The 121,896-nt window shown below is 47.5% G+C and overlaps 3 protein-coding genes across 6 annotated transcripts; 1 reads left to right on the forward strand and 2 right to left on the reverse strand.

Annotated features, from left to right (window-relative positions):
- Positions 1 to 32,854: 32,854 nt before the first annotated feature.
- LOC737183 (large ribosomal subunit protein eL29-like) lies at positions 32,855 to 33,724 on the reverse strand. The gene is given in 3 exon segments (XM_009426257.2): positions 32,855 to 32,991; positions 33,083 to 33,348; positions 33,657 to 33,724. Coding segments are annotated over 3 exon segments (471 nt in total).
- Positions 33,725 to 35,810: 2,086 nt separating this feature from the next.
- Positions 35,811 to 97,243, forward strand: CCDC63 (coiled-coil domain containing 63). Of its 4 annotated transcripts, none has more exons than XM_016924213.2 (12): positions 35,811 to 36,054; positions 44,181 to 44,285; positions 44,729 to 44,898; positions 49,905 to 50,094; positions 62,614 to 62,733; positions 68,666 to 68,847; positions 70,775 to 70,956; positions 73,708 to 73,928; positions 82,709 to 82,783; positions 88,556 to 88,748; positions 94,246 to 94,449; positions 97,042 to 97,243. In XM_016924213.2, exons 2-12 carry the CDS (start codon positions 44,277 to 44,279, stop codon positions 97,185 to 97,187), a joined length of 1,692 nt encoding a protein of 563 aa, XP_016779702.1. In that variant the 5' UTR covers positions 35,811 to 36,054; positions 44,181 to 44,276; the 3' UTR covers positions 97,188 to 97,243. The 4 variants fall into 4 exon arrangements, with proteins under 4 accessions (XP_016779702.1, XP_016779703.1, XP_509370.2 ...); XM_016924214.3 differs by lacking the exon at positions 35,811 to 36,054 and adding an exon at positions 38,005 to 38,435 and having other exon boundaries at positions 96,957 to 97,243; XM_509370.8 differs by lacking the exon at positions 35,811 to 36,054 and adding an exon at positions 38,008 to 38,435.
- A 3,263-nt stretch (positions 97,244 to 100,506) lies between these two features.
- MYL2 (myosin light chain 2) lies at positions 100,507 to 110,317 on the reverse strand. Its single transcript, XM_024348046.2, has 7 exons — positions 110,210 to 110,317; positions 108,782 to 108,871; positions 105,394 to 105,469; positions 103,871 to 103,975; positions 102,903 to 102,981; positions 102,753 to 102,801; positions 100,507 to 100,837 (listed from the first exon to the last, which is right to left on the reverse strand). Exons 1-7 carry the CDS (start codon positions 110,210 to 110,212, stop codon positions 100,739 to 100,741), a joined length of 501 nt encoding a protein of 166 aa, XP_024203814.1. The 5' UTR covers positions 110,213 to 110,317; the 3' UTR covers positions 100,507 to 100,738.
- Between the last annotated feature and the right edge of the window lie 11,579 nt (positions 110,318 to 121,896).

The following is a 121,896-nucleotide window of genomic DNA, read 5'->3' on the forward strand; positions in this document are numbered from 1 at the left end:
AATAGATAACTGATACAAATCTACAAATTTCTTCCTGTTTTTTAAAATGTCATTTACTTGCTGAAGACCCTGAAGCCTTGTCCTTCCGTTTCCAACATTCTAGATTTTTGCTAATTACATTCCAGGTGTTATTTACTGTTAGCCTCCATATTCCTTGTAAATGGGTAGTTAATCTACAGGCTGGATTAGAGTCACATGGGGCAAGAACACTTTATAGAGATTCTTGTTTGCATCACATTAGGAAGCTCTCAATGTTTGGTTATCCCACTTGGAGTGATGTCAGGTTTGGTCAGTGGGTTCAGTGAATAATTTTAGACAAGGTTGGGACACCCAGGGGAGACTTTGTGGAGGAGTCAGGTTTGAGTTGAGCCTCTTTTTTAAAATGAATTTTATGTATTTATTTTTAAGACAGGGTCTTTTAAGACAGGATCTCTGCTCCGAGTTGAGCCTCTTTGAAAGATGGGTGGGATTTAGATAGGCAGAGAGAAGGAGGACACATCCAATGTGGGGAGGGAGGGGTGGATGGCATGAGTCAGAGAGTGTTTTGAAAATGCAGAGCAATAACCAGCAATAACCTTCTATCAGCTTCCTTTATTATCCTCTGGTATAGAGGTCAGGGCAGGAACCAGATTTTATCTCAGGTTGTAATTCTAATGGGTTGGTAATGGGTACATGGAATACTTTGTTGAGATACATTGTGAAACCACATTCTTGCTCAGTGGGAAACTTGCTGTAATTGACTGGTGGTGTCTGTCACGGATCTAGGAAGCCTTGGTGGTGGTACAATTGCTATGAATCTGCTCCAGATCAATGCCTCTGCTCCCGCCTCGGGGTCTTTGACATGGAAGCCCATAAGGAAATGAGGGCTGAAAGGGATATCTAACATGGACTGTGACAGACCTTAGCAACATTCATTCACTTTTTTTTTTTTTTTTGAGGTGTAGTCTCACTCTGTCACCCAGACTGGAGCACAGTGGCATGATCTCAGCTCGCTGCAACCTCCACCTCCCCAGTTCAAGCAATTCTCCTGCCTCAGCCTCCCAAGTAGCTGGGATTACAGGTGTGTGCCACCATGCAAAGCTAATTTTTGTATTTTTAGTAGAGAGGAGGTTTCACCATGTTGGCCAGGCTGGTCTAGAATTCCTGAGCTCAAGTGATCTACCTGCCTTGGCCTCCCAAAGTGCTGGGATTACTGGCATGAGCCACTGTGCCCAGCTGCTCCATTCCCTTTTAAGGAGAGCCCTGTTCCAGCTGCTGAAAGTGGTGTCCTCAGAGAGCATCCAGGTGTCAGGTCCTTGGGCTGAGCCCCTGCCTCACCTGCAGAAGGCCACCTTGCCCAAGGTCACATAAATTTCCTGGGATGTCCCACATCTAGTAATTTTGATTAGGGGATATACAAAGGTCTGGCCATCTTGGCCCAATCTAGACAATTCTGAACAGCCATCTTAACTTCCTGTTTCCTGGTGGGGTTGGTAAATATGGTGTTGCACCTGCATTTCAGGTCAACTTCTCTCCCTACCCACTCCTGCTTCCTCTCTGCTCCTTCCCCAGGAGGTGATCTCAAGGGGGCTTCTTCAAATATCCCCTAAACACTAAATTCTATCTTAGAGTCTGCTTCCTGGAGATCCTAATGCGGGACACACATAAGTCAAACAGGAGTTTTGAGAAACAATATTTATCTTTTCTATGTGTCATGCATTCTCATATTATCTATACGATTTTATTTATTTTCATGTTGGTCATGACCCACTACATTGATTTCAGTCAGCCATGGCTTTGAAAACACCTGCCTGGGCTATGCCCATATGAAGCATGGAGGATGGTTAGCATGTCCTTTGGGCTGTCTTTGGCTGCAAGTAAAAGAGCGCCTGGCTAAACATGGATTAAATACTAGGGGTTCCTTTTTTGCATAATAGATTTGGTAATAGGTGATTTCAAAGTTAGTTCATCTCAACAGCTTCATCAATGACCTGGGTTCTTTCCATGTATTTCCTCTCTGACACCCTTGACATGTTGGCCATGTCTCCTCATAGTCACAGAATGGCTGTCGCTGCCACTGCCAGGTATCACATGCTCATACAACCACCTCTAAAGGAAGCAGGTGTGGAGAGCATCTCCTCACACGTTTATTTTATTCAGAAAAAAAAAAAATTCTGCAGTTAAATTCAGACAAAAAAAAAAAAATTCTGCAGAAGCCCCAGGAACAGCCTTCTCCTTATGTCTCCTTGGCTAGAAGTGGGTCATTGTTTATGTCTAATGAATCTCTGCCCATCCAATACCTAGGGTTTCATTAGCAAAAACAAAAAGATGACTAGGCCGGGCACAGTGGCCCACTCCTGTAATCCCAGCACTTTGGAAGGCTGAGGCGGGTGGATTACTTGAGGTCAGGAGTTCGAGACCAGTCTGGCCAACTTGGTGAAACCCCATCTCTACTAAAAATACAAAAATTAGCTGGGTGTGGCTGTGCGTGCCTGTACTCCCAGCTACTCAGGAGGCTGAGGCAGGAGGATCACTTGAACTTGGGAGGCGGAGGTTGCAGTGAGCTGAGATCATGTACTGCATTCCAGCCTGGGTGACAGAGCAAGACTCTGTCTCAAAAAACAAACAAACAAACAAAAAAAAGCCAAAGGAAATGGAGCATTTCATGCCCATCACAGTGTGTGTGTGTGTTTGTGTGTGTGTGTGTGTGTGTCACTAGATTGTGATGCAAATGTCTTCCTTATTGTGGGTCCTGGTCAGAGTGGTTTGCAAGCCCCTGGCAGGGCTGGGCTGTGCTTCTGCCTGAGTTGTTTTTCTCCTAATTGCCTTGTGGGGTGTAGTCACTTTTTCCAAGGCTCTGTTTGTGAGAAGCAGCCCTGCATTCATGAGGCAGCCCCCTGGCATATTTGAACACCAATGCCAGGCAGAGCTGTTGGTGCCTCCCATGCATTAAGAAATGGCAGCTGCTGCTGATGTCCCCAAATGAAAATGACTAAGGAGGGCTAAAGCCAAGCAATGTCACTGCTACCCCTGATGCATACACTCACAGGAGCCTTCTGGTTTCCAGGGTCCTCCTCTATCCTGTCTTGGCTGCCTCCTCCTTGACCCTTGGTTTCTTTCTTTCTCTGTCTCCCTTCCCAGAAGATTGTCTTCAGCAAATTGTATTTTAAGTCATGTAATGATGAGTTGGTTAGAGGCTCAGAGCTAGCTCTGCCCTTGGCAAAAATCTGGATGAACCTCTCATGCTGTTGGTTTGCAAAGCCCTCCATGTGTGGCTCTTTGCTTGTTGCCTGGAACAGCAGGGAGGGACAGGAGAGTAAGAACCTTAGGGGCTGTGCTTCTGCCCTCTGGGAATGTAGGCTTGCATGTCTGCAGAGCTCCCGTGTCAGGCTTCTTGTGTGCCCAACTGCCCTAGGGAGCGTGCTAAAAATGCAGATTCCTGGGCTGCTCCAAAAGTCCAGTGAGTGACCCGGGGATCTGTATTTTACAAAAACCAAAACTTTTCACTGACATAATTTCATCCTTAAAGAAAAGTCGCAAGAATAGTTCCAAAGAGTGATGTATAGCTCATCACATTTGCTCTATCACTTCTCACTTTCCAGATATAAATATGCGTATTTTTTTTCTGAATCATTTGAGAAGTTACAAACGTAATGCCTCTTTACCTGAGCTTACCTCCTGAGATCAAGGAAATTCTCTTACATAACTCAGCACTGAATTATGAAATTTAGGATACTTAGCATCAATGTGAATATCTAATCCACAGTACATGGTAAGTTTCCCTAATTGTCACCACCCCTTTATTTTTTAATGATCACACATTGCTTTAGTTATATTAGAACAAAAAATTCGTTCTCTTTTATTTTTTTTGAGACAGAGTCTCACTCTGTCGCCCAGGCTGAAGTGCAATGGCGTGATCTCAGCTCACTGCAACCTCTGCCTCCTGGGTTCAAGTGATTCTCGTGCCTTAGCCTCCTGAGCAGCTGGGACTACAGGTGTGTGCCACCACACTCAGCTAATTGTTTTGCATTTTTATTAGAGATGGGTTTTCACCATGTTGGCCAGGCTGGGCTTGAACTCCTGGCCTCAAGTGTTCCACCCGCCTCAGCTTCCCAAAGTGCTGGGATTACAGGTATGAGCCGCCGTGCCCAGCCTATCTCTTTTAATCTGAGAGATCTTCAGCACCCCCCCCACCCCCATCATTCATGACGTTGACATTCTATTTCTTCTATCTCTTCCTCCTCCTCCTCCTCTTCCTCTTTCTCCCCTTCCCCTTCCCCTTCTCCTTCTCCTTCTTCTTCTTTTTCTTTAGAAATGGGGTCTTGCCATGGTGCCCAGGGCAGCCTGGGTTCAGGCTATCCTCCCACATTGGCCTCTGCCGACTTGGATATTTTACAAGTGTTTAGACCACTTGTTTTGTAGAATGCCCCTCAGTTTGCGTTTGTCTGGGGAACCTGTATTTTTAACATCTCCGTTGACCTTGAAACCTTTGAGAGGATTGGGCAGCCCTGTGTAAGATACACATATTTACAACTCTTACCTTTCAAGATTCAAAGGACTTGAAAAAAATAGCTTTGTGGGGCATCAGATTTAGTTCCTCAGAGGGGTTTTGATTTGGGGACATTTTTTTTCAAGATCCGATTTGCTCAGAACTCAAATCACAGAGATTTCTTAATTGCCTGGGTTGCTAAGCTGGCTGAGTCTTAAGGGATCCTGCTGGGCTTTTAATTTCTCTGACTTTGATCCTGTGGAAGGCGGGAGGGTTTTGGCAAGGTCGAGGAGCCGGCTGGCAGGTGGGAAGTGGAGGGCAGACAGGGGTCAAGGCTGGGCGGGGATAAAAACAGCAACGTGGCTGGGTGCAGTGGCTGTTTGTAATCCCAGGTCTTTGGGAGACGGGCAGATCACTAAAAATACAAAAATTAGCCGGGTGTGGTGGCAGGTACCTGTAATCCCAGGTACTTGGGAGGCTGAGGCATGAGAATCGCTTGAGCCCAGGAGGCAGAGGTTGCAGTGAGCCGAGATCACGCCATTGCACTTCAGCCTGGGTGACAGAGGGAAACTGTCTCAAAACAAAAACAAAAACAAACAACAACAACAAAAACCAAAAAACAAACAAACAAAAACCTCAAAAAACAGCAACGTGTCCTCCCTGCACAATAAGTGCCAGCAATATGCTGGGCACTCTTGGCTGATCTGTCCCCCAGGACTCTCACCATTCTATTATCATTAGCTCCATTTCACAGATGAGGCGACTGAGGTTCAGAGAGGTGACATCACTTATCCCTTATTGCTTAGTTAGGAAGTGGCTGAGCTGGGATTTTGTTGTTTTTTGAGACAGGATCTCACTCTGTCACCCAGGTTGGAGTGCAGTGGTGCCAACATGGCTCACTGCAGCCTGGAACTCCTGGGCTCAGGTGATACTCTCACCTCAGCCTCCAGAGCAACTGTGACTACAGGTATGCGCCACCATACCCAGCTTATTTATTTATTTTTGAGACAGATTCTCACTCTGTCGCCCAAGTTGGAGTGCAATGGAGTCATCTCAGTTCACTACAGCCTTGACCTCCTGGGCACAGGTGATCCTCCTGCCTCAGCCTCCCAAGTAGCTGGGATGACCCGCATGCATCACCACGTCTGGCTAATTTTAAAATTTGTCTTGGTCAAGGCTGGTTTTGAACTTCTGGGCTCAAACAATCCTCCCATCTTGAACTCCAAAGTGTTGGGATTACAGGCATGAGCCACCACACCCAGCCTTGAGCTGGGATTTGAACCTAAGCCTGTCTGACTGCAAACAGGCTTTCACTGTGTTTGCTTAACCATTGTGGCATCCCTCTCACCAGGGATCAAATAAGGTCCAGAAAGTTCTGGAAGGAACCCAATTTCTTGAATGAGAAGCATGCAATTTGACCCAAACACCAGCTTAACTGAGGCTGTGATCTGGCTGTGTTGGGGTGCGCCCCATCTGTTAGGTGGTCTTTAGACCTCACCATCTGCAGCTGAGTACATGCTGGAGCCAGATGGCTTGAGTTCGAATTGTGGCTCTGCCATTAACTAGCAGTGTGACCCTGGGCAGTCCTGGGTGTCTTCTGGTGGCCTCCCCAGATCCCTTCCCTGCCCCCTCCACTTTCTCGGCACCTGGCAGTTTGCCCTCTGCTTTTGGGTGGATTTGGCCAACTGGGAACCTGGACGGAATAGAGGGAAAGAGGGGAGGGGGCTCACGATGTTCATTTTCCCAGCTCCTTCTGGTGGGGACACCATACATTGTTCCACTGAAGGCCACGGTTTCAATCAGGCCTCTCTCCCAGCCAGGACAGCCACTGGGTCTGGTTTTGGAAGCCTCCTCTTCTAAAACACTCCCTCCTGTCTCCTTTAGGGCTGCAGTGCTAACAGCTCTCTGCTGTTTTTTTGTTTTGTTTTGTTTTGTTTTGTTTTGAGATGGATCTCACTCTGTACCCCGAGGCTGGAGTGCAATGGTGTGATATCTCGGCTCACTGCAACCTCTGCCTCCTGGATACAGGCGATTCTCCTGCCTCAGCCTCCTGAGTAGCTGGGACTACAGGTACCTGCCACCATGCTTGGCTAACTTTTGTATTTTTAGTAGAGACATATCACCATGTTGGCCAGGCTGGCCTTCAACTCCTGACCTCAAGTGATCCGCCTGCCTCGGCCTCCCAAAGTGCTGGGATTACAGGCGTGAGCCACCGTGCTTGGCCCCAGTAGCTACTTTTATTGAGTGCTTACTATGAGCTGAGATTTGTGCTATACCCTTTGTATTACTCAATTCCTCCTCACAATCCTACAAGGTAGGTACAGTCACCATCCTGTTTTACAGATGAGGAAACTGAGGTTCAGGCAACTCAAGCAACTTGTTCAAGGTTACACAGCCGAGAAAACATTGAGACCCTAGGCTCAGGCTGTAGCCACTACCCTGCCTCTGCAGCATGAAGGCAAATATGTGGTCTGAATGGGAATTCATGATACAAGAGGGCAGTATTGTGTCAGCCTGGCCCTGGTTTTGGGACCTGAAACGTTTGGGGCATTTTTGGGTGGGTGGTAGGTGACAGTGAGATGTTTTGCTCTGACACATGCCCAGGGTCACCTGGTCCAATTCCTGCTCAGCTACTTCCAAGCCTTGTCACTCTGGCAAGTTCCCTAACTGCTCTGTGCCTTAACTTATCCTTCTGTAAGATGGGGATAACCACATTACCTGCCTCAGAGGTAATGTTGTGAGGGTTAAATGAATGAATGTATTAAAGAACTCAGAGCAGCATCTGGTAAATATTTCATTACTTTAATGTTAGCTATCATCATCATCATCATCATTGTTATCTCACCTGTTGGACAACCCATGTGTGCGTGGCTGAGGAAATGGAGCATCTTTGGCGAATTCCCTCCTTCCCTTGCTGCCTGGATCTCATCTGGTGCAACTGAGCTGGTCTCTGCTGAATTATTTTACTTCTTTGTCCTCTGCAGCCAAATGGAGACCTCTCCCTGACTCTGCCTGGCCTTCAGACACTTTCAGAAGGCGGTTAACACCATCTGGCCTTGAGAATTCTGAGTCCTTATATTTCAGGATTGAGCTGAGACCTTTGTGAAACATCATCTCTGGGAGGGCCAGCCTGGGCCCAGCTGACAGACATAAGCTGTCCTCATATCCCAACTTCTCATTGACTCACACACGCACTCAGTGCTTTATTGAGCACCTAGTGTGTGTCAGTTGCTGGGCAAGGTGCCAGGGCTGTACTGTAGCAAGGAAAACAGGAGACAAGGTCCCTGCCATCATGAAGCTCATGTGCTACAGGGAGTGACAGACAGCAGGTAAGTAAACAATAGCAAATGAATATATAATAGCAGAGAAAAATAACAGCAATGGAAACAAGCAAAGCAGGGGAAGGGGGTTAGACAGTGACTGGGATGGGGAGGTGGATGGTGTGTGAGTATTTTAAACTCAAGGAGGTGCTTCTTCCTGGGATGCTCTGGGATATTCTGGGATACCTGAGATAGCCAGGTAAAATCCACTAGGAATTTGTTGCTGACACTGAGGCAGGAGAATAGCGTCTGCAGGCAGGGAAACTAAGGTCGGTTCATGCTGACTTCCTAGAACTAAATCAAAAGGAAAGTCCCAACTTTCCAAGCCCAAGTAACAAAAGGACCAGAGGAACAAAGGACCAGAGGCTGGACTGCGCCCAGCCTGTTCTTCCTACAATCTTTATGCAGATATAGACGAATGTGAAAACTAGAGAGTTTTAAAAAGTCTAAAAGGAGCTAGTTAGAATGTCAATAGAAGTTGCTCACAGAACTGTAAGAGGCAGAGGAGATAGAGGGTGGAACTTCGTTTCTGAGCCTGGCTGCCTGGGTTCATATCCTAGCCTTGCCACTTGCTAGCTGTGAGAAGAGGGCAAATCACTTCACCTATGTATGCCTCAGTTTCCTCATCTGTAAAATGGTGCAATAATGACATGCAGGTATGAGATTATCTTCCTATTTATAAAGCACTTCCAATAGATCTAGTACATAATGAATCCAATCTAAGTGTTTTTTTCTAACTGTGTTGAAACAAGTGGGCATGAAAAGATTCCTTTTCCAACCTGAGCTACAGATTGAGAAGTTTTTGGGGCTGGGTTCTGCTACCTGTATTAAATATATTTTTTTAAATTAAAAACCTTTTGTTATAGAAAATGTTGAACATACATGAAAGTAGAGAGAATGTTACCTTTTTTTTTTAATTGAGATGGAGTCTCGCTCTGTCGCCCAGGCTGCAGTGCAGTGGCGCGATCTCGGCTCACTCCAAGCTCTGCCTCCCAGGTTCACGCCATTCTCCTGCCTCAGCCTCCCGAGTAGCTGGGACTACAGGTGCCTGCCACCACACCTGGCTAACTTTTTTTTTTGTATTTTTAGTAGAGACGGGGTTTCACCGTGTTAGCCAGGGTGGTCTCGATCTCCTGACCTTGTGATCCACCCGCCTCGGCCTCCCAAAGTGCTGGGATGAGCCACCCACTACAGGCGCCCACCACCACGCCCAGCTAATTCTTTGTATTTTTAGTAGAGACGGGGTTTCACAGTGTTAGCAAGGATGGTCTAGATCTCCTGACCTCATGATCTGCCCGCCTCGGCCTCCCAAAGTGCTGGGATTACAGGCGTGAGCCACCGCGCCCGGCCAGGTGTTTGTTTTTATCCTCCTATTTTTTCCATTTCTAGCACTTTCCATATCTGTAAAATAGGATTAATAATAGTACCTATCTCATAGGGTTATTGTGAGAATTAAATGAATTAATGCTTATAAAATGCTTATAAAATGTTAAAAAACACGGCCTCCCAAAGTGCTGGCATGAGCCACCATGCCCGGCCACAATTTTTTATTTTGTTTCTTTTCTTTTAAGACAGAGTCTTGCTCTGTCGCCCAGGCTGGAGTACAGTGGCACCATCTCAGCTCACTGCAACCTCTGCCTCCTAGATTCAAGTGATCCTCCTGTCTCAGCCTCCCGAGTAGCTGGGACTGCAGGCATGTGCCACCATGCTCCACTAATTTTTTGTATTTTTAGTAGAGATGGGGTTTAACCATGTTGGCCAGGCTGGTCTTGAACTCCTGACCTCAAGTGCTCCATCTGCCTTGGCCTTCCAAAGTGCTGGGATTACAGGCATGAGCCACTGCACCTGGCCTATTTTTTTATTTTCTTGAGACATGGTCTCCCTCTTTTACCTAGGCTGGAGTGCAGTGGCACGATCATGGCTCAGTCACCTCAAACACCTGGGCTCATGGGATCCTCCCACCTCAGCCACCTGAGTAGCTGGGACTATGGGTGTGCACTACTGCACCCGGCTAATTTTCTAATTTCTTTTGTAGAGACGGGGTCTTGCTATGTTGCCAGGGCTGGTCTTGAATTCCTAGGCTCAAGAGATCCTCTTGCCTCAGCTTCCCAAACTGCTGGAATTATAGGCATGAGCCACCTTCCTTGGCTCAGAATATTATAATTAACCTTTGTACACCCATTGTTCATGTCAATGATTAGCAACTCATGGTGACACCTGCATTTTTAACAAGGCCCTTGTGCACACTACATCTTGAGAAACCCCCAGTGGAATTCCAGGACGCTCCTGAGGCTGTTACTGGAAAGGGGTCCCGATCCAGACTCCAAGAGAGGGTTCTTGGATCTCTCGGAAGAAAGAAGTTGAGTGAGTCCATAGAGTAAAGTGAAAGCAAGTTTATTAGGAAAGTAAGGGATAAAAGAATGGCTACTCCACAGACAGAGCAGCCCTGAGGGCTGTTAGTGGCCCTATTTTTATGGTTATTTCTTGATGATATGCTAAACAAGGGGTGGATTATTCATGCCTCCCCTTTTTAGATCATATACGGTAACTTCCTGACATTGCCATGGCATTTATAAACTGTCATGATGCTGGTGGGAGTGTAGAAGTGAGGACGACCAGAGGTCAAGTCTTGTCGCCATCTTGGTTTTGGTGGGTTTTAGCCGGCTTCTTTATTGCAAACTGTTTTATCAGCCAGGTCTTTATGACCTGTATCTGCCTACCTCCTATCTCATCCTGTGACTTAGAATACCTTAACCATCTAGGAATGCAGCCCGGTAGGTCTCAGCCTCATTTTACTCAGCCCCTATTCAAGATGGAGTTGCTCTGGTTCACACCCCTCTCACAAGGCCTGTTGGATACATGTTAGTTTGTTGGGATTTTGCTAGACAAATTGCTAATCTTGAAATCAGAAAAGATGATAACAAAAAACTTTTTTTCTCTCCCAAGAAAAATTTTGTCTGCTCCTAAGAAGAGGATTTTCTGTCCAAGTTCAGTGGACGAGAGCACCAGACACCCCCTGGAAAGACTCAAGAGTCCAGCCCTGTCCTGTGGTCCCTTCAACTGACAGCAACCACTCACTCCCCAGCCCCACTTACTATCAAGGGAGCCCAGGCCCTGCTTCACCCAGGCCCTGGGAACAAGGTTTGAGAAGCAAATGAATTGTGTGAGTTAATTCAAGGGCCACCTTTGGCTCCCTTAGCAGCACAAATTGTCCCTGAGGACATTGACTCGATTCTTGGATACAAAGGGAGATACGAATTTACCTTTGACTGCTCTCTGGGCATTAAAGCTGGTCTTGAATGTTTTCTCTGGGCGGTTCCCTGTCATTAGGGAGGTGCCCACATTTACCAAATCAACGAGCCCGATTTCACCTGGTCACACCCTTCCTTGGCACAGAAAACAGTGACTTCTTTTTCCTCCTGCTAATTTGCTATCAAGATGTTCTACTAATCATCATCATAATTACTAATATTCACTGCCCAGTTAGTAAGCTCTTTATACCCATTAACTCAATTCATTCTTGCAACGACCTTGTGAGGTGAAACTATTGTTACCCACAGATCACAGAAGAGGACACTGAGGCCTACAGAACTGTGGCAAAGACTGCTCCATGTTCCCAACATCCACTTTTTTCCCTCTTTCAAAGTAAAAGAAATCCAATTTTACTAGGGAACATGGCTGTCCAGAATTTCCCAGCCTCCTTTGTGGGTAAGTGTGGCCATGGGACTCTGGTATGGGCTAAGGATATGGGGGCAAGAGTCCCGCAGTGGTTCTGAAACACTCTTTCTAAGAGGTCACTGCTTCTTCATCCCTTCTTTTATTCTGGCATCTGGAACTTGAAGGCTGCCATCTTGAACTATGACGTAGGAGTGCCCTGAATGGAGGTGCATCTGGCTGGGAGGATACCCTTGACCACCATAACCAGGCCTAGTTAAGAAAGAAATAAGCTTCTTCCTTCTTTGTTCTTCCTTTTTCCTCCTCTTTCTTCTTCTTCTTCTTCTCCTTCTCCTTCTCCCCATTCCCCTCCCCTTCCCTTTCCCCCTCCTTCCCCCTCCCTCCTCCTCTCCCCCTCTTCTTCTTTCTTCTTCTCCCTCTCCTCTCTCCTTCCTTTCCCCCTCCCCCTCCCTCCCCCCTTCTCCTCCCCTCTCCCCAGTCCCCTCCTTCTTCTTCTTCTTCCTCTTTCTTTTTCTTCCCTCTCTCCCCTCCCCTTCCTTTTCCCCCTCCCCTTCCCTCCCCCTCAACCCCTCCTTCTCTCCCCTCTCCCTTTATCCTCCTTCCCCTCCTCCTCCTCCTTCGTCTTCTTCCCCTTTCTTCTTCTTCTCCCTCTCCCTCTCCCCCTCCCCTTCCCTCTCTCCCTCCCCTTCCCTCTCCCCCTCCCCTTCCCTCTCCCCCTCCCCTTCCCTCTCCCCTCCCCTTCCCTCTCCCCTCCCCTTCCCTCTCCCCTTCCCCTTCCCTCTCCCCCTCCCCTCTCCACTCCCCCTTCCCTCCCTCTCTTGCTCCCCTTTTTCTCTCCCCTTCCCTTTCTCCCTCTCCCCCTCCCCCTCCACCTTCTTTCTTCTTCTTCTTCTCCTTCTCCTTCTCTTTCTTCCTCTTCTTCTTTTTCAGTAGAGATGAGTTCTCACTGTGTTGCCCAGGCTGGTCTTGAACTCCTGGACTCAAGGGATCCTCTTGCCTTGGCCTCCCAATGTGCTAGGATTACAGGCGTGGGCCACTGTGCCCAGCCTCTTCTTTCTTCTCAAAGCTTTACATTTTTATTTATTGAGTCAAACCTCAATACCAAACATGGTGACAGAATTGGGATTTGAATCTACATCTGTGTGACTCTTAACTAACCTATCTGCAATTGTGGGGGTATATTGTATAACCCTGTAGGATTCAGAAAACCCCTGTCCAAGGCCTTATCTCACATGGTCTCAGATATCAATTCACTTTTGAGTAAGGAGTCTGTTTTTTTTGTTTTTTTGTTTTTGTTTTTTTGAGACAGAGTTTGCTCTGCTGCCAGGCTGGAGTGCAGTGGCGCAATCTTGGCCCTCCACCTCCTGGGCTCAAGTGATTCTCCTGCTTCAGCCTCCCGAGTAGCTGGGATTACAGGTGCGTGCCACCAAGCCCGGCTAGTTTTTGTATTTTTGGTAGAGACTGGGTTTCACCATGTTGGCCAGTCTGGTCTCGAACTCCTGGGCTCAAGTGATCCTCCCTCATTGGCCTCCCAAAGTGCTGGGATTACAAGCATGAGCCACCACGCCTGGCCAGAAGTGTATACTCTAAATGGGTGAATTGCAATGTATGGGAATTATATGCCAATAAAGCTGTTAAAAAAAAAATAGTAGTGCTGAGGTTGAGAAGCCCAGAACTAGGAGGTAATTAATTTGAGAGAAGAAACTTGGGGGATCAAGTGAGGGGACAGGTTAGGCAGGCTAAGGAGTTTTATCTTTGTCACCACTGATGGGTGACAAGATTGGTGGACTCACCCCTGGAGATGCATTCATATTTCAAGGTTGTTTGGGCACCTACCTTGTGCTGGGCATTTTCATGTATAGCATTCTGTATCATCCTCACGATGAATCTGCAGTTAGGTCTGGCCAGCTCATTGTGGAGATGAGTAGCTGAGGCTCAGAGAGGTTTGGCGACTTGACCAAAGCTGCACAGCTGGTAAGTTGTATAGCTGGGGTCTGAACATGTTTGGACCCTGTGGCTTTCTATGCTGTGCCCTGACTCTCACTGAGGGCTGTGGACCAGCTGGTGGCAGGGGGGTCACCTTGCCTCTGCTCTCTCCTGTTACAGCCCTGGTTGCAGCTTGAGTCCTGGAAATGCCCCCAGGAGACCCTTCTCAGAGTGCTGATGTCATCCCTCGGCTGGGGTGCAGCTGGCATCTGGATGGGGGTTGGTTGCTTAGCAATGTAGATGCAGATTCTGCCCTGAGCAGAGGGAACCATCTTATAGTCTTGGCTGTGGGAACTTCAAGGAGAACAGCCCCAGGAGGGCCTTGGGAACCTGGGGCCTGTTCTGAGTTGGGAGGACTGGAAACAGCTTTGTCCCTGGGCTGGACTGGACAGGGAGAGCCCTCCTTAAGGGGGTGATTGAGCTTTAGAGGACAGAAAAGGAGAACCATGAGGCCTGGGTTGATCATAGTGATATTGTTATTATAACCACAGCTACCTTTCGTGAGCGCCACCTGCACTATGCCAGGTACTGCACTAACGTGCCTTAATTCCATCATCCTCCCCGAGCCCCTTGCTATAGGTTACTATTAGCATCCCCTTTGCTAAGAAGGAAGCCAGGGCTTATACGGGTTAATTGACTTGCCTGTAGCCAGAAAGTGGAGCACCTGGGACCTGAACCCCAGCTTCTCTAACACCCTGGATCACCTCACATTGCAGCTCTGACTGGGCACCTGGTGGAGAGACTTCACCATGTGTCTCCAAGGTCCTGTGTGGTCTGTTCTACTCTCTCTGTGGCTCTCCTTTGCCAGCTCCAGACATCATGTCCTTGCTTCATTTCCGGAAACACTCCGACCTCCTTCCAGCTACAGGGCCTTTGCACTTGCTGGTTCGTCTGCTCAGGGTGCTCTTTCATCCCTCTAGTCACGTGGTTTGCACTGACTCATCCTGGTCTCCAGTGCAACATCCTTTTGTTCATTCATCCATTGATCCAAACATAGTTATTGGCCGGCCATTGTGGCTCAGGTCTGTAATCTTAGCACTTTCGATGGCCGAGGTGGGTGGATCACCTGAGGTCAGGAGTTCAAGACTAGCCTGGCCAACATGGTGAAACCCCATCTCTACTAAAAATATGAAAATTAGCCAGGTGTGGTGGCACGTGTCTGTAATCCCAGCTACTTGGGTGGCTGAGGTGCAAGAATCACTTGAACCCGTGAGACAGAAGTTGCAGTGAGCCGAGTTCTCGCCACTGCACTCCAGCCTGGGTGACAGAGCAAGACTCTGTCTCAGAAAACAAAAACCAAAAAACCTCACATAGTTATGGTGCCTCCCAATGCCAGGTAAACATTAGTAAATAAAATATACACAATCCCAGACCTCTTGGAGCTTACACACTGGCGCCAGAGGCAGACAATGAATGATAAATGAATGGACAAGCCAATAAAGACAGTTGCAAACTCTCTCTCCTCCTTGGAAACATTCCCTGACTCCCCTGCCCTTTGGCAAGAATAGATCCGGTCTCCCTTTCAGATACACTCATGGCCTTTCACAGTGGTTAGGCCAACAATAACTAATCACTTAATTGTGTAATTATTTAATGCTGGTCTGCCCTCTTAGGCTATGGGTTCTGTGAGGCCAGGGACTGTGAGGCCATCTGGGACTTGCTCACAGGTTTGTTCACAGCACCCACCATAGCTGCTCCTTCAACACCGTTTAACAATAATAACAAACACTTACACAGCACCTGTGAAGCACCAGGTGCTGTTCGAAGTGCTACCTGTGCAGTAAGTTATTAAATCTTCTCAACAATTCTATAAGGTCAGACTATTTTTTTTTTTGTTAGACAGAGAATGAATAACTATTCTTATTCATATTTTACAGATGAGGAAACTGAGGCACAGAGAGTTGGCTCACTGCAACCTCTGCCTCCCAGGTTCAAGCGATTCTCTTGCCTTAGCCTCCCGAGTAGCTGGGACTACAGGCATCTGCCACCACACCCAACTAATTTTTGTATTTTTAGTAGAGATGGGGTTTCACCATGTTGGCCAGGCTGGTCTCAAACTCCTGACCTCAGGTGGTCACCTGCCGTGGTCTCCCAAAGTGCTAGGATTACAGGCATGAGCCACTGTGCCTGGCTGGTGCTAGACCTGAGCTCATGGCTCCAGGGCCCATGTTTTCAATCAGTAGTCCCTGAATGAAAGTAAGAAAGGAAGGAAGGAAGAAAGAGAGCAAGGAGGTAGGGAAGGAGGGAGGGAGGGAAGGAAGGAGGGAAGGAAGGAAGAAAGGAAGGAAGGAGGGAGGGAGGAAAGAAGGAAGGGAGGGAGGGAAGAAAGGAAAGAAGGAAGGATGGAAGGGAGGGAGGGAAGAAAGGAAGGAAGAAAGGGAGGGAAGGAAGAAAGGGAGGAAGGAGGGAAGGAAGAAACGGAGGAAGAGGGAAGGAAGGAAGGGAAGGAGGGAGGGAGGGACGGAGGGAGGGAATGGAAGGAAGGAAGAAAGGAAAGAAGGATGGAAGAGAGGGAGGGAAGGAAGGAAGAAAGGAAGGAAGGAGGGAAGGAAGAAAGAAAGGAAGGAAAGAAGTGAGGGAAACGAAGGAAGGGAAGGGAACTAGGTGCAGTAGCCCATCAAGTGGTCATGCCTGTAGCCAGCCAGGTTTGGAGGGAAGTTGTCATCTTTTTTAGAGCTGGGAGCCCAGCCTCCTGGGTCCCTGCCTTCCCTCCTGCTGTGTGGCAACCAGGGTTATACAACAGCCTGGGGAAACTTTTAATAATAGAAGATGCCGCCCACCAGCTTGCTTTGGGCCACTGCAAAGCAGGGAGGGAGCCAGGAGAAGTCAGGTTTGAATGTGAGAGGGGCCTTTGGGATGGTCATTGCAACTTCTGCTTCTCAACTGGGAAAGCCAGGATCTCGAAAATCTGATCTCATAGCTCCTGAATCCAGCCCAGAGTTCTAGAAAGTACTCGGCTACTCCGTGCCAGTATTCCAGAGTGCATTCTCTCAAATCTCTGAGCCAATGGGCTTTCTGGGGCCTTCTACGTTGTCATACCAAGGAAAGATTCTGGCCAGAGAGCCCCAGAGAACAGTTTTATGAAAGGCTGGGGTCAGAGCACAGAACCAATCCTGTTTTATACAAAAGAAGCCTGGTGATGTTGAGTATGTGCCATGTGCCAGGCAGTATGCTAAGAATTCTACATAGACCCACACCTTCAACAGCCCTTCTTGTCTCTGTTGGACATAGTTTTGTTCCCTCTCTTGCTAGTTGTGACCTTAGGCAAGTCCCTTCATTTTTCTAAACTTCCATTTCTGTTTGACATCAGAAAGATGAGGGGACTTGGCCAAAGTCACAGAGCTAGTAAGAAGGAAAGCCCAATGTGTCCATTCACAAACATTTCCTTAATGTATGAACACCTATTACTATTTGGGGCAGCGAGTGGGAAGAGCTGATGAAGACTCTAATAGAACTCGTGGTTTGTCTTGACAGATAACCTGGATCACTTAGTAATGGCTGCCTGGTGGGTTGCATCCTGGATCTAAGTGGAAAGAGTGCCGAGACTGTTTAGTAATGTCTGCCATGGGATCAGCCATGGGGAACTAAATATTTGCCATGCCTGGAATTGGAAATACCAGAGGGAAAAGAGGGAGGGAGAGACAACAACTTACAGTTCGAGGAAAACTCTTTGGTGATGGCAGAGGTGCTCTGAGGGGGAAGGGATGGACTGTGGCTGTGAAGATGTGTGTGGTGTTGCATCCACCCAAACTGAAGATCTCTGGAGACAGAACAGCAGGCTAGAGAGTGCACAGGCCCTGGATTAAATAAATTTTTTGATTTTTTGTTTGTTTCTTTTCGTTTTCTTTTCTTTCTCTCTTTTTTTTTTAAGACAGAGTCTCACTCTGTCACCCAGGCTGGAGTGCAGTGGTGAGATATCAGCTCACTGCAGCCTCCACGCCCCAGGTTCAAGCAATTCTCCTGTCTCAGCCTCCTGAGTAGCTGGGATTACAGGCATGTGCCACTATGCTGGGCTAATTTTTGTATTTTTAGCAGAGACAGGGTTTTACCATGTTGGCCAGGCTGGTCTTGAACGCCTGACCTCAAGTGATCTGCCTGCCTTGGCCTCCCAAAATGCTGGGATTACAGGCATGAGCCACCACACCCGGCCTGTTTTTTTGTCTTTAGAGACAGGGTCTTACTCTGTCACCCAAGCTGGAGTGCAGTGGCAGTGATCATGGTTCACTGCAGCCTCAATTTCCTGGGCTCAAGTGATTCTCCCACCTCAGCCTCCTGAATAGCTGGGACCACAGGTGTGTGCCACCACACCCAGCTAATTTTTAAAATTTTTTGTAGAGATGGGGTCTCACTATGTTTCCCAGGCTGGTCTTGAACTCCTGGGCTCAAGCAATCCTCCCACCTCGACATCTCAAAGTGCTGGGATTACAGGCATAAGCCATCCTTGCCCAGCGTGTAAGAAATTTTGTATTCAAATTCTGGCTCAGTCATTTATTTGACCTGTGACCTGGGACATATCATGTAACCTCTCTGAACCTCAGTTTCCTCTTTTGTAAAATGAGGAGAAGGCTATTGGGATGATTGCTGAGTGCCTACTCTTGACATGTGGAGCCCTGACAGTGTTGGCCAGGGTGGGTGGACAGTGTTGTCAGCACCACCGCCTTACAGGACCCTGGGGATAGCGTTCACTGTATTGTCTGTGTAAGTGGCGCCCCCTGGTGCACCAACATGAATGGTGTTTCCTGGAATTGTGCAACATGGCAGACTGGATCATGAAACAGAGGCCGGGAGAGGTTAAACCACTTGCCCGAGTCACATCGCAGAGGTGGGATTTGAGATCAGGTCTGTCTGCCTCCACCGCCCAAGCCTATAACCAGCATGCCCTCCTGCCTACTACCAATTTACCACATCTGCAACAGTTCAGCATCCATGACTACTTGAATGTCGGGAGACTGCTTCAGCTGTGTAACCTCCTCACGTGGCTCTTCCCACAAGGGTGTGCAACAAATGAGCTCACGCCTGCAAAAATCTCTAGCACACTCCCTTGAGTGCGGTGGCCACTTGGGCAGGGAGGGCTGAGCGTAAAAATCAGAACAGTGAAGAGGAGGCTTGCCGGGAGATTGCCCCCACTTGAAGTTAAGTGTGAGAGGGGAAATCCTAAGAGAGAGAGGTGACAGCCCTCCCCGGAGCATTTTCTTTCTTTCTTTCTTTTTTTTTAAACTTTTTAAATTAAAAAAAATTTTTTTTAAGACGAAGTCTCATTCTGTCGCCCAGGCTAGAGTGCAGTTAGCAGGATCTCAGCTCACTGCAACCTCCACCTCTCCGGTTCAAGTGATTCTCCTGCCTCAGCCTTCAGAGTAGCTGGGACTACAGGTGCATGCCACCACGCCCAGCTAATTTTTGTATTTTTAGTAGAGACGGGGTTTCACCATGTTGGCCAGGCTGGTCTCGAACTCCTGACCTCAAGTGATCCACCCACCTCAGCCTCCCAAAGTGTTGGGATTACAGGTGTGAACCACCACCCTGGCCCCCAGGGCATTTTCAATAAAAGGGAAAAGCCCAGGAGGCCTTGGCCCAGAGGCAAAGAAGTAAAGGGAGCCGGGCAAACAATGTAGGGAGTGGTGGGAGGCGTGCTCAGCTCCCAAAAGGACTGCTGGGTCTCCAGATGTATCAGTTAGGGTCCCCTGGAGACAGTCACATGGGAGTGACAAGCGAGTGTGTGGGCAGGATGGGGAGAGCCAGCAGGGATGGCGAAGTGCCTGGGACTGGCAAGTGCAGGGGAAAGACTGTTCTGGAGTCTGAGATCAGAAGCTGTGAGAGAGGGGCTCCCTGATAGGAGCTCTCAATAGAGGAATAGCTACCTGCATCTGACAGCACGGGGCAGCCTCCACAACCTCATGGACTGAGCGCCGGGAGATGGAATGACCCTCCAGAGGGAAATTGATGTGCTCTTACAAGAAGAAGGCGGAAAAAGACAACAGCGGTTCCTTACACAGCCCTGAACAGGATAATTTCTTTTCTTTTCTTTTTTCTTTTCTTTTCCTTTTTCTTTTCTTTTCTTTTCTTTTCTTTTCTTTTCTTTTCTTTTCTTTTCTTTTCTTTCTTTCTTTCTTTCTTTCTTTCTTTCTTTTCTTTCTTTCATTCTTTCTCTCTCTCTCTCTCTCTTTCTTTCTTTCTTTCTTTTTTTGAGACGGAGTCTTGTTCTGTCGCCCAGGCTGGAGTGCAATGGCATGATCTTGGCTAACTGCAACCTCCGCCTCCCGGGTTCAAGTGATTCTCCTGTCTCAGCCTTCCGAGTAGCTGGGACTACAGGTGCCCACCATGCCTGGCTAATTTTTGTGTTTTGTTTTGTTTTGTTTTTTGAGATGGAGTCTCACTCTGTTGCCCAGGCTGAAGTGCAGTGGCACGGTCTCTGCTCACTGCAACCTCCGCCTCCCAGGTTCAAGCAATGCTCCTGCCTCAGCCTCCCAAGTAGCTGGGATTACAGGCACGCGCCACCATGCCTGGCTAATTGTTGTATTTTTAGTAGAGATGGGATTTCACCATGTTGGCCAGGCTGGTCTCGAACTTCTGACCTCAAGCGATCCACCTGCCTCGGCCTCCCAAAGTGCTGGGATTAAGGTGTGAGCCACCCTGCCTGGCCAATTTTTGTATTTTTAGTAGAGATGGGGTTTCATTATGTTGGCCAGGCTGGTCTCGAACTCCTGACTGCAAGTGATCCACCCACCTTGGCCTTTCAAAGTGCTGGGATTACGGGCATGAGCCACCACACCCAGCTCAAACAGAATAATTTCAGAACATGCTGGCAGCTCTCAAGTTTTTTTAGTTTGATGACTATTGATTTGATCAGCTTTTATTTTCCGGGACATTAAATTGTATGGAATTTGGTGGAAGTTTAAAAGGGCACAGATTCTGGGCAGGGTGGGTGGCTGGGGGGAGGGGGCCAAGGGCTAAGGCCATGGGTGTTTAACTACAGCTCTTCCTCAGGTGGCCTTTGTGTTCAAGCCACTGATGCTCCCAGAAGGTGAAAAACGCACCATCCCCAAACTCCCTGCTGTTATTAATCAGCAAACGTGTCAGGGGCAGGTGCGCATGAGTGAATTTTGGGGTCACAGAGGGTAAGCAGGTCTGGCCGGGCTGAAGCAGGTGACCCGACTGTCCGCCTGATCCTGAGCTATTGGATAAGGAGATTAATCTAATTCTGTCTGAGGAGAGGATGGCTTTTTGAGAAAGCCTGGGACTCAGAAAATGAAAGTTGGATTTAGACCTCAGGCTAAATTCCCAGCTCCGGGGCCAGCGTGACCTGAAGCGTGTTCCCTGGGTATCTTTTGGCAAGGCTGTCATTGTGCTTGAGCACCCAGTATGTGAGGGAAGAAAACACAGAGCTCAAAGGGGCCTGGGAGGAATGGAAATAGGAAATCGGGGCGGGAGCTGGGGCGAAGTGGGGAGTCCATGCCCTCCTCGAGGGGTTAATTAAGACCCAGTGCTAGCTGACCGTCATGCCTAGAGTCAGACATTTGGGGTTCAGATCCTGGTTCTGCCCTTTACTCGTCGTGTGACACTGGACAAGTCACTTCACCTCCTTGTGCCTCAGTTTTCTCATCTGTAAAACCGAACAATAGCAGAACCCATCTTGGCCGGGTGCAGTGGCTCACACCTGTAATCCCCGCTCTTTAGGAGGCTGAGATGGGTGGATCACCTGAGGTCAGAAGTTCAAGACTAGCCTGGCCAACATGGTGAAACCCTGTCTCTACTTAAAATACAAAAAAAAAAAAAAAAAAAAAAAAATTAGCCAGGCGTGGTGGTATACTTCTGTAATCCCAGCTACTTGGGTGGCTGGGGCAGCAAAATCGTTTGAACCCGGGAGGCGGAGGTTGCAGTGAGCCGAGATCATGCCATTGCACTCTAGCCTGGGTGACAGAGTGACACCCACTCAAAAACAAAAAAAAAAAACAGAACCCATCTCACAGAGTTGTTCTGAGGGCTGAGTGGGTGAAAGTTCTGCAAGTGCTTAGAACAGTGTGTGGTGCATAGTAAAAAGTATTATATGCCAGGCGGGGTGGCTCGCACCCATAATCCCAGCACTTTGGGAGGCCAAGGTGGGAGGATCACTTGAGCTCAGGAGTTCAGGACCAGCCTGGTAACCTAGGGAGACACTGTCTCTACTTAAAAAAAAAAAAAAAAAAAAAAATTAGCCGGGCATGGTGGCGCATGCCTGTGGTCCAAGGTACTCGGGAAGCTGAGGAGGGAAGATAACCTGAGCCTGGAAGTTCAAGGCTACAGTGAGCTGTGATCACGCCACCACATGCCAGCCTGGGTGACAGAGTGAGACCCTGTTTCAAAGAAAAAAGGCATTATATATAACATTTGCTAAATAAATTAGGTAAATAAGAATGTAACCCTTTTTGTTGCCAGATCTTCTAATCTTTTGAGGAAAGTAAATCTGGAAATCCAAATTTTCATAATCCTATTAATGCCAAACACTCAGGCAGTTCCAAAACACCTTAATATGTTAAATATTAACAAAACGTTATGATGTAGATATGGTTATTACTCCCATTCTACAGATGGGGAAACTGAGGTACAAAGACGTCACATAATGCGTGCTGGGCTGGGCGTGGTGGCTCATGTCTGTAATCCCAGCACTTTGGGAGGCAGAGGCAGGCGGATCACTTGAGGTCAGGAGTTCAAGACCAGCCTGGCCAACATGGTGAAACCCCGTCTCTACTAAAAATACAAAATTAGCTGGGTGTGGTGGTGCGCACCTGTAATCCCAGCTCCTAAGGAGGCTGAGGTAGGAGAATCACTTGAACTTGGGAGGTGGGGGTTGTATTGAGCTGAGATTACACCACCGCACTCCAGCCTGGGTAACAAGAGTGAACAAACAAACAAACGTGTTAAAATTATACTAGTTATTGGTAACTGGGATATAGGGTGACCAACTGTTCTGATTTTCCTGGGACTGTCCCTAGTTTTTGCACTGTAAGATCCACGTCCCAGGAAACCCTTCAGTCCAGGAAAATCAAGACTGTTCATCAGCCTAGGTTGAAACCTGGTCAGTGCGGCCCCAGCATCCTGCCCTTCACTACTGCGCTCCATTTTCTCTTGTGTGAATGCTCTGGATTTTTAAATGTTGGTCCCTGTGAGCCAAACGAACAAGTTGCAATTCTTGAAAGACTGATGCTTCGTGACATTAGATTTCCCACTTGTTATACAGGTGGGCCTCAGTTTCCTTACCTGTAAAGGGGGAAAATCATAATCTAGACCTCATAGGGTTCTTGTGAGCATTAAATGAGTTCATAGATGCGGAGCACTTAAAGCCGTGCCTGGAACAAAGAAAGTGCTTTATAAAAGTTTGTGTTCATGATTTGTGGTTGTTGTTGTTTGTTTCTTTTCTTTCTTTCTTTTTTTTTTTTTTTTGAGACAGAGTCTCATTCTGTTTCCTAGGCTGGAGTGCAGTGGCATGATCTTGGCTCATTGCGACCTCCACCTCCCAAGTTCAAGCAATTCTTCTGCCTCAGCTTCCCGAGTAGCTGGGACTACAGGTGCATGCCACCAAGCCCAGCTAATTTTTGTATTTTTAGTAGCAATGGAGTTTTGCCATGTTGGCCAGGCTAGTTTTGAACTCCTGACCTCAAGTGATCTGCCTCAGCCTCCCAAAGTGCTGAGATTACAGGCGTGAGCCACTGTGCCTGGCCTATGATTGTTGATAAATACATTCTCAAGATTCTCTCAGACTTTCTGAATCGAAATCTCCAGCCATGTCTCTGTGACTGGCCCCCAGTAAAAACCCTGAACACCAAGGCATGGGTGAGTCTTCCTGGTTGGCAATGCCTCTGACGTGTTGGTGTACATCATTGCTATTTGTTGTTTTTGTTATTTGTCACTTATAATTAAGTGATGTTTGTAAGACTCCACTGGGAAAGGACAACTGGAGGCTCATATCTGCTCTCTGTGCCTTTAGTCTTTACTGATTTTGATCTGTACCCTCTCACTGTAGTAAACTATAACCATGAATATGACAGCTTTTCTAAGTTCTGGGGGTCCTTCTATGGAATCATTGAACCTGGGGTTGGTCTTGGGCAGCCATCTTGGAGCATATCTATTATAAAAGTTGGGAAAGTGGGAGATTTGCCCCTCATGGTCTTCTCCTTTTTGGGCAGAGACTCCCTGCAGAGATCTCCGTATGCCTCATTTGCCTGAAAGGATATGCCCATCCCTTGACTAATATGTTGGGTATGGTTTAGCTCAAATTAATCCATCCCCAGGACTAAGGAAGAAGTGTAATGGCAAGTAGGCAGGCAACTAAAAGTGACTTCTGTGCTGATGGGGTGGGTGCAGTCATTACCTTCACCTTGCAGATGAGGAAACTGAGGCCCAGAGAGGTAAAGTGTCTTGCCCAAGATCTCATTGCTAGCTAGTGGCAGCCCAGGTCTTCCTGACTCCAGAGCCTATGTCCGGATGCTGTGATGTACCACTGCACCCAGCTTGGTGCCCTACAAACAGCAGACTCTATGGAAATGAGTTAGGGAACCAAAGATGGACGGCAGAGGGCCCAAGAAGAAGAGGAAAGCGGCACCTGTTTCCTCCGAGCTATGCTGGCAGGGCATGGAAACATCTCTTTTTATTTATCAAGAGAAACAGCTTGATGTCTCATTTAAAAAAAAAACAAAATGAGGAAAAATGATTGTTTTTAATGTTGTCTGTGATTTGAGCTGGTTGCCCAAGAAGTGTGGGAGAAGCTCTCTTAGGGTGAAAATTGCTCTCTTATTTAGGAAACCATCTGGATGAGACATTTTAGTTTTGGAGGTGATCCTTCCTAGCTCCTTCCATTTTCCCCGAGCCAATCTAGCAGAATCAGGAGATGAAAAGTGTTTCTTTTTTTCTTTTCTTTTTTTTTTTTTTTTGAGATGGAGTCTCACTCTTTTGCCCAGGCTGGAGTGCAGTAGCTCAATCTCGGCTCACTGCAACCTCCACCTCCTGGGTTGAAGCAATTCTACTGCCTCAGCCTCCCAAGTAGCTGGGATTATAGGTGCCTGCCACCACACCCGGCTAATTTTTTTTGTATTTTTTTTAGTAGAGATGGGGTTTCACCATGTTGGCCAGGCTAGTCTCGAATTCCTGACCTCAGGTGATCCACCCGCCTTGGCCTCCCAGAGTGCTGGGATTACAGGCATGAGCCACCGCATCCAGCCAAAAAGGGGTTAAATGTATCAGCATAATGTGCTAACCAGGATTCCGATTTTTGGATGGTCCAGAAGAGTGGGCAGTGTAGAGTTAGCCTGAGTTATTCTCAGTTGCCTCATCTGTAAAATGGGGATAATGTGGGTATCTACCCTGTGGGGTTGTTATAAGAATGTTGGCCAGGTGCGGTGGCTCACACCTGTAATCCCAGCACTTTGGGAGGCTGAGATGGGTGGATCATTTGAGGTCAGGAGATCAAAACCACCCTGGCCAACATGGTGAAACCCCGTTTCTAATAAAAGTACAAAAATTAGCCGGGCATGGTAGTGGGTGCCTGTAATCCCAGCTACTTGGGAGGCTGAGGCAGAAGAATTGCTTGAGCCTGGGAGGTGGAGGTTGCAGTGAGCCGAGTGCACCATTACACTCCAGCCTGGGTGACAGAGTGAGATTCCGTCTCAAGAAAAAAAAAAAAAAAGAATGTTTAAGTAAGTTATTGTATGAAAGGTGCTTAGAACAATGCCTGGCACATAGTAAGTGTTCAACCACTGTTACTACTACTGCTACTATTATTATTGCCATTGCTATTATCATGGAAGAGAGAGATTTTGATTTTCTATGGAGGGGAGAGGAAGCTATAGGGGGTGAGTGGTGATCAGGGCCTAAAGAGAAAGATATTCAAGGGAGAAATTCACTGCCGTGGAGGAAGATTGTAGAACTTTATTAGTCGACTATATTAGCAGTTATGTAGGTTGCTAAATCTAAAACCTGAAAAAGAGTCGGCCGGGTGCAGTGGCTCATGCCTGTAATCCCAGCACTTTGGGAGGCTGAGGTGGGTGGATCACCTGAGGTCAGGAGTTTGAGACCAACCTGGCCAACATGGTGCAACCCTGTCTCTACTAAAAATACAAAATTTAGCCAGGCATGGTGGCACACGCCTGTAGCCTGTAATCCCAGGTACCCGGAGGCTGAGACAGGAGAATTCCTTGAACCCAGGAGGTGGAGGTTGCAATGAGCCAAGATCGTGCCACTGCACTCCAGCCTGGGCAAAAGAGTGAGACTCCATCTCAAAAACAAACAAACAAACAAACAAACAAAAAAAACGCTTTATTTCTCTCAGATAAAAGAAGTCTGGAAGAGGTAGGAGTCTAGGACTGTTGGCTACCCAAAGTTATCAGGAAGCCACAATCCTTCTATCCCTAGCTTATTATGGTTACAAGATGACTGCTGGAGCTCCAGCCATTATATCTACTTTTTAGGCAGGAAGGGAGATAATGGTAAAGGAAGGAAAGAGAGAGCATGCCAGCTCAGTCAGCCTGTTTTTAGGAGATTTCTTGGAAGTGTCATTCTTAGGTCCCATTCTCCCAGAAGACCCTGAACCAAAGATCCAGATGCAAGTGATTGATTCGGGAAATGCTGTCAGGGGAAACTGGTCAGGGAGTGAAGGAAGCAGAATGAGGAAAAGGAACATGCCAAGCAAGGGTGCAACTTCAGGGCAGCCTCAGCTGGATCCTTGGGGAGCTTGGGAGTATAAATTACATCTCAGAGTTTGTCCTGCCTCAAAGGAAAGGAACTGGGCCCCTGCATTTCAACCCAGCCATGGGCTGCCCGGAAGAGGTTGGGAGGAAGTAAATCTCCAGGAACTTCTGGCTTTCCATACAGCAGAGGTGGCACCATTGCCCAAATCTATGTTAGAAGCATAGAAAGGCTGCAGATGCTGGTGAATGTTTGCGGAGTTAGTAAAGGGTAGGCATCTGCTCAGGGCATCAGCAGAGCTCCTTCTACCCCACCCGCCATAGCTGCTGGTCCAGATCTTAGTCACATGGCTGTCCATTTCTGTAAAGGAGGCTGGGAGATGCAGTTTTTATTTTTTATTTACGTTTATTTTTTATTTTTTGAAATGGAGTCTTGCTCTGTCCCCCAGGCTGAAGTGCAGTGGCACGATCTCGGCTCACTGCAACCTCTGCCTCCCAGGTTCAAGCAATTCTCCTGCCTCAGCTTCCCAAGTAGTTGGGATTACAGGCACCTGTCACCACGCCTGGCTAATTTTTGTATTTTTAGTAGAGATGGGGTTTCACCATGTTGGCCAGGCTGGTCTTGAACTCCTGACCTTAAGCGATCCACCCACCTCGGCCTGCCAAAGTGCTGGGCTTACAGGCATGAGTCACCATGCCCGACTGAGATGTGGTTTTCAAAGCTGGGCATGTGCCATTCCCAGTAAAAGTAAGAAAAGGGAGGAAGGAGAGAGTAGATATTGAGGAGACAAACTGTCATGCTGAAGCTTCCATTTTCCCTTGAGGAGGAGGCCAGACAGACATGACCTTTGCTCGGAGCAGCTGGGCAGCACACGGGTACGTATACTGCTTGGGGCACCAGGTCTCTGCTGCTGCCTCCAGATGGGCAGCCATTTGTTCTCCCCTGCCTTGCAGGGTCACAGCATGGCCTGCAATCTTTTCTTTTCCTCTCAGTCTCCCGAGCTCTGTGAGCTCTACCTGTTCATAGCCTCGGCTGGGGAAAGTGGGACCATGACAGGGAGAGGAAGGTGGCACATAGAGGGAGGGAGAGAGCTCAGTTCTTTACTTTTTCAAAAAGATGAAACAAGGCTGAGGCAGGAGGATCACTTGAGCCTAGGAGGTTGAGGCTGTGCCGTGATTGCACCACTGCACTCCAGCCTGGGTGACAGATTGAGACCCTCTCTTGAAAAAAAAAAAAAAAAAAGAAAGAAAAAGAAAAAGATGAGGCCAAGTGCAGTGGCTCCTGCCTGTAATCCCAGCACTTTGGGAGGCCGAGGTGGGCGGGTCACCTGAGGTCAGGAGTTCGAGACCAGCCTGGCCAACATGGTGAACCCCAACTCTACTAAAAATACAAACATTAGCCGGGTGTGGTGGCATGCCCCTGTAATCCCAGCTACTAGGGAGGCCGAGGCAGGAGAATTGCTTGAACCCGGGAGGTGGAGGTTGCAGTGAGCTGAGATTGTGCCACTGCACTTCAGCCTGGGCAACAGAGTGACTCAGTCTCAAAAAATAAAAATAAAAAAAATAGAAATAAAATAAAAGATGAAAGCATTTGGCACAACTCCTGGTGCCAAATTGAAATTAATGCTGGCTTCACTCCCGGGCTGGTTCCCATCACTCTGCTGAAGGCACAGTCTCTGCAGCATTGAACCCAAGAAGGTCACTTACTTGTCACATGGGAAGGTGAGGAGTGGCTGTGACGGTCAGGGCTCCGAAGAAAACTGAATCCAACCCAGACAGTTCAAAAGACTTTAAAGAAGGACTTCTCTTAGAGTGTGGGCAGGGTTAAGGGAACAGAGAAGAGAGGTTGAGGCACTGAGAGAATAGCAAGAGAAGGAAGCCGTTGCCACACTAAAGGTAGGACAAGGCAGGAGAAGGAACTGATGTGATGGAAGCCCAGTGAGGGCTGGAGCTGGGGAGGGGGGCCATATAGACAGAAGCTGTAGCTACATAGGGATGTAGCGACTAGCAGGGACAGGATGTCAAAGCATGCAAGAACTTTGAAAGAAACGTCTCACATCTCTCTCACCTTGCCTGGCTGGTCTCCTGCTGGTCTCTGTCATTGGCCACATTCAACCAGAAGACAGAAGGCAAGGGAGACCTTGAGTGATGTGGATCACACTGTCCACTTCTTGAGACACACAGCAGGAAGAGAAGAGTGGCAAATGAATTGGACAGAAGATGGACTAGACGAGGAAAAACAATATGTACATACCATGCATATGCTTAATAGATGTGGGTATTTTATTTTATTTTGTATTAAACATTTTTAAGTAGAGATGGGGTCTCATTATGTTGCCCAGGCTGTCTCGAACTCCTGGACTCAAGCGATCTTCCCACCTTGACCTCCCAAAGTGCTAGGATTATAGGTGCGAGCCACTGCACCAGGCCAGGTGTGGTTATTTTTACGTTTTTCGACGCTCTAGAATGTCCCATGAGTAGATAAGCCATAATTTACTTTAAAAATCCTCCTCTTGGCCAGGGCGCGGTGGCTCACACTTGTAATCCCAGCACTTTGGGAGGTGGAGGTGGGCGGATCACGAGGTCAGGAGATCGAGACCATCCTGGCTGACACGGTGAAACCCTGTCTCTACTAAAAATACAAAAAATTAGCCGGGCGTGGTGGTGGGCACCTGTAGTCCCAGCTACTCGGGAGGCTGAGACAGGAAAATGTCATGAACCTAGGAGGCGGAGGTTGCAGTGAACAGAGATAGTGCCACTGCACTCCAGTCTGGGCGACAGAGCAAGACTCCATCTCGAAAAAAAAAAAAAATCCTCCTCTTGTTCATCTGTCTAGAAAACTTTTGTATCGGAGTACAATACACACATATAAAGGGTCCATATCAGAAGTGTACGGCTGGATGAATTTTCACAAATGAATTGATTATGTAACCAGATCAAGAAACAGAACATCTGCAGCCCTGAAAGCCTCTTGATTTCCCTTCCAGTTATTTCTTCTCTATTCCTCCTCTACCATATAACCTCTATTCTGACTTCTAAAGGCAAAGTTAGCTTCCCCTAATTTCGTGCTTTATATGAATGGCATTTTTCAGTATGAGCTCTTCTGGGCTTGGCTTTTTTCATTCCAAGTGTTTATTTTGTTGATTTTTACTTATTTCCACTTGCCTATGTAGAGATGATTTTACAATCGGCATCTTTGTATATATGGATTTTTTTTGCCTTTGGCTTATTTTCTTTTTCTTTTTAAAAAGTGCAATGCTGTTAATGTAACTTGAAAAATACCTCAGCATTCTAAACATACAAAATAAAGAAGATTCTTCTTCTTCTTCTTTTTTTTTTTTCGACATGGAGTCTCACTTTGTTGCCCAGGCTGGAGTGCAGTGGCAAGATCTTGGCTCACTGCAACCTCCCCCTCCTGGGTTCTAGTGATTCCCCTGCCTCAGCCTCCCGAGTAGCTGGGATTACAGGTGCCTGCCACCACGCCTGGCTAATTTGTTTTTTTTTTTTTGAGACGGAGTCTAGCTCTGTCGCCCAGGCTGGAGTGCAGTGGCGGGATTTTGGCTCACTGCAAACTCTGCCTCCCGGGTTCACGCCATTCTCCTGCCTCAGCCTGGCTTTTTTTGTTTTTTTAGTAGAGGCGGGGTTTCACCTTGTTAGCCAGGATGGTCTCAATCTCGTGATCCACCTGCCTCGGCCTCCCAAAGTGCTGGGATTATAGGCGTGAGCCACTGCGCCCAGCCTTTTTTTGTATTTTTAGTAGAGATGGGGCTTGCCATGTTGGCCAGGCTGGTCTCGAACTCCTGACCTCAGGTGATCTTCCTACCTCGGCCTTCTAAAGTGCTGGGATTATAGGCATGAGCTGCTGCACCCGGCCTGATTCTTGAACTTTCACTGATGGGTGGCTCTTTGCTTTGCTGACAAGGAAGAGTTCTGTAGTTTGTTTAAAACAAAATTTAGGCCAGGTGCAGTGGCTCATGTCTATAATCCCAGCACTTCGGGAGGCCGAGGTGGGAGGATCATTTGAGGCCAGAGGTTCAAGACCAGCCTGGCCAACACAGACCCTGTCTCTGTTAAAAAAAAAAAAAAAAAAAAAAAGCCAGGTGCGGTGTAGTTCCAGCTCCTCAGGAGGCTGAGGTGGGAGGATCACTTGAGGCTGGAAGGTCAAGGCTGCAGTAAGCTATGACTGCACCACTGGACTCCAGTGTAGGCAACAGAGGGAGACCCTATCTCGAAAAGAAAAAAAAAGGCTGGGCATGGTGGCTCACGCCTGTAATCCCAGAACTTTTTTAGGAGGCCGAGGCGGGTGGATCACCTGAGGTCAGGAGTTTGAGGCCGGCCTGGCCAACATGGCGAAGCCCTGTCTCTACTAAAAATACAAAAATTAGCCAGGCATGGTTGTGGGTGCCTGTAATCCCAGCTACTCAAGAGGCTGAGGTAGGAGAATCGCATGAACCCGGGAGGCGGAGGTTGGGGTGAGTTGAGACTGCACCATTGCACTCCAGCCTGGGCAACAAGAGCGAAACTCTGTCTCAAAAAAACAAAAAACAACCAAAAAACCCCCAAACACTTCTCATGCCAGCTGATCCCACTTTGTTCACAGCTAAGAATGGCAGCAGAATGCTGTGTCACTCTATACAGAAACAAGACCACCTGAAGCTAAATAGATGCTCACCACAGAGTCAACAGGTCCAGTCTCACAGTGCACGCCCTGAGCTACCACTCCTCCGAAAGCCATCTTCCCCCACGGCCTCATTGCCAAGTGAGGAACATCGAGAGTTTGTCTCGGTTGTTTTGTTCTTTTTTTACAAACTATGGATATGTACAGTTGATAACTCAGGATTTCTAGCCAATAACCGTATAGTTAACATCGTCTTAGAATTTAAAAAAATGTCAGAAACATCTTTAAATGCCTTGCCATACCATCAAAGGGCACAGAGAGAGGAGAACACAAGAGTGCCTTTGCATTTTAAAAATCTTTGACTTGGCCGGGCATGGTGGCTGATGCCTGTACTCCCAGGAGTTTGGGAGGCCAAGGCAGGTGGATCATGTGAGGTCAGAAGTTCGAGACCAGCCTAGCCAATATGGCAAAACCCCGTCTCTACTAAAAAATGCAAAAATTATCTGGGTGTGGTGGCACACACCTGTAGTCCCAGCTACTTGGGAGGCTGAGGCAGGTGAATCGCTTTAATCTGGGAGGTGGAGGTTGCAGTGAGCCGAGATAGTGCCACTGCACTCCAGCCTCAGCAATAGAGGGAGACTCTGTCTCAAAAAAAAAAAAAAAAAAAAAAATCCCCAAGTTTGACTTATTTTCTTAGGATGAATCTCCACATTTAGGTTTCCTGGGTTGAAGAATATAAACATTTTTATAACTCTTGCTGTGTGAGGCCAAAATGTTTTCTGAAGAATCTACACCTGTGTCAGAAGTCTGTCACTGAGATAATGAGTGGCACTTATCTTATGGATTAGTACTGTTTTACTTATTTTGTTTGTTTGTTTTTTGAGATGGAATCTCGCTCTGTTACCTAGGCTGGAGTGCAGTGGTATAATCTCGGCTCACTGCAACTTCCACTGCCCGGGTTCAAGCGATTCTCCTGCCTCAGCCTCCCAAGAAGCTAGGACTACAGGCACGCACCACCATACCCAGCTCATATTTGTATTTTTAGGAGAGATGGGGTTTCACCATGTTGGCCAGGCTGGTCTTGAACTCCTGACCTCAGGTTATCTGCCTGCCTTAGACTCCCAAAGTGCTGGGATTACAGGTGTGAGCCACCGTGCTCAGCCCTGTTTTTATTTTGAATGCCATGGGTGGGGTAAAATATTTCACAATCTTTGCAGGCTTTAAAGTTCTCCATTTGGTCCTGGCAGTCTCAATAAATCAAGGCTCAGAGAAGTCTATTTGCTTTTCTAGGGGCACACAGCAAACCAGTGGCAGATCCAGGACTCCAGCATTCTGTCCACTGTGCCATTGTGCCTCACTGTGTTACAGGAAAGGGATCCGGATCCAGACCCCAAGAGAGGGTTCTTGGATCTCCTGCAAGAATGAATTCAGAGTGAGTCCATAGAGTAAAGTGACAGCAAGTTTATTAAGAAAGTAAAGGGATAAAAGAATGGCTACTCCATAGACAGAGCTGTCCCGAGGTCTGCTGATTGCCCATTTTTATGGTTATTTCTTGATGATATGCTAAACAAGGGGTGGATTATTCATGTCTCCCTTTTTTAGATCATATAGGGTAACTTCCTGACATTGCCATGGCATTTATAAACTGTCATGACGCTGGTGGGAGAGCAGCAATGAGGACGACCAGAGAACACTCGTCGCCATCTTGTATTTGGTGGATTTTAGCCGGCTGCTTTTCTGCAAACTGTTTTATCAGCAAGGTCTTTATGATCTGTATCTTGTGCTGTCCTCCTATCTCATCCTGTGACTTAGAATGCCTTAACCATTTAGGAATGCAGCCCAGTAGGTCTTAGCCTTATTTTACCCAGCCCCTACTCAAGATGGAGTTGCTTTGATTCAAATGCCTCTGACAATTGGAAGGGAGGCCAAGAGGGGTGCAATTCTGGATCCCACTAGGGAAGAATTGGAAACTTTGGATGTCAACAATGGCCACGGTCTCTGTATCTGATAGTTCTTTTTTCTTTCCTGCCTCAGTTTATTTGTACAAAGAGCACAGGAGGACAATAGTCCCATGGGGATGACAGCCCAGGGGTCACACCAGTCCTTCCATCCTCATGTAGGCAGACAGAGACCTCTACTGTGAAGCCTTTGTCAGGGCCTGGGTGCCTTCGGGAGCCTGAGCTGGAAGTGAAGCTGGACCCCAAGCCTTGGTTTGATCCTTGGCCTTGGCCTTTGGCCGACAGAGGCTGAGACGCTTGGCAGTGCCAGCACAAGGCAGGAGAATCACTTGAACCTGGGAGGCAGAGGTTGCAGTGAGCTGAGATCTCACCACTGCACTCCAGTGGGGTGATGCAGGCAGGTTGATGGAGCTTCCCAAGCTTGGAGTGGGTGATGCAGGCAGGTCGATCAAGCTTGTGGCTGATGCCCTTTGGGATCTTGGGCTTAGCCTCCTCGGGCTTTGCCAGGGCCTTGATAGCCTCGGCACGTGCACCCATGGCCTTGGCATTGTTGGCCTGCATCTTCTTCAGGCTCTTTTTGTTGTGCTTCTTGGCAAAGCGCATGTTCCTCAGGAACTTAGGGTCCACCCCCTAAAGAGATTCATATCTTTGCGATCAGAATTTGTTTTTTGTTTGTTTGTTTGAGACAGAGCCTCCCTCGGTCACTCAGGCTGGAGTGCAATGGTGCAATCTCAGCTCACTGTAACCTCTGCCACCCAGGTTCAAGCGATTCTCCTGCCTCAGCCTCCTGAGTAGCTGGGACTACAGGTGCATGCCACCATGCCCGGCTAATTTTTTTGTATTTTTAGTAGAGACAGGCTCTCACCATGTTGGCCAGGCTGGTCTCAAAGTCCTGACCTTTAGTGATCTTTCCACCTTGGCCTCCCAAAGTGCTGGGATTACAGGTATGAGTCACCATATCCGGCCTGTGATCAGAATTTTTTGATGCCATTTCTGTGCTGTTTTTGGGACTGGTTGTCTGCAGTGTGGTTCTTGGACTTGGCCATATCTGCACCATAACCTGCAGCCCCTGAAGCTCCTGGTTCTGGAAGGGGAAGGCTGTATCTGATAGTTCTTGGTTGCAAACAACAGAATCCTCTCCAGCTGGCTTAAGTGGATGTGGAATGCATTGAAGGCCATTAGGCAGTCCACAGATGATCCGGTGGGCTTGGTGGCTCTGCAGTGGGAACAGAACTCACCTCCCTCCACCTGTGGGCCCATGCGCTTCAGCTTACACCATGGACTCTGAGGACTGGAGACATTCGGCCAGCACCTGTCCCAAGTTCTCCCAGTGGACTTCCCCTCTCATTGGCCACCCTGAGATCTCAGGTGGGCTCGATGAGATCTTGAGACCTGTGAGATCCAGGGTCCTCCACCCAAGTCTAGAATAAAAATCAGGACTTTGCTAGCAGGGAAAATGTGAGGAAGGGCTTTGTGCACGGTCTGCCTGTGTGGCCACGGCAATGTAGACTTGGCAAAAGAAGGCTACCCTGGCCTGACTTCACACAGTCTGTTGGCTCCAGCACCCAACACCTCATGAACCTATTCATCAGTCCTTTGTTTCCCAGGGAATTTTGTGTCCAGATTCCATTTCCTGGGAAAGAAGCTCTGATTGGTTTAACTTGCGTGAGGTGTTCTCTTCTTGTCCAATCCGCCACAGAAGGAAGGAGGATTGGGGGACCTCGAATACCACAGGCGTGGAGATTACGCCACTCAGCAGGGCAGGGGAAGATGGAAGGGGCTGGAGTGGCCTCCTTCGCTGAGGAACAACAACAGTTTATTTGTTACCAAGAAAACAAATGAAGTGAGACTAATGGCACCAGTGAAGTTGAGGCACCCACACTTTTTTTTCCCCCAAAATGATTTGTTATGTTATTCAATACACATGACAGCAGAAGTCGGAATCCAGACTACTTGACACTTAGCTTGTGGATCGGTACTGTTTTTATTGAATGTCATAGGTGGGGTGAAATGTTTCACAACCTTTGCAGACTTTAAAGTTCTCAATTTGGTCCTGGCAGTCACAAGAAATTGAGGCTCAGAGAGGTCTATTTGCTTTTCTCAGGGTGCAAAGCAGAGCAGTTCTCTCCATTACACTACTGCGCCCTCCCTGCCTGTGCCCCCTTTTCTAAGAATTTTTTTTATTTTTTATTTTTCTGAGACAGGGTATTGCTCTGTCACCCAGGTTGGAGTGCAGCAGCATGATCGTAGCTCATTGCAGCCTCGAACTCCCAGGCTCAGGTGTTCCTCCTGTCTTAGCCTCCTGAGTAGTTAGGACTACAGGTGCATGCCACCATTCCCAGCTAATTTTTGTATTTTTTGCAGAGACAGAGTCTTGCCATGTTGCCCAGGCTGGTCTCGAACTCCTGGGCTCAAGCGATCAACCCACCTTGACCTCCCAAAGTGCTGGGATTACAGGCATGAGCCACTGCACCTGGTGAGAATTATTTTCACATTCCCTGTTGGGGACCACCTGACCATGGCCCCCTGGACCCACATCATTGGGCCAGGACATCAAATCTAGACTAGGACAATCGTGTTCTCTTGGGAAGAGAGGAGGACATTGGAGCATCTCTTGGGAAGAGATGAGGAAGTTGAGATGAGGACATTGATTTTTTTTTTTTTAAACTGAGTTCTAAAATGGGAACTTATAAGAAGCAAGATGGGAGGAAGAGGGGACAGCAGAGAAAATAGTCCTTAAAAAAAGAGGCCAAGTTGAGAGACCAGGTGGTTCCAGAGAGGGCTAGAGGGAGGAGCTGCCTTGGTTTCTGACAGTTTAATAGTTCTGGGTTCTTGTTCCTCATGGGATCTGCCTCCAACCTTCGTGAGATAGCCCTAGCATTCATACGATGCAGCATGCTTTAGATGAAAGAAACAGAAACTGCAATCCACACTGGCTTAAAAAACAAGAAAACATATTCATTCACATAATAGGAAATGCAGAGTTCCTATTGTTCATAAGGTGGGTTTCAGGCAAGGTATGATCAGGGTGCCAGCCACATTGTTCTGTAATTCTCCCTAGGCTCCTCCCTCCATCGTGTGTTAGCCTTGATCTCACACTGGCTTCCCTCATAGTTGCCAGAGGGCTGTCAGCAACATGAGGGGCAACATGCTTTCTTGTTTGCATCCATAAGGGTAGAAAAGCATCTCCCTCCACCCCAAGTTCTTCCTTTCTGTCTGATAGGCCACTGTCAGTTGCACGCCTATTCCTGGACCAGTAGAAGTTTCTGGGAGAATGCTATGCACTAATTGGCTTAAACTTAGATTCCCAGTCATTGGCAAGGAGGATGATGGGATGGCTGTGATTTGCTAACACTAATGGAGATCTACCTTGGAGGTGTGTGTAAAACTCAATTGCTCCTGGTTACATAGGCTCAATGGGGAAGGACTGTTACCTGAACAAATTGGGATCGGCTGGGAAGAAGGAAAGGGAAACAGATGAGGAGGCCAAAGAAAAAAATTCATTTTGAGATAGTTCGAATGGGTTTCTGATTTTTGTAACCAAAGAGTCACTTGGACTGTCAGTTTTCTGGTCTGCGTCCAAATGCCTCTTCCTGGTCCCTCTGCGGCTTGGCTCTAATTTCCTCCTGTGTTCTGGAGGCTCTGCTGTCGCCAACATTTCCCACCGCTGGCTCATCGCTTTGGCAAGCTGGCATCTCACCCTGCTCCAAGTCCCGCTGATGAAGCAGAAGGTCCCTTTAGCAGAATCGATTCTGACATGTTCTAATTAAAAAAGCCTGATACGTCTCTGCATGGGGGCTGCTGAGAGCTGCGCCCATAAAGACAAAGAGAGTAAATTTGTCGGAGGAAGGTCTATTTTTAACAAGTCCTGAACCTAATTGAACTTAATCATTTTTCAGTCGCTGACACTTGAAATGTGTGAGTCATTGGGCTCTGCATGGAGCTGAGTGCTGGAGCAGCCCTTTAAATATCAGAGATGGGAGATATCAGCTTGCAGGGCTGCTCAGCTTTGGGGCTGTGGTTTCAGTCAGGGTGTGGAAAAGCGTGGGGCTCTAGAGACAGGGAGCCTTGGGTTCAAATCCTGGCTGCTCCACTGACTGCAAAACTCGGTTTCTCTAAGTCTGTTTCCCCATCTGTAAAATAAGGATGGTCAAGTGTATCCAAAACACTTCATATGAATCATTTGGAGGCAAGGCCTGACATGTAGCTGTTCATAATCTATCCTTATCTTACTTGACATGAATATTGATGTTTCCTTGCAGAAATGGTAATTCGTTTGATCTGGACTGTGTGGCCCGAACCCTGTATGTAATATACTGTCCCACTGACTTCCCTCATGGTTACAACGTGGCTGCCAGCAACATTAGGGGCAACATACTCCCTTGCGTACCATATTATCTTTCTGAAACCAAAAACATGGTAAATTTTTTTTTTTTTTTTGAAACGGAGTCTCACTCTGTCACCCAGGCTGCAGTGAGTGTGATCTTGGCTCACGGCAACCTTTGCCTCCTGGGTTCAAGCAATTCTCCTGCCCTAGCCTCCCGAGTAGCAGAGACTACAGGCACCCACCAGGTGTGTGCCACCATGCCAGGCTAAATTTGTTGTATTTTTAGTAGAAATACAAAAAAAAAAAAAAAAAAAAGAAATACACACGGTTTCACCATGTTGGCCAGGCTGGTCTTGAGCTCCTGACCTTAAATGATCTACCCGCCTCAGCCTCCCAAAGTGCTAGGATTATAGGCACGAGCCAGCGCACCTGGCCTCCAAAATATGGTAAGTTCTAAAACACATCCTGTCCCAAGAATTTACGGATGAAGTGGAGACCTTAGCAGGGCTGAGCTACTACAATCCACTCAGGGGGCTAGGAGTTAAAGTGGAAATCACATGGAATCCAAATTACTGTAGAAAACAGGTACCCCCAATAATTTTCCATTAATTCTGTGATTGTTTCTAGAGCTTAGCCCCAGAGAAAGTAGCTGACTTGTGTTTCAGGGCCGATTGTATGAAAAATGTGTATCTTTAAACCACTAAACTCCGTTAGGGCAGTGAAAAGCTCACTTGCCTGGATCACACTTGGGTTCCCGTGTTATGCTCACAGTGGGTGGGGGTCAGGTGGATGTTCTGAAGAAAATTCTCCTGCACTGATGAAGTTATTTTTCTCATGAAATATTTCTCTTCCCCCCCCAACATTTTAAAAAATTTATTCTTATTTTATTTTATTTTTCAGAGTAGGGAAAACTGGGCTCCTTTGAGTTAGCTGCGTGTGAAGTCTGTACCTAGCAGGGCTGCTGTGAGCATGAGTGTAGGTGTAGGCTAAGAAGACGGTGAATGGGGTGTGAGGGGCGAGGTGGACCAGCGATTCCATGGCGTTGGCCGAGGGAGGGGCTAAGACTGTTGATTGACTCAAGAAGTCACTTAGCGTCATGAGGGTCCGGGTAGTCTGGTAAGGGGTCGCTGGAGAGTGTGTCGCCCCTCTCCCCCAACCAAAAGCTTCCCTCCAACCAGCTGCTCTTGTCCTCTCCTCCCGAGGGCCCTGTGCCCTCCCAGTGGACTTGCAGGGGAGAACGTCCATGTTTGTGCGAGTCACAAAGGCGCCCGTTCCAGGGGTCCCAGAACGCCCGGGCGTGGGGCTGGGGGTGTGGCGCAGCGAGGCCGCGCAGCAAGCAGTCCTCCCGGCACCGTCGGAAGCGCAGTTGCAGCAGCCGTCGGACAAGCGGCCCGAGCAGCCACGGACAAGCAGTCCGGGCCCCGCCATTGGTAAGTTTCGCTGCCCGCCCGGCCGCGCCTGCTGCGCCACAGCTCCCCCTGCCAGGGAAAAGGAAAGAGCGGTCGCGGTCCCCAGTCCATTCAGATCTCGCTGCCCTCAGCCTTGAAAGTATCAGGGTCTCCCGCAATCATGCATAAATAAATTGTAGTGTGTAAAATAACTCCAGAGCCTCGCGAGGTGGCTCATGCCTGTAATTCTAGCACTTTGGGAGGCTGAGGCAAGAGGATCGCTTGAGCCCAGGGGTTCGAGACCAGCTCGGGCAAATTCGTCTTTACAAAATATTTAAAAACTTAGCCGGGCGTGGTGGTGCCACTTGTAGTCCCAGCTTCTTGGGAGGCTGAAGGGGGAGGATCGCTTAAGCCCGGGAAGGTTGAGGCTGCAGTGAGCCGAGATTGAACCACTGCACGCTAGCCTGGGTGACAGAGAGAGAGAGAGAGACCCTGTCTCAAAAAAGGAAAAAAAAAAAAAAAGTTCAACAAATTTTTATTTTCCTCCCATAATAATCCTTAAAAAACAAAAAACAAAACAAACAAGAAAAACAACAACAAAAACAACAACAACAACAACAACAAACTGTGTATGTGTTTCTGTGCTCCTGTTTGGCTAGTGCCCTAAGCACATGTTTAATTCCAGGTTGTGCAGCCCTGGCTCAATATGATCCACATAGCTGCCTGTCCCAAGGTCCCTAGGGAATCCTTCCGGGGCAGGCTTGTCTTTTAAAGGCAGGTTGTTAAAATTCAGAAGCAGATGAGGTGCAGGCCTAATTAGATATTAGATAAATGAAGATGATCTCTGCCTGGAGGAAACTTCATTCATTCAAACTGTATTTACCAAGAGCTGCCCATGCGCCCAGGACTATGGATGCTGTGGTGAATAGACTGAGGCCCAAGGAGCAGGAGGCCCTTGCCTGACGTCCCCTGACCTGGGCCGCTGGGCTTCTCTGCACTTTTCCTCACACACGCTGTTCCCCAGAAGTGGGCAGCTTTTAGATTCCTACCAGGAACTGCAAATTCAGATTCCTGCTGGCTCTAGGCAGTTACAGAAAATGTGAGAATTGTGGGGAGGGGAGGTTAGCCAATAGGGAGGAGTGGGGCCTGTGGCCAGGAGAGTGAGTGCATGACCCACATTTATGTTTTGAAACACTGTGGAACAGAACTGGAGGTAGGTTGAATTGGCCCCATGGGCTGTGAGTTTGAGACCCTTGAATGAGAGGGTGGTAAGCCAGGGGTCAGGACATCCGGGAGATGCTCTGCAGGCCAAGCTATGAGGATGGGGGTGAGGGGGTGGATCTGTTCCCCAGGGAATGTAGGAGCCCATCCCAGAGGGCACTGATCAAAAGGGAAAGGCCTGGGTTAACATCTGGAACCTGAAGAGAAGCCAGCACCCTAGGGAAGAGTGACTATGTATGCGCATATGGATCAGCAAAAAGGCAGGAGGTGATGGAGCTTTTGGTTCCTGGAGAATGGTGCATAACCCAGCCAATGATCTCATGGGCCAGACAGACTGGTACTTGAAAATCCCACTTCACAAACAGGCTACGTTCACCCAGCGTCTGTCATGAGCTAGGCACTATGCTAACCACTTTACAGACATTATTTTACGCTGAGATATGGGTGTGGGTATCCCCATTCTACAGATGAGGAAACTGAGGCTCAGAGAGGTCAAATCACACTGTCAGTGAAGGTCAGGTATACCCATTTCATGTTATTAAGATGGTGTGTTACAAATCCACTTAGGACCCAAAGGGCCCTGGAACATAGAACAGCTCCTGGACAATATGAAATTGGAGCTGCCCCAAATTCCAGGGTTGAAAGAGGTCCCAGAGAGAGCATCCTTTGCCCAAACCTTGTTAGTCAGGTAAATCCTCCTACAGCTTCTACCCCTACCTGGAGGACTCTTCCAGAAATGATCAAGATACAGAACCATTGTCTTATACCACTTCCCTGCCTGTGGGAATTTCCCAACATCAGACAATGCAGTTGGCCCCCAAACCCTCAAAAACATCAGGGAAAATCCAGAGGTTCCTACATTACCAGCCACTATTTTCCTATCACCCGTTAACCTGAGAACCATTTTCAAGGTATGGACCATGTCAGTTAGGAATGCTTTAGGTTTCAATGAACAAAATATTTGGTGACTGCCTTAAACAACAGTGACTCTTGTTATTTCACCTAACATGATGTCTAGAGGTAGGCAGTTCCCGGGATGGGGCAGTAGCCAACAGTGTCAGTTAGGACCTAAATTTTTTCCTATCTTTCCTCTTTGCTGTCTTTAGGTGTGACGGTGATATTTCTCTTCATGGTCATGGGATGGTTGCCACTGCACCATCTTGCATGCCTTCACAATAATTTCTAAAAGCAGAAGGAGAGAGGAACACGAACAAGCTCTCACTTCTTTTTTTTTTTTTTTGAGACGGAGTCTTACTCTGTTGCCCAGGCTAGAGTGCAGTGGTGCGATCTCAGCTCACTGCAACCTCCATCTCCCAGGCTCAAGCGATTCTCCTGCCTCAGCCTCTTGAGTAGCTGGGATTACAGGTGCCCACTACCATGCCCAGCTAATTTTTGTATTTTTAGTAGAGACGGAGTTTCACCATGTTGGCCAGGCTGGTCTCAGTCTCCTGACCCCAAGTGATCTGCCTGCCTTGGCCTCTCAAAGTGCTGGGATTACAGGCGTGAGCCACTGCGCCCAGCCCAAGTTCTCACTTTTTGTCCCAAAGGAATGGAATATACTTCTCCTTATGTCTCATTGGCCATATCTGGGTCACATGTCTATCATTAGACCAATCATTGACAAAGGGAAGTGGGGTTACCACGATTAGCAGGAACCAATCATGAGTCATCCTCTGGGACTGGGCACATTGAAGGGGTACAAAATCAGATTTGTATTAGGCAGAAAGAAGTTAGGGTATTCTCTGAGGCATGCTAGCTGCTGTAACAAATACATCCCCACATTTCACTGGCTTAACACAAGAGAAGTTAATTTCGCATTTGTGTAACAGCCCAATGAGGATGTTCATGGTTGGCAGGTGACTTCTTCTACAAGTAGATCTGGGGACCTGTCTTGTGGCTCTGCCTCCTATAAATGTCAGATGAGGCAAGAAAGGATGGAAAGGTCACATCCACTTCTTAAAAGTCATGATCTGAAAGTGACAGACTTCCCCTCTGCTCACATCCCATTGGTGAGAATTCATCAGAGAGCCCTGCCTGGATCCGAGAGGAGCAGGGAGGCGAAGCTCTGGTTGGGCAGCTAACTCACACAACAATGCCACATGGAGGGAAGCAACTGTTGGGGAGGCAATGAACTGATCTCTTCCAGGCTGATCTATCTCATCCTTGCTTTTAAGAAGCATCCAGGCTGGACATGGTGGTTCACGCCTGTAATCCCAGCACTTTGGGAGGCCGAGGTGGGTGGATCACCTGAGGTCATAAATTCGAGACCAGCCTGACCAAAATGGTGAAACCCCGTCTCTACTAAAAATACAAAATTAGCCGGGCATGGTGGTGCGTGCCTGTAATCCCAGCTACTTGGGAGGCTGAGGCAGGAGAATCGCTTGAACCCGGGAGGCAGAGGTTGCAGTGAGCCGAGATTGTGCCATTGCACTCCAGCCTAGGCAACAACAGCGAAATTCTGTCTAAAAATAAATAAATAAATAAAAATAAAAAGCAGCGTCCAGTCTTTTACAGATCTCTTTGCTAGCCACTTTCCACTAGATATTGCCTATACTTGAGCGCAAATCATTTTCTCAATACTCCTTTCAGTCACTTTCTTCTCACCCTTTGCCCGGGCAGTTCTCTCTGCCCAGAATACGCCCCCAACCTCCAACTTTTCTTCTCTGCCTGGTGAACTCCTATTCATTCCTCAAAACCCAAGTTAAAAGTCATCTTCTTTGTGGAGCCTTTTTTACTATTTTGTCATAGGCAGGATTTATGGCACTTTGCAGGCTGACTTACCACTGAATTCCACACAGTGCGTAGCATACAGTGGGGGCTCAGTTTATGTGCTAAATAGATGTAGTACTTCAGGTATGAGAACTCATTTGGTTGCAAGCAATAGAAAATGCATCTCAGGTTGCTTTAATGGAATATACTGATTTCTGTAATTGGACATTACCCAGAGGTATGTTCAGGCTTGGCTAAATGCTGGTGCTTGGATGATGTTCTCAAGCCTCAAGATTCAGTCTGTCTTCATTTTGTCTTCTCTCCTCCATTTTAGCTTGGTTCTCAGCCTCTTGCAGAGGCAAGATGGCTGTCAGCCCCTCCTGACTTATCCACCGAGGTTCAAGTGCAGCAGGAAACAAAGTCTCTCTCTTCTTGAGTGTTCCAGCTTAAATTCCACCATTCACTCTGGTTGGACTAGCTAGCTTCATGTGCCCATCCACCCCTGAAGAAATCCCAGGCTAGAGGGCTGAGATCATGCAGATTGACTGGGATCTGGTGCTCTGATTCTCCCATCCAGAGTCAGATGCCCCAATCTTGAAGGTGGTGGGGTATGGTCAGCCCCCAGGAGTGCAGGAAGGTGTGGCTTCCCATGGGAACTTCAGGGTATTGTTACCAGGAGATAGAGGAACACCCCTCTCACCCTCATCAACATTCACCACCTTGCACCTTCACCCTCTGAAACAATCCATATCCTGCCATATCATCCTAGCCACTGTGTACTGAGCACTTGTCCCAAGCACAGTGCTGAGTGTCTTACACACTCAATGACATGGCTTCTAGAATTTCTTCCATTGTCCAGGTGAGGAAAATGAGGACTACAGAACTGAAGTGACTTGCCCAAGGTTAATAAGTGGCTTTGGAGGAATTTGAAATGAGATCTGATGATTGGCACAACCAATGCTTTAAACCATTGCATTGCAGGACCCTCAATGGTGGCAAAGCTGGAATTTCTGCTTTTGGAACCCAGCTCCTGCAGTCTGGAATTGGCTGTGCAGTGGGTCTCACAACCTCAAAGGTTGTGATGTGTGGGATTAATGCTGTCCCTTGCTCTGAATAACTATGGGCTAGATGAAGTTCAAGTGGTGACATGATAAGAATACTGACTCCTGCTCTAAGATGGGAGGGTGGGGATTCCCTGACAGCTGCAATTGAAGTTGGGCACATTTCTATTTAACCCCATCAGGGGACACACTGCCCCGATGCCTTTTTTTTTGTGAGATGGAGTCTCACTCTGTCACCCAGGCTGGAGTGCAGTGGCGCGATCTCGGCTCACTCACTGCAATCTTTGCCTCCAGGGTTCAAGCAATTCTGCCTCAGCCTCCTGAGTAACTGGGATTACAGGTGTGTGCCACCATGCCTGGCTAATTTTTTTGTATTTTTTGTAGAGACAGGGTTTCACCATGTTGACCAGGCTGGTATCGAACTCCTGACCTCAAGTGATCTACCGACCTTGGCCTCCCAAAGTGCTGGGTTACAGGCATAAGCCACCATGCCCGGCCCCCTGATGCCATTTTGCCCCCTCTTTGGGTACACAGGGAGCAGGAGGGTAACTGACACGCCAGAACCATCTGCCCAGCTCCTAATAATAAATGGTGAGAGAAACAGGTTCCAGGCAAACATTGCTTTAAAACAAATAAGTGCCTTTTGTCACACCCGGGCAGCCATCTGGGTATCCTCCTCATGTGCCAAGGTGTGGGTGGAGGAAGGGATGGCAGGGGGAGGGAGGAGGTGCCATTCTGACCTGCACCCCCAGCAGGGGTGGCTTACAAGTTCTCTTCCTTTTGCCACCATGAACAGGGCATTGCAGAGAGACAGAGAGAGAGAGGAAGGCTCGCTGGCTTTGAGCTCTCTGGGTACAGTGTCTGAGTGGAGGCAAAGTGCGGTTCCTTCAAGATGTCTGTGGTAGGTGATGCCAGCTCCCAGCCACAGAGCACCTACTATGGGGTCAGGCACTGTGCCGTCCACTTTACACATGTTAGCTCGTCTCATCCTGACAAACAGATCTGTGCTCACCCATTTTGTAGGTGGGAGGCTGGAGGCTCAGAGACATCCAGTGACTCACCCAAGTTCCCACTAGATGGCACAGTCAGAGTTTGAACCCAGAACCCCAAAGAATACCCTCCCCTCACCACAGTATGCAATTACAAGTCAGTCATCTCTCCACCCTAGCAAGCCAGGGTGGGTTTTCCATGTAATAGACAAGCAGCTGACATCACCCAAGGGAAGGTCTTCCACTTCTAGCCATGGCCCAGCCACCCCTACTGCCCTTCACTCTTAAGCCCATCTGTGGGCTTCTCTAGCCACCTGGCCCACTACGGCCTCCCACTCCTCTCCATCTCCCCCAGTTGAAGAAGAACAGGAGAAAAGACTCCGACACTCCCCAGGAACCTTCGGAGAAGGCCAAAGAGCAGCAGGCGGAGGCAGAGCTCCGGAAGCTAAGGCAGCAGTTCAGGAAGATGGTGGAAAGCCGGAAGTCTTTTAAGTTCCGAAACCAGCAGAAGATTGCGAGTCAGTAGTAAGTGATGGTTGGAGTTTCGCACTGAGTGACCTTGGAGGAAAGTTGGGGTTGGGCTTCATGTTGCTTGTCTTCTGTCCTGTGACCCCTGGGGCAGGGAGCCACCTCTGAGCCCCATTGGAGGATCCACGGTCTTTTATCTGCAGAGCCTAGTTTTAAGAGAAACTCACTTGAGATGGCTTCAGTGAAGAGGGGGAATTTCTTGTCAGAATGCAGGGTGTTTTGGGGACCCCTGGGGGGCAGGGCACCCAGATCTCAGGGAAGGACCTAATTGAGGAAAGAGTTCTGGTTTCTGTTTTTCTCCACACATGACTTTTGTTCTCTCTCTCTCTGAATTTCAGCCTCAGCTGGTGGGAAGTGGCTGCTCCAGCTCTCAAGTTTACCAGCTGCACAGAGAGAGGGTCTTGAATCAATTCCAACCACATTCCTGGGAGACGGAGACTCTGATAGGCTCAGCTTGGGTTAGCGGTCTCCTCCTGGTCCAATCAGCTGTGGCTTGAGAGGGCAAGGGACACAAAAATGTCTGGGGCTGTCACTCCCTTGGTCCTACCAGGGAAGTGGAGGAGGTCCCAGAGAAGGCAGAAACCCTAACAACGTTTCCTAATTGTGTGTCTTATGAGAACTGCAAGATAGAATATTTGAAATTGGATTGCATCAGAAATTACAATCATTTCTTTTCTTTTCTTTTCTTTTTTGGAGTGTATCATTTCTTTTCTTTCTTTTTTTTTTTTTTGGAGATGGAGTTTCACTGTTGTCGCCCAACCTGGAGTTGGCAATGGCGTGATCCCAGCTCACTGCAACCTCCGCCTCCCGGGTTCAGGTGATTCTCCTGCCTCAGCTTCCTGAGTAGCTGGGATTACAGGCGCCCATCACCATGCCTGGCTAATTTTTGTATTTTTAGTAGAGGCAAGATTTCACCACGTTGGCCAGGCTGGTCTCAAACTCCTGTCCTCAGATGATCCACCCACCTCGGCCTCCTAAAGTGCTGGGATTACAGGTGTGAGCCACCATGCCCAGCTGAGTGTATCATTTCTTCAGGCAACAGAAAGGTGTTCCCTGGGGTTGAATACACAAACATTAAGCAGGCTTTCTTAGATTCCCTCCAAGGGAATGTAATTCCTTAGCTGCATCCATATTGTTTATAAAGGCAGAAACTGTCCATTGTTAGAAAGGAAATCTTACTGTTAGATGAGAAGTTCACAGGATGGGGAAAAGGAATTTTTATTTTTATTTTTATTTTTGAGACAGGGTCTGTCTCTGTAACCCAGGCTGGAGTGCAGTGGTGCCATCTTGGCTCACTGCAACCTCTGCCTCTCAGACTCAAGCGATTCTCCGACCTCAACCTTCTGAGTAGCTGGGATCACAGGCGTGTGCCAGCACGCCTGGCTAATTTTTTGTATCGATGGGGTTTCACCAAGTTGCCCAGGCTGGTTTCAAACTCCTGAGCTCAAGCAATCCGCCCGCCTAGGCCTCCCAAAGTTCTAGGATTACAGGCGTGAGCCACCATGCCCGGCCTGAAAAGGGATTCTTTAGATTTTCCATGGATTCAACTTACTCAGGGCCAGGGCTAGCCCATAAGGGACCTCCATGTGAATTTTTTTAAAAGGTACACTTTCTCAAGACACTTTACTGTCATCTGTTGGAAAAATTGTCATTATGTAGAGATTTTGTTAGAACAAGAAAGTGTCTCCCAGAAAAGTGTAATAAATCTACAAAACAGTGGTGTATTTTCAAGCTGGTGGTGCTTCCTAGGGTTGTGCAGGCCACAACCTGCACATCTGTGGCTGGCTGACCTGATTTGCAAGCCTACCTCTGGTGGGCATCAGGAAATGCCTCCTTTTGATATGTCTCTGACAATTTTTCTTGAATTTAACCCTTCTTCACCCCAACAGCACCCCACACACAGGCTTCTGGCTCTACTAAGTCAATCCATTTGATCTGGTTTCACTTTGATGGAACTGAAGGGGAGGAGGGTGGAAGAGTGGAGAGTTTAGGTTCTTATTATTTTATTTATTTATTTTTTGAGATGGAGTTTCGCTCTTGTTGCCCAGGCTGGAGTGCAATGGCGCGATCTTGGCTCACTGCAACCTGTGCCTCCTGGGTTCATGCAATTCTCCTGCCTCAGTCTCCCGAGTAGCTGGGATTATAGGCATGTGCCACCATACCCAGCTGATTTTGTATTTTTAGTAGAGATGGGGTTTCACCATGTTGGTCAGGCTAGTCTCAAACTCCTGACCTCAGGTGATCCGCCCGCCTCGGCCTCCCAAAGTGCTGGGATTACAGGCATGAGCCACCGCACCAGGCCAAGTTTAGGTTCTTTAGAGTGAAACACCTATACAGTATTTAAGGAAGCACTTTTCCCCAGCGCCAACCCTGGCTTACAACATTCAGGGAGTAACTTAAGGTTTTGGGGTACTTCACTCCCTTTACACCAGTCCTGGCCTTGCCTGCAAGACAGACACACCTTCCTTTTGCTTTTACCAACCCTCTCTGAAAACCTCTTTTTTTTTCTTTTTTTTTTTTTGAGATGGAGTCTTGCTTTGTTGCTCGAGCTGTAGTGCAGTGGTGCAAATTTGGCTCACTGCAACCTCTGCCTTCCAGGTTCAAGCGATTCTCCTGCCTCAGCCTCCTGAGTAGCTAGGACTACAGGCGCCCCCCCACCATGCCTGGCTAATTTTTGTATTTTTAGTAGAGAAAGGGTTTCGACATGTTGGCTAGGCTGGTCTTGAACTGCTGACCTCAGGTGATCTGCCTACCTCGGCCTCCCAAAGTGCTGGGATTACAGGCATGAGCCACGGCACCCTGAAAATCTAACTCTTGTAGAGTATTGTACTCTCTTTTTTCTCTCCGCCTTAACAAAGACACTCGCCCCAGCTTCCCCCGCCGGCCTCCTTCCAGGAGGGGCTTAAGCAGGGCAGAAGAGTCCCCAGGCTGGTTGAGAAGACAGCAGGTCACTGGCCAAATGTGGCTATTTACATTTGTAATTAATTAAAATAAATAAAATAAAATAATATTTAGTTCTGCTGAAATAGCCGCATTTCAAGTGCTCAACAATCACTTGTGCCTAAGTGGATACTATGGGCCCCTCAGATAGAGAACATTTTCATCACTGCAGAACGTCCTATTAGAATGGGATCTACAAACTACGGCCAAATCTGGCTGGCTGCTGGTTTTTTGTAATTAAATCTCTATTGGCACACAGCCATGCCTGTTGGTTCACTTTTTGGCTGGTTTGCCAACTCCTGTCCTAGGACATTTTCCTTTCTTTCTTTTTGTTTTTTTTTTTGAGACAGGGTCTCACTGTGTGTCTCCCAGGCTGGAATGCAGTGGCACGATCTCAGCTCACTGCAACCTCTGCCTCCTGGGCTCAAGCAATCCTCCCACCTCAGCTACTTTTAATATTTTCTGTAGAGACAGGGCCTCACTATGTTGTCCAGGCTGGTCGCAAACTCCTGAGTTCAAGCAGTCCTTCCGCCTCGGCCTCCCAAAGTGCTGATGTTACAGGAGTGAGCCACTGTGCCAGGCCTGTAGAACATTCTTTTTTGTTTGTTTGTTTTTGTATTGTTGAGATGGAATCTTGCTCTGTCTCCCAGGCTGGAGTGCAGTGGCGCGATCGCAACTCACTGCAACCTCCGCCTCCTGGGTTCAAGCAATTCTCTGCCTCAGCCTCCAGAGTAGCTGGGATTACAGGCGCCCACCACCACCCCCGGCTAATTTTTTGTATTTTTACTAGAGATGGGGTTTCACCATCTTAGCCAGGCTGGTCTCGAACTCCTGACCTCATGATCCACTGGCCTCGGCCTCCTAAAGTGCTGGGATTACAGGCATAAACCACTGCGCCGGGCCTGTAGAACATTCTTCACTGTTCTATAGCAGTGTGTCCAAAACTTTTGAAGCATCTGGACACTTGATCCTGTAATAAAGCAGATTCTGATCCAATTGGTCTCAGGTTGGGCACCTGAGATTCTGCATTTCTCCAAGTTTCCAAAGGACATTCATGCTACTGATCCGCAAACCACATTGGGGAGTGGGTGTCAGTCTCCAGACTGCCAGAAACTCAGCCTCTGTGCCATTTCCCCTTGTTCTATTGTACAGTCTTTCAAGCTCCCTTTGCTCTTTTCCAAATCCCCCTGTTTTCCCACATCCCGGTAGACATTTCCTCATTAGCACCCCAAGGAGAGAAACTGGTGGAGCTTAGAGGCTATTATGCGTCCCTGTGTTGATGCAAACTTGAAAAATCCTGCCTGGCCAGGCACGGTGGCTCATGTCTGTAATCTCAGCACTTTGGGAGGCCGAGGCAGGTGGATCACATGAGGCTGGTAGTTCGAGACCAGCCTGGCCAACATGGCGAAACCCGTCTCTACTAAAAATACAAAAAGTAACCGGGCATGGTGGCTTGTGGCTGTAGTCCCAGCTACTCAGGAGGCTGAAGCAGGAGAATCGCTTGAACCTGGAAAGTGGAGGTTGCAGTGAGCCGAGATCATGCCACTGCACTCCAGCCTGGGCAACAGAGTGAGACTCTGTCTCAAAATATAAAATAAAATAAAATAAAATAAAATAAAATAAAATAAAATAAAATAATAAAATAAATAAAATAAAATCCTGCCTGATGGTTTGCTGCTCCTCATTACTGGAGATAATTGGCGGTAAAGTCTGGAAAGATGGTCTGCAGAATCAGACAGGTGCCAGGGAGTTGCTGGCAAAGGAGAACGTGGGGGTTTCCTCCATGTCTGGGTAATGGGTTTTGACAGGCACAGCTTCAAATTGTTACCTAGAGAAAATACCCACCTCAGAGAAGGCAGGGCAGCAGGAAATCATGGTGAACCAGGTCTCAGGTGATCAGGCTTCCAGACCTGGATCTGAGACCCTGGACACGTCCCTTTTGCCTGCTTGCTCAGGTGGGAAATTCCTCTCTCCCGGTCTCCTTGCAGGGCTGATGTGCCTGGAGTGCTCCGTCAAGTTAAACTTAGGGGTTTGGGGTTAATCATGGGCTGCTTTTCCAACAGCAAGGAGATCAAGACCCTGAAGACAGAGCAGGATGAGATCACCCTACTGTTGAGTCTCATGAAATCCTCGAGGAACATGAATCGGAGTGAGAAGAACTACATGGAGCTGCGACTCCTGCTGCAAACTAAGGAGGACTATGAGGCATTGATTAAATCCCTGAAACTGCTGTTGGCTGAACTGGATGAGAAGGTGTGGTCTTTCTCTTACAGGGTTAACCAGAACACAGAGCAAAGGGGAGGAGTTGGGGTGCATATTCGTGATGCCTTAGGCCAGACCTGACACCCCTGTATCACAGTATCTCCTCTGGACAGCCCACTAAATGTGACTGCTGCTATTGTCTCACTACCCTTGAGACCTCTGGGCTCCAGTATCCAGGCTCAGCCATACCAATCCATCCCTCCGCCGTGCTCCCCAGTGCCACCTGCTGCACCTTGAATAAACCCCCACAGCTGCACCCTATCAGTTAGGAGAGGCTTGGTTATGCTGCAGGAATAAATGCCACCCCCTCACGCATTCTTAGTGGTTTAAAACTTTAAGGTTTCTTCCTTGTTGATGACACGTAACTGTTGTGGGTTGGCTAAGAGCCCTTATATCTTCTCACACTGGGACTAGGCTGAAGGAATAGCCACCATCTTGAACATTGCCAGGTATTATGGGAAAGAAAGAGTTCTAGAGGGTTTCATGCTGGCAATTGAATATTCCAGTCTGGAAGTGAAACATGTCACTTCTTTTTTTTTTTTGAAACAGAGTCTTGCTGTCTTGCCCAGGCTGGAATGCAGTGGTGCAATCTCGGCTCACTGCAACCTCTGCTTCCTGGGTTCAAGTGATTCTCATGCCTCAGCCACCTGAGTAGCTGGGATTACAGGCGTGCACCACCATGCTGGCTAATTTTTGTATTTTAGTAAAGATAGTGTTTCACCATGTTGGCCAGGCTGGTCTCAAACTCCTGATGTCAAATGATCTTCCCGCCTCGGCCTCCCAAAGTGCTGAGATTACAGGCGTGAGCCACCGTGCCTGGCTGAAACACGTCACTTCTGCTCATGACCCAGGGGCTCAAAATAGTCATGTTTTCTAATTATGGTAACAAAAAAAAGAAAAGAAAAAGCAAGAGAAAATAGTCATGTACGTGATCCTACCCATCCACAAAGGGGTCCGGGAAGGGCCACCCTCTCATTATCTGGAAGGCAAAGAGCTGGAAGTATTTGCAGGACAGCATTAATGGTCATGCCCCTTACCCTGGCTTGAAAGGCCCTGTGTGATCTAGCCCCTGCCTACGCCTTGGCCTACCTCAGGGCCTTTGCTTATGCTCCCCCGCTCCCACCCCTTCCCCCACTCCCGCTTGTCCTTCAGGTCTCAACTTAAATGTGACTTTCTCAAGGAGGCCTTTTCTGTGCCCCCTCTCCAGTTTATACCTCCCTGTGTCAGTCAGGTTCTGGCTGGAACCCAGAGCACCCCCAGCGGGGTACTTTGAGAAGAGTTTAATGCAGGAACCATTTACAAGGGTGTGGGCATGAGCATGAGTAGGGACATTGAAACACTAGGGTTCACAACAGCGGGGGAGGGGGCAGTGGTCTGGAACTTGGAGAGCCTGGGGCAAGCCAGGGGCAATGGCTCCTCTTTCTTCCAACCCTCTGATCCTCAGTGCAAGGGAGCCCCTCAGCGACGCAGCCAGGTCAGCCTGTTGGGGCACAGAGCAGTGGGTCTGGGGGGCAAGTGGGGGATCCCATGGCTCCCCACAGTACCCCCTTCATAGCTCTTCCCACCATTGTCATTATGCCTTATTCTGGTGTTTAACGGCTCCCTAAGCAGCCTGACAGCTTCACAAGGGCGAGGACCACATCCGTTTTGTTCTCTACAGTGCCACCCCTGCCCGCAACCCCGTGCCTGTCCCAGTGTCCCGCACACGGTAGATCCTCAGTAAACATTTACTATTTCTATTATAGTATTAATTAATTGCTATAAAGAAACGGCTGAAACAGGTAATTTATTTATTTTTAAATATTTATTTATTTATTTTTGAGACAGAGTTTCACTCCTGTCGCCCAGGCTGGAGTGCAGCGGCATGATCTTGGTTCACTGCAGCCTCTGCCTCCCAGGCTCAAGCAATTCTCCTGCTTCAGTCTCCCGTGTAGCTGGGATTACAGGCAGGCACCCCCACGCCCAGCTAATTTTGTAATTTTAGTACAGACGGGGTTTCACCATGTTGCCCAGGCTGGTCTCGAACTCCTGACCTCAGGTGATCCACCCACCTTGGCCTCCCAAAGTGCTGGGATGACAGGCGTGAGCCGCGGCATGCAGCCAAGACAGGAAGTTTATAAAGAAAAGAGGTTTAATTGGCTTACAGTTCTGCAGGCTATACAGGAAGCATAGCAGCTTCTGCTTCTGGGGAGGCCTCAGGAAACTTATAAATCATGGTGGAAGGCAAAGGGGGAGCAGGTACGTCACATGGCCAGAGCAGGAAGAAGAGAGAGACGGGGGAGGTGCCACACACTTTTAAACAACCAGATCTCATGAGATTTCACTATCGCCAAGACAATACCAAGGGGGATGGTGCCAAACCATTCATGAAAAACCACCCCCCACCATCCCATTGTCTCCCCCAGGTCCCTCCTCCAACACCGAGGATTACCATTCAACATGAGATTAGGGAGGGACACAGAGCCAAACCAGATCACTACTGAATGAATCTGGAAATCTCTTCACATCTTTTGTCTGCTTCAAACCCTTCAGAAAGTTCCTGTTGTTCTTTCCATAAAGGCCCAACTCCCCGGTGGGGCTGCATCAGCTCTGCCTGCCTCTCTCACCTCCTCCCCTGCCCCCACCTGCTCTGTGTTCCACCTGCTGAGGCCTTCTTCGTGTCCTTTAAGCCCACAGTGCTGTCCCTCACTTCCAGGACTTTGCATGTGCTATTCCCTCTGCCTGGAGTGCCTTTCCCTGTCCTCTTTGCTTGGAGACCTCCTATTTATCACTTAGGTCTCAGCTCAAATGCTCTTTTTTTTTGAAATGGAGTCTCACTCTGTCACCCAGGCTGGAGTGTAGTGGTGCGATCTCGGCTCACTGCAACCTCCACCTCCTGGGTTCAAGCGATTCTCCTGCCTCAGCCTTCAGGGTAGTTGGGACTACAGGTGCCTGGCTAATTTTTTTTTTTTTTTTGTACTTTTAGTAGAGATGGGATTCCACTGTGTTGGCCAGGCTGGTCTCGAGCTCCTGACCTCAAGTGATCTGCCCTCCTCCGCCTCCGAAGTGCTGGGATTACAGGTGTGAGCCACTGTGCCCGGCCTCAAATGCTATTTCTGCTGGGACGTCATCCCTTCATCTTTCCCCACTAGATGCCCCTACTGTGCGTGCCCGAAATACCTTGTGTCTCCCGTCCCCTAGGGCTTGACGCCCCCTCCGTGGCTTGTTTCCAGTCCTAGATTGTAAGTTCTCAGAGGGCAGAGACCCTCTGTCTTGATTATTATCATCACCCACCCCTGCTGTCTGGCACCAGAGCAGGTGTTTAATAAACACTGGTGAATGAATAAATGACTGAAAGGTGACAAAGGAGGCAATAAAGGGAATAAAGAGAAAAATTGAAGAAGAGCTGGGGCCATGGGTCTTTAGAAGCATTAGGAAAAGGCAGCACAGCGTGGGGTCCTCAGAAGTTTCTGGGGCTCACTGCCCAGTGCAAACCATCTTTGCCCAATTTCATTCCAGGGTGGCAGTTACCAGAATCCCTTCCTCCTATGCCCACCCTCGATGGGCAAAGCCTCGTCCTCACAGGAGGTCACTGGAGGTGGGGACCTCCCCAGGCCCTACCTGGCCTTCCTCGCAAAATAGTTAATAAGCCGATGGGAAGACAGCATCTTGCTTAGGGAATACAATTCTCCACCAGCCGTTACCTTGGAGAATGTCTCCCATTGTGCAGAGGCTGAATGACTCCCAGCATCACAAAAGCAGCATCTGACGTAAAGACTCCAAAGGAAATCCAACTCTGAATGTACTCATGAGAGCCACCAGGAAATGCTGATGCCACAGCTTCCCTTAACAGGGAGCCGGAGCTGGAGGACTGCAGGCCCAACTCTAGTGGGGGCGGGCCTGCCTTCAGGTGATGGCGCAGTCTGGAGATGCCGCCTTTGTGGATAGGAAAACAAATTGGTTGTTTTCTTTCTTTTCTTTTTCTTTTCTTTTTTTGAGACCATCTCACTCTGTCACCCAGACTGGAATGCAATGGTGTGATCTCAGCTCACTGCAACCTCGACCTCTCGGATTCAAGCAATCCTCCTGCCTCAGCCTCCCGAGTAGCTAAGATTACAGGTACCCGCCACCATGCCGGGTTAATTTTTGTATTTTTAGTAGAGATGGAGTTTCACCATGTTGGCCAGGCTGGTCTCGAACCCCTGACCTCAGGTGATCCACCCGCCTTGGCCTCCCAAAGTGTTGGGATTACAGGCATGAGCCACGGCGTCCAGCTGTTTGTTTTATTTCATTGGTGAGTTAGTGAGGGTTTGCACTGGGGGCGCTGCCTGTGCACAGAACAGAAGGGACACCAAAGTAGAGTGGGGGCCTGACTCCACTGTGTGTGTCGGGGCAGGTGAAGCCCTTTAGTCTCGCTTTGAGTGACACACACGTGTGTGTGTGTGTGTGTGTGTGTGTGTGTGTGTTCCAGCTGAAGTCCAAACCATGGCTAGTATCCATCGTAATAGCATTCATATGCCTCATCAGTTTATGTGAAACCCAACAGTTCCCTTGACACCTGATCATCCGAGCTGCCACTCGCATGATGTACCAGTGAGGAAAGGTTGGGCTGCAAGTAACAGAATTCTCAAGTGGTATTAATTGAGAGGGTAGAGGTTTGTTGTTATTATGTTGTTATCACATAACAAAATATCTGACTGGAAATAGGCTATCCCAGGGATTTTTTTTTTTTTTTTTTGAGACAGAATCTTGCTCCGTTGCCCAGGCTGGAGTGCAGTGGCACAATCTCGGCCCACTGCAACCTTTGCCTCTCGGGTTCAAGCAGTTCTCCTGCCTCAGCCTCCCTAGTAGTTGGGATTACAGACACGTGCCACCATGCCTGGCTAATTTTTGTATTTTTAGTAGAGATGGGGTTTCACCGTGTTAGCCAGGCTAGTATTGAACTCCTGACCTCAAGTGATCTGCCCACCTCAGCCTCCTAAAGTGCAGGGATTACAGGCGTGAGCCACCATGTCCAACCTCCAGGGATGGTTTAGCATCTCGGCAATGATGGTTTGTCTTTTTCTCTCTGACCCTCTTTACTGGTCTGCTCCTCATGGTCACAAGGTGACTGCCAAAGCAGTCATCAGCTGGCATCAGCTTCTGCCATAGCCACATTCATCCTCACAGAACCACATTCAAAGACATGAAGATGAGATGGGAGACAGTATTTCACAAAATCCCTCTGGCAGATTTCCCCTCATCAGCCATGGCTGGCATATATGCCCATTTCAATGTCAATCACTGACAAAGGGAAGTAGAATTTCCAGAACTGGCTTTGAGTAGACCAGGGGTAGCAAATTACAGGCCAAGGGCCAAATCCAGCCTATCTGTTTATAGTCTTCCAGCAAAGAATGGCTTTGACATTTTAAATGATTGTATGAGTACCTGGTTATAACCTCTTAGTCCGTGGAGCTTAAAATATTTACCATCTGGCCCTTTAAGAAAAGTTTTCTGAGTCCTACACAGTTGCCCATGGTCAAGTTACTGGGGAGGCTGAAGCAGGAAGATCTTTGAGCCCAGGAGTTTGAGACCAGCCTGGGCAACATAGTGAGACCCTGTCTTAAAAAAAAAAAAAAAAAAAAAAGAGACTGGGCGCCGTGACTCATGCCTGTAATCCCAGCACTTTGGGAGGCTGAGGTGGGAGGATCACCTGAGGTCAGGAGTTCCGAACAAACCAGCCTGGCCAACATGGTAAAAACCCCATCTCTGCATATGGTGGTGCATGCCTGTGATCCCAGCTACTTGGGAGGCTGAGGCAGGAGAATCACTTGAACCTGGGAGGGCAGGGGTTGCAGTGAGCCAAGATCACGCCACTGTACTCCAGCCTGGGCAACAGAGTGAGACTCCATCTCAAAAAAAAAAAAAGAGAAAATAAAATGTTTTCCACTTGGCTTAGACCAGTGATGCTCTATCCCCTGGGGCTGGGGTGGAGACCACCTTCCCTGATAGATGACTGGTAATAAGGAAATGTTTTGTCTCCTATGACAGGAAGTGCAAAGGTAAGGCAAACTTCAGGGCTGGTTGGTTTAGCAGCTCAATTTTGCTGTCAGCTATGTTGGGTGTTATCCTTTGGCTGGGGCAAGATGGGAGCAGCAATTCCAGGCACCACACCCAGACTGACACTACCTTCAGGAGATGTACCCTGTCCTCCAATAACTCTTTTAGGAATGAGAAGACTTTTTCTAGAAGTTTCCTTAGCAGACATCCCTTCCCAATAGAGAGGCCCCAGCTGGTTTAGTCCTGCTTACTCTGGAATCAATACATCACAGGCAGAGGGGGTTTCTCACGGTGGCCTTGGATATGGGAGGAATGGATGTGGGGAGCCACCAGCCACTGTGTCTACCACAGTCCTGGGTGCCACCTCTGCCAGCTGTCTGGCTCTGGGTCACTCTTCTGTCTTCCACTGGGCACTTCTTGCTGCCTAAAATCCATCTTTCATCAGAGCGCTGTGGCTCCATGACTCTAAATGTGGATGTAGACCAAGGATCTCAAACCGGTAGATCTCAGGATGGATTAAGCCTGGTGACAGGAAGGCTGTGGCCCATTTATTGTTTAAGATTTCATTAGTTGACAACATGTTAATAATTGATAGATGTTCAGCATATACCAAAAAAAAAAAAAAAAAAAAGAAAAAAGAAAAAGAAGAGACAAAGAAAAAAAATTGTGAGATTTCATAAAGAAATAAGAGTTCTGGCTTTAGAAACCGAAAGATCTGGGATATCAGGCCTGAATTTTCATAGAACAACCGTTAACTAAATAGTGTTGCGGGTGACACTGACAACTGTTCCCCTATTCTCTACTTTTTCTTCTCTAACAGATTTCTGACTTTGTTCAAGCTGGTCTTGTGCCCAGCTAAAATGCTCCTCCCTTCTTCCCTTGCAGCTAAGGGTGGACAGTGAGTTTTAAGAGGAAGTCTGTTGGGGTTTCTGGGAAAGTCTTGCTTTCCAGATAGATGACCTACCTCTTCAAACGTATTGCATCTTCTACTTTCCTCCCTGGAATAAGACCGTGAAGGTCGGTGCAATGGCAGTCATCTTTTAACGATAAAGGAACAGTCAGGTGAATTACAGAGATCTTGTCCTTACTTCTTTGAGCTATGGAACTTAGCTCAGCAACTTTTTTCTTTTTTGCGTATGTGAGACAGTCTCCCTCTGTCACCCAGGCTGGAGTGCAGTGGTGCATCCTCAGCTTACTGCAACCTCTGCCTCCCAGGTTCAAGCAATTCTCATGCCTCAGCCTGCCAAGTAGCTGGGATTACAGATGTGCACCACCATACTCAGCTAATTTTTGTATTTTTAGTAGAGATGGGGTTTTACCGTGTTGGCCAGGCTTGTCTTGAACGTCTGACCTCAGGTGATCCACCTGCCTCGGCCTCCCAAAGTGCTGGGGTTACAGGCAGCAGCAACTTTTTATGAGAAAAAGATAAACCGTAATTTGCTTAAGCCACTCTTTAGTTGGGCTTTCTGTAACTTACATTTTTTCTTAACTGATAACAAGCTGGTGCCCCTTAAGATAGGGTGCACACATTCTAGTTTGCTATCATCTCTGCCATCCTGTCATGTCTATTTGCTGGCCCACTTTTGTATGCCACCCTCCTGCCCACTTTTTGCAGCCCACTAGTGTAGATTTTTCTCTCAGCTTCCCATGAAGATAGCTGAGACTGTGCTGTGTAGACTTTCTGAAGACTTGGGGATAACCAAAGGGAATTAAAACTCAGGGATGCTAACACGGAATCCCAGATGCAACTGCTTGCAGAATTCACCAGCCCAGGCTCTGCACGGGGCCCCTGATTCCCAGCTGGAGGCTGACAAACTTTATATTTCACAACACTGAGCACTTAAGCCTTCCTCATCTAGAACTCTTCAATTCCAGAACAGGAACTGAGCTTTAGACTATCCTCATCAAGCCACCATCTCGACACAAACAGGAACAAACCAAGTTGCTTTGAATGTCATTGTCCTCTTCATTCCCTGTTGCCTTTACCTACCAGGGTTCCAAAAAGACATCTCAGAGCTTAGTCTCAGCCCAGCCTCTAAGAAGAGAATGTGCCTCTGTTGTGCTTAGGATCTGGTACTTACTAGTCTTGAAGGGCACTCTTCTTCAGATACTAGTTCTGAAACTTCTCTAAGGCCTTCTGGGACTTAGCATTAGCCGTCTGCTTCTAGATGGGGTTAAATATTGATAATGAAGATATTTGGGTGTGGGCTAAGGCTGCATTGTGGGCTGGTTATGCACACTGCTAGCAGTGTGTCGGAATGCCTCATATGAGAAACTATGGAGTGAAGTCTCTGGGACACTGGCTGGGGAGTGTTTGGGTCTGGAGAACTGGGCTGGCATTACGAGGGTATAGAGAGACACTAACATTTTTTCCTGCCAGCCATGGCAGTGTAGATTTCACTTATTTGAAGTCAGAGTCAATTATCCTAATGAGTAAAGTGGATGGTGTGTCAGGAATGCTTTTGGCTGCAAGTAACATAATACCCAACCAAGAGAGGCTTTGACCAAAAGAACATTTATTTATCAATTATTTTTAATAAGCTTTTTATTTTGGCATACTTTAAAATTTACGGAATGGTTACAAAGATAATATAGTTCTCACATATCCTTCACCTGGCTCCCCCAATGTAAACATTGTACATTACCGTGGGACATTTGTCAAAACTAAGCAATGAATGTTGATATGTTACTATTAACTGAACTCCAGTTTTTATTGGAGTTTCTTTTTTTGAGATGGAGTTTTGCTCTTGTCGCCCAGGCTGGAGTGCAATGGCATGATCTCGGCTCACTGCAACCTCTACCTCCCAGGATCAAGCAATTCTCTTTCCTCAACCTCCCAAGTAGCTGGAATTACAGGCGCCCACCACCATGCCTGGCTAATTTTTGTATTTCTAGTAGAGACGGGGTTTCACCATGTTGGCCAGGCTGGTCTCAAACTCCTGACCTCTGGTGATCCACCCACCTGGGCCTCCCAATGTGTTGGGATTACAGGCATGAGGCACAGCACCCAGTCCTTTATTAGGATTTCACTAGTGTTTTCCATTCATGTCCTTTTGCTGTCCCAGGATCTAATCCAGGGCACCAATTTGCATTTAGGTTATTTACGTTTCACTTAGCAAAAAGTCTCTGGACATAGGTGGCCTCAGTGTTGTTTCATCTGCTTTAAAAGATTGTGGCAGCCATGCCTTTCCCTGCACCCCAAGAGGATGCATCCCTCCATCCTCTGCTCCATCTGCATTGCCTCAGAGGGAGAGGTGTCCCATTGCCCTTCTATGGGGCCAGACCCCATCCTGTGTTACCCTCCTTCAGTCACATCCCCCATTATTAAAGACCTCTCTCCATCAATGACTGCCCTGGTTGCTCTCATCTTCACCTTCTATTTTGTCAAGGTATCCCTCCCTTGCCTCTTTTATTTCAAAATAACCTAAAAACTGAGCACAAATGAAACTCAAAACACAACCCACCTGCAATCCCAAATTACTGCCAGCTTCCCCCTTTCTAGAAGTTTCTAGAAGGACTTGTCTACATTCCCTGCTTCCCTTTCTTGGGCAGATGTTATTTCCACCTCTGTCCCTGGTGATGGGAAGAAGTCACCTCCACTGAAACTGCTTTCTTTGGGGTCACCAAGGACCTCGACTTCTCTAAGCCCAGTGGCTTTGCCTCAGTTTCCATCCAGAGACTTTGAATCTGTGAATACCAAACTTCCAAGCAGGAAAGGACCTCCTAAATACACAGCCCATTTGTGGATCCCTTTAGGACAGTGGTTATTTTATTTTATTTTTTTTTGAGACAGAGTCTTGCTCTGTTGCCCAGGCTGGAGTGCAGTGGTACAATCTTGGCTCACTGCAAGCTCCGCCTCCCGGGTTCATGCCATTCTCCTGCCTCAGCCTCCCAAGTAGCTGGCACTACTGGCGCCCGCCACCACACCTGGCTAATTTTTTGTATTTTTAGTAGAGACAGGGTTTCACCGTGTTAGCTAGGATGGTCTTGATCTCCTGACCTCATGATCCACCTGCCTCGGACTCCCAAAGTGCTGGGATTACAGGCGTGAGCCACTGTGCCCAGCCAGGACAGTGGTTCTTAAACTTATCACTCCCAAAAACCATAACACTCCTTCCTTCCTTCCTTCCTTCCTTTCTTTCTTTCTTTCCTTCTCTCTATCTTTCCTTCCTTCCTCCCTCCCTCCCTTCCTTCCTTCCTTTTTTTTTTTTTTTTTTTTTTTGAGACAGAGACTTGCTCTGTCACCAGAGCAAGACTGGAGTGCAGTGGTGCGATCTCCTTCCACTGAGTTGTTAATTACACATGATGAGGTGCACGCGTCTTAAGGATACAGCTCAATGAACTGATACTTAGGTATACACTCGTAATCATCACCCAGATCAAGAGGTAGATTATTGCAGTGTCCGGAAGGCTTCCTTGGTCTCTTTCCACAAACCACCCCCAAGAACCTCATCCTGATCTCCAGCATCATAACTTTGTTTTGTCTGCATATAGAATTGCATCTAAATCACCTCTTCCAGGATATGCACTTTATAACTGGCTTTTTTCATTCAACATTATGTCTGCCAACACCCTTTTTCAACAGCAAATAATTATCCCTTTACAATCCTGAAATGAAATCCATAAATGATAGAATATTTTCCCTTTACTGATGTTTTAAAATCAATATGATGCCTTAATTGTAATATAAGGAAGAAATAAAAGTTATTTGTACTAGAAAGATATTTATTTTGATACGTGAATGTCCTCATCTGACTTACCTAGAACAGGGCCAGCAAACTGTGTCTGCACGGAACCAGATAGTGAATATTTTGGCCTTGTGGACCACGTGGTCTCTGTTGCAAGTCCTTAGCTCTGCCTTTGTAGCTTGAGGGCAGCCATAGACAATACATAAATGAATGGGCATGGCTGGATTTCAATAAAACTTTATTGACAAAAACAGGTAGTGGGCCAGATTTGACCAAGGGCTGGAGTTTGCAGACCCCTTGCCTAAAAACTGCAGTGAGAGGCCTGTATTGATAGGCAGAATTGCCAAGCATTACACATACTGCAGACAGATGCAGGCCGACTGTATCCACAACTCGAAGAACATGATTCAGGCTGTGCTGGTGACGTGATTTTCAGAATGGTGACCAACTCTCAGTAAAGTTCCAAACAAATCGAAGAATAATCTTCTCTTGATTGATACAGTGACTACAGTCCCGGATAATTCAGTGTCTATTAGAATTGAATGGAAAATTCTGTGTGTGTACATAGAAAAGATAGTTGTGTTTTTGTTTGTTTGTTTTTTTAAGATAGGGTCTTGCTCTGTTCAGGCTGGAGTGCAGTGATGCAATCATGGCTCACTGCAGCTTCGACCTCCTAGGCTCAAGTTATCCTCCTGCCTCAGCCTCTCAAGTAGCTGAAACTATAGGTGCATGCCACCAAGCCTGACTATTTTTAGATTTTTCTGTAGAGATAGGGGTCTCACTTTGTTGTCCAGGCTGGTCTCAAATTCCTGGTCTCAAGTGATACTCCCACCTTGGCCTCCCAAAATGCTGGCCAAATTTTCTGTACCTAGAATCAAACTATCTTTTTTGATCAGATGTGGAAAAGGAGCTGGGCATGGTGGCTCATGCCTGTAATCCCAGCACTTTGGGATGCTGAGGCGGGTGGATCACTTGAGGCCAGGAGTTCGAAACCAGGCTGGCCAACATGGCGAAACCCCATGTGTACTAAAAATACAAAAAAATTAGACAGGCATGGCGGTGCATGCCTTTAGTCCCAGTTACTCGAGACGCTAAGGTAGGAGAATCGCTTGAACCTGGAAGGCGGAGGTTGTGGTGAGCCAAGATCGCGCCACAGCACTCCAGCCTGGGCGACAGAGTGAGACCCTGTCTCAAAAAACAAAAAGAAAGTTTCAAAAGAAAATAAAAGTATAAAGAGGTCTCTCATCTACGTAACATCCAGGGGGCCACTGGGAAGTCACAAGGATGGAGGAGAAGTCTTGGATGCCTGGTGCTATCTCACATGTTGCAGGGTATGTGACCTCTCGTGACCCACCCATTACATGCCACTAGTGCCTTCATCATTGCAAGAGCCAAAAAATCACTTCTCCAAGTTTACAGAAGTCCCCTGGGAGGACGATGTTATTTCTGCTGGAAACCATGGCTTTGGGTAGGCAGAATGTATGTCATTGTATATAAATGTCACAGGTAAGTGACATTTACATGCACAGGTGACAGCAAATCTCCAGACTGCTTTATTGTACCCCAAACTGGCTAAGATTAAGTCTAACTGAGGAGGCATCCAAGAGATAAGTTAAAATTCCATTTATAGGAAAAGAAAGAACATTGCAGTTTTTGTCTGAGCACACTTCAGTTAGTGAACTGTAGAGCTGGTACCCATACAGATGCTATCTGAGCACACTTCAGTTAGTGAACTGTAGAACGGGTACCCATACAGATGCTAACACAGCTGGAATTTCTCTCTCTCTCTCTCTCTCTTTTTCAGATTCTTCAGATGGAAAAAAAAATCGCAAACCAAAAACAGATTTTCGCAAAAATGCAGGAGGCCAATAACCCCCGGAAACTGCAGAAACAGATTCACATTTTGGAAACCCGTTTGAATCTCGTATGTAAAGTGTTCTCTGCAGCTCTGCAAACAGCTCTGCCCACGTTTGCTCAGAGCAAAGAATGATGTCTGCCCAGCCATTAGCAGAACATACCCATTTCCCCGGTTGACTCAGGAGCAGGTGAACTAATGGCCACACAGGCCAGGAAGCCTTTAGGATTTATCGTCCACCTTAGCAAATGCGGTTATCCCCTCAAACCCTTACCCGAATCCCCCAACGTATCTGGGATGCCTACTCTTAGTTCTCTGCCTCCAAACTTCCTGTTGGTTTTCAAGAAGCAGCTCAAGCATTACCCATTACCAAAGCAGCATTAGTTAGACCTTCCTCCTCTGTGACAAGCTGCTCATGCCTCTATCATAGCCAGTGCCTTTTTGTTGTTGGTGTTGTCTCTGAGAATGAGTAGGCATAGATATGCATAACTTGATAATGGGAAAGGTGACACTGATCATCCTCAATCTACAGTGACTTTTGCATTAAGCAGGGTTCCCTAAATTGCAATCTGGCTTAAGAAAAAAAGGGGAATGTGTTAGTCATAGAATTGAAAGATCCAGGGGAGGAAGTGGGGCCTTCAGGCATAGCTGGATCCAGGTGCTCCATACATGTCTTTAGGACATATTCTCTGTCCACCTCTCCTCTGAGTGGATTTCATTTTTGGGTAGCCCCCAGTGTGAACGAATGCTAGTAGAAATGAAACATCTTTTTCCTAAGAGTTTAATCACGTATTCTGGGGAGAGTTCCCACTGGGCCAGCTTGGGTCATGTGCCCATTTCTGAACCAATCAGGGTGGTCAGAAGAATGAAATACATGGGCCTGAGTCACATGGCTACCCTGGGACCCCTCTCCTCCAAACCCACCCACTGCTACCCCAAGTCAGGGAAGGGCAGCCCTATTCAAAATAAGTGGATTAGAGGAGAGGTGGTTCCCCTGGAAAAGCAAAAAGAGTGGAGAAGGAATGATGGACAGGGACAAACCACACATTCCAGTCTGGTTTGTGAAACTGTAGCTCCCACATGAGCTACTAGAGAGAGAAAGTGAATGGATTTGGTAGAAAGCCTGTCATTCCTTCACTAAACAAAGCTCTTAGCTTCCCCCAGACTTTGACCACCAGGCTTTGAGCAGGCATGGTGGGAGCTAATTGGATCTGATCTCTGTCTGCCTCCCCAAGTTGCTACTGAAGGACTGGGCAGTGTCTTTTTAATATCCATGCCCAGTGATTTCCAACTATGCCTCAGAATTCCTAGGATATGGGTTAAAAATACAGATTTTTGGATTTCCTCCAGATTCACCAAATCAGAACCTCTAGGGCTTAGATTTGGGCATCTGCACCGTTATTAGCAAACCCAGAGAGACTGAAGGTCCCATTGGTTAAGAATCATAGATTTAATGCCTGGCATGGTGTTTAATGCCTCAGCAAATGTCTGTCAATTGAATGAGTTACTAAATGCATGCATGATTTAATGATGACTTGTCTATAGGTATAATTTTTTTTTTTTTTGAGACGGAGTCTCACTCTGTCACCTAGGCTGGAGTGCAGTGGCACGATCATGGCTCACTGCAGCCTCAGAGGTCTGCTTTTTTGTTCTAAGTCTATTCAGATGTTCTATTCTTCTCGAGTCAATTTCAGTAGTTTATGTCTTTCTAGGAATTGCTCTATTTCATCTAAATTATGCTAATCTGTTGGTATATAGTTGTTCCTAGTATATCCCTTATACTTTTTCCATAAGATCTGTAGTAATGCTCCTTTTTATATTTCTGAGAGGTCTGTTTTTTGTATCTCAAACTGGTCCCCTCTTCCCTTCATCCCTAACGAGATGTGATTGTGCCTTTTAATAGGTTAAGCAGCTGACCTGGCGCGGTGGCTCACGCCTGTAATCCCAGCACTTTGGGAGGCCAGGGTGTGTGGATCACTTGAGGTCAGGAGTTTGAGGTCAGCCTGGCCACCATGGTGAAACCCTGCCTCTACTAAAAATACAAAAAAATAAAAATAAAAATTAGCCAGGCATGGTGATGCATGCCTGTAATCCCAGCTATTCTGGAGGCTGAGGCAGGAGAATTGCTTGAATCTAGGAGGCGGAGTTTGCAGTGAGCCAAGATTGTGCCACTGTACTCCAGTCTGGATGACAGAGTGAGAACCTGTCTCAAAAAAAAAAAAAAAAAAAGGTTAGGCAGCCATCTCTAAAGGCAATTTTGGGGTCTCAGAGTACCCCATGGTCCTAAATATCCTCCACCTACTCAGTGGGGCCTGAGAGTCCTCCCCATAGGTCAGGTCTTTCCCCCCTACAATCAGAGGATAGATAGTATGCCTATGGTCCTGGAGCAAAATTCACAGTAAGGAGCAAATGAGTGGTAACTGATGACTTCCCAAGAGGAAGTGGAGGATGCAAAGATAGAATAAGAATGCTCTGCTCCCAGGGACTCCCCTACCTTGTGTGGTGACTATGGAGACACTCAGGAACACTCAGAGCTCAGACTAGCAGAAGCAAGCAAAAAGCCCAGGATGCAACATTTTAGGAGGCTCTTCCGCTCAGGCTTGTGGAAATGCAGGGCTGGCACCTGAGAGTGAGTGCCTCCTTACATTTCATGCCCCGGTTGCTTCACTTGCTTTACCCCAGTGTTGGCCCTGCAGAAACCGAATGTTTCTTAGAACATACTTTGAAAACCTCCAACGAAATTAAATCCCCTTGCTCTTAGGAATATTTTTTTGTAGTTGTCTCTTTTCAGTGCTTATGGGAGCACTTTACGTGGTCTTTTAAAAAAACTTAAAAAATAATTTTATTAAAAAAAATAAACCAGATGTGGTGGCTCACATCTATAATCCAAGCACTTTGGGAGGCTGAGGTGGGAGGATCATTTGAGACCAGGAGTTTGAGACCAGCCTGGGCAACATGGTGAAACTCTGTCTCTACTAACAATACAAAAAAAAAAAAAAAAATAGCTGAGCGTTGTGGCCTGCACCTGTAGTCCTAGCTGCTCGGTAGGCTGAGGTGGGAGGATCACTTGAGCCTGTGATTGCACCATTTTATTCCAGCCTGGTTGACAGAGCGAGACCCTGTTTCATAAAAATAAAAAATAAATTCTACTGTGTATATTTAAGGTATATAATATATTATTTGATACATATAGATATTAAAGTGGTTACTATAGTGAAGCAAGTTAACATATCTGTTATCTCACATAGTTACCCATTTTTGTTTTTGTGACAAGAACCTCTAAAATCTGCACATTAGCAGGAATCCCAAACACAGTACAATTTTTTTTTTTTTTGAGACGGAGTCTGGCTCTGTCCCCCAGGCTGGAGTGCAATGGCACGATCTTGGCTCACTACAACCTTCACCTCCCAGGGTCAAGCAATCCTCCTGCCTCAGCCTCCCGAGTAGCTGGGACTACAGGTGTGCGCCACCACACCCAGCTAATTTTTTGTATTTTTAGTAGAGACAGGGTTTCACCATGTTGGTCAGGCTGGTCTCAAACGCCTGACCTCACTCAGGTGATCCACCCATCTTGGCCTCCCGAAGTGTTGCGATTACAGGCATGAGCCGCTGCGCCTAGCCCCAAATACAGTACAATTAGAGTCCCTGGAGTCCTGATGTTGTACCTTAGGGCTCTAGACTTGCTCATTCTCCATATCTGCTACTTGCTATCCTCTGACCTCCATCTCCCTGCTCCCTTTCCCCCTCACCCCCTCTGCCCTGGTAACCACTGTTTTATTCTCTATCTCTGTATATTTGACTTTCTTTCTTTCTTTTTTTTGAGACTGAGTTTCATGCTGTCACCCAGGCTAGAGTGCAGTGGCGTAATCTCGGCTCACTGCAACCTCTACCTCCCAGGTTCAAGCGATTCTTCTGACTCAACCTACCAAGTAGCTAGGGATTACAGGTGCCCACCACCATACCTGGCTAATTTTTGTATTTTTAGTAGAGATGGGGTTTCACCATGTTGGCCAGACTGGTCTCAAACTCCTGACCTCAGGTGATCCACCTGCCTCAGCCTCCCAAAGTGCTGGGATTACAGGCATGAGCCACTGCGCCCAGCCTTGACTTTTTTTTGTTTAGAGTCCACATGTAAATGAGATCATGCAATATTTTTCATTCTGCGTCTGGCTTATTTCACTTAGCATAATGTCCTCCAGTTTCATCCATGTTGTGGCAAATGGCAGAGTCTCCTTTTTTAAGGCTCAGTAATATTTTATTGTGTATATATATGCACACACACACATATGTATCCACATATACATACGTATATATACCTGTATGCATATATGTATACACACATGTATACGTACATACACACATACATATATACACACATATAAGTATGTGCATATATATACACACTCACACACCCCAATTTCTTGTTTTTGAAACAAAGTCTCACTCTGTTGCCCAGGCTGGAGTGCAGTGGCGTGATCTCGGCTCACTGCAACCTCTGCCTCCCAGGTTCAAATGATTCTCCTGCCTCAGCCTCCCGAGTAGCTGGGATTACAGACACCTGCCATCATGCCCGGCTAATTTTTGTATTTTTAGTAGAGACGGGGTTTCACCATGTTGGCCAGGCTGGTCTTGAACTCCTGACCTCAGGTGATACACCCACCTTGGCCTCCCAAAGTGCTGGGATTACAGGTGTGAGCCACTGTACCCAGCCCCCCACTTTCTTCATCCATTCATCTGTCAGTGAATACTTAGGTTGTTTCCAAATCTTGGCTGTTGTGAATAATGCTGCAATGAATGTGAGACTGCAGATGTCCTTACGAGGTGGTGATTTTATTTCCTTTGGGTGTATGCCCAGGAGAGGGATTGCTGGGTCACTTGGTAGTTCTATTTTTAACTTCTTTAGAAACCTTCATCCTTTTATTCCATAATGGCTGCACCAATCTACATTCCCATGAACAGTGTAACCAATCACATCGCCTTTAAAAAAAACTTTTAAAAAAGCTAAGACAATTTATAAGACATACAGGAAAGTAGAGGGAATAAAATAATGAGCAAATCTATCACTTTGATTTAATAACTGTTAACATTTGCTTTATTTGCTTCACCATTTTTCCCCTGAAGTATTTAAAGGTGAATTACAAGTGTCATGACATTTCACCCCTAAATACCTCAGTTTGCATATTTTAAAATTAAACTTTTTCTTTCACAGTCATAAGACCAGTATTACACCCCACAAAATGAATAATATTTCCATAATATTACACAATACCTAGTCCATATTAACATGTACCTGGTTGGCCCTAAAATGTCTTTTAAAGGTAGATCCAGTCAAGGTTCACATAACTGTTAGGTCTCTTAAATTTCTTTAATCTAGAACAGTGGCTCTCAATTGAGGGTGATTTTGCCTCCAAAGGGACGTTGTCCCCAAAAGGAGACACTGTTTGTTGTCATAACAGAGTTGGAGGTGAGGGTGCTACCTGCATGTAGTGGGTATTTAATATCCCACAAAGCATAGGACAGCCCCCTATAGCAAAGAATCATCCAGCCCAAAATGCCAGTAGTGCTGAGTTTGAGAAACCCTGCATGAAAACAGCCCCACCCAATTTTTTTTCATGCTATCAATTTGTTGAAGAGTCCAAGTCAATTGTCCTGTAGAAAGTTCTATTAATATCTTCTCAGTTTGGCTGATTATTTCCTATGCTGTCATTTAGCTTGTTCCCCACTCCTCTGTTAATTGCCTACAGCTGGAATTTAGGTCTAAACGTAGTTGAGGAATTTGAAATACAGTAGTAAAAAGGATCCACTAAAGAGCCCTTAGCCAGTTGGTGGGCCACTCAACTGGCTCCAACCAGTCGAGCCTCTTGCCTAGTGCTCCAACCACTCCTCCATGGCCCTTGCGTATGAGGTGGGGCAAAGACCTGACAGCCCTCAAGGTGCCTTCTGGTAGCTTATCTTACAAAACAGAAATGAGACCTGTTTTGAAGCATGGCCCTTTCAACAGGTCACTGTTCACTTTGACAAGATGCTGACCACTAATGCCAAGCTCCGGAAGGAGATTGAAGACCTACGATTTGAGAAGGCTGCTTATGACAATGTCTACCAGCAGCTCCAGCACTGCCTGTTGATGCAGAAGAAAACCATGAACTTGGCCATTGAGCAATCTTCTCAGGCCTATGAGCAGAGGTGGGCTGGGGATAGGTCCAGGGGCAGTGAGGTCTCTTAGCCCCTTGCTGAGCATCTAGCTTCCTACTCTGGGCCACCACTGTCCCTGGTCGTTATGTGTTGGGGAATCTTAAATCATAGTAGTAATAATTCTGAGCACTGATTGTGTGCCAGGCATGATGCTAGGTACTCTGGTGGGTATTGTTTTAACTCTCACAACTGCCCTAGGAGTTATTATCCCCATTTTACAGACCAGAACATGCAGGCTTAGAGATGCTAAAATGCCTACCTGAGATCCAGGTAAGTGGTGATTGTGGTGAAGTTGAGATTCAAACCTCTGTGCTGTACCATCTCCTCCAAGTGCCCCTGCCTCTAGTCCAAGGGGATCTTTCTCAATCTGGGTCTCTGCTGGCTTCACACTCATGGGAGCAAAAGGCATATAGTTTGGCTGTGAAGGGCATAGGCTTCAGAGTCAGATCTGGGTTTAAATCCTGGTTTCATCACTACTGTATTGTTGTAGGAGCTCTTTAGATGGTAAAAAGGATTAAATAATATATAAATGTAAAGTAGTGCCTGGGACACAGTAATTGATAAGTGGTGATGATGGTGGTGACGATAATGATGGTAATGATGGTGATGATGGTGATGGTGATGATGGTGAATAATGGTGATGGTAATGATAATGATTGTGATGGTAGTGGCGATGATGGTGATGGTGATGATGGGGATGATAGTGGTGATTAGGAAGATAATGATAATGATGGTGATGGTAATCATGGTGATGAGGGTGATAATGGTGATGGTAATGATGATGATGATGATGGTGATAATGATGGTGATGATGGTGGTGGTGGTGATAATGATGATGGTTATGGTGATGGTGGTGATGATGAGGATGGTGATGATGGTGGTGATGATGATGGTGATAGTGGTGATTAGGAAGGTGATGATGATGATGGTGAGGTGGTGATGGTGGTGGTGGTGATGATGGTGATAGTGGTCATGGTAATGATGGTGATAATGGTGATGGTGGTGGTGGTGATGGTGGTGGTGATGATAATGGTGATAATGGTGATGGCGGTGGTGAGGATGATGATGGTGACAGTGATGATATTGGTGATGGTAGTGATAATGGTTATGATTATGGTGGTAATGGTGGTGGTGGTGGGGGTCATGGTAATGATGGTGATGATGGTGGTGATGGTGATGATGATGGTGATGGTGATGATGGTAATAGTGATGATAGTGGTGATAATGGTGATGGTGGTGAGGATGTTATGGTGACAGTGATGATGGTAATGGTAGTGATGGTGATAATGGTGATGATGATAGTGGTAACGGTAATGGTGGTGGTGATGATGGTGATGGTGGTCATGGTAATGATGGTGATAATGATGGTGGTGGTGATGGTAATGGTGGTGATGATAATGATTGTGGTGATGGTGGTGGTGATGATGGTGATAGTGATGGTGATGGTGGTGATGATAGTGATGATAACTGTGATATGATGGTGATGATGGTTATAGTGATGGTGGGGTGGTGATGGTGATGGTGGTGATGATAGTGGTGATAATGGTGGTGATGATAGTGGTGATAATGGTGATGGTGGTGGTGATGATGGTGACAGTGATGATGGTGACGGTAGTGATGGTGATAATGGTGATGGTGATGGTGATAGTGGTAATGGTGGTGGTGGTAATGATGATGATGATGGTGATGCTGAAGGCAATGATGATGATAATGATAGGAAAATCATTTCTGGGAGTGATCTAGAGCTTACAGCTCCTGTTGTTCAGGTAAGGAGGATTGTTTTTACACACCGAGAAACCTTTATGATTAATAAAAGTGATAGTCATTCTCTAGGCAGGAAGGCCTTCTGGACTGGCAGGGAAAGGGAAGTAGAGAGGAGGAGCCTCAGATGCTCAGGCTCTGTACTCCCTTTGCCCAGGGTGGAGGCCATGGCTCGAATGGCTGCCATGAAGGACCGCCAGAAGAAGGACACCTCTCAGTACAACCTGGAGATCCGAGAGCTGGAGCGTCTCTATGCCCACGAGAGCAAGCTCAAGTCCTTCCTGCTCGTCAAGCTGAATGATCGCAATGAATTCGAGGAGCAGGCCAAAAGGGAGGAAGGTACACCCTCCAGGAGCAAGCTTGTGCTCTCTCGCTGTCTTTCTTGCCTTCTTTCTCTCTTTCTCTCTTTTTAAGTGAAGGTGCCCAAGTCTCCTTGTGGTTGTCAAATTTAGCAAATAAAGATATAAGATGCCTAGTTAAGGTTGTGCATGGTGGCTCACACCTGTAATCCCAGCACTTTGGGAGGCCAAGGCAGGCTGATCATTTGAGGTCAGGAATTTGAGAACAGCCTGACCAACGTGGTGAAACCCTGTCTCTACTAAAAATACAAAAAAATTAGCTGGACATGGTGGTGAGTGCCTGTAATCCCAGCTACTTGGGAAGCTGAGGCAGGAGAATCACTTGAACCCAGGAGGCAGAGGTTGCAATGAGCCAAGATCATGCCACTGCACCCCAGCCTGGGCAACAGAATAAGACTCTGAGACCCTGTCTCAAAAAAAAAAAAAAAAAAAAAAAAAGCCTAGTTAAATTTAAATATCAAATAAACAATAAATAAATGTTTAGGATAACTATGTCTCATGCAGCATTTGGGACATAGTTATGATAAAACTTTTTTGTTTATCTATAATTGGGACATATTTGTACTTAAAAATATATTTGTCTGAAATTCAAATTTAACTGAGAACCCTCTATTTTATCTGCCAACCCTAATTTACAGCATGTGTCTTCATCTGGGGCTCTCTTTCTATTATTTAGAAGGAGACTTATTGTCAGGGGTCCCCAGGTTCATCTCTAGGTTCGATGATTCACTAGAATATCTCGCAGGACTCAGCACTGAGGCACATTCATGGCTGTGATGCATTACAGTGAAAAAGCGCCAAGCAAGATCAGCACAGGGAGAAGGTGTGTGGTCTGGCGTCTGGAGGAAACTGGGCGCAAGCTTCCAAGTACAGTCACACTGAGCACACATGGTTCTTCCAGGATCTGTGACCACACATCATGTCAAGAGTTATCTACTAGGCTGGGCATGGTGGCTCATGCCTGTAATCTCAGTGCTTTGGGAGGCCAAGGCGGGAGGATCACTTGAGGCCAGGAGTTTGAGACTGGCCTGGGCAAATGAGCAAGACCCCATCTCTACAATGAATAAAAAAAAATTAGTTGGGCATAGTGGTACATGCCTGTGGTCCCAGCTACTCTGGAGACTGAGATGGGAGGATGGCTTGAACTCAGAAGGTCTGATGGTGACAAGGTGCTGAGGGGTAGAAAAAAGCAGATCCTAAGTCCAGGAGTTTGAGGCTGCAGCAAGCTATGATTGCGCCACTCCAGCCTGGGTGACAGAGTGAGACCCTGTCTCTTAAAAAAAAAAAGGTTATCTCATAGTGGGGTATACTAGAGATTCAGTACCCTAAATTCTTACTGGGGGCTGGTCGTGTAGACACCCTCTCCCTAGCACATACCAAAATTCTAGACACCCAGAGGAAAAGCAGGTGTTTGGGATAAACTGCTGGGCATGGTGGCACTTGCCTGTGGTCTCAGCTACTGGGGAGTCTGAGGTGGGAGGATCGCCTGAGCCTCCCCAGAACAGTGGGGAGCCACAACGTGTAAAAAGGTCACATGGTCAGGTGTGCCTAAAAGATCCTTTTTTTTATTTTTTATTTTATTTTCTTAAAGAAACAGGGTCTTGTTCTTTCTCCCAGGCTGGAGTGCAGTGGTGTGACAGTCACAGCTCACTTCAGCCTTGACCTCTTAGGCCCAAGCCATCCTCCCACCTTGCCCTCCCGAGTAGCTAGGACCACAGGCATTCACCACGACACTTGGCTAATTTAAAAAAAAAATTTTTTTTTTTTTAAGACGGAGTCTTTCTCTGCCTCCAAGCTGGAGTGCAGTGGCGCAATCTCGGCTCACTGCAACCTCCACCTCCTGGGTTCAAGTGATTCTCCTGCCTCAGCCTCCTGGGTAGCTGGGACTACAGGCACACGCCACCACACCCAGCTAATTTTTGTATTTTTAGAAGAGACGGGGTTTCACCATGTTGGCCAGGATGGTCTCAGTCTCTTGATCTCGTGATCCACCTGCCTTGGCCTCCCAAAGTGCTGGGATTACAGGCGGGAGCCACTGCACCCGGCCTAATTTTAAAAATTTTTTGTAGAGGTGGGGTCTTGCTATGTTGTCCATGCTGGTCTTGAACTCCAGGGCTCAACCCCTGTGCTGGGATTACAGGTGTGAGCTACCATGCCCGGCCAGGGCAGGGATTTTGTATCAGCAGTGCCTAGCACAGTGTGTGGCTCATAGCAAATGCTTCTTGAGATATTTGTGAAATGAATGATGGGTGAAGCTTCTGCTCTATCTCCTGGAAACATCTAGCCTCATCCCTAAAGCATACTACTATATATATATTTTTTGTTTGTTTGTTTGTTTTTTGTTTGTTTGTTTGTTTTTGAGATGGAGTCTTGCTCCATCGCCCAGGCTGGAGTGCAGTGACGCAAACTCGGCTCACTGCAACCTCTGCCTCCCAGGTTCAAGCAATTCTCCTGGCTTAGCCTCCCATGTAGCTGGGATTGCAGGCATGTGCCACCACACCTGGCTAATTTTTGCATTTTTAGTAGAGACGGGGTTTCGCCATGTTGGCTAGGCTGGTCTCGAACTCCTGACCTCAGGTGATCTGCCTGCCTCGGCTTCCCAAAGTGTTGGGATTACAGGCGTGAGTCACCATGCCTGGCCACAATAATATTGATTACGTTACTGTCTGCCTGGCACGGATCTGAGGCGCTTCCTTTTGAGTGTCACAGTGGCTGATTTTTCCTTTCCTAGCTCTCAAGGCAAAGAAGCATGTCAAGAAGAACAGGGGAGAGAGTTTTGAGAGCTACGAGGTGGCCCACCTCCGGCTGCTGAAGCTGGCTGAGAGTGGGAACCTAAACCAGCTCATTGAAGATTTTCTGGCCAAGGAGGAAAAGAATTTTGCTCGGTTCATGTATGTCACGGAGCTCAACAACGACATGGAGATGATGCATAAGAGGACCCAACGAATCCAGGTCAGGGCGGCTCTGCTTTCCCAGGCCCTGGGCCCCTGTGTCCACAGCAGCCTTTCCAGGGCAGTCTCCTAGGAAGGCTCTGTGAGAGGCACTACAGAAAGCAGTTTGGCCAACACCGCTCTATTCCCCCTACATTTTATGTTTGAGACAGGATCTTACTCTGTCACCCAGGCTGGAGTGCAGTAGTAGTGCGATATTGGCTCACTGCAGTCTCGACCTCCCAGGCTGAAATGATCCTTGCATCTCAGCCTCCTGAGTAGCTTGGACTACAGGTGTGCACCACCACGCCCGGCTAATTTTTGTATTTTTTGTAGAGTTGGGATTTTGCCATGCAAGGCTGGTCTCGAACTCCTGACCTCAAGCAATCCTCCCACCTTGGACTCCCAAAGTACTGAGATTACAAGTGTGAAACGTTGTGCCCAGTGTCCCCTTACTTTTTATTTGTATTTTTTTTGAGACGGAGTCTTGCTCTGTCATCCAGGCTGGAGTGCAGTGGCATGATCTTGGTTCACTGCAACCTCCACCTCCCCGGTTCAAGAGATTCTCCTGCCTCAGCCTCTGGAGTAGCTGGGACTACAGGTGCCCGCCACGACGCCCTGCTATTTTTTTTTGTATTTTTAGTAAAGATGGGGTTTCATCATGTTGGCCAGGCTTGTCTCAAACTCCTGGCCTCAAGTGATCCACCTGCCTCAGCCTCCCAAAGTGCTGGGATTATATAGATGTGAGCCACCACACCTGGCCTGTAATTGTCTTTCAATGTATAGATACATTTCATGTATTCATGTCCCCCAACCCAATAGTGACTTTATAATCCATGGCATGTTTTATTAACCAGCATTCAGTAAACTACAGTCCATGGCTATTTCTGTGTAGCCCATGAGCTAAGAATGATTTTTACATTTTTAAAGGATTGTAAGAAGAAAAAAAAAAAAAAAGAGAGAGAGAGAAATATGCAAGAGGGACCTGCAAAGCTGAAAGTATTTCTTATTTGGCCCCTTACCTGACCCTTGTTAATCAACAGTTTCGAGGAGTGAGAACTCATTCTCATCTTGGTGAGACTTGATGCACAGGCCCTGACAAGTCCTGCAGTAAAGAAGCCTGTCTACCTTTGTTGAACCCATAATTTCCCAAATGTCATTGGCTTCCTGGGCTATTTACACGCCAGTACATAAATAAACATCCTTTGGAACTGTCTGCATGGAATAGAGTCTAAACCCTTTAGTGTGACATTCCAGCCCCTTCAAAATTTGGCTTCTACCTACCTTTGCAGACACAGGTCCTGTTATGACCTCCAAGACACCCTCTGCTGCTGCCAGCCCCAGCTGTCCCATGCATTTCCCTCCGCCAGTGCCTTCCCGTGCTATTCCCTCTCCCTCTCCTCCTTTTCTCTTCTGATGAAATCCTGCTCATTAGTCCTGACCCTGCACAAATGTCGCCTCCTCTGGGAATTCATTAGTCCTTCTTCTGCAGGCCCTGTCCTCTGCTTACGTGATGAGGGGAGCTGCTTTCCTTTGCAATATGTCACTGTTTCCCAAATGTGGGGCATGCACACTGGCCATGTGCAAGTAGATTGCAGCTAGAATATAGGTGAAAACATTTTCATTTACTAGTGACGAATTAATTTTTAAAGGAATAATAGAGCTTGCAGAGCAAACTTGTGATTTAATGGATATTTACTTAGGGTAGTAAGTAATAATAACAGTAAACAAAGAATAATAAACATAATGGCTTGGTTTACAGAAAACTATTATAGATAATAATAGTCCATGTGGCTGCAAAAAATGGAGTGAAGGTGACTTTATCAATTAGGGTTGTCACAGGAAACAGCACAGCCAACATGGGTAAATTGGCCAGGCACAGTGGCTCACACCTGTAATCGCAGCACTTTGGGAGGCCGAGGTGGGTGGATCACCTGAGCTCAGGAGTTCGAGACCAGCCTAGGCAACATAGTGAAACCCTGTCTTTACTAAAAATACAAAAATGAGCTGGGCATAGTGGCCTGCACCTGCAATCCCACTACTTGGGAGGCTGAGGCAGGAGAATCCTTTGAACCCAGGAGGTGGAGGTTGCAGTGAGCCGAGATGGCGCCACTGCACTCCAGCCTGGGTGATACAGGGAGACTTCGTCTCAAAAAAAACCAAAAAAAAAAAAACCCACCCCAAAAAACCACCAAAACCCAAAAATAAAATGGGTAAATTGAGGAGAGTTTTTAAAAAGGGACTGTTTCCAGACATCTAAGGAAATTAAGAAGGGAGCATGCGGGAGTAGCCAGAGCTGCAGAAATGGGTCAGGGGAGGGAGGAATGAGGATATGGCTGCCTGCTATGCCCTTCCTGGAGGGGTGCAGCCAAATTAGGGACGGGCCCAGGGGGTGGCAAATACCCCAACCTCCCTCTCCTCCCACCCTTTATCTCCCACTTGTGCCTCCCACTGGCTGGGCTACTCAGCAGCCAAGCATAAGGGAGCCCATTGGTGCAAGCCCTGCAGGTCCCAGGCAGGGCATGGGGAGGTGTGGGGTGGGAGGTGCACCCGGGGGTGGGGAAGACAGACTTGAAGGACCCTCATGCCACTGTCTGTCCCCCTCCCGGAAGGAGGTCTTCCTGGACAAGGGTCCAGGACAGGCACAGGAAATGGTTCTTCCCCAGAAATGACCTTGACCTCACATTCACCTTGAGGCTGCTCTCATCCTTTCCTCCTGCAGTCGCACAGCATCTCCTGCACAAGGACAAGTGCAGGTGCTCTGGTTCTCAGTCTCTCTATCTGTAGAATGGCACACACACTTGGACTAGAGGAGTCCTCCAAGTCCAAACTCTTTTTATAAAAAAAGTTTCAAACTTTTATTTAAAAAGCTACAAAACTTTTTTTTTTCTTTTCTTTCTTTTTTCTTTTTTTGAGACAGAGTCTTGCTCTGTCACCCAGGCTGGACTGTAGTGGCACGATCTTGGCTTACTGCAACCTCCACCTCCCGGGTTCAAGCGATTCTCCTGCCCAGGCTCCAGAGTAGCTGGGACTACAGGCAGAGCCACCACACCCGGCTAATTTTTGTATTTTTAGTAGAGACAAGGTTTCATCATGTTGGCCAGGATGGTCTCGAACGCCTGAACTCAGGTGATCCGCCTGCCTCGGCCTCCCAAAGTGTTGGGATTACAGGGATGAGCCACCACGCCCGGTGGTGGCTTGCTCTGCAAGCTCTATTCTTATACAAAACGTTTTTGTTTAATCCCATGTTATGAGGAAACACTGGTACATAAAACATAGGAAAGGGAGCAGACCTGGATGAAGGAGTGGCGGTGGGATGGGCCATGGGAGGGGGCTGGGACCCTACCTTTTTGCCTTCTTCTGGCACCTTTGCTCAGACTAAGGGATCAGGTTAAAAAAATTTTTTTTTAATTAAAAACAATTAGAATTCTAACATCTGACTTCACCCCTCCCTAGAGGGCTGGGGGCGGAGTCTCATAAACCAGCCTCCTGAGTTGCTGGGACTACAGGCGCGCGCCACCACGCCCAGCTAATTTTTGTATTTTTAGTAGAGACGGGGTTTCACCATGTTGGCCAGGATGGTCTCATCTCGACCTCGTGATCCGCCCACTTCGGCCTCCCAAAATGCTGGGAATACAGCGTGAGCCACCGCGCCCGGCCCCAGCCTTCTTTTTTAGTTTCGTTTGGTCTCCTCCACCTCCCCAAGTTGTTAAATTCTTAGTGGCAGTGATTTAAAAACCAGGATATTCCACATGAAACTCTGAATTTCTGGTTTCCCTTGGAAAATTAGATCTGACACCTCCCGCCCACATTCCCGCGGGAATCCGAGTTCCTACAAATGGAGCCATCGGCTCCCTCTTCGCTCACAGAGACCAGCCAGGCTGAAGTGCTCCAGGGCCCGCACAGCTTAGCGGGCCTTTGAGTTGCTAACTGAGGTTCAGGCGCGTCACCACTGTCCTCTGGCGTCCATTTGCGGTATTGCAGGGAAGGTCTTTGCGGGCAGGCCTGGAAGTGGGCAGGACCCTGAATTCTCGGGTCCCAGTGGGACACCGAGGGAGGACAAGCCCTAGCAGAGGGGTATGAGGACCCCAGCTGAATATCCTGACCTGATAGAAAATATTCCTGAGCTGAATTGGCCTTGATTTTCCCCACTCCTCATAAGGGGACCCTCTTCCTTAGGGTCATGACAAATATGTCTAAGATGGGTAAGCGCTGCCCTCTCTGGGCCTCAGTTTCCCCATCTGTAGAGTGATATTTGGACCAGAACAGTAGCTTCCAAGCTCTTTGTTAAGGTTACAGAACTGTGACTTTTTGGGCTCAAATAGAGCTGCAAATGCCTGTTGAATAAGTCCAGAGAGCACTGATTTCCAATGGTAAGACTTAATTTTGCAAAAAATGTTATAGGACAAAGATATGCTCACTGTAGAGAATCTGGAAAGCAACTAAGGATGGAAGGAATTTTAAACCACCCACTATCCCATTGCCTGAGACAATCACTGGTGACATTCTGAAATATTTCCTTCCAACTTCCAACTTTTCTTTTGGTCCTTCTTTCCTTCCTTCCTTCCTTCCTTCCTTCCTTCCTTCCTTCCTTCCTTCCTTCCTTCCTTCTTCTTTCTTTTTCTTTCTTCTTTTTTTGCAGGATCTCACACTGTCACCCAGGCTGGAGTACAGTGGCTTGATCTTGGCTCACTCCAGCCTCAGTCTCCCTGGCTCAGGTGATCGTCTCATCTCAGCCTCCAGAGTGGCTGGGACTACAGGCGCACACCACCACACCCAGCTAATTTTTGTATTTTTTGCAGAGATGAGGTTTCAGTGTGTTGCCCAGGCTGGTGTCAATGGTTGTGCTTTTCAAATGTAACATAGTTATTATCATATAAAGTTGTGTATCTGATTGAAGCAAATGTCCTTTTGGTTACTCGTTCATCCAGCAAGTATTTATTGAGCACCTACTGTGTTCCAGACACTGCTCTAGACCCTGATAATGTGGCAGTGAACAGGATGACAAAAAGTTCAGCCCTCACAGAACTGCTGTTTTGGCAAGGAGAAACAGACAATAAACAACAAGCCCAATACTTACGTAAATTATAGAGTAAGTTAGAAAGGGAGATGCAGTGTGGGTAAAAAGATGAAGTAGCACAGCGTAAGACGGGTTTTGGAGCCAGTTGGGGCCCCGGGCAGTTGAGAAGTTAAGATCTGAGTGAACTTACAGGTGAAGGATTGAGCTGTCCAGATCTCTGGGGAAGAACGCTCCAGGCAGAGGAAACAGCAACAGCACACGCAAAGGCCCTGACACAGCTTGCAAGCAGGCCAGGGTGTCTGGTGCACAGAGAGAGACATGGGAGGGAGAGGGGATGAATCTGGGAGGTGAGGGCTGCTGGGCACATTTCCAGAAGAGGTTTTGGCCATTTCTCAGAGAGGCAGGGGCCATGGGAGATCTCCGAGCAGGGGAGCAGTGCCATCGACTCAGGTTATTGATGCAATTTGCAAAATAGTAAAAAGTCTCAATGTGAATCCCATCACCTGGATATGGCATTGGTTCATCTTTTTGGTAGAGATCCCCCACCCCACCCCTGCCCTGTAAAGATCGGAAGACTCACTTCCTTTCTTTTTTTCTTTTTCCAAAATAATATATTTTTTTCCGATTAGAATTTTTTTTCACAATTTGGAAAATACTAAAAAAGTATAAATACAACCCCCAAATCAGGAATAATTCCATCACATGGACATAGCATTGTTTCATCTTTTTGGTAGAGTTCTTTCTGCTTTTTTTAAAATTAAAAATTTTTAGCATTTTGGGAGGCCGAGGTGGGCGGATCACTTGAGCCCAGGAGTTTGAGACCAGCCTGGGCAACATGGCGAAACCCCATCTCTACAAAAAATACAAGACACAAAAAGAAATTAGCTGGGTGTGATGGTGTGTGCCTGTAGTCCCAGCTACTCAGAAGGCTGAAGTGGGAGGATTGCTTGAGCCTGGGAGGTCGAGGCTGTAGTGAGCCAAGATCGCACCACTGCACTCCAGTCTGGGCAAGAGAGCAAGACCCTGTCTCAAAAAAAAAAAATTTAAAAATTAAAGGAGATGAGCCTTCCAATCTTTACAGGGGGAAAAAAGCAAGATAGAGCTCTTACCAAAAACATGAAGCAATGCTATGTTAGGAGATGGGATTCTTCCTGATTTGGGTTTGTATTTGTTCTTTGTAGAATTTTCCAAATTGTGTAAATATATTATTATACACCTGTGGGAAAGTGTAGGCAATTCAGAAAAACATAAAGAAAAATTAAAAGTCACCAAGATATCATGACCTGGAGATAATTAACATTTTATTGACACTGCTTTATGAAGGCAGTGTGTGGTTACACATGTGCACACATAGACACACAGACACACACACACACACGCCCATTTACAAGCCTGTTTGTAGTACTAGATCATACTAGACAGTTCATGCTATTCTGTAAACCTTTTGTTTCCCAACAACTTACCATAGATACCTCCCAACATCTTCTATTTTTTTCCTCCTTTTTTTTTTTTTTTTTTTTTTTTTTTGAGACAGGATCTTGCTCTATCGCCTGGCTGGAGTGCAGTGGCGGGATCTCGGCTCATTACAACCTCCGCCTCCTGGGCTCAAGGGATTCTCCTACCTCAGCCTCCCGAGTATCTGGGGACTACAGGCATGTACCACTACATCTGGCTAATTTTTGTATTTTTTGTAGAGATGGAATATCACCATATTGCCCAGGCAGGTCTCAAACTCCTGGGCTCAAGTGATCTGCCCACCTTGGCCTCGCAAAGCACTGGGATAACAGGCATGAGCCACCATGCCCAGCCCACTGTTTTTTTAATGGCTTCTGGAGACCCTAGATGCTCTGTAGCATGGAATCACAAGATGCTTCTTAAAAATGCACATTCCAGGCTGGGTGTGGTGGCTCATGCCTGCAGTCCCAGCTACTCAGGAGGCTGAGATGGGAGGATCGCTTGAACCCGAGAGGCAGAGGTTGCAGTAAGCTGAGATCACACCACTGCACTCCAGCCTGGGCAACAGAGCAAGAGCTTGTCTCAAAACAAACAAACAAACAAACAAACCAACCAAAAAACAAAAAAATGCATTCCTGGCCAGACACAGTGGCTCACACCTGTAATTCCAGCATGTTGGGAGGCTGAGGCAGGAAGATTACTCGAGCACTGGAGTTCAAGACCAGCCTGGGCAACATAGTGAGACTCCGTGTCTACAGAACAATTTTGAAAAAATTAGTCAGGCATGTGCCTGTGGTCCCAACTGCTTGAGAGGCTGAGATGGGAGGATCGCAGTCAAGGCTTCAGTGAGCCGTGATTATGCCACAGCACTTCAGCCTGGGTGACAGAGAGAGACCCTTTCTCAAAAAAAAAAAAAAAAAAAAGAAGAAGAAGAAAAGCACATTCCCCAGAACCCCTCCCATACCTACAGACATAGCTTCTCTGTGGATGGGCCAGGAATCTGCATTTTAGCCATATTTTAACCCAAGACCCTCTCCCCTGTTTTATGAATGTGCCATCATTAACTGACCCCCTATCAGTAGACATTTGATTGTCCCCAACTGGGGGCCACTATAAACAAGAATACAACAGACAGCCCTGAGGGTCCACCTTTGCCGACCTGTTCTGTTATTTCCATGGGACAGACTCCTAGGCATGAGATTGGTCAGTCGAAAGGTGTGAGCTTTTTTCTATCAGGGCACATGGTTTAAGCCCAGTGGTTCTCAAAGCTGGTCCCTGGGACAGCAGTGGCAGCATCACCTGGGAACTTGTTAGAAATGTACATTCTTAGGCCCCACCCAGACCAATAGAATCAGAAGCCCTGGGCATGGGTCCTGGCATTCTGCATTTTCACAAGCCTCTAGGTGACTCTGGAGAGTCTGAGAGTATGCTCAGGTTTGAGAACTCCCACTCCACAGCCACACTGTTCAATACCATAGCCACCAGCCACGTGTGGCTTTTTAAGTTACATTAAATGAAATTAAACAATATCTAAAAATTAGTTCATCAGAGGTTGGGCACAGTGGCTCATGCCTGTAATCCCAGCACTTTGGGAGGCTGAGGCGGAAGGATTACTTGAGTGTAGGCGTTCGAGACCAGCCCGGGCAACATAGTGAGACCCCCCATCTCTATAAAAATAAAAAAAGAAAAGAAAGAAAAATTAGTTCCTAGTGGCACCAGTCATATTTCAAGTGCTCAGCACCATGTGGCTAGTGACTACAGTATTAGGGTGGATAGGACATTACCATCAGAACAGAAAATTCTATTGACTGCATTGTTCTAGAATTTTCCAGAAGAGGCTGAGGTGGGAGGATCGCCTGAGGTCAGGAGTTTGAGACCAGCCTGACCAATATGGTGAAGCCCCCATCTCTAGTAAAAATACAAAAAGCTGGGCTTGGTGGTGCGTGCCTGTAGTCCCACCTACTCAGGAGGCTGGGGCAGGAGAATTGCTTGAACCTGGGAGATGGAGGAGGTTGCAGTGAGCCAAGATTGTGCCATTGCACTCCAGCCTAGGCATCGCAGCGAGACTTCATCTCAAAAAAAAAAAATAAAGAAAGGATGACTCACCCCTCCCACCCCCTTTCATGCTCTCACCCTCCTTTTACTTAAGAAACATCAGAAGAAAAAAAAAAATAACCCCACGGGCCTCAGAGGGGCCCAGGTGTTCGGGGCTCTTTGAAACGGATCATTGAAATCCTCATCAACTCTTTGAGGCACACACTTATTTTTGGGAGCAGTGGGGAGGGAAGAGCCCGCTTTTCCTCATGGTCTTGTTCTCTCCCGAGCAGGACGAGATCATCCTCTTGCGATCCCAGCAGAAATTGTCCCACGATGACAACTGCTCTGTCCTGAGACAGCTGGAGGTGAGAACAGGATCGGGAGGGAGGGATGCGGGAGCTTCTGTTGTCTGTCTCTGTGTCCGACAGGAGCTTCTGTCTGTCTGTCCGTCGGGCATCTGTCAGCTGCTTCTTAGGAGCAGTAAGAGGTCTGCCCCATGACTCGAGGCTGGCCTGGATCACATCCAGACATGTCCTGACGTTTTGTCCCGGGCAGCCTCTGCTACAATGTCATTGTAGAATTCTGTCCCTTCATCCATTCTAAAGCCCCCACCCCCCTTTTCAGGGAGTCCAGCCCGGGCTCTTGGGCCTGCAATTTCATCCCCGATGGGCTCCTTCCACATGGATCTCTGCCTCTTTCCCTCTTTCTTCCCCTTGTCCTGCCTGTGCCCTGTTCTCAATCAGTAATAGCAAATACACACATTTCTGGAGTAATTACCATGTACGAGGCGCCGGGCTAAGAGCTTGGCTTGCACTTTCATTGAATCCTGGTGGCAGGTGCTGTTGATCTCGTCGTTTTACAGATGCAGAGGCTAAGGTTCACGGAAGTTAAGTCACTTGACCAACATCAAGGAGCTGGGATATTGTATAAGTTTTGAGTTTTATTCAGCTGCTAATAATAGGGACTCCAAATATTAGTGGCTTAAGCAAGATACAAGTGTATTTACTTTAAGAAATAAGCCTGCCACCCCGGTGAAACCCCATCTCTACTAATAATACAAAAATTAGCCGGGTGGTAGTGGCGCACACCTGTAATCCCAGCTACTTGGGAGTCTGAGGCAGGAGAATTGCTTAAGCCTGGGAGGTGGAGGTTGCAGTGAGCCGAGATCGTGTCACTGCACTGGGCGACAGAGTGAGACCCTGTCTCAAAAAAAAAAAAAAAAAAAAAAAAGGAAATAAGTCTGGAAATAGGCACTTCAGGGCTGGTATGGCACCTTTATGATGTCATCAGTGACCTGGGCTCTGTCCTTCTGTTTTGCCATCCTTAGTGGGTGACTTATATTCCAAGGGCACCTCATGGTTGCATCGTAGCTGCCATAGATCTAGCCGTCGCATATACATTCCAGATAGGAAGAAAGTGGGAGCTGCAAAAAAAAAAAAAAAAAAAAAAAAATCCTCACTAGCAGAGTCAGACAGCTTAAAAGTGCCTTCTCAGAAGTCTCAGCCAATGACTTCTGTATTTAAACTTCATTGGCCACCCCTATTGCAAGAGAGGTTTGGAAATGTAACTTTTAGTTGGTCACATTGCCACCCTAAATACAATCAGAGTTTTGTTACTGAGGTATAAGGAAAGAGTGGATAGCATATGTCTGACAAAGACCTGGGAACTGCCCTCCGGAGTCATTTCCCTTCCCTTCTTTGCGGCTGTTTTCTGCTTTTTTTCTGTCTGACGCGCACCTGGGAGACAGCGATGGCCACCAGGGTGTTATTCTCCTCTAGGCCACTGGATGGCAGCAAACCACATGCTGCCCATTGAGGTGCTCAGAGCGGCATCTCCCGGGTATCTGGGTATGGGGAATAACAGGGTTCCAGGCAGGGTCCAGGTCCACGGAGACCCTCCCCAAGCTGGGCAGATGCCTGGGGGCCCACGTCCTTCACTCGGGGCCACCCAGAATCCAGACTCTTGTTGAGGTTGAGACTGGCGCCCCTCTACATCTTGGGGTTTGGAACAGGCTGATCAGGCAAAGCCAAACATCTCCCTCGCCTCTGCCTGAAGCCCCACCGCTAGCTTTTTGTTACTTTGGCTTTAGCATGACTTTGAGGGGCTTCTTTTCAAATGCAGATACTCTAAGCAGGATAATTGTCTTAGTTTGTTTAGACGGAATCTTACTCTGCTGCCCAGGCTGGAGTGCAGTGGCGCGATCTCCGCTCACTGCAACGTCCACCTCCCGGGTTCAAGCGATTCTCCTGCCTCAGCCCCCGAGTAGCTGGGATTACAGGTGCACAGCACCATGCCGAGATAACTTTAATTTTTAATTTATTTTTTAATTTTAATTAATTAATTAATTTTGAGACGGAGTCTCGCTCTGTCGCCCAGGCTGGAATGCAGTGGCACGATCTCGGCTCACTGCAAACTCCACCTCCCGGGTTCATGCGATTCTCCTGCTTCAGCCTCCCGAGTAGCTGGGATTACAGGCACGTGCCACCATACCTGGTTAATTTTTTGTATTGTTAGTAGAGACGGGGTTTTACCATGTTGGCAAGGCTAGTCTCCAACTCCTGACCTTAGATGATCCGCCCTCCTTGGCCTCCCAAAGTGCTGGGATTATAGGCGTGAGCCACTGTGCCTGGCCAGAATTAGTCTTGATAGCAATGGACTCACAGATGTTTCCTGCCCCCTGCTAAAGATCACTTCCACCTGCTCTATTCTTGAAACCCTTTATTTCATCATCTCCTTCCCCTTTGGGAGAAGTGGTGGGACCACATCCATCATGGGAGGGTTTTGCACAGGAATTAAGCAACCAAGCTCTGGGAGCCTGGCTATGACTTGCAGAAAAGTCACTTCCTTTAGGTAGTGACTCAACCTCTCTGAGCCTCAGTTTCCACATCTGTAAAATGGGGATAATAATCATACCTACTTCTTAGGGCTGTGAAGGTTGAATAAAATCACACATGTATACATTTGGCACACTGTAATGCAGAGAGCTGTACATTGTAGCTATTATTATTGTTGTTGTTATCATGCGAGCCAGAAAAACTGGTAAGTCACCCTCACTTTGTTACTAAATAATTGCCCAAGTGAAGAGTTGAGCTCAAGGTCAAACCTTTGGATGAGCTTGGTACAGGGAAGCTAAACCTGAGTTCTCTTTTCTTCTCTGATCTCAACATTCCTCATCTGAAAACTAGGCCGATTATGAGGCTGAGTTCAGATGATGTGTGTAAAGTACCTGGAATATTTTAGGAGCTAGACATGTATTATAACCACCACATCGAGCTGAACATTGACTTTTAAAAAATGAATCCTGTGATTTTTTTAAAATTGTGATTTTCTTAAATGCACTTTTATTATAATTTATTTATTTTTTGAGACAGAGTCTTGCTCTGTCGCCCAGGCTGGAGTGCAGTGGTGCGATCACAGCTCACTGCAGCCTCAACCTCCCAGGCTCAAGTGACTCTCCCACCTTAGCCTCCTAGTGTGCTGGGATTACAGGCGTGAGCCACCATGCCTGGCCTAATGCACCTTTAGAGAGGGCCGCTTTTGTTGTCATATGGGAAATTTGCAGCCCTGGGAACTAAACATTCTAGTAGCCGGGTGGAGGAAGCCACCTGATGTGCTGGTTGAGAGACTGAGCTCAATTCCTGGCTTCCTTCTCCTGGCTGTGTGCCTCAGAGCCTCAGTTTTCTCACCTGTAAAATAGGGGTGTGAATAGGGCCGACCCCTTGGGATCATTATCCGGGATGGTGCGTGCAGAGTTCACCAGTGGGAATGGGGCTGGTTCATCCAGGGTCCAGTTCACCTTTACAAGCTAAGATCTCTGAGGGAGAGGCAGGAATCAGTGAAGGAAATACCCTAGAACAGTGATCCTCAGTCCAGCTGCATGTCACAATCACCTGGGAGGCTTTAATGAGAACTCCCAGATGCCCAGGCTGCGCCCCAGGCCAATTAAGACTCTGAATCACTGAGGGTGGGGTTGGGCAGCAAATATTTTTAAAGTTCCCAGGTGATACCAGTGTGAAGCCAAGGTTGAGATCCAACAGGCTGGCAGAGCTTCTCAGACTTTACTGTGCACCAGGATCACCGGGAGGCTTGCTAAAACCAGGTGGCCTGGTCCACCCCCAGGGCCTTTGACTGAGTAAGACTGAGGTGGGGCCCAAGAATATGCATTTCTAACAAGTTCCCAGGTGAAGCTGATGCTGCTTGTCCTGGGACCACACTTTAAGAACCATTGGGCTAGGGCAATGTGTTTTAAACTGTGAATGGTAAAATCAGTTTATTGGATGGTAGCCAACATTTTAAAATAGTGAGATAGAACAGAACAGAAGAGAAAATATTAGAACACATAATAAAAATATTGATTTGAGGCTGGGTGCAGTGGCTCACATCTGTTAATCCCAGAACTTTGGGAGGCTGAGGCAGGAGGATCATTTGAGCCCAGGAGTTTGAGACCAGCTTGGGCAACATGGTGAGAACTTGTCTCTAATTTTATTAAAAAAAAAAAAAAGAATATTGATTTGAACTGGCATGGTGGCTCACACCTGTAATCCCAGCACTTTGGGATACTGAGGCAGGAGGATTGCTTGAGCTCAGGAGTTCAAAACCAGTCTGGGCAACACAGCAAGATCCCATCTCTACAAAATTAAAAAAAAAAACCAAAAACTTAGCTGGGTGTGGTGTTGCATGCTTGTAGTCCCATCCGCTCATGAGGCTGAGGCACGAGGATCACCTGAGTCCAGGAGTTCAAGGCTGCAGTGAGCTATGATCACACCACTGCACTCCAGCCTGGGTGACAGAGCAAGACCCCAACTGTGTTTTTCTAAAATATTGATTTGTGAAATTTTATATTCATTTGATTAGATAATATGGATAGATCTACATACACAACATACGTATGTATGTTTGTATGTGTTGGCTGCAATGTATTTCTTCCTGTGGACCACCTTGTTTTTTTTCTTGAGATAGAGTCTCGCTCTGTCACCCAGGCTGGAGTGCAGTGGCATGATCTCGGGCTCACTGCAATTTCCGCCTCCTGGATTCAAGCAATTCTCCTGCCTCCTCCCCAGTAGCTGGAATTACAGGCACATGCCACCATGCCCAGCTAATTTTTGTATTTTTAGTAGAGACAGGGTTTCACCATGTTGGCCAGGATGGTCTTGAACTTCTGGCCTCAGGTGGACCACCATTTTTTAAAAAACGAGTGAACTGGCTGAGCGAGGTGGCTCATGCCTGTAATCTCAGCACAGTGGGAGGCCAAAGTGGGAGGACTGCTGGAATCCAGAAGTTTGAGACCAGCCTGGGCAACGTGGCGAAACCCCATCTCTAAAAAAAATACAAAAATTAGCTGGGCATGGTGGTGTCTGCCTGTAGTCCCAGCTACTCTGGAGGCTAACGTGGGAGGATAGCTTGAGTGCAGGAAGTTGAGGCTGCAGTGAGCCGAGATTGGGCCACTGTACTCCAGCCTGGAGCCTAGGTGACAGAGTGAGACCTTGTCTCAAAAATAAATAAATAAAAATTAAAGAGTCAACAGCTTTTAAAAAATATTGTAGGCTGGGCGTGGTGGCTCATGCCTGTAATCTCAGCACTTTGAGAGGCCAACGTGGGCAGATCACTTGAGATCAGCAGTTTGAGAGCAGCCTGCGTCTCTACTAAAAATACAAAAAAAAAAAAAAAAAGTTAGCTGGGCATGGTGGCACCTGCTTGTAATCCCAGCTACTTGGGAGGCTGAGGCATGAGAATTGCTTGAACCTGGGAGGCAGAGGTTGCAGTGAGCTGAGATCATGCCACTGCACTCTGGCCTGGGTGACAGAGTGAGACTCTGTCTCAAAAAAAAAAAAAAAAAAAAATTCGTAATCCTGTAGACATGTAGACACACATAGACAAGTAAGTGAAGCAAAACTTACATTGAACAATATTTACTATTACGACCCTCAATGTACACTAGTATTTTTTCTTCTCTCCCTTTCTTTGCTATTCTATTTTATTTTATTTCTTTAAAATTCGATGGGAACCCATTTAATTGATCTCATGTCCCCTCAGAGGTTTGAAAACCCGCAGTTTGGAGACCCTGACCCCAGAGGGTCCCAAACACCCTGCCCACTGAAAGTCCTCCTGAGCAGGTGGGAATTGGGGTCTGCCACCAGGATAAACTGAGGAAGACCACGGAGGAGGCAGATATGTATGAGAGCAAGTACGGGGAGGTCAGCAAGACCTTGGATCTACTGAAGAACTCAGTGGAGAAACTGTTCAAGAAGATAAACTGTGACGCCACCAAGATCCTGGTGCAGTTAGGGGAGACGGGGAAAGTCACCGACATCAACCTTCCGCAGTATTTTGGTGAGTCAAGCTGGGGTCCGTTGGAGTCTTAGGAAACATTTCCAGAACTTTCTGTGACTGAGCATAAGGCCTTGCTCTTATGGAGTAGTGAGCTTGGTGGCGAAGTGTGTGGGCACTAAAGCCAGCCTGCCTGGGTTTGAATCCTGGGTCTACACTTACCAGCTCTGGAGCCTTAAGCAGGTTTGTTTTTTGGTTTTGCTTTGTTTCTTTTGAGACAGGGTCTTGCTCTATTGTCCAGGCTGGAGTGCAGTGGCCCAATCATGGCTCACTGCCATCTCAACCTATTGGGCTCAGGCGATCCTCCCACCTCAGCCTCCAAAGTAGCTGGGACTACAGCCATGCGCCACCATACACGGCTGATTTTTTGTATTTTTTGTAGAGACAGGATCTTGTCACATTGCCCAGGCTGGTCTCAAACTCCTTTGCTCAAGTGATCTGCCCTCCTTGGCCTCCCAAAGTGCTGGGATTACAGGTATGAGCCACTGCACCTGGCCAGGGCAGGTTTCTGAACCTCACTGTGCTTCAGATTTTTGATCGACAAAAATGGGTCTCTTTTAATGCCTTCAGTTTTTTTTTTTTTTAAATTGGTGTGAACCCAGTATCTACCTCATAAGACTGTTGGGAGGCTTAAATAAATGTATAGTTATTAGAGAAAAATGATATTATCATATCAATAAATGCAGAAGCATTTGATAAAATTCAACATCCATTCATGATTTTAAAAAAGAAAACTCTCAGCAAACTAGAACTAGAAGGAAACTTTCTTAACTTGATAAAAGACACCTACAAAAAACCACCCAAAACTAGGCCAGGCACGGTGGCTCACACCTGTAATTCCAGCACTTTGGGAGGCCGAGGCGGGCAGATCACTTGAGGTCAGGAGTTCAAGACCAGACTGGCAAACATGGTGAAATCCTGTCTCTACTAAAAATACAAAAATTAGCTGGGTGTGGTGGTGTACGCTGTAGTCCCAGATACTCGGGAGGCTGAGGCAGGAGGATTGCTCGAAACTGAGAAGTGGAGGTTGTAGTCAGTCAAAATTGTGCCACTGCACTCCAGCCTGGGTAACAGAGCAAGACTCTGTCTCAAGCAAACCAAAAAAATAATAATAATAACACCCAAAACTACAGCGAATCTTATCCTTCGTGGTGGGAGTGGGAAGTGGAATGTTTTTCTCCTAAGATCAGGAACAAGGAAGGGATGTCTGCGTGCTGTCACCATGCCTATTCAGTGCTGTACTGGAGGCCCTAGCCAATGCAATAAAGCACGGAAAAGAAATAAAAGGCACACAAATTAGAAAGGAAGGAATAAAGTGCTCAGAGTAGTGCCTGGCATGTAGCAAATCTATTAGCAATCACATACATTTCTAGGCATTGACCCTAAGCTCAGAGTGGACAGGGAGGGGCATACCTGCATAGATCCTGACAATTTGGAATGAATGGCTTCCACTGCTCCTTGAATTAAACCTCAGATTCTTTTTTTTTTTTTTTCGAGATGGAGTCTCACTCTGTCACCCAGGCTGGAATGCAGTGGCGCGATCTCAGCTCCCTGCAACCTCTGACTCCCTGGTTCAAGTGATTCTCCTGCCTCAGCCCCCCAAGTAGCTGGGATTATAGGCACACGCCACCACGCCCAGCTAATTTTTGTATTTTTAGTAGAGATGGGGTTTCACCATGTTGGCCAGGATGGTCTCGATCTCCTGACCTCGTGATCCACCCACCTTGGCCTCCTAAAGTGCTGGGATTACAGGCGTGAGCCACTGCACCCGGCCAAACATCAGATTCTTAGTACACTCTGTTTTTGGGAGGTTCCCCAAACACATTCTAGCCTCCTGGCCACATTCAGTGATTTGCTAGAGGACTTCCAGGACTCAGTATATAGTCACACATATGGCTATGATTTATTACAGTAAAAGGGTACAGAACAAAATTGGCAAAGCAATGTGTTAGTGTGAACCGTGTGATAAACCATATAGTGCAAACTATTTAGGCATGGTGAGACACTCTTTTAAAAATGTTTTAAAATTTTGTGGGTACATGGTGTGTATTTTGTAGGGTATATGAGATATTGTGATTCAGGCATGCAGCGCACAACAATCACATCATGGAAAACGGGGCGTCCATCCCCTCAAGCATTTATCTTTTGTGTTACAAACAATTCAATTATACTCTTTTAGTTATTTTAAAATGTACAATTACATTATTTTGACTATAGTCACCCTGTTATGCTATCAAATACTAGTTCTTATTATTTTATCTATTTATTTATTTTTATTTTTTTTTGTAGATATAGGGTCTCGCCATGTTGCCCAGGCTGGTCTCGAACCCCTGTACTCAAGTCATCCCGCTGCCTTGGCCTCCCAAAGTGCTGGGATTACAGGCAGGAGCCATTGTGCCCAGTCTTGCTCATTCTTTCTGTTTTTTTGTATTCATTAACCAGCCCCACCTCCCTCCCACCTGCCACTGACCTTCCCAGCCTCTAATAACCATCCTTCCAGTCTCTATCTCCATGTGTTCATTGTTTTTCATCCTGCAGATAAGTGAGGGCGTGTGAAGTTTGTCTTTCTGTGCCTGGCTTATTTCAGTTAACATAATGACCTCCAGTTCCATCCATGTTGTTGCAAATGACACGATCTCATTCTTTTTTTGTACATATACATCATGTATATGTACCACATTTTCTTTCTCCTTCCTTCCTTCATTCATGCCTTCCTTTCTTTCTTTGATGGAATTTTGCTCTCATCACCCAGGCTGGAGTGCAATGGCATGATCTCAGCTCACTGCAACCTCTGCCTCCTGGGTTCAAGTTATTCTCCTGTCTCAGCTTCCTAAGTAGCTGGGATTATAGGCGCCCACCACCACACCTGGCTAATTTTTGTATGTTTAATAGAGATGGGGTTTCACCATGTTGGCCAGGCTGTTCTCAAACTCCTGACCTCAGGTGATCCACCTGCCTTGGATTCCCAAAGTGCTGGGATTACAGGTGTGAGCCACCACGCCCGGCCACCACATTTTCTTTATCCATTCAGGCGAGCCACTCTTATCAGTTAATGGTGTTGGGAATCCTGCTGAAATCCAGGTTCCCGGATGCCAGCCCAAGCCTGACCTGGTCAGCAAGGCTTTCAGAGGAGAGAGCCTCACCCTGCTGTGTTGACTTTTTTCTGCACACAGCCTATCAGGTTCTTTCTAGCCTGGCCTTGCTTATATTTCTGATCTCCTCTTGTCCTGCTCTGTCCCTGGCTCACCTGTAGCCACACTATCCTCCTCTCGATCCTTCCAAATCCATTGCTGCCCCTGCATCTTGTTCCTACCTTGGGGCCTTTGCACAGGCTGTTCCTGGAACACCTGTCCCACGCCCAGTTCCTTCACATTCTCAAATCTCAGTTTCATTGTCCTCCCTGCACTGAAGCTGCCCTGTCCCCACCCATCTGAAGCTTCACCCCCTACTCCCCCCGACCACTATTATTCCCTCTCACCGCAGTCCTAGTGTTTAGCATTTACCCAATTTGTCTCTATGGACAGGTTGCTTTCAATATCTGAGTCTATGTGGTTCCTGAGATATGATAGCAAATTTTGGTTGCCAATATTATTTATTTATTTATTTATTTATTTATTTATTTATTTATTTATTATTTTTTGAGACAGAGTCTCACTCTGTTGCCCAGGTGGAAGTGCAGTGGCACAATCTTGGCTCACTGCAACCTCTTCCTCCCAGGTTCAAGTGATTCCCCTGCCTCAGCTTCCCAAGTAGCTGGGATTACAGGTGCCCGACGCCACGCCCGGCTAATTGTTTTTTTTTTTTTTTTTTTTAAGATGGAGTCTCGCTCTGTCACCCAGGCTGGAGTGCAGTGATACAATCTTGGCTCACTGCAGCCTCTGCCTCCCAGGTTCAAGTTATTCTCCTGCCTCAGCCTCGCATGTAGCTGGGACTATAGGCCTGAGCAACCACATCCAGCTTGTATTTTCAGTAGAGATGGGGTTTCACCATGTTGGCCAGGCTGGTCTCGAACTCCTGACCTCAAGTGATCTACCCGCCTTGGCTTCCCAGAGTGCTGGGATTACAGGTGTGAGCCACTGCACCTGGCCTAATTTTTGTTTTTTAGTAAGACAGGGTCTCACCATGTTGGCCAGGCTGGTCTTGAACTCAAGTGATCCACCTGCCTCAGCCTCCCAAACTGCTGGGATTACAGGCAGGAGCCATTGTGCCCGGCCTGGATGGTAATATTTTTGATCCCTGATTTTCAGATAGAATAGCAGCAGTCTGGATAGTGTGAGGTTTATTCAAAAAACATACCCAAATCCAGTAGTTATTCAATCAGATAATGAACATCGGGATGGCCAGGGCTGCCTGTAGTGATTGGTTCAATTGTTGAACTTGGCTTTCTTTCTATGCCTCCATACATACTGAAGCTCTGGTAGGGCAAGGGCTGTATTTTTGTTGTTAGTGTTGTCATTGTTTTGTTTTTCCTCCATTGCATCCTTAGCGTCTAGCACGGTGCATGGCGTGGTAGACATTGAGTAATCATTTGCAAATGAATGAATGAATGAGTGAGTGAATGAATGCTCTTGTGACTGCATGGGGCTATGGAGCTACAGTGCAAGGGGATGTCCCCTGAATGAGGCAGGCCAGGGAAGCATTCCTGCAGGTAGCAAGGAGTGACCTGAGTTTTAAAACACCTCTAGGGGGTTATTCAGGAAGTGTGTAGGGAAAGGCATTCTGGCAGAAGGAACAGCATAAGCAAAGGCCTGGAGACTTGAAACAGAGAACACTGGGGCAAGCCAGGAGTTTAAGGTGGGGCTCCCAATTTTTAGTGTAACCTGGTGTTTCTCAACCTTCTTTTCGTCATCATCCTGCTAAGGAGCCTCTCTAGACATATTTTCCTAATTGCCCTCCTTGTGAATGTAACATTTTAATATCATTGAGATACCGTATGTCTGCTTATGTCCTGTGCGTATCTGTGTTGTATACATTAAGAAGTCAGAAGCCAGGCACGATGGCTCATGCCTGTAATCCCAGCACTTTGGGAGGCCGATGCTGAAGGATCACTTGAGCCTAGGAGTTCAAGATCAGCCAGACACAGTGTCTACGGAAAATACAAAAATTAGCTGGGCACGGTGTCATGTGTCTTTGGTTGCAGCTACTCGGAAGACTGAAGCAGGAGAATCACTTGAACTGGGAGTTTGAGGTCGCAGTGAGCCAAGATCATGCCACTGCACTTCAGCCTGGGCAACAGAGCCAGACCTTGTCAAAAAAAAAAAAAAAAGTCAATTATTTTTCTCTCAAGAACCAAATTTCAGCCTCTAAGGGTGAGGAGTGATGTTGTCCTGTTGAGACTGCATAGTGACACCCAGGAGAAAGCCTTGTCCTTGTCAGAGCCCAGATCCCGCACCTCCTGTACTTCCTGCTCCTCCCCGCCCTCTGCAGTGGTGGCACCACCCACAGGGCCCCAGGCCCAGGTCTCTCGGCAGCCATCTTGGTCCTGCTTCTTGTTCTCCAGCCATCATTGAAAAGAAGACCAACGACCTGCTGCTGTTGGAAACCTACAAGCGCATCCTGGAAGTGGAAGGGGCAGAGGCTGAGATCCCGCCACCCTTCATCAACCCTTTCTGGGGTGGTTCTGCCCTCCTCAAGCCCCCAGAACCCATCAAAGTCATCCCCCCAGTGCTGGGGGCTGACCCCTTCAGTGACAGGTTGGATGATGGTGAGTTCTCTCTCTCTCAATCTGCACAGGTTGCTAGGGAACCTGTGCCTTCAGGTCTGGGGAGACCGTGTCCAGGTGCCCGAGAGGGTCTGCAGTGTTGAACCTCAGTTTCCTCTCTTTATGAGCCCTTGTGGCCCGCCAGTTCCCTTGGGTGCCATCTTGGCTGTGGTCACTTGGTGTCATTTGCTTGGGGACTTTTCTCTCTATGATGCTAGGGTGACACAGATCCTGAAGTTTAGTTATTTTGGATATTTTTTAAAGTCAAAACTACCTTTTGATCATTTAAAATGAACCTTAAAATATCAAAAGTTTACAAGTTGGCAAGTTATGGGTAAACAGAGTTCCCAGACTCAGTGTCTCATGCTCACCCTATCTATGCTCCTGAGTCTCACTCACCTATGACCTCCCTTTCCCTGACCCATTGTGCCTCCAGGACCCATCCTTGGCCCCTCCCCATTTTTGTCCCCTAACCCCACGGTTGAAGCAGCTTCAACCTGGTCCATGCCAGAAGCGAAATGGTCAACTGTGGCTCTTCCAACACCAGCCCATTGATCTTCCTTCTTTTCCAAGGTGGAAACTCACTCATCCTCCTCATGCGGGGAGCCAGGCCTTCACTCTGAAGGTGGGAATCAAATTGACCTCACCTGCTTTTTGGAGAGCAGTTTGGCCACATATATGGGAACCGATCCTTCCAGAAGGACTACTCAAGGGTGGAAGATGAAAGGTGGAGGAGTGGAGGCTGTTCACTGCAGCCCCAAACTGGAAACAAGTATAATGCCCACCCCTTAGAGATTGGTTAAATAAGGTCCAGCTCATCCACCCATGCAGTGGAATTCTAAGCAGCCCCAAAAATAAGGCACAGGGCCAATATGAAGAGACTAGGAAGATGCCCTTGATATTAAGACAAAAAGGGAAAACAGTCAGTTGCACAATTGTCTGGGCATCCTGAGAAGTACTGTATTGTATAATCCCATCTTTCTAAAAACATTCTCTACATATGCATGCAATACACAGGCACACACATGCGTGTGTACACACACACGTGTATGTATATATGTGTGTGTATATATAATATAATATATAATATATATAATATATATTATTTATATATTATAATATATTATATTATATATAAATAATATATATTATATATATTATTTATATATAATATAATATACAATATATTATATATATTATATATTATATAATATTATATAATATAATATATTATATTATATATATTATATAATATATAATATATATTATATAATATTATATAATATAATATATTATATATAATAATATAATATATAATATATATATTATATATACACTTTTTTTTGCCAGTAGTCCTCAGTCAGGGGTGATTTACCCTTTATGGGACATTTGGCAATATCTGAAGATATTTTTGGTTGTCACAACTGAAAGTGATGGTGCTGCTGTCATCTAGTGGCCAAGGATGCTGCTGAAAATCTCACAATGCACAGGACAGCACTTCACAACCCTGATACGTAATAAGAGATATAAGACATGTGAGAGGGGGAGGGAGAGGGAGAGAGGGAGGAAGGCTCAGAGGCAGGAAGAGGAGGAGGAGGAGGAGGAGGGAGGGGCGATGAGAGAAAGGGAAGGAGGAAGGTTTCTAGATTATGCATAAAAAACCAAACAGAGGTGTATAAGCCACCTGTTACAGTGGATAATTCTGGATGGTGGTTTGCAAATAATGTTGCATTTCTAAGTTAAACAATTCTGTATTGTTTGAAATTTTCTCTTACAATGACCTTGCATGACTTTAGTAAGTAGGGGAAAAAATCAATTTTTTAAAAGCTGCCCCCATTTCTCTGAGCAGCATTTCAAGTGTGCCAAGGATGTAGAGACCCCCAACAAGCACACGTGCACACACACATACACATGCACACAACACATGCACACACACATGCACACACAGAGATCCTGTGTGTTTCAGCTGAGGAGACTGAAACACAGCAGGAGTGAAAGCTAGGTCAGATGCCACCCATCTCAGCACAACTTCCACCTCCCTTTCAGTTCCTAAAAGGCTGGGGGGAGAGGTGGGCCAAGCTGCTGGTTAAGTCGTCCTCACAAGGTCAGAAATGTACAGATACTGTCTTCACATCTGTTCAAGGGAATGTTGATGAACATTAGGTTCTCCCAGCCCACTGGCCTCTATGGCCTACAGGTGTGAATTAGAAGGGCCACTTCTGGGTAGATTAAATTAGAAAAAGTTGCCCCTTCTGGGTAGCTATGGCTCAGCAATCAAGTGGGGGCTGGATTTCAGCCCATCCATCTACCGCTCTCCTCAGGTGTCTTTGTGCAGTGCACATCCTGAACAACTGCACATGGTGGCCCTAACTCCTTAACATTAAACCAGACATTCTTCACATCCTTGTCTGGGAGAAAAACTAGTCATTGTCTGGGCAGCCCCAAGAAGTATATTTCTGTTCATTCTCCCCCTCCTTGAAACCTGAGAATTTCCATGCTCCACTCCCCAGTGCTATGGAGGGACGCCAAACCAGGCTTAGCCCCAGCCCTGGGGTTGATTTCCCAGCACCTCACACAAATCTGATCTTGGTGCAGTGGAACAGCCCCTGGACCACAGCAGCCTTCGGCAGCTGGTTCTCGACAATTATATCCTGAAGGAGAATCGGAGTAAGGAAGTGCGTGGAGACAGCCTGCCTGAGAAGGTGGATGACTTCAGATCCAGGAAGAAAGTAACCATGTGAGGTGCATGCATGGGGCCACCTTTGCATAACCGAAAGAATAAATGTTTTCTTCTGTAGCCTCGTGCCTGTCACACACATTACTAAGGGCTTTGGGTACTGGGGCCACCTCTGGGCTGGGGCCGAGGAGCGAGAAGTAAAAGCGGGAACAGGGAGTGGGAACCATGTGAGTCCATCAAGGCCCCTGGAAACCTCTGAGCTGGAGACCAGCGCAGGCCACCCCCAGATATGCAGAGACATGGATGCAGATGCGGTCCACCAGATGTAACAGGGACTAGCCCGGGGGAGGGGCCATGCTGGAGCCAAAGTGTGGATCCTGAGACGCCGCTGGCCACCCGAGGTGTGGCAAACACTCACAAATGGGAAGTGGGAGCTGGGGGCGTGCTGGATCTGCTACTCTGGGTGTGTCTGTGTACGTGTGTGTATATCTGTGTTTCTGAGTGTCTGTGTCTCTGTGTGTTTGTATCTGTGTGTCTGTATATATGTCTGTGTATATCTCTTTGTGTATCTGAGTGTGTCTCTGTGTCTGTGTGTCCATGTATGTGTGTACCCGTGTGTGTCTCAGTATCTGTGTGCATCTCCATATGTCTCTGTGTCTCTGTCTCTGTGTGTCTCTGCGTGTCTGCACCGGTGTGTGTCTCTGTATATCTCTGTGTGTCCGTGTGTGTCTCTGCATGTCTGTATCTGCATGCATCTCCGTATGTCTCTGTGTCTCTGTCTCTGTGTGTCTCTGCATGTCTGCACCTGTGTATGTCTCTGTATGTCTCTGTGTGTCCCTGTCTATGTGTCTCTGTGTGTATCTCTGTTTGTTTCTGTGTCTCTCTCTCTGTGTGTCTCTGCATGTCTGTATCTGTGTGCATCTCTGTGTCTCTGTGTGTGTCTCTGTATGTCTCTGTGTGTCCCTGTCTGTGTGTCTCTGCGTGTCTGTATCTGTGTGTGTCTCTGTATCTCTGTGTGCATCTCTGTATGTCCCTGTGTCTCTGTCTCTGTGTGTTCCGTATGTCTCTGCAAGTCTGTACCTGTTCTTGGGATTCTCTTTTTTTTTTTTTTTTTTTTGAGCCGGAGTTTGGCTCTGTTGCCCAGGCTGGAGTGATCTCAGCTCAGTGAGTGGTGTGATCTCAGCTCACTGTGTATCTGTGTGCATCTCTGTATCTCTCTGTGTGTCTCTGCATGTCTCTGTCTCTGCGTGTGTCTGTCGTGGGTGAGCATGTCACTGCGGAGCTGAGTCCAGGGTGTCTTGCCCAGAACCATGCACTGCCCTGGAGTGTCCTGAGTCCCGCCTTCTTGGTGCCAGACTGCATCTCTGACCACAGGAGCCCAGGTACGAGGCTCTCGGCCTGGACCAACTCTGGAGTGCAGGGAGGCTGTGAGGGGCGAGGGTCACCACAGGGTGTGGGGTGTCCTGGGTCATGGGGATGGGGCCGTGACTCCCCTGGGTCCCTGCCCACGCAGCCTGCTTTGAAAGGGGCCCCAGGTCTCTGCAGCCAGGGGACAGTTTCATTCGTCTTGTTAATGGCTCAGCCCTGAGCTCCTCCCACTGTTGTCATTGTCAAGCCTTGAGGACTGGCCCTAACTGTGGCTCCTCTGGCCTCCTGGGTCCTCCTGCCTTCACTGTGACCCCAGCTCCACTCCGTCACCACATTTCAGCTTCTTCCCATCACATCACTGACTTGGGCTGTGTCCTGGGTTCTTGGGTTCTTAGGAGTCTCTCTCTCTCTCTTTTTTTTTTTTTTTTTCCGAGACGGAGTTTGGCTCTGTCGCCCAGGCTGGAGTGATCTCAGCTCAGTGAGTGGTGTGATCTCAGCTCACTGCAACCTCCACCTCCCAGGTTCAAGTGATTCTCTTGCCTCAGCCTACTGAGTAGCTGGGATTACAGGCATGTGCCACCATGCCCGGTTAATTTTTGTATTCTTAGTAGAGACGGGGTTTTGCCATTTTGGCCAGGCTGGTCTCGAACTCCTGACCTCAAGCCATCTGCCTGACTTGACCTCCCAAAGTGCTGGGAGGGTTCTTGGGATTCTCTTGAAAACTTGAAGTACCTGAAGTCCACTCCCTGCTTCTTCTTGGGTTTTCCTCTGGGGAATCTTCCCTCCCATCTCCAGGCCATATGGTTCAGGAGGACTCTGATTTCAACCCCAGCACAGGGCTGATCATTTGAGCCAGGCCTGTCCATCAGAGCACTGCCCTTGCCAGTCCATGGTGATTGGCTCAGGGGTGTCAGGTGCCCCAGAGGGATCCCACAAGGCCCTGTTCTGATGTTTTTGTGGAGCTGGAAGAGAGAGGAGTACGCTCTTCTAGGATTGCTGAGGGGCTGGAAAAGGGGCAGGAGCTGCTCTTAATTATTTTGCCACTGCTGAGAGCAGAGCAACGTGACAAAAAACAGAGGCCTCCCCAGCCTCTGAGGGCACTGCCTGGGCTCCTAGGTGCAATTGTGCTTGAAGCCCTTGGACTTCTTAGTTATTTGAACCTATTTCTGTTTTTTTTTTTCCTTTTCTAAGAGACAGAGTCTCACTCTGCCACCCAGGCTGGAGTGCAGTTCACTGCAGCCTCGACCTCCTGGGCTCAAGCGATCTTCCCACCGCAGCCTCCTGGGTAGCTGAGACCACAGGTGCACACCACCATGCCTGGCTATTTATTTTTTATAGAGATCGGATCTCACTATGTTGCCTAGGCTGGTCTCAAACTTTTGGGCTCAAGTGATCCTCCTGCCTCAGCCTCTCAAAGCGCTAGCATCACACGCGTGAGCCACCACACCTGGCCCTATTTGTTTCTTACATTGGGACTCTTGCAGCCATAATAGACCTGAATGCTTCAACCGTGACTGTGGTCATTCAAAATCAAAGGTCAACTCACATCCAGGCCTGGGCCCCAGACAGAGACAGAAGTCAGTACCACTCTCTCAGTTTGCTAGGGAAGAAGTACAGACAACTTCTACTTTATCTGAAACTAGAAATCACCCTCTTAGGATTAGCAGGTGTGATTACTGTTGAACGAGCTATGTTCCTACCATGTGTCAGTCCGCTTCCTTCTTGTCACTGTCACTGGCAGGAGAGGCATTCCGATGGCATCCCAAGGGACAGATGTCATGGAAGCAAGGCCCTCTAAATGCTTGAGCTCTTTGGAAGAGAGGGCTTTGGTCATCCAGGTAACATTCCAGGAAAACGTGATCCTTGATAGAAACAGTTCTGAGTGGCTGCAAAGGTCTACCTTAAATAAAGAGTCACCAAGATTCAATAATAATGACTGCAAGGCCGTCACTAGCTCATCTGCCTTTGCCTTCCTTACACAAGGCACTGTTTGTCAGAGAAATGTCGTGACCAAATACACGACCTCCTGTTTATTGGAACATGGCCTCTGGATGGATTTCCAACTGTAGGATGTGCGGCCACGAAGTACCCATAGCCACCCAGGCTGCAAAGAAGATGGAGGTGGATAAATGGGGCAGCCACATGGCTAACAGACAAGGTAGGGACAGAGGTGGTACTCGGGGGAGAGAGATGAGGGCAGGGACCACTCTGCAAAGACGAGCCCAGGGCGCAGCAGCAAGCCCCCTCCTAGTCCTTTTCTTCTCCGTGGGTGATGATGTGCACCAGGTTCTTGTAGTCCAAGTTGCCAGTTACGTCAGGCGGGAAGGCGGCGAACATCTGGTCAACCTGCAATGAGCCAGCAACACGTGCTAAGGATGAGGGGAGGGGAACTGAGACGGAGGGTGGGGGGCTGTGGGCGGGGCCTGAGTGGACGGATAGCTGGGGAGTGGGGGATGGGAACATGGGCCACTCAGAGGGTCCTCCGGGGAAGGACTTCCCCAGCTGCTGCAGGGCCCCCTCGCCCAAGGTCATGCCCTTTCTGGGGCAGCCCACAGCCAGCGGATGGGATTGGTGTGGGGGTATAAAGGCGCGGCCATCTCGCCCAACTTGGTACCTCTCAGGAGAGCTGTAGAATGAGCTCCCTCCCTGGGTAGTCAGCGGTGCCGATCTTTGGGCCTGAATCTTGGCTCAACTTCTTCCTTCATGCACTTTTCCTTCCTTGCCCTTCCCTGTTCTTCCTTTCTTGCCCTTCCCTGTTCTTCCTTCCCTGACCCCAAGGGCCCTCCCAAGTAAACATCATGCAGAGATGTCCCTGGAAACCCAGCCTTCCACTGGGATCACAAACTCAAGGGTTCCGAGGGGCCAGGCAGGTTATGTAAGGGAGCAGGATAGGTTCTATGGCTAAATGGAGACACGTGGCCATCTAAAAAGGTGACATGAAGTGACCACAGGGTCCAGGGTGTCAGAAATCTAGATTTTTGTTTTTACACAAAATTTCCCCATTTAAAAAGCATTGGCTAGTTGTTATTATTTTTTTAAAACATACTGGCTATTCATAGCTAGCACTTGTATTGCCCTTGCCACAAGTTCACACTTTCCCCACATTAACATGTCGAATCCTCGCAATCTCCTATGAGGTAGCTTCTATTATTATTCCCACTTTACAGATGAGGAAATTGAGGTGCAGTGAGGTTAAGGAGCTTGTTCAAAGCGCACAGCAGGTGGAAAGTGAAGGCAGCCCTTTTAGCTGCTTGAATTTTGGGGGAGGGAAAATCTACATACAATTTTTAGTAAAATGTGGAACTTGATGGAAACAGGCCTGTGAGGCTATGAGGGGAGCATTTAAAATCGACTCATTAAGGTTCACTAATAAGGTTGACGGCACCATTGCTTGCTCATACAGAAGCTTTGGAAAATTAGCAAAAGTGCCCCTTCTACCAAACTCAGTACCGCACCACCTGAGTTAAAAAAAAAAATTTATTACCAGACACTTTACTGCCAGTTCTGGCAAGCTGTTGCAACAAATACACAGTCTGATGACTTTTATGAAACTGACATTTAGAAGAGTTGTTCAGTGCACAACTCACATGACAGTATGTGGCGGCCCTTCACGCCATAATAATTTCATGCTCTAAGCAGGTCTCTATGCATCGTGAGGAAGGCAGAACCTGCAGTCACGCAGACCTAGGTTTGAATCTAGTTCCTGGCATTTACTATTAGTGTTGTTATTTTATATTATTTTTGAGACAGAGTCTTGCTCTGTTGCCCAGACTGGAGTGCAGTGGCATGATCTTGGCTCATTGCAACTTCTGCCTCCCGGGTTCAAGCGATTCTCGTGCCATGCGTCAGCCTCCTGAGTGGCTGGGAATACAGGCGTCCACCACCATGCCCAGCTAATTTTTGTATTTTTAGTAGAGACAGGGTTTCCTCATGTTGGCTAGGCTGGTCTCAAACTCCTGGTCTCAAGTGATCCTCCTGCCTTGGCCTCCCAAAGTGCTGGGATTACAGGTGTGATTGTTGTTATTTTAGATGAGTGACTTTACTTCCCTGGGTCTCAGTTTGCCTATCTGTAAAATGGCAGTTATGCCAGTCCCTACCTCATAGGGTGGCAGAGAATGAAATGAGGCCAGGCCTCAGAAGACGATAGCTGGTTCTCTGTCAGTGTGGGGTCAGGGGTGCTTTAGACGACAGGGGAGACGGAGCCCCCCAGAAGGAGAACCCAGGAGCTGGGTTAGAGGGAGTGCTTGAAGGACCCCATTACCTCCTCCTTGGAAAACCTCTCCGCCTGCGTGGTCAGCATTTCCCGAACGCTGCAGAGAAAGGAAAGCAGGTGTTGGTGTCAGTTGTGTGTGTGTAGGGGGGACAGGGGGGCAAGCAGGGAGCCCCCTTCCTCCCCACAGACCCCACTCACTAATCAGCCTTCAGCACCCCTTTGCCTTCAGGGTCAAACACTTTGAATGCATTGAGAATGGTTTCCTCAGGGTCCGCTCCTGAAACGGAACACAGGGCTTACATGTACTGGGGGTGGCTGGGAACCACTGGCACCCCAGGCAACAGGGCCCAAGTTCCCCCAGAGATGAAGGGGCCAGAGCAAGGCTGCTTTGCATGGAGGAAAAAGACCCTGCTTTCGTCTGATCACTGAGCCTCTGTATTTCGAAGAGAGGGCTGAGAACCCAAGGTCAAACATCATCTAGATTTGAAAGCCTGGGATTCAAATCTTAACCCTGGCACTTGCTAGCCATGTGGCCTCAGACAAGGGACTTTCTGTCTCTTAGTCTCAGTTCCCCATCTGTAAACTGGGGATAAGAATAGAGCATACCTCCTAGTTGCTATTAAGTGGGGTAATGCATATAAAGTGGTTAGCATGAGGTCTGACTTAGGTTAAGTCTTGGAGCAATGTTAGTTGCTGTGTTTTTGTTTTGTTTTGTTTTGTTTTGTTTTGTTTTGAGACAGAGTCTCACCTTGTTACCCAGGCCGGAGTGCAGTGGCACAATGTCAGCTCACTGCAACCTCTGACATCCCGGTTCAAGGGATTCTCCCGCCTCAGCCTCCTGAGTACCTGGGACTACAGGTGCACACCACCATGCCTGGCTAATTTTTTTGTGTGTTTTTAGTACAGATGGGGTTTCACCATGTTGGCCAGGTTGGTCTTGAACTCCTGACCTCAAGTGATCTGCCCGCCTCGGCCTCTGAAAGTGCTGGGGATTATAGGCATCAGCCACTGTGCCCAGCCAAGTTGCTGTTTTCATTATTTTTTTCCAATGGTGCTTTATCTCTTTTAAAGTTAACCATCTTCTGCCAGCCCCCCTGAAGAAACATAGACACATACACACAGACACACACACACACACACACACACACACACACACACGACCTTACCCTTAAGTTTCTCCCCAAACATTGTGAGGAACACAGTAAAGTTAATTGGACCCGGAGCCTCCTTGATCATTTCATCAATTTCTTCATTTTTCACGTTCACTCGCCCTAGGGTAGGAAACACACACTCAGGGACTCCGAGCTGGGGAGAAAGAGCCATTATGACACTGCCATTGGCTCCTGGGATTCCACTTCAAGAAATCTAGTCTAGAAATAATCAGAGATGGGGTGGATGGAGGCAAAGATCTTATCTGAGAAGATGTTCTTGACAGTGTTATTTATAATAACCAAATGACTGGAAGCAACTCTAACATCTGATGTGGGAAGGGGTTCGTTATTTATTTATTTTTCTTTGAGACAGGGTCTGGCTGTGTCACCCAGGCTGGAGTGCAGTGGTACAATCTCGACTCACTGTAACCTCCACCTCCCAGGTTCAAGCGATTCTTGTGCCTCAGCCTCCCAAGTAGCTGGGATTGCAGGTGCATGCCACCGTGCCTGGCTAATTTTTGTAGTTTTTTGGACAGACAGGGTTTTGTCATGTTGCCCAGGCAGGTCTCGAAGTCCTGGGTTCAAGTGGTCCTCCAGCCTACGCCTCCCAAAGTGCTGGGATTACAGGTGTAAGCCACCATGCCGGCCAGTTCATTATATTTAAAATAGTGTCTTCAGAACCTGGAACATTTGATGCAGATATTTTCATTTTTCACTCAAATGGGAAAGGCTCATGTTTTAAATTAGCCCTTCACAGTTGGAGGCGGGAGAGACAGATCAGGATCACCTGAGGGAACTTTTACAAGTTAAACCTGCTGTAACCCACAGCCTTGGAGGTTCTGATTTACCTGCTCTAGTCCTGCCACAAGCCTGCCTTTATGCAAATAAGAAAAATCTGTCACTTTTTAAGCCAATGTATGTTTTAAGTATAAAAAGCTACACTCACTACAAATGTGAATAGTTCCCTGTAGAATTGTGCAGTGCGCAGTCTGCACAGCTGTGTATGTTGCCCTGAGTTCTAAGGTCAGGAGTAAGTGGTGGTGGGTAGCAGATTGGGCATGTATATTTTGAAGAAACTCCATGTACTCATGCTCACACTGTTGAGATGATACATTTTAGAAGATAAATTCGAAAGAGAATGATTCCAATAATTTAAAAAGCTAAAACCCAAACCTAACAGACATGTCTAGAAAGACTTAGAGGAGAGACTGGAATGTTCACAGTGGAATATGACCTTCTGGGTGATGTCATTTTCTCCTTTATACTTTTCTGCATTTTTTCCCCATTTTCTGTTGTGAGCTGACATTGCATTCAAAATCACACAAAAAAGTTATTTCAAGAGAAAAAAGATATCTGAAGATACTCAAAGACTAAACACTTCTTTCCCATCCCCTGAAATTTGTCTTAAAGACCAGTTGTGGCGGAGTTGTTTCTTTGGGAAATGACACCATCTTGAGCTTTTCTGATGGTCCCACCTCCTGCTCCTCATGGATGTGAGATAAAGAGACCCTCATGCAGGGCTAGAGAGGGTGACATACCAAGGGCAGCAAAGGTGTCTCTCAGATCGTTCTTGTCGATGAAGCCATCCCTGTTCTGGTCCATGATAGTGAAGGCCTGTGGAAGGCAAGTGATTGGCAGCTCAGCCTGGGAGAAACTGGCAGAGTTGCCCAAGAGATTGGGCCAAGGACTTGGCAGGAGTGGATTCTGGGATCTTCAAAGATCATTGTAGGACCTCAGATTAAAAGTCAACAATTGAAGATAATCCAACAGTTTCTTCAAAATGTCAGGCCTCGTGTTATCATATGACCCAGACATTCCACTGCTAGATATATACCCAAGAGAATTGAAAACATGTCCACATAAAAGCCTGTACACAAGGCTGGGCACAGTGGCTCACGCCTGTAATCCCAGCACTTTGGGAGGCCTAGGCTGGTGGGTTACTTGAGGTCAGGAGTTCAAGACCAGCCTGGCCAACATGGTGAAACTCCGTCTCTATTAAAAATACAAAAATTAGCCCGGCGTGGTGGCGCATGCCTGTAATCCTAGCTACTTGGGAGGCCGAGGTAGGAGAATTGCTTGAACCCAGGAGGCAGAGCTTGCAGTGAGCTGAGATCATGCCACTGCACTCCAACCTGGATGACAGAGCAAGACTCCATCTCGGAAAACAAAAACAAAAACAAAAAAACCTGAACACAAATGTGTATAGCAGCATCGTTCACAGTAGCCCAAAACTGAAAATAACCTACATGTCCATCAACTGATGAATGGATAAACCAAATGTGGTCTGTCCATACAATGGAATATTATTCAGCCATAAAAAGGAGGGAAATTCCTACAAAGGTTACAACATGGATGAGCCTTAAAACATCAGTGAAAGAAGCCAGATACAAATACCACATATTGTATGATTCAATTTCTATGAAATGTCCAGAACAGGAAATTCATGGAGACAGAAAATGGATTAGCAGTTGCCAGGGGCTGGTGGGAGAGGGAGGAGCAGGAAGTGACTGCTAATGGGTATGGGGTTTCTTTCGGGGGTGATGGAAATATTCTGAAATTAGATAGTGGTGATGGTTGCACAACTTTGTGAGTATACTGCAAACCACAAAACTGCACACTTCAAAGGTGAATTTTATGGTATGCAAATTATAACTCTATAAAGCTATTTATTTATTTATTTATTTATTTATTTATTTATTTATTTATTTATTTTTGAGAAAGAGTCTTGCTACGTCACCCAGGCTGCAGTGCAGTGGTGCGATCTCGGCTCACTGTAACCTCCGCCTCCCGGGTTCAAGCGACTCTCCTGCCTCAGCCTCCCGAGTAGCTGGGAGTATAGAAGCACATCACCAATGCCCAGCTTATTTTTGTTTAGTAGAGTCAGGGTTTCACCACGTTGGCCAGGCTGGTCTCAACCTCCTGACCTCAAGTGATCTGCCCACCTTAGCCTCCCAAAGTGCTGTGATTACAGGTGTGAGCCACTGTGCCTGGCCCGTGATTCCTCATTTGTAAAACACTTGGGCGTTTATAAAGTTCTGAGAATCTCCCTGACTATCAGCTGAGATAGATTACTGGTCCCATTTTATAGATAGGGCAGGCTAGGGAGTGTAGAGGCCAGATGAGACACCAGTTTTTAGCTTTTTTAAAAATAATAGCTTTAGGCCAGGTGCAGTGGCTCACGCCTGTAATCCCAGCACTTTGGAGGCCGAGGCGGAAGGATCACTTGAGGCCGGGAGTTTGAGACCAGCCTGGCCAACACAGTGAAACCCTGTCTCTAGTAAAAATACAAAAAAATTAGCCAGGCATGGTGGTGAGTACCTGTAATCCCATTTACTCAGACAAACAAACAAACAAAACCAAATGGGGAATCCTGGCTACGTGTTTTGAGTTCTTTGCATCCCTTACCCACACTGCCAGCAGCTGACGCCGGAGGCTGGGAGAAGAGGCGGGTGTAGCTTTCGGCCTGGAAGGTGACTATCTCAAGTTCAGATATGACACTTGTCTCAGGAATTTCTCTTTCCCTATGGGACACGGCATTCCTGCAATCTGAATGTTAGTGAGGACAAAAGGTACGACTGTTCATTTCCTGTTTGGAAGCCCCAAATGGTTTCCCCTTTGATATAAAGCACACTAGGGCAGGGTGTAGTGGCTCATGCCTGTAATCCCAGCACTTTGGGAGGTCAAGGCAGGAGACTTGCTCGAGCCCAGGAGTTTGAGACCAGCCTGGGCAACACAGGGGGACTCAATCTTTACAAAAATCACAAAAATTAGCTGGGCACAGTGGTGTGTACCTGTGGTCCCAGCTACTCAGGAGGCTGAGGTGGGAGGGTTGATTAATCCGGGAGGTTGATGCTGCAGGGAGCCGTGGTTGTGCCACTGCACTCCAGCCTGGGTGACGGAGTGAGACTCTGTCACACGCACAAGAAGAGAAAGCAGTCTGGTCTCTTAAGCATCATTTTAGCATAGTTCCCTCTGGAAAGCCAGGTGGGAATGTGGATGAGTCAGCGTGAGCCCTCGCAACGGCTGGAAAATGAATTCTGAGCCTGTCCATCTAAGCCCGTGGGCAGTTTGGCCTAATTGGTACTTGGGTTCTCTTCATAAGGTCCATTGCCATCAAATGCGATGGGGTTTCAAATGGGGCTAGTGGTTAATAATCAAAGACTGTAAAATGTAAAACCCAGAAGATACTGCTTTTCACCTCTCAGACTGGCAAAAAAAAATTGTGACTATTAATACCCAGCGTTGATGGAAATGTGGGGAAAGGCACGAGGCTGCTGGGCATAGGAATTAGTGCTGTGATTTTGGGGGGCAATTCGGACCAGCAGTTCTGCCTGTTTTTAGTTCTTTTGTTGTTGTTGTTTTAAGTTCCTTTGATCCAGCAGTTCTGCTTTTAGGAATTTACCCCCAAGAAATAACCAGAGATACAAGCAAAGAGGTGTTATTTATAGTAGTAAAACATTATAAACAAATGTCATATTTAACCATAGGAAATGGTTTAAATACATGTTAGGAAATGTTAATGGTGAATTTCTCAACGAAAAAAATGCAGGTGTAATCAGTGGGCACAGAAGATTATAATTTTGTTTAATAAATATATACATAGATAACAAATTTGAAGGGTATATACTAAAATGTGAACTGATTATCTCTGGGTAATAGAATTGTAGGTAGTTTTTATTTCCTTTTTTGTGCTTTTCTGAAAAATTTTCCGACATTTTTCAACAAGGAATATGTTTTACTTTGATAATCAGTGAAAATATTAAAAATAGTTTCTTTTAAAAATTCACACATCCGTTCAGGCCGAATTTGGGATTGTTTGGAGGATAGAGGCATCTAATGAAAGGTCCCTGCTGGGAATATGGAACAAAAAGAAGGTTCTCCCTCAAGGATTTCCATCCAGGCGGATGATTCAATAGCTGCACCCACCTCCTTAAATTCCTGGATTTGGGTCTGTTCGAACATGGAGAACACGTTGGAGTTGGCGCCCCCGACTCTCTTCTTTGCTTTCTTAGGTGCCTGGGGGAAAAAAGCATCGATTAAAAGAGTGAGAGGCTGGGAGTCAAAAAACTAGGTCAGGCCCCTACTCTGGGTGAGTTCATCTCTGTTGCAGGGCTCAGCTGCCCATCTGTGAAATGTGGGTACAGCATCCACACTCAGGTCTCAAAACGGTGATGCTGGAGGGAGCAAAGGACATGACATGAAGTTTCTCCAGAGCCCTCCGGTACCAGTGGATCATAAGCGTTTGTGCATCTTGCAGTGGCTCCTTCACCAACTAGGAGAAGCCACAGGTGTGTCCCTGGGGATGGAGGCCACACCTTCAGATCGCCCCTGCAGGATCCAGCCGCTTTTGTTCTGATGCATTTCACAAAAAGCTCAGTAATGCACAGAAGGAGAATTGATTGGAGGGAAAGAAAAAGTCAGGCTCACTAAGCCACGATGAATGCCAAGATGAAATGACAGTTCTTCAAGGTGTTAAAACCCAACTGCGCCCCACACCCCACAATTTTCCCTTGCTCCAAATGGCAGCAAAACCTCCTCTCTGAATGCCCCATCCTTGCACCACATCAACAGGGCAGAGAAGAGCGAGTTGACCTTTCTTCCCCACCCCACTTCTCTCTGACTTTCAATAACAGCAAATGCTTCAGTACTCTACATATGTATTATTATTTAATTCTCATAACCACTCTGTCAAGTGGATACTATTATTATCATCCCCATTTTACAGGAGAGGCAACTGAGGCTCAGAGAGGTTGGGTCACTTGCCCAAGATCACACAGCCACACACACACAGATGGCAGAGCCGGAGTTGAACTTGGGCGTTGAACTTGGGGAGTTGAACTTGGGCATTCTGACTCCAGAGTTCCTGCCTCTAACCACTCTCCTTCCTGTGCTGACCCTGATTTGGGGACTGCCCACTTCAGGAGGGGGACACCTAACCCAACAGCACAGAAAGAAAGGTTTTAAATTTGCAAGTTCAAAAGGTGAAAACAAAAACATTCTTTTTCCCAGCTGCCCGAACAAGAGACAAGAATTACAATTTGATCCTTAAAAGCGTTCAATCCCATTTTGCAAGCCCTGGGAGTTATTGATTCCTCGAGAGGTCAGTAGACAAGCCATAAAAAAGCCAACTCTCTTATTTTGTGTTTGTGAGTCCCCGAGAGCTGCTGTTATTTGTGGCCTATCGGGGCATTGATTGGGGTTCCTCTGTGCCCGCGCAGTCAATGGGGCTTTTTCCACAAGGGGCTGGAGGCTTTGAGAGCCGCCTTCCTCCCCCTCCGCCGTGGTCCCTTGCTTGTAGTGGCTTCCTCTCCTCGCCCAGCCGGCATCATCACCTCCTGGAGCCCTTGTACTCACCATGGTGGAAAGGACCCAGCACTGCCTCCCGAGAAGAATTCCACACTCCGCCCAGCTCTCCGCAGCCCGGGAACAATAAATACTTCCTCCCCATGTTTAAAAATAACCCCATGACCGCTTTTGGCAGTCATAGGTGAGGCGGGCACCGCCTAAGGCCCCCCCACCCCATGCCGTTCTTCTGAAGTAAGGGTGGCTCACTCGCCACTGGGTGACACGTGAGCCCCCAAAAAGGCATTCAAGGTTAAAGAGGCAGTAGCTGGGTCATGGTCACGGGGAGAGATGCTGCGCGCTCTCTGCAGTGCTTGGGCCGGGGACACTTGTGCTTGTCAATTTTGAGAAAAAAAATGGCAGGGAGAGGAGACTGCTAAAATGCTCTGTTTTATCAGCCTGGATCTGGCCTCAGGGTCTTTGCACCTGTGTGCCCTCTACCTGGAATGTCTTTCTGTCAGTCATCGCACGGCTCCTTCCTTCACCTCCTTCATTGCATCTTTGCTCATATGTCATCTCCTGAGTGAAGCCTCCCCGACCACCATCTTTAAAATAACCATGAAGGCTGGCACTGTGGCTCATGCCTGAAATCCCAGCACTGTGGGAGGCCGAGGCGGGAAGATTGCTTGAGCCTAGGAGTTTGCGACCAGCCTGGGTGACATAGGGAGATGCCTGTCTCTACGCAAAAGAAAAAAAAATAGCTGTGCATGGTGGTGCATGCCTATAGTCTCAGCTATTCAGGAGGCTGGGACAGGAGGATCACTTGGGCCCGGGAGGTTGAGGCTGTGGTGAGCCACGATCACACCACTGCACTCCAGCCTGGGTGACAGAGCAAGACCCTGTCTCAAAACAAACAAATAACACAGCCACGCACCCCCTGCGCTCCGATCTCCCTTCTTTGTTTCTCTGCACAGCGTGAGGCAGTCCCGAACACTGCCCACAGTGCACTGACTCATTTTCTTCAGCATCCGTGGAGTGTCAGCTCAGAGGGCAGGGATCACTTTAGTTTCCCTCACCACTGACTGTCTCCCCAGCTCCCAGCTCATGATGCACACAGCAGCAGCTCAAAAATGAATATTTGTTGACTGAAGAAATGACAAATCTCATTGACTGAGCACTGGCACGTGCCGGACACTATGTGCTCATGGCTCCCACACATAATTTTCCAGCCACCCTAGAGGCTGGGGACCACCTCATCATCCATGCCCCCATTTTACAGATGCAGAAACAAAAGCTCAGAGAGGCGAAGTGAGCCACCCAGGGTCACACAGTGATGGAGCTAGGCGTGGACCCCTCTGGAGGCCCCTTTGTCTCCAGAGTCCAGGCTCTTTAAGAGCCTTGAAAACAGCAGCTGCTCTCAGAATGCAAGGTGTCATTATATAATACTTTTACTCAAGACAGCTTTCCTGCTGGGTGCAGTGGCTTATACCTGAAATGCCAGCACTTTGAGAGGCTGAGGTGGGTGGATCACTTGAGTCAGGAGTTCAAGACATCCCTGGCCAACATGATGAAACCTGTCTCTACTAAAAATACAAAAATTAGCCAGGCATTGTGGCGCGGGCCTGTAGTCCCAGCTACTCAGGAGACTGAGGCAGGAGAATCGCTTGAAGCCGAGAGGCAGAGGTTGCAGTGAGCCGAGATAGCACCATTGCACTCCAGCCTGGGCGACAGAGTGAGACTCTGCCTCAAAAAAAAAAAAAGGACGGGCATGTTGGCTCACACCTGTAATCCTAGCACTTTGGGAGGCCGAGGCGGGTAGATCACCTGAGGTCAGGAGTTCAAGACCAGTCTGGCCAACATGACAGAACCCCATCTCTACTAAAAATACAAAAATTAGCTGGGCGTGGTGGCACATGCCTGTAATCCCAGCTACTTGGGAGGCTAAGGCAGGAGGATTACTTGAACCCAGGAGGCGGAGGTTGCAGTGAGCCGAGATCGTGCCATTGCACTCCAGCCTGGGCGACAGAGTGAGACTCCATCTCAAAAACAAAGACCAAAAAAACCCCAAACTAAACCAAAACAACAAAAGATGGCCATCTTCCTGTGCCCTTAAAGACAGCCTTGGGATTCAGGGAGCAAGAACTCGGGGCTTGGAATCATTGTGGTTATTTAGTGGCCGTGGGTGGCAGGCCTGAGTGCCAGAGGCCACACCTCTAAGAAGGAGAATGTCCCTCTGCCCTCCCAGTAGTGTGGGTGCGGGGCTGATGGCTGAACCAGCATTCATTCCCCTTCATCGAGCCCAGCGCAAAGCAACAAATTCCCTTCCCTTGAGGTGCGTAAGTGCGAGGGGAAGATGGACAAGGAGAAAGTAAACAAATGCACAACCCAGAGAGTTGCAGGCAGTGACGGATCTCATGCAGGGATGAGACAGAGGCATGGCAGTGGCCAGGTGACAGCCTCAGACAGGGGCGCAGGTGGGCTTCTCCAAGCAGAGTCTGCAAAGGGGGCTCCAGGCAGTGGGGACAGCACATACCTCAAGGCAGGGAGAATTTGGAGGCTTTGAGGAACAGAACCCCCCCGGGGCTGGAGTTTTCCAGAGCATAAAAAAAGAAATCAGTTTTCTTATTAGGTTTTCCAGAGGGTAAAAGGAGGTGAGACCTGGCAAATGGCAGCTATCACTCACTCCCCTTCTCAGGTGGAAAAAAAATCTCAATTTGGGGGCACACAAACCCAAGGACCACTGATGGCTGTGACAAAAAAAGCTGTGGGTTTTTTTCTTCTCTGCAGTCCCACATGGGTTAGAGTTACCCAGGACACTCTTCTGACAGATCTTTAATAACAAAAGATGTGTTCATGTGTGTGTGTAGGCACATGCGTGCACAGACAAAAACACGTCTGCACATGCATACAGGCACACAGACACGTGCACGTACACGCATCCACATATGTGCAGTGCACACATCAAGAGGAGCTTTTCTGTCCAAGGTTCTCTGACAACACCAGAATAAATGTTTCCCTAGCTAATAGGCACACCATGGATTTTCGTTAAAACCCTGTGTGAGCAGTCAGTAGCTCCAACTGGCCAAGTGAAAAGGTTGTTGCAGCCACAGAAGATGTGGAGAGTGTATGATGGGGGTGGGAAGCCCCGGGTTGGGGATTAGGATGGGCTGGGCCCCCAGAGGCGAGTGGGGGTGTGTGTCCCTGAGGGACACCTGTACAGCCAGGCCTCCAGAAGGGGTACTAGAGGAACCATTCTGGCTGGATAGCAAGAGGGGTTGTCAAATAGGGCACTCACCCTCTCGGGCCTGTTTCCTCACCTGGAAAATGGAGATCACACACCTCCGTAAGGCTGCTGGGAGGATTAAGTGAGATTGTGTCTAGGGATTCTGGGAAATGGCGGCCTGAATGGGGCATGGAACCACGTGGCTGCTGGGACGTGGAGCACATGGGGTGTGGACTAGGCCTTGGGGTCTGTTGAGAGAGCCAGAGATCCAAAGTCTCTCTCATCAATGGGTTGTGTTGCCCCAGGGAGCCTCCAAGACCAGGGACAAGGCCCTGGGATTGGAGAATCCAGGGAGGACTTGGTTCTTGGTAGACTTCAGGGGTTCCTTTCAGCATCAGCCTCAAGACCGCGGGGGCTGGGGAGGGAGCGAGTGGGCGGCTGGGGCTGTTGTGCCCTGCCCTCAAGGCTGGGTGGCGGAGGCCTCTTGCTGAGAAGCACATGCCCACAGGACCTGAGACCCCTGCCTTTTTGCTACCTGTGGGATTCCTACAGCTAATAAGTTTCCAGCAGCTAGACCTGAGTCCCACTGAATAGAAGAGAAAAATAACTGCTCACTTGAGGCTGTCAGAAGCCAGAGAGAAGCACAGTGGGCCGATCCATCAGAATAGCAACTTCTAGAATATCAGAAACCCAAGTGTATTTGTTTCTTATTGCTGCTATAAAAATATTACCGATGTGGTGGCTTAAAACAGCACTTCTTTTTCTTTTGAGACAGGGTCTCACCCTGTTGCCGAGACTGGAGTGCAATGACAGAATCATAGCTCACTGCAGCTTCGAACTCCTAGGCTCAAGTGATCCTCCTCCTTTGGCCTCCCAAGTAGCTGGGACTATAGTCACGCACCATCACGCTCGGCTAATTAAAACAATTTTTTTAGTAGAGACGGGGTCACATTATGTTGCCCAGGCTGGTCTTGAACTCCTGAGCTCAAGCCATCCTCCTGCCTCAGCCTGCCAAGATGCTGGGATTACAGGCTCAAGCCACCACACCTGGCAACGTATTTATTATCTTGTAGTCACAAATAGGACTGTGTTCCTTCTGAAGCCTCCTGGGGAGAACCCGATTTTTGCCTTTTCTACCTCGGAGGATTCAGAGGTTGGAGTGATGTGGACCACGAAGCAGGGAATTGAGGCACCGACACTCCTTGTGGACCACGAGGTCCCCACATTCCTTGGTTCGTGGCCCACATCACTCCAACCTCTGAATCCAACCTCTCTGACTCCTCCGCTTCCATCCTTTTTTTGGGGGGGGCGGGGGGGACAGGGTCTCACTCTGTCACCTAGGCTGGAGTGCAGTGGCACAATCTCGGCTCACTGCAACCTCTGCCTTCTGGGTTCAAGCGATTCACCTGCCTCAGCCTCCCGAGCACCTGGGATTATAGGCACCCGCCACCATGCCTGGCTAATTTTTGTATTTTTCTGGAAGAGATGGGGTTTCACTATGTTGGCCAGGCTAGTCTTGAGCTGGTGAGCTCAAGTGATCCGTCTGCCTCAGCCTCCCAAAGTGCTGAGATTATAGGCGTGAGCCACTGTGACTGGCCCCGTTGACAATTTTAAAAGAAGAGATGAAGAGAGGGAAAATATGTAAGTATTCTTTATAGGTACACACTGCTTTTAAGTAAGAATGATTTTAGCCCCAAATCGAAGGACATGAATTTGCATATAGATATTTATTCGAGCCCCACTATGTGCAGGGCGTGATGTACATCAGTAAAGCTTCATGCAGAGTAAGGGGAGAGATATACATATTAAGCTTAAATTCAAGAAAAGTGGAAATTTATGTTCAACTGTATTATGGTACAACAGTCCTCATTTTAGAAAATAGAGCACTGTATTAATTTCATTATTTTCTAAAGCCCAAGTACTGGTTTGCTCCAAAGAATAAAAATAAAAACAAACCAAAAAAAAAAAAAAAACCTTAGAGAAATTCAAGTGAAACCCAAAAATGACTTCCTAGAGCTTTAAGACCTGATTTTCAAACTAAAAATGAAGTGAATGAATTGCAGGAAAGTTTAGTTTTGTTGCAATTTAAATAGTGGCCTAGAAGATGATATCTTGGGAATATCATGAAGCAAAATAACAAAGAAATGCAAATAAAATCATTCCAGAAACAGAAGCCAAAAGTAAGCAAGTAATACAGGAAAATGTTCTTCAGCACAGAAGAGAACAGAATCTGCAGGTTGAAAGAACTCCCGAACTCCAAGCTGGAAGGATAAGGAAAAACACACACCAAGGTGCATCCCAGCAACATTCACAAACTCCAAGGATTAAGAGAATATCTGGCCTACTTCTGGGCAGAAAGAACATAACTCTAGTGGAAAAGTCAGCCTGGTGTCGTACTTCTTGGCAACACTGCCAGCAAGGAAACAGAGAACAGAGGGCTCCGACTCACAGACCCTAAGCCTGACAATGTATTGATCATCTGCCAGATTGAGGACTGGGGGAATATTTCGTTTTGATTGGCCTGACGTGGTAGCTCAGGGCTTTGTAATCGGACTAGCCAGAGTTTGCATCCAGGTCAGCAATGTGACTTTAGATAGGCTTCTTCTCCTCTCTGAGTCTCAGTTTCCTCCTCTGTAAAATGGGATAATAACAGTATTCATCTCCTAGGGCTGTTGTGAGGATTAAATCAGAGTGTGCATTAAGACACATTTGATCACAGTGGCTCACACCTGTAATTCCAACACTGTGGGAGGCTGAGGCAGGTGGATCACTTGAGCCCAGGAGTTGGAGACCAGGCTGGGCAACATGGTGAAACCCTGTCTCTACAAAAAATACAAAGATTATCTGGGTGTGGTGGTGCACACCTGTATTCCCAGCTACTTGAGAGGCTGAAGTGGGAGAATCACTTGAGCCAGGGAGGTTGAGGCTGCAGTCATGCAGTCAGCTGTGTTCACTCCATTGCATTCCAGCCTGGGTGACGGAGCTAGATAGATCCTGTCTCAAAAAAACAAAAAAAAGATAAATGAATAAACAGGTAAAAAATGAATCTGAACTGTGAGAAGTCAGGATAGAGGAGGGTAGTGACTAGGAGGGAACATTAGGAGTGGGATTGCCAAGTTTAGCCAAAAAAAAAAAAATTACAGAACATCCAGTGAGAGCAGAATTTAAGATAAGTTGGAATTACCTCTTGGAAGAACTGGGAATGTTGTGGATCCTGATCCGGGTGTGTCACGGGCTGCACATTTATGATCTGTGCACTTGTCTCTGTGCATGCTACACACCCATAAAAAATTAAATTAATATAATGTGAGCAAGCACATTTTTACTATAAAACAGTTGAACGTGTTATGGAAGATATCGACTAAAACATCCCCTTTCTATCATGACAACCAAATCCTCTCCAAAAGGAGCAGGGTTTGCAGTTTCGTGTGAAGCCTTTCAGATGCTACTTTTTATTCTTTGCTTTTAAAATTGAGATGGCAAAGTGCATGTGTCCTAAGTGTCCAGTGAGATGAGTTTCTACACAGGTGCACACTGTGTAACCACCACCCGAGCCAGGACGCAGAACATTTCAGCCCCAGAGCTTTTCCTAGTGTCCCTTCCCAGCCAACCCTCCTGAAAATCAGCACCTCTTGGCCTCTAGCCCCGTAGATTAGTTTTGCCATTCCAGAACTTCAGCAGATTCCTTCCAGACATTTTAAAAATAAAAATTGTATTTAAGAATTTATTTTAAAAGTGGCAGAGTTCTCCTTTCCCCTGGCCCAGTTTCCCTGATGTTAACACAGGTTACATGACCCTAATACATCGGTTACAACAAAGAAACTGATACTGATGCATTACTATTGACCAAACTTCCTGGCTTGATTTGGATTTCACCAGCCTTTCCACTATGGTCGTTTTGCTGTTCCAAGATCTAATCCAGGATATCACATCGCATTTAGCCTTCCCAACTCTCTGTCTCTCTCTTTCTGTCTGACACACACACACACACACACACACACACACAAATATTACTTTTTTTCACAATAATGATGTCATACCATGCAAACAGAGATACACATTTTCACGTTAATGGTATCATAACTCATACACATGCACATACCCGCCCCAGCCGCCTGAATTTTCCCACTCTATGGTGGCCTTGGAGACCTCTTTTGCAGTCCCTACCTCACTGATGGAGGCTGGCGTGGTCTCCCCTCAAGCTGAGCCAGGCCGTGCAGCTGGCACATTTAATACACGCCCAAAGCACCAGAGGTGCCAATGACAACAAAAACCCAACAAACTTTTTTTTGGGGAAAGGAGATATATACATATACTTTTTATTTTTTTTTTGATACAGAGTCTTGCTCTGTCGCCCAGGCTGGAGTGTAGTGGTGTGATCTCGGCTCACTGCAACCTCCGCCTCCCAGGTTCAAGTGATTCTCGTGCCTCAGCCTCCTGAGTAGCTCTGATTACAGACGTGTGCCACCACGCCTGGCTAATTTGTGTACTTTCAGTAGAGATGGGGTTTCACCATGTTGGCCAGGCTGGTCTTGAACTCCTGACATCAGGTGATCCACCTGCCTCAGCCTCCCAAAGTGTTGGGATTACAGGCGTCAGCCACCGTGCCCGGCCAATTAATGTTTGTTTGTTTGTTTGTTTGTTTTTAAGTCAAAATAGCCACCATGGGGAAAAACTCCGAACATGCAAGGATGTTCTCACGCTAGCTGGACTATTAAGTACTGTTTTTATCTTTCGTTTGCTGTCAGGTGGTGACAGCCAGCATCTTTTCAGTCTTTGGGGCTTTTAAAGATTTCAATCCAGCCCTGCTGGAGGCATATTTTAATTCATTTCTTCTGCAGGGGCTTTTTGCACTTTAGCTCCTGGAATTCAAGTCTTAAGCCATTACATCCCATATTGTAAGGGAGAAAGGGAAAGGCTTCTCTACGTGTTTGTCTTATAAAACTCTTCAGCGGATCACATAAGTATGTATGCTAATATCAGTAGCTTACAGAGTTAATCTAGTAATGTATTAATATTTAGGACAGAGCCTGGCACAGGAAAGTGTCACATAAGTGCCCACCATGATCTCCAATGGAAGCAAGTAGCACAGCGGGTTAACTTGCCTTGGGGTGTAAGGCCCCTTTAAAGAGGGCGGTGAAGTCAGCCACCTCTTGATAGAACAAAGGCATACCAGGCCCTGCCAGCCCAAAGCCGGGTGGCTGATGGCTTTTGTCACCAAGTGATAGCCTATCTCCTCGTGTCAGGGCCCCCAGGCGTCAGTGAGAGCCACCAAGTGGGGAGGGTGGCTTCTCTTGGGAGTCAGATGCGGGTGGACCAGGCCTGTGCCCAGCAAAGATGGGAGAGCCACATAACGGGGCACCCCCTGTGTACACAGCACCACTGGGACAAGCAGCATCAGCTCCCTGTGCCTCAGTTTCCTCATATGTGAAATGGGAACATGTAATAGAGGTCCTTACTTCAAAAAGTTATCATGAGATTTGAATGAGTTAATTACTGCTTCTAAAGTTCTAGAATACTGCTGGGCATGGTGATGTTCAGTGAATGCCAGCTCTTATTCCAGAGAACTGGCTAGGCACCCATGTCAGTGGAAATGGAGGTAAAAGAAATAAAGTGTTCCAGCTGGGCGTGGTGGCTCACGCCTGTAATCCCAGCACTTTGGGAGGCCAAGGCGGGCAGATCATGAGGTCAAGAGATCGAGACCATCCTAGCCAACATGGTGAAATCCCATCTCTGCTAAAAATACAAAAATTAGCTGGGCATGGTGGTGCGCACCTGTAGTCCCAGCTACTCGGGAGGCTGAGGCAGGAGAATCACTTGAACTTGGGAGGCGGAGGTTGCAGTGAGCTGAGATTGCACCACCGCACTCCAGCCTGGCGACAGAGCGAGAGTCCGTCTCAAAAAAGAAAAGAAAAGAAAAGAAATAACATGTTCCAATGAAAAGAAAAGAAATAACATGTTCCAATATGAATTCATTTTCTCTCCTCTTCCTCTCCCAAATCCTTTTCCTGTTAATGACTTCACCTCTCTCTTAGGTTCCCAGACCAAAATCCTCAGCCATTTTGATTCTGCCCTACTAGTGACAAAATCTATCTATTCTTCCTCTAAAATGTCTTGCAAATCCATTTCCTCAAGTCCAGCCCCAGCTGTGGCCTAAGGTAGTAGCCCCCAACTGGTTTTGGGCCTCCTCTCTCTTGTCTTTATATCTTGCCCTTCACACACTCTGAGTCCAACTCCTTTCCCCCATACCCCATTCTGATGATGACTTGTACATGCTCTAGAACCCTCAGTGGTTCCCCACTACCTCAGGAGGAAATCTCCCCTCCTTAGCCTGACAGCTAAGATCTTTTATCACTTGACCCTGTCCTACCAGAATGGTGTTATGATTGTAAGCTGGGTTCCAGGTCAGCTCCTCCACTTCCTTGACTGTGGGGCCCCTGGACAGGTGACTTAACCACCCTAAACCTCAGAGTCTTCACTTGATAAATGGAGAAAACTATCATGCTAGCCTTGGAAGAGTGTCGTTCAAGTGAAACTAGATAACTGGGATACTAACGATAGCAGCTAACATTTATTGTGTGTTTATTCTGTTCCAAGCACCATCCACATGGTTACTCATGCAATGAGTGTAAATGGCTTTGCACAGCGCCAGGCATGGAGAGTACAGGCACTGTGCGTGAGACAGTGTATGTGTGTGAGTGTATGAGTGTGTGTGACTGCGTGAGTGTGTGTATGAGTGTGTGTGACTGTGACTGTGTGTTTGTGAGAGTGTGTGTGACAGGCGTGTGACTGTGTGAAAGTGTGTGAGTGTATGTGTATGAGAGTGTGTGTAAGTGTATGTGTGTGACGTGTGTGTGTGTGCCACGTGTCTGTGTATGTGAGTGTGTGAGTGTATATGTGAGTGTGTTAAAATGTGTGTGTGAGTGTGTATAAGTGTGTGTGTGATTGTGAGAGTGTGTGTGAGAGTGAATGTGTGAGAGAGTGTGTATGTGAGAGTGTGAGTGTGTGAGTGGGTGTGTGTATGAGTGTGTGTGGTTATTACTGGCTGTCTTCCCAGCCTCATTTCCTACTCCGGCCCCCACCTCACCCTCCAGCCCGTTATTCGTGCTCTTAGGGACAGCTGCTCTGAGCTGGCGGAGTAGAAGCTATCATGTATTGAGTGCTCCAGTGGACTGGGGGAGGCAGGCCTGCCCGCTATGGCCACCACCCAGCCACTGCGTAGCTTGCCAAACTGAAGTCCCAAAAGAAATCAAATCGCCATCATCCCCCTTCCCTAGAGCTCCTTGCATGTCACGCACTGAGCCATATGCTTTACTCACCATGGGATATAATCCTCACAACACTATGAGGAAGGTACTAATATTAGACCCATTTTCCAGATGAGGAAACTGAGGCTCAGGGAGGAGCAGTCACTCCCCAAGGCCCTACTGCTAGCATCTGGTAGCGCTGGGCTTCGAACTCAGATTGTCGGACTCCTCTGTATACACTTTTCCTCCCCATGGTATTCTGGTTTCAAAGCCGGGGGATCCGGCCCCACCTCTCACTACCCTCCAGGATCCCAGAGCTCGGATCCAGCCTCAAAGATCCAGATAGCCCTGCAGTGGCTTTCTTGTCCCTGGTATTTTTAGCCCTCGGTCATCTATCTTGCCTGCACTGGGGACAGCGGCACTCAGACAAGCCCATTTTTACTGGTGCCCTTCAGATGCCCGCGGGCTCAGCTGTCTCGGTGCCTGGCATTCCGGGGGTATTGTTCCTCTCTACGAGTCCCAGATTCCAGCAACAGCTGCTACCCCAGGCTCCCCCGCCAGCTTCCCCCTGCGCTCCCCCTGCCCGCCTGCCAGAGCCCCCTTGCTGAAGAACGTGGCACAGTGACAGCCGAACCTGGTCCCGCATGCCTGGGCCCAGAGCTATATAAAGGCCACACTCCTGGCTCATTAGTCATCCGACCTGAGGTTGTCGGGTGAAGGACCTTTCAACGAGTCTTCAGGGGACACCCAGCTCTGCAGGCCCAGGCCCTTGCTCCTCCCCAGCACAGATGCAGGCGTCTGCGGGGCTTCCATTCTGGAGCAGCACTCTCATCCTGGGCTCTATGGATGTGTGGGGCTGGATAATTCTTTGTTATGGCAGTGGAGGGTGTCCCGTGCATTACGGTATGATCAGCCGCATCCTTGGTCTCCACCCACTAGCAGCCATTAGCAAACCCCCCTCCCAAATTGTGATATCCAAAAATGTCCTCAACATTGCTCACTGCCCTGAGGGGCATACATTATCCCCATTTCAGCACCATCGACATACAGAGCAATTCCTAGGAAGGGAGAGACAGGTTTCCTGCTCGTACAGTTTGAGGATGGTTTAGGGCTGCCCGAGTCCACCGACCTCCTGAGGTCTCCTGGCTGGGGACTTTGGGGAAGAAGGGACATTTGGAGTTGGGTCTGGGCTAGAATGTCACCTCTGCTGCTTGCTGAACGGATGAAACAGGTCCAGTGGCTTTTCCCGGTTCCATCTCCATTTCCATTTTTTTATCTGCGAAATGTGT

The sequence above is a fragment of the Pan troglodytes genome, chromosome 10 (assembly GCF_028858775.2).
Source record: "Pan troglodytes isolate AG18354 chromosome 10, NHGRI_mPanTro3-v2.0_pri, whole genome shotgun sequence".
In the NCBI taxonomy this organism is placed as follows: Eukaryota; Metazoa; Chordata; class Mammalia; order Primates; family Hominidae; genus Pan; species Pan troglodytes.

Bases quoted from the DNA above. Each gene is read 5' to 3' on its own strand.
- CCDC63 (XM_016924213.2), top strand. The intron at 50,095-62,613 runs GTGTGGTCTTTC...TCTCTTTTTCAG, and splicing joins TGGCTGAACTGGATGAGAAG to ATTCTTCAGATGGAAAAAAA. The intron at 62,734-68,665 runs GTATGTAAAGTG...CCCTTTCAACAG, and splicing joins TGGAAACCCGTTTGAATCTC to GTCACTGTTCACTTTGACAA.
- MYL2 (XM_024348046.2), bottom strand. The intron at 103,976-105,393 runs GTATGTCACCCT...TTCCTACCCTAG, and splicing joins AGACACCTTTGCTGCCCTTG to GGCGAGTGAACGTGAAAAAT. The intron at 100,838-102,752 runs GTAATGGGGTCC...GGCTCATTGCAG, and splicing joins AGAGGTTTTCCAAGGAGGAG to GTTGACCAGATGTTCGCCGC.